General features: G+C 50.2%; 6 protein-coding genes across 36 annotated transcripts; 3 read left to right on the forward strand and 3 right to left on the reverse strand.

The window, feature by feature from the left end:
• Positions 1–3,321: 3,321 nt before the first annotated feature.
• On the reverse strand, positions 3,322–48,375 carry LOC122387886 (oxysterol-binding protein 1-like). Of its 10 annotated transcripts, XM_043378504.1 has the most exons (18): positions 48,328–48,372; positions 43,436–43,500; positions 36,653–36,832; positions 36,125–36,339; positions 34,052–34,187; positions 30,371–30,482; positions 29,396–29,591; positions 28,892–28,918; positions 27,424–27,539; positions 26,914–27,018; positions 23,676–23,864; positions 23,179–23,424; positions 7,041–7,191; positions 6,435–6,604; positions 6,027–6,196; positions 5,501–5,653; positions 5,001–5,068; positions 3,322–4,674 (listed from the first exon to the last, which is right to left on the reverse strand). In XM_043378504.1, exons 3-18 carry the CDS (start codon positions 36,772–36,774, stop codon positions 4,532–4,534), a joined length of 2,319 nt encoding a protein of 772 aa, XP_043234439.1. In that variant the 5' UTR covers positions 36,775–36,832; positions 43,436–43,500; positions 48,328–48,372; the 3' UTR covers positions 3,322–4,531. The 10 variants fall into 10 exon arrangements, with proteins under 10 accessions (XP_043234439.1, XP_043234447.1, XP_043234441.1 ...); XM_043378512.1 differs by lacking the exon at positions 28,892–28,918 and having other exon boundaries at positions 48,328–48,375; XM_043378506.1 differs by lacking the exons at positions 43,436–43,500; positions 48,328–48,372 and adding an exon at positions 41,182–41,209.
• On the forward strand, positions 41,589–67,959 carry LOC122387888 (leucine-rich melanocyte differentiation-associated protein-like). Of its 8 annotated transcripts, none has more exons than XM_043378523.1 (7): positions 41,589–41,813; positions 49,281–49,454; positions 57,818–58,045; positions 61,176–61,309; positions 62,155–62,281; positions 66,254–66,389; positions 66,955–67,959. In XM_043378523.1, the coding sequence occupies exons 3-7, from the start codon at positions 57,888–57,890 to the stop codon at positions 67,093–67,095; spliced, it is 696 nt and encodes a 231-aa protein (XP_043234458.1). In that variant the 5' UTR covers positions 41,589–41,813; positions 49,281–49,454; positions 57,818–57,887; the 3' UTR covers positions 67,096–67,959. The 8 variants fall into 8 exon arrangements, with proteins under 8 accessions (XP_043234458.1, XP_043234459.1, XP_043234456.1 ...); XM_043378520.1 differs by having other exon boundaries at positions 41,682–41,813; positions 57,788–58,045; XM_043378525.1 differs by having other exon boundaries at positions 41,696–41,813; positions 49,281–49,435.
• Positions 67,902–71,794, reverse strand: LOC122387887 (WD repeat-containing protein 61-like). 2 transcript variants are annotated; one of them, XM_043378515.1, is made up of 7 exons: positions 71,750–71,794; positions 70,605–70,708; positions 70,143–70,336; positions 69,570–69,805; positions 68,904–69,091; positions 68,433–68,604; positions 67,902–68,220 (listed from the first exon to the last, which is right to left on the reverse strand). In XM_043378515.1, the coding sequence occupies exons 1-7, from the start codon at positions 71,777–71,779 to the stop codon at positions 68,131–68,133; spliced, it is 1,014 nt and encodes a 337-aa protein (XP_043234450.1). In that variant the 5' UTR covers positions 71,780–71,794; the 3' UTR covers positions 67,902–68,130. The 2 variants fall into 2 exon arrangements, with proteins under 2 accessions (XP_043234450.1, XP_043234451.1); XM_043378516.1 differs by lacking the exon at positions 71,750–71,794 and adding an exon at positions 71,300–71,593.
• A 272-nt stretch (positions 71,795–72,066) lies between these two features.
• LOC122387889 (phosphatidylinositol 4-phosphate 5-kinase type-1 alpha-like) lies at positions 72,067–96,411 on the forward strand. Of its 14 annotated transcripts, none has more exons than XM_043378530.1 (18): positions 72,086–72,249; positions 74,743–74,864; positions 75,534–75,725; positions 76,128–76,376; positions 76,772–76,924; positions 77,835–77,999; positions 78,146–78,280; positions 78,487–78,567; positions 79,080–79,234; positions 80,166–80,386; positions 80,899–80,955; positions 81,928–82,059; positions 82,404–82,439; positions 85,677–85,818; positions 86,144–86,257; positions 88,008–88,216; positions 88,599–88,729; positions 94,696–96,411. In XM_043378530.1, exons 2-18 carry the CDS (start codon positions 74,751–74,753, stop codon positions 94,705–94,707), a joined length of 2,298 nt encoding a protein of 765 aa, XP_043234465.1. In that variant the 5' UTR covers positions 72,086–72,249; positions 74,743–74,750; the 3' UTR covers positions 94,708–96,411. The 14 variants fall into 14 exon arrangements, with proteins under 14 accessions (XP_043234473.1, XP_043234461.1, XP_043234469.1 ...); XM_043378527.1 differs by lacking the exon at positions 94,696–96,411 and adding an exon at positions 91,738–92,972; XM_043378531.1 differs by lacking the exon at positions 94,696–96,411 and adding an exon at positions 90,353–91,281.
• A 977-nt stretch (positions 96,412–97,388) lies between these two features.
• On the forward strand, positions 97,389–103,026 carry LOC122387863 (putative quercetin 2,3-dioxygenase PA2418). The gene is made up of 8 exons (XM_043378444.1): positions 97,389–97,628; positions 97,994–98,178; positions 99,378–99,514; positions 99,777–99,885; positions 100,682–100,912; positions 101,261–101,355; positions 101,621–101,867; positions 102,387–103,026. Exons 1-7 carry the CDS (start codon positions 97,546–97,548, stop codon positions 101,852–101,854), a joined length of 1,074 nt encoding a protein of 357 aa, XP_043234379.1. The 5' UTR covers positions 97,389–97,545; the 3' UTR covers positions 101,855–101,867; positions 102,387–103,026.
• Positions 103,027–107,878: 4,852 nt separating this feature from the next.
• Positions 107,879–121,001, reverse strand: LOC122387883. The gene is made up of 3 exons (XM_043378502.1): positions 120,758–121,001; positions 119,946–120,514; positions 107,879–108,043 (listed from the first exon to the last, which is right to left on the reverse strand). Exons 1-3 carry the CDS (start codon positions 120,999–121,001, stop codon positions 107,879–107,881), a joined length of 978 nt encoding a protein of 325 aa, XP_043234437.1.
• Positions 121,002–125,580: the final 4,579 nt, after the last annotated feature.

Raw genomic sequence — 125,580 nt, forward strand, 5'->3', positions numbered from 1 at the left:
AGAAGCTCCATGTCTGAACATTGCACAACCTTTGGCTTCCAACAGATTTGGTTTCCAAAACAAACCCGTTCATGGCCATTTGGTTCACGGCATCCAGTTTTCGCACTGGTAGAATATTACCGCAGTAGTACTCTGTGCTAACGGTTGTCTTTGGGCCATCATATCAAGCCCAATGAGTGCACGGTGGCTCAAAATGTCTCACAATTTGATTTTCGACGGGTGCCTGGCCGCCTCTGCTGTTGGGGCGTTGTAGCCATCGGACGTTCACACACGCCTTTTTCGGGCGGTTCAAATGACATAATACCTTCGTTAGACCACAAAGTGTGCTTCAATATACTGTTTTGTTGTATATGTGATGTTTTTGGGATTAATTGTAGTGATTTGCACTGCCTTTCCCGTAGTTTTCGCATATTTTTCTGGCGAAGGACCCCAAATTCCAAAATTTTGTCGAAGATAGTGGTGCAAAGTAGACTAATGTTTTGTAGATAATCCTGATCTATTGTTTAGCTAGTTTTTAGCTAGATCGGTGACGTTTGTTATCTATCACAAGCAACCACTTGCTTGACAACTGGTGCATGACCCTTTATGGCCGAGCCCAAGCTTGTCAATCAGGTTTATCTCTTGCTCTCTCTGGCTTCGTTAGCTGATATAATTGCGCTTTGCTCAATCCTAACTGCTTGCAGATCAAGGCCATCTATAGAAGGTACAGTCACTCCCCCGCCGACCAATCAGAGACAGATCCTGAGTGACGTCACCCCTGATGCTCGCAAGGGGTACTCCATTCCTTTACAACGTAAAAATGACTAACTTCATTTCAAGATTATTGATGGCACTCTACACATACCGCTCAACCGTTGATGGCAATCGAAAGCTCAGCTAATTTTCCAGCGACAAAAAAGAGTAGCAATATGCTAAGAAATGGCCGGTTTTTAAGATATAGACGATTTAAAAACCCTCTGCAGCAGCAGGAAAGCAACGTAAAAACGCATCGAGCTTATATTTTTACTATGAATAAATCATTTTTCAGTTAGTTTTTAGATGTCGTATAGATTTAAGCTACAACTTTATTACAATATTTTCATTACTTGGAACTTTATTTCAAAAAAGTATTTTCAAAAAAACAGGACGCGTGTATATCACACCACGGTGAGATTTACATAATGCATCGCACTGTAGTGTAAACCTCACCCGGGTGTGATTTACACAATACACTACTCCTGTGTATATCACACCAGGCGGAGTGTGATTTACACAGTGGGCCGGCAATGCGTAAATCACACCGGGGTGTGATATACACAATGTGCTCCTAGTGTGTAAATCACACCCGGGTGTCAGACCACGCAGCACCTGGGTGTGATTTACACAGTAGGCCCGGCAAATGCGTAAATCACACCGTGGTGTGATATACACAATGTGCTCCTAGTGTGTAAATCACACCTGGGTGTCAAACCACGCAGCACCTGGGTGTGATTTACACAGTAGGCCTAGCCAATGTGTAAATCTCACCAGGGTGTGATATACACTGTGTGCTCGGTAGTGGGTAAATCACACCTGGGTGTCAAACCACGCAGCACCTGGGTGAGATTTACACAGTAGGCACGGTAACAAGACACTTAATCAAACCTTAGACCTGACCTGACCTAACCTAACCTAACCTAACCTAACTTAACCTAACCTAACCTAACCTAACCTAACCTAACCTAACCTAACCTAACCTAACCTAACCTAACCTAACCTAACCTAACCTAACCTAACCTGACCTACTGATTTTTGCCTACCCGTGGATGAGGAAGAAGTTACTCGCATGAAGAGATTGCAAGCAATGGTAAGTCAAATATTTTTAGGTTAAGTGGTTGTGCATCAGGCTTCAGGCCTTCGGCCTGAAGCCAGATACACAACCACTTAACCTAAAAATATTTGACTTACCATTGCCTGTAATCTCTCCTAAGGCATTGCCTTCGGCACTGCACCGCTTCGCCACGAGCATTCAGACGTCGCTTTCCATATTGTATTGGTGCTTTTAAACTTGTCGGTCGGCAGCGAACCCACCGCTACCAAGGAAAAGCGAAAATGCGGGAAAAAGCGCCCGCGCCGACGGGACTCGAACCCGCAACATTCGTATCATTGTGCAAGCACCTTCACCACTAGGCCAGGCGGTCAGCTGATTCCGAGAGAGAGGACGCCCGGAATCCCGCCGGAATATTCGTAGTGCTTAGTCTGATCTGACCAATGGGCGAGCAGAGTCACTGCTCTGACCAATGGACGTTCAGCGTTGCTATGACGTCACATCGTGGTGAGATATACACACAGCTGCCCTCTCTGTGTATTCCTCACCCGGGTGTGATTTACACTACGTAGTAGATTTTGTGTATATCACACCGGGGTGGGTGTGATTTACACAAATGGCCGGTAATGTGTAAATCTCACCGTGGTGTGATATACACGGTCCCTTTCAAAAATGGCAGCTGTTGGTAAGTAGCTTGGGAGCGATTGTGGCGCACCGCGCTATTAATTGTCCTGAGGCCCCCTTATGATGTCATCAAAAGTGGAGTGACATGGGCCTGTTGCAGATGAGCTGCTGAAGCTCTCCAGCAAAAACCATGCCGAAAGTTCGTTTACAAAGTTGAGAACGGGAGTTGATTCATCATGGTTGCCTATTAGTGGCTTAAGCTGAAAACGGAAAAGGACTACTCTTACATACTTGGCTCTGGATAATAATTGATTCGAGTCGTTACCGGCCACCAAAAGCACACAGTCCCCAATCTCGATAGCTAAGGGATATCTTATAAAAGTATGATGCTTGTATATCATTAGAAACGAGCGCAGTCGTACTTTTAGCCAGAAAATAAATGTCCGGGTAATTCTGGGACACCCTGTACATTTTTCTTTGTACCTTACATGTATTTTTCTTTGTAAGTCACGAAATCATGTTGCATTAGCATGTTGTTATATAGAATGATGATTATGCAATTTACGAAGAATGGATATTTTTTTTTCTTAATCTGATATGCAATTTTATGGGGGGGGGAGGGAAGTGTAAAGCACGCAAAACACCAATCGCGTTTATAGACTTCATTGCCTTGCGTCACCCTTCAGATTTTATATAACTCTTTCCAAAATTGCCGTCCTGTGTGAAAGATTCGTTATCATGCAAACGTTGACACGTTTCGGCCCATTGTCAGCACATTTCAGGAAGATCAGCTCCGTTCCGTTGTCTGTTGATACACAAATTTTGAGGTTGCTCAGTCAGTTGATGTCGTTGAAGCATTTTTAAATTTTTAAACTCTGTATAGCGCAATAAAACCCATGCGAAACGCTTGCTGTCACCCAGGTGAATATATTTGGAGCCGGTCACACACACAAGCCGACCGAAAATGCATCCGAGGTGCAGGCGCGGCGGCGGCGACCGTCGGCTGCTACGCTCTCACCGCGTCTCCGGAGTTGCGCCGGCTACCGAAGCAGCGATTTATTGTCTACGGTAGCGTTATACACCATCTGGCTGGCGGGCGGGCGCGCCGCCGCACGCGGCTCCGTCACGCCTACTGTCGTCTCATAAATACAGATTATATACCATAAACCCCGTAGCCTAGAGGAATGCCGCCGGCGCCAGCCGGCACATTCCGTCATCACAATCACCGATAGTTTCTATGGGACTGGGCCAGCCGGCCGGCCGGCCTATTGACATCACAATCGCCCCGGTCCGCAGCGCAGTCACAGTCCAACTCCGAGTTCGCCGCCATCACTGAGTGACGGCGACAGTCAGCCCTGAATACAGACCAGTCCGCCTCAGTCACTGTCCGGAACAGACCAGTCCGCCTCAGTCACTGTCCTGAACAGATCAGTCCGCCTTCGTCACTGTCCTGAACAGACCAGTCCGCGTCAGTCACCGCCGTGTGCCGTACTGCGTCTGACTTTCCGCTGTCAGCGACCTCATCGTCCATCAGCGGGCTTCCTCCGTCAAACTGCGGTACATGGGTAATGGGTACTCTGCGTCTGCCTCTGTGTGCATATCCTGTCTCTTGTCTCTAAATTTCAGTCAGTCTGTCTGAGCATCTTACGTCAGTCTTCAGTCAGTCTGTCTTCCCTGGTCAGTCAGCCATTCTGTCCTTCCCTAAGTCAGTGTGTCTCTCTTTCAGCGTCTGTCTGTCCCTCCCCCTCAGTCTCTATCCCATTCTCCGTCGCCAGGAGCCGCATCCCTCCCGGGCCTCTCTCTATCGCGGGCCTCCTCCCGACCACTGACACGGTAATCGGGTCGGCCGCACGCCACATCACACCGGAATCGGGCTAGCCTCACTCAATAACAGACCGTATACTGGGGGCGGGCGCGGCCCGCGTCCGGCCGCCACTGTCTGCAGCGCGGCGCGGCGGGCCGTCGCCGGCGGCGGCCGTCCCGACACGGGACGCCGACCGTCGGCGGGCCCGCGCCGCCGCGACTGACGCCGCCACTGCTGAGCACTCACCGACACCGCAGAAAGACAGGCCGGCGACGGCGGCGACGGGCCATCACAACTCACACGGCCGCGGCGGCCGCCTAGAAAATGTCCGGGCAGCGCGACCAGTCCTGTTTCTCGCGGGCCGTCCAGTACTCGCCCGTGTATATGTGCACGTACTGGCTGGTGTACGGGTCGTGGTCCTTGCGGAACCAGATCGGCTGGTGGCCCGTGTACTCGACACCTGCAAAGGGAGAAAAACAAATATATCAGCTGCACTGCAGCTGCGAAAATTAAATCACATTTTGCTAAGTCACAGATAAAGTCTGAAAACGATTGCTTCTTATTGAACATACATGTAAAATGATAAGTGTTTAATGAGCATTACGAAACCGGAATGTCTGATTGCACCCGCCCCTACAGCCCGAACAAACCAATTTTTCCATGTGAAATTATTATCCTGTGAGATTTATGCATAATGAAGCCATAATACACAACGGTGACGACAATGATGCACCGGTTCTGAGGGGTCCCCAGCTGCTCACCCCGCACTGCCTAGTGCCTACTCACCTTCCTCTGCTGCCGCCTCGGCCTCGGCCTCCCGCTTCCGTCGGACGGCCCTCTGCTTCTCCTCCAGTCTGCGGGCAATATCACAGGTCAGATGTCGGGAAGATCAAGGATGCAGGTCAGATATCGGGGATACATAACCATCACATCGAGATACCAATCTTAGCCATCTCACCGAGAGTCAAGAACAGTTAAGTTTCAACTAGCAATAAGAGCATCGCGGACGAACCTAATCGATTACTGTACGACCACTGCGAAATAAGAGTACCTGCATCGATTTATGACCCTGACTTTTCCAGTCCCATAAGTCGAAAAAGCGAACTGAGTATGAAAGCAAGAAATATAACCCACGAAATGGCTATGTAACGATATAAATGCATGAGCATATCAACTGATGCCAAAACATACATAGGCCAAATAACCCTCTCTCGATTTTATATCCACATATCCAGAATTCCCATCCCGTCAACTCCATCTCCACTCAGTCCGGCGGTGGACCTCACCTGACTTTCTCGTCGTTGGCCTCGTCCCACTTGCCCTCCTCCATGAGCCGCTGGTCGGGCCGCAGCCGGGAGTCGGTCGGCGCCACGCCCTCCTCCGGCTCGTTCAGCTCGATCGCCAGCTGACTGAAGTTGTAGATCTTCTCACCGTCCTCTCTGTGACACAGACAGGTGAAGTGAGATGTCGTGACGGACAGATACAGCGGCGTTCGGCGGAGAGGGGTGGTAGGAGGAACAGAAAGATGCCGGTAACACACGCAGTGCTGTGGTCAGCGAGCGAAACAGTTCGGAGGTGCAGATAATTGTGGCAGGTGTTCTCCGTTTGGAGGACTTTAATTGGAGGGTGGCTTTTAAGTGAAATTCCAAAGTAAAACGAACCGCGCAAAATGGCACCACACATTCATTATTCATGCGTCATGGTCAACAATAAAAATGAACCTAAAATATCCGGAGATACAGTAACAGAAGTGAACACTGACCATCATTCGAAAACGGTTGGCAATCTACGAAAGGCGGAGCGGCGACTCACGGGACGGGGTTGGCCTTCCAGAGCAGTCTCGGCGGGCCCGTCTCGATGACCGGTTTACCCTTGACCGAGGTATTGGAGTTGAGCACCTTGCAGCACTCCATCTTGGAGTCCCAGGTGCCCATCAGGACCCACCGCACCTGGCCCATCGGGTCCGTCACGCAGCCCGTCACCTGCCGAACAAAGGAGCACACGTAATTAGCAGATGATCAACAAACAAAATTCCTCCGGTAATGCACCTTGCATTTCAGCATGTGCGGAAAATGCAACCTGTTCATTCGAGTAAACTCTCGGCACAACATAACTTTACCCAGCCCCACAAAAAACAAAGCACCACAGAACAATGCGACAAAGACTCTTGATTGATGTAAAGTCAACGAGTCAAGCCAGCCGCTTCGATCGTCGTCTCACCTTCCTGAGCACGTCGCGGGAGAAGTAGCTGTACGGGACGTACTTCAGGTTGCACTTGTCGCCCGTCTTGTGGTTGGTGATCTCCATGTCACCGTGCTGGTCCACCCACAGTCGGCCCACGATGATGTTGTGTACCGTCGTGGTTACCTTTCGCCACGTGAAGTGGTTGCCTGGGGATGCGCGAGCGGCCGTACGGTCAGAGCCGGTGGCAGGTATGTCCTTGGACAGCTTACGGTACCTAGATGATATCCTCCAACATGAGCCGCCATTAGAAAACACTGTCGACGTAAAACGACGAAAGCAACCGACGTAGGCATTCAAGTTTCTAGCTCACGCTCGGGCTCCTACAGTATAGTCCCATTATCTCCAAAGGCACCTGCTATCTATAATGGAGAAAGCAGACCTACGGCGAATTTCATTTTCCCTGGTCTCACGCAGCTAGTTAACGTTTATTTCGACGATCAGGCTCCTCGGGCCGGGCATTAGGAAAGCAGAGGCACGCAAAACGACTACCCGTCTATCTTAGCCCTTACGGTGAAGTAAAGAACCACCCGAAACGAGGGCTCACCTGTCTTTGGGAAATACAGGTGTAAGATGAGTACTCACCTGTCTTTGGGAAGTGGAGGTGTGAGATGCCGAGCGGGATCACCTGCAGGTACTTGCCGCGGAACTTGCTCGACATGGTGAACTCTTGGTAGCACTCCCAGCCGGCGTCGCCCTCGCAGTGTTGCGCCACCATCGGCGGGTGATGAGACACCTGGCGGACAAGAAACCAAACAGTCATTCAGCTGTAGATACTAACAGGCTTGTACCGCCCGCCACCACACTGCCTAATAGCGCTCATATCTCCGGACATAAGCCATGTCCTGGTAGCGATATTGCTCCCTGTCTGAAGTAGCTGCCTTCATGTGTAAGTACTACCCAATCGTCAGCCATACAGCCGGGCGGTAGACGCACCGGCACTGTCATCTCGTCAGTCACATATACCACCCGGTTCCCTCAATGTATTTCAATGTCATCATCAGGACAGTCATATCCCTCTCCTCCGCGCCACACACCCCCTGGTCCGGGTTGGACGGGCACCTTAATTCGACTGGAGTGACTATTTAGGGGCATGTTCACGTGCGGGAGCGGTGGGTAGCCGTTTGGGGGGGGGGGGGGGGCTGGGTGGCCTGTCCATCATGACGAGCTCAGCCCTGGCGGAGCACCAGGGTGGCCACCCAGACCAACGTCTCCCCGTAATTCCCATAACAATCAGCATTCTGGCTCTGGAAGGTCTCGCTAGACCAAAGGGCCTAAACCCACAAAACAAGCAAACAATCACCGAGGCCCTGTGAACGCGAATCGCAACAGCGAGTCCCGACAAACCCCCGAGGCCAGTACCAGGACTAAGGGTACGGAATCAGAGACGACTAGGGGCAATAAATCAGAGACGGTTGTAGCTGAATAAATGCTACTCGTACTACTCGACGGCTTGACATTTCATTGCCGACTCAGCTGGGAGACCCTGAACATCGGAAAATTAACTTATAATCAACGTGAAAAACGATAATTAACAGATATTTGAGATTGTAGATGAAACTAGCGACGAACAAACGTCAAACAGTGTCCAAACGCGCCAACAACGGATGCCAAACACCAATCAATCTTATGACAGAGCTATGAAGCCAGGAGTGTGAAACGAAACGAAGACTGTTGTCGCAAGCTGAGTGTAAAATAGTCATAATTTCATCAGTGATAAATACACGCCACAAATCTAGCAGAGAAACCCCGAACAGCCCATGCAATTATGTGGTCTATAAGGCGTTACACTTCGCTGCCTACTCCGCCAAGAACTTCGTACTAGACATCTTTCCCGTTTTCCTTGATTACGGAGCGAGCGAAGCGAGCGGAGTCTCATACTGAATTAAGGGAAAATCCTGAGTATGAGCGGCCGGCCGGCCGTGGGGACGCTCTTCAAAAGCTAATATCTTAGGAACGGGACATCCGATTGACAAGCGGTCTTCTTTACTGAATGTCACTTGGACGTAAAAGTTCTGTGGTGTGATGGCCACCATGCGTTCTTGCCAACCACCGCACGTGGCGCGTGGTAAAGTTGGACATTTTTTAAGAACCCCCAAAATTGCAACCTCAATAACGGCACAACGGCTGGGCCGATTGAATTGAAACTCGGTACACAGTTAGGTCTCCATCAGATAATTCATCTGCATGTGTTAAGGTTGGGGTGCTGCTGCACGTGCGCACGTGCAGGGGTCGTTTCCAGATCTCGAGAACGGCTGGACCGATGGCGCTCAAATTTGGTACACGGTTAGGGACCAGTTAGTAGGGTGCCGTGCACAAGTCAGTTGGGACCCATTTTGCACGTGCGCACGTGCAGGGTGCCGCTTCCAGATCTCGAGAACGGCTGGGCCGATTGTGCTCAAATTTGGCACATCGCTAGAGACCGGTTAGTAGGGTGCCGTGCACAAGTCAGTTGGAGGTACCCCCTCGAAATTTCGCACGTGCAAGGCTAACCCTCTCGCTCGCTCCGTTAGTCGCCCCATAAGGCGTTATACTGGTAACTAATTTATAGCTAGCTCGTTAAATAAGAGAATGCTTCGAAAGCATGTCAGCATCCTTACGATGCAATCGGTTTCAACAAGCATGGCAGCTCCTCATCCAATCAAGACGCTGTCAAATGCTTCTGATGACATGTGAGCGCACCATGAAAGTTCACACAGAAAGCAGCGTCGTCTTTTCTTTGAGCGCAGCTTCTTACCGGATGAATTGGAAAACGACAGTGCATCAATTTCGCCGGGCGGGGCTGTCTGGCGGTGGGAACCGGCGGTGGCGTTTCACGTCAGCCCACACCGGGATAGGTTGTCTCCTCTCAGCAGAGCTGGCCTCAGAGCAGCGGCGTGCGGTCCGAGGGTGGAACCACGCGGTTCGGGGAGGAAACCCTGCGGTCCGGTGGCGGGAGCCCTGCGGTCCGATGGCGGGAGACGCGGTTACACGGGAGATGGGAGGGTGGCTGCCGCTGCACAAGTCACCCACGACGGCTGGAGTCCATGTCAAATCACCATCAGAAATCTGACACGTCACCTGGCCAGCCGCTGCGTTCCATACTATATCGGTAATCGGTGGCAGGCCATTGGACACGGCAGAGAGGACAATGCAATGTGAGGCAATGCAATGTGAAAGGCAAGATACTAACACACCTCGTAGATTCTCATTTTCTGAATGAAAGAGCCGGGAACTGTTGGGAGGCGAGTCTGAAAGTGAGGATGACGTGCGGCACCAAGGGTTGTCATACTTGCTCATATTTGAAAACATAATTTATAAGATACTTCTTGAAAAACGCAAACAAGTTAAAAACTGTCTTTGCCTGAAAGAAGAGCATTGAAACATTTTTATCAGGGAGCCGCCCTTCTCACAAATAAAGAGTTTCGTTGGCCTGGCCCCTTTCTTTTCATGGCGTCTATACACGCCTAAGCAATATTCCTCGCATCCTAGACAACCCAGGGAAAGTGATTTATCGCCCTGGGACATAAAACATCCAGCGCTGTTCCTCCATTGAACCACCATAGTATCATTCCTCCTTTGAACCACCACAATCACCTTTCATTGACGGCAATCAAACCCGGAGAAACAGCCCGCTGTGGAGGGTGCCATGAGTCATCTCGATCCACTGTCTTACGATCACTCTCTCCTTTCTGAATTATTCGCACGTGACTCTGTTGTGAGTAGCTTATTCGAGCAGCTGGCACGCGGTGTGGTTGCCGCCTTTCTGTCCTCGGCGCGGCCTTATGGTCACGACAACGCCCCGCGCTCTCGGTTCGGCTTTCTCGGGATGACCTATGGACAGGGCCATGACTGGAGACGATGCAGATGGCTCGCTGCGCGGCCGATCACCAGGCGGTGGAAAGCCGGGGGCCAAACGGCACGTGGTCGAGCAATTAACAGCCACCGGTGTCGGGAGGCCACCAGAAGATGCCACAACGGTATCTCACATGATTGCGACTTTCCTCTGGTAGTGGTATAACGAGAAGAAAATGATGACCTGCTGTGGCCTTTAGGAGACGATCACGATCCCTTCCATTGCATGGGTGAAATACGACCAAGGAAAAGTAGGTACGCGTGTAATGAAACGCGAATAAAACACCACTAAGCACAACTGTGAAATTGTGTAGCCTGGAGTCTGGACACAAAGCAAGAGCGTGGGCGAAAACAACAGCTAAGTTTCAAAACTTAAAAAAGTAAGGAAGATGAAAATTCTTACCGTGCTAAGGATTAGGTAAGATGTGAAGAAAAGCAACACCTTGAAATGTAAAGATGATCAGTAGGGTTGTTAAAAAAACCGAATTTTGGAAAAGTATATGGGCTCATGGCTCATGTGGTGCGGTATTCTTTTCTGAGTCCAATGATACCCTTTTTTCCGAAAAGTATTACTGCTAGGCGCTGCTCAAACGGCTTAAAGAGGACCATGTTACGCCCGCCGACCGGCCGGTGTCAATAAGGGCGAGAATTCGACGCCGCACGGCGGCGGCAGCGCCTTATCGGCACCGCGCGCCACGACATCTGCCGGGCGGCCGGCTGGGCGGTGGGAAGTTATAAGTGCGTGGTCTTATTGCACACGATCGGGGTGAGCTATCCCATGTTTTCGGGGCGGAAAGTTTCAGTGCAGCATCGGTGCGTCTGCCACGGTGGTCTGTGTCGATGGTATAGAAAATAACTCAAGCAGAGCTCAGAAAAGAATGAATGATTCCGGGTAGTTGCCTCGAAATAATCCGTTTCAAGAATACAGCTGCCTTCTTAACGTACTGTATCACTTGTTAATTCTTCAAAAAGCAAACTCTGAGCAATAACAGACTTCTTTGCATTGCTGTTGACAATTTAAGTTGCTTTTGGACGGTGGCTCGCAGCCCCAATATGCTGCCGCGCCCGCGTAACTCTATTCCAACGACGAAACGGCAACTTAGCGAGAATCGAAAATTTAACGAAGTAGGTACAACAGGAGCTGGCAAGGCTCCTGCATTGGTCTATCCGTCATGAGTGACACACCGGGGTAATGTGTCACGTCAGGGCAGAGCTGTGTTCTATGCCGGGTCTGGATTCGGGTCTTGATCGGCATCGGTGGGCACGGCCGCCCTGGCCGGACTGCCGGCGTCGCTTATGCTCGAAGGATTGGATAAACGGCGCTTGATTTATATGAGTAGGTACTCCGGCTCACTCCGGCTAATGTCTCTACTCATGTCTTACTTCGTCACACTGTCAGGGTGGCCACTCTGTCATTCCCAGACATGTTATGTTTTCTTTCGACCCGCTAATCTAAGTTACACCTGGCGTCGATTCTGTTGCCCCAGCATCTGACATCAACGTATCTGAATAATGGCATTGGTGACGCATATGCTCGTCAAAGCCACCCCCAAACTTGGGCCGATGACTGTCGGGTCTCCTCCATATTCTGTCCTTGTGCATACTGCATTGCCAGCCCCTGCTGTACGTATATCGTGAATTTTCGATTCTCGCGAAGTTGCCGTTTCGCCGTTGGAATAAAGTTGCGCGGCAGCATATTGGGGGTGCGAGCCACCGTCAAAAACTAACGTAAATTGTCAACAGCAACGCAAAGAGGTGTGTTATTGCTCAGAGTTTGCTTTTTGAAGAATTAACAAGTGATACGGTACGTAAAGAAGGCAGCTGTATTCTTGAAACGGATTGTTTCGAGGCAACTACCCGGAATCATTCATTCTTTTCTGAGCTCTGCTTGAGTTATTTTCTATACCATCGACACAGACCACCGTGGCAGACGCACCGATGCTGCACTGAAACTTTCCGCCCCGAAAACATGGGATAGCTCACCCCGATCGTGTGCAATAAGACCACGCACTTATAACTTCCCACCGCCCAGCCGGCCGCCCGGCAGATGTCGTGGCGCGCGGTGCCGATAAGGCGCTGCCGCCGCCGTGCGGCGTGGAACTCTCGCCCTTATTGACACCGGTCGGTTGGCGGGCGTAACATGGTCCTCTTTAAGCCGTTTGAGGAGCCCCTAACAGTTAATACTTTTCAGTAAAAAGGGCATCATTGGTCTCAGAAAAGAATACCGCACCACATGAGCCATGAGCCCATATACTTTTCCAAAATTCGGTTTTTTTGAACAACCCTAATGATCAGACATGTGCATGGATCCGAGAAAATGGATCTGGGATCTGATCCTACGGATCCTGATCTCGGATCCGTCGGAATCATAGATCCAGCTCTTTAATTTATCGAGAGATCCGTAGGGATCATAGATCCGAGTCTAATATTTTTGCTTGAGATCCAGTGAGATCATAGATCCTCATTCATTTTTGTCAACAAAGAACTCTCCCCAAAAAATCACTCGTTGCAACTCACAAACGTTCTTATCAGGGCTGCGGAGTCGATGGATTTTCGGCGACTCCGACTCCGACTCCGACTCCGGGCAGAATTGCGGACTCCGACCGACTCCAACTCCCGACTCCGACTCCGCAGACCTAGCAGGGCTGCGGAGTCGATAGATTTTCGGTGACTCCGACTCCGGCTCGGGTTTCTAAAATCGACTCCGACTCCGACTCCGACTCCGGTCACAACTGTCGACTCCGACCGACTCCGACTCCGACTCCGACTCCGACTCCGCAGCCCTGGTTCTTATTTAGTGATGTTTTGTGATAGCACGTCATAACCCATAGGTTTACGGCACTTATAACATAGAAACACTTGGAAACCTGTTTTCAAATGTTGTGCATGTTAGGATCCACTCAGATCATAGATCCATGTTCTTAGTTTATCGTTAGATCGTGAGATCATAGATCCAGAATAAATTTTTCACTCCGGATCCGATGAGATCATGGATCCGAACCTGCAGATTGCTTAGAGATCTACTGCTCTTATAGATCCATTACTTGGATCCATGCGCATGTCTGAAGGTGATATTAAGCAAATCTATGGAAGCAGCTTGTGAAATCTGATCATCCACTTGATGTTTGGCAAGGCTTTGGGAATGGTCACTTAATAATGCAGGCACAATTTTTTAGTCTTCTTTCCTCGACATTGCTGTTTTTATGAACGAATTTTTATTTCAAGAACCTTCTTATCAGTTTCCGTTCAATTTTGGTGCAGAACATCCTCAACTAGGCAAATCATTTCCAGTCGAATGCCACCTCGAACTGACGCTAAATTGACGGGGCGAGAGCAAAGCGATAACAGCGAGTTGGAAAGCGAAGTCAACGAAAAGGCGGCAACCGAGACACTGAGAAACACACCACACGTAAAATCATGGACCAACTATACTGTAGTGGAAAGAGTAACCCTAAAACATCACCTTTTCTAGGTATACAGTCATTTAAATAACAATATACCACATAAATTATTCGAAATAAGTAAACATCATATACCAGAGCAAAATAGAAGCCCAACATAGTCCAACCGGCAGGCCCTCGGGCAATCAGTAAGAAGAGGGAGGAGACTGATTCGTTGACCGCAGGTGGGAGGAGCCACCGAAGGGCGATGGGATGGGGGCGGGCTGACGGCTACACGAGGAGAGTCGCGTCGGTCGCCGCAGCTTCAGAACCTACCGCGGAGTCGTCAGCGGCGGACCGGCCGCCGACCGAGAGGGGAGAGTGGTGACGCGCTATAGGTGTACGGACAGAAGGGCGTCAGGCGACAGTGTGACTAGTGTCTCAGCGGCGCAGACGGAGTCCACATCAACAGGAGTGACAACTCGGGTGACATGAGACCAGCGCAGATCATGGTGGGTTTACATAATTTGTGTTCTGTCATACCGTTTATCTATAAGATAGGGTAGGTATATTTATTCTAAGTGGCAATTTCCATCGACAATCAATCTTTCAAATAAATAAATAAATAACGCATGGCCTCCCCTTCAGATAAGCAATACTGACAATGTGTATGTGCAGTGCAGTAGGTACGTGCAAGTTGTGCGTATTTTATCCGCCCAAATGCATCGACAGAGCATCGACAGACGAAAATTCTATCTCAATTTTTCATCCGGCATCATACGAATGAACACCGGGATTCAGAGTAACCGTTTCATTTATGCAATGAACGATAATCCAGAGGCAGAATACACATTCGATTCGTTAGAATTGAGAAAGGAACTAAAAACGTTTAAATTTGAAGACTTAAAAGGCAAGCGATCAGTCATCGTACAACATGATCCCATAAAGTCTACCGTGAATTGTTATGCGATAGTGAAAAGTAACACCAGTATAACGCCTTTTGGGGCGACTAACGGAGCGAGCGAGAGGGTGGGCCTTGCACGTGCGAAATTGCGAGGGGGTACCTCCAACTGACTTGTGCACGGCACCCTGCTAACTGGTCTCTAGCGATATGCCAAATTTGGGCACAATCGGCCCAGCCGTTCTCGAGATCTGGAAGCGGCACCCTGCACGTGCGCACGTGCAAAATGGGTCCCAACTGACTTGTGCACGGCACCCTACTAACCGGTCCCTAACCGTGTACCAAATTTGAGCGCAATCGGTCAAGCCGTTCCCGAGATCTGGAAACGACCCCTGCACGTGCGCACGTGCAGCAGCACCCCAACTCTGGCACATGTATATGCAGTGCCTAGTGGGTGCCTACCTACATGCCAACTTTCAGCGCAATCGGCCAAGTAGTTACCGAGATATTGCAACAATAACAAAACTGACACCTCTTCGTTTTGCACGTGGCACGTGCATAAGGGGTCACCCACATGCATCGGGAATAGTCCAATACTTGGTAGAAGGAATGAAGCTACCCTACAAAAATTACCGCGTGTAAATCGGTCAAGTGGTTGCTGAGATATAAGCCTCGCAAAAGCGTGACCACGGCCGGCCGGCCGGCCGGCCGGCCGCTCATACTCAGAAATTTCCGTTAATCTAAGGAAAGACTACGCTCGCTTCGCTCGCTCCGTAATAATTTCGGCAAAACATCGCCCCTTATTTTGAAATAATATTGAAGCAATTAATATCAAGATTACTTTACTACATGACAGCGGTATTGGGTACGCCAGTCGAGGGATTTTTGTCATGTTCATAAGCAAGTTCTTAAAATACTGTCACTTCGTTACTGGATCCTTTTGTTCATGCCTATGAATATCTTGCCACGAGCAAATGAGCGCAACTGCACCGTTACGATTTGACGCCGTGCGTCCGTTTCACTGCCAGTGCTGCTCGAACAAAACTCCCCGGTAAATAATGAGTGGAAGCGTGCCTCGCACAAAACTCCCCTGCGGTTAATAAGTGGAAGTAATCGTCATCCGCGTCACGCCCGTGAGTCTACAGCTCCATTCGTCTCAGCCGAGGAAGCCGGTGGCCGCTGAAGGAGAACATCACCTACAAGATGCGAGAAATCAAACTGTGAGAAAAAATGGTCTCATGTGAAAGTGGCTCGTTTCCGCAGCGAGCTGATGCAGGGCGCCGAGTAATTATTCGGTAATAACTGGTGGGCGCCCGACGGCTATGGGACAGCAGCCACTGTCGACAGCAGATGGTGCATTCACTAGCCGCGCTGACAACTACACCGAAACCAGACAGCATGAGGCAAAGACACGTATGTGACATGAGTCTACATGAGTCTACCAAAGCAGGCTCTATCTAGCCCCAGCATAGAACTCGTCCTTTGGAAAGATCTCCGAAGTCTCCGGAAATATCATAGCGTGGACTCGTAGCCAAAATCCACCCCCCGCAGGACATCACACCCGACCGGCTGTCGCGACTTTCGTTCCCGTCGTCTCGCTAACGATGATCGGCGTCGGTATCGACAGCTGTCGTGTCTGCGCGGACCAGAAGTCTCCACCGCCGGCGGCGACTGACAGTCTGCCGTCAACACGCGGCGCCTGTCTGCTCTCCTCCGGCGGTAGTTACAAATGACGCCGGTTTGACGCGTCCGCGCTCGGTGCTTACGAGAGAAATGTTCCCCGGATGATTGCAGGGCGTCCAATAAGATGAACGACCACCCATCACAGAACCGATGACGTCGGGGTTCGCATAGCCGTCACAACGAGGAAAGCAGAAAGGGACGGCGGGTCGGTCATGGCTGCCAACCGCGGTGGCTCTGGGCTAGCCGCGGCAGATGCAGCTAACCGCATCCTTCGTTCCCACCGCGCTGGGAGCGTATGAAAGTGAAATATACGCCGCAGCCGTTTCATTCAGGATTGGCACACGGAGCGGTGAAACCGAATTCGGCGTCATTCGGGGTCTGCCGTTATGTGCGATATCAGCAATTCACGAGATAAATCGGGCTTCACACCTCATTTAATGACACCAGTCATTCGGCACACTCAGCTAGTTTCAATGAGCACCTATGCATTGAAGTCTGTGGCTGAAGAAGACGGAGAAGGAGAGAGGGGTGCGGGTGCCGTCACATCCAACTCATCATACACCTGTCTGTGGTCGAGGGTGAAAACGGCACAGAATAACGGCCACTTCCGAGCCCGCGGTGAGCCAGTATCGACACCGATGACTCGCTACGGACACCCGCTGTTCTGTACGAGTATGGGCCACTGGTGCACCACATCAGGCGTCAGTATCGGCTTTTATATCAGTCGCCAACGAATGCCGTGTGCTACTGCCGTGTGCTACAGCGCGTATCTTATCATCAGCATCTTGTCAAGAACGGACGGTTTGCTAGCCAGCACATCCCAACAACCCGAAACTGCAGCAGTCACGCCTTAGTGATAGCTCGTCTACCACCGACATCCATCTACCACCAACACTCAACAATTGACAACTGCCGGTCGAATTTGTCCATCGGGAGGTGATGAGCGCCGAGCCGCGTGGATCACTTTCCCGAGCGGCCAGTGTCCGGGCGAGGAGCGGCAGCTGCCGTCCCAGCCCCGGCGCCTCAGGAGCTGACTCACGGTGGAGCAGACAGCCGGCCGGCCGGCCGCCCGGCGGGCCGGCAGCTGGAGGTCCGCGCATTAGCCGCGCCGGGGTTTCTTTAGCGGTAACGCTGTGGTTTGACGGCTCCAACAGGTGGAATGGATGGCAGCGGGTGAAAAACAAGCGTGGGAGTTTACAAGTTTTATAACCGATCCTGAAATATGTAAAACTTTCAGCAAAGCCTTGGGCGCTCAGAAATGAGCGCGCTCCATTAACAGAGGCCAATAAAACTGATGATGCCTGCAATATTAATTGTTCCAATAGTAAAAATGTCATATTTGGTTGTTCGACTGATGCATTAGCTCTCCTCGAATGGTGTGAATAAGAGGTAGACCAGTTACTGACATGACCCCATATTGAACTGAATTTGCTGTGCTTGGCAGTGTCGTCCGCCCTTGTTCGCAGTTACGACTTACGGCTGTTGTGTCTGAAAGTCACAGATACAGCTGTTGTCTGACCGTTCTGTCCATGACTGTCATGACACTGTTCAGTGCTCAGCGTTCAAACTTCAAAGATACTCAAAGGCTTCTGGTTCTAACAGTTCCCTCCACCTCTGTTCGCAGATACGACTGTTGTGTCTGACCGCGGTCGTCTGCTCTGTGGCGGCCGCTGCAGCCGTCAGAAGGCCTGCTGCTGCCGTCAGAAGGCCTGCTGCTGCCCACAGAATGTCTGCCGCAGCTGCCAGGATGCCTGCCACAGCTGTCAGAATGCCTGCCGCCGATCAGATGGCCGCGACCTCCACCGAGACGTCGGTCGTGTCTGCTCCCACTGAGGCCGAGGCTCGCTCCATCCGACCAGCGGGCGGTCCCCGGCACCGCGTCAAACAGTTAAAACAGAGCCACGCCATGCGCTGGGTCGGCTTCGGCACGCCGCCTACGCTGTGGAAGGTGCCAAAGCCGCCGGTGACACCCGCCTGGCGCTTCGAGCCGAGCGTCAGCTCTGGCTCCAGTTTCTGGCCCAACATCATGCACGCCATGGGAGATCACCCGCAGAAGACGGCCAGCGACAAACCGGAGACTAAAACGGCCACCGGTGCAGCTAAATCGGCCTCCGCGGCAGTTACCGCCAAGTCCGCCGCCAGCGCTGATTCAAAGGTGTCTCGCTTGAATGCGCTGACGTCCAACACGTACCAGCCTGACGCCGGGACAGCAGTGGGGTCCGACTGGGTAGCGACACAGGTGGCTCGCCCGGCCGCCGCTCGCCGAGCCACCGAGACCAGTCCGACTAGTGGAACCGAGAGCGCCACCCAGGGCCCGGCCGCGGTGACCAGTACGTCAGCTACAGCACGGCGTGGTCAACAGTCCGGCGGCTGGCTGCGGGTGTTCTCCGTCCAGCCTCCGACCGACGACACAGCGGCGGCAGATTCTGCCACCGACCGACAGGATTTGGGTGAGGACGCGGAGGGGTCCCGCCGTCCGCGCGGACCCCCGACGCAGCAGTACCGCGCCGAGTACGTGATCGAGCCGCCGGCCGGCGGAGCGGTGATCGACGGTCCGCAGCAGTTCCCCGTGCAGCAGGTGCCGTCCGTGCCGCAGCACCGGCCGGGCCGCCGCCAGCCGCCCCGCCGCGGCTTCATGGATAACATGCTGACGCGACTGTTCGGCACTAGCAGCCCGCAGCCGCAGCGGCAGCGGCCCGGACCGCACCGCCCAAGCGCACACCGCCAGCGACCCGCGCCGCAGCAGTTCCAACAGCACAGCCATGCCGCGCAGCATCAGCAGCAAAACAACCTCCCACAGCTAGACAACTTCCAAGATCAGGAGAAAAACACCCAACAGCAGAACAACTCCCAGCAGCAGACCGCTCCTAAACAGCAGCAGGAGCCACAACAGCGGGAGACACAGCAGCAGAAGACTCAGCAGCAAGAGAACACCTTCCAGCAGCAGCATCAGCTGTTCCAACAGCCTCAGCTGGAAAATCTACAGCAGTTTACCCAGCAGCAGCTCGCTCAGCCGCCGTTCGGTCAGCAGCAGTTTGCCGGTGCGCCTTTCTCCGTGGCCGATCAGTTTTCTCCCAGCGTCCCGGTCGGCGCAGACCCGACTCACTTCCGTCCCGTGCAGGTCACCCAGCAGCAGCAGCCCCTCCAGCAGCGGCCGCGTCAGCCGCAGCCTCAGCAGTACCCGGAGACAGAGGGCGGATTCAGCGTCTCCTCTCAGTTCCCTCAGTACAGCCCCGCTGCCGCCAGTCCGGCGAGCCGGACGGCAGCGCTGACAGCCGCCTACCTGCAGAACCCACAGAGCGGCACCCGACGTGACGACACCACCGACGAAGACGACGTCGTGGAGCTCGTCATCGAGTACGATAACGACCTGGAGGGTATCGTCGACGAGCTGCTGCGCGAGGTGCGCGGCAGAAGCGGCGGGGGCGAGCGGGCGGCCGCCGACCGGGAGCCGGAGCCGGCCGCCAGCCAGCTGCGGCGCCGGCCGTTCACTGTTCAGCAGCTGGATCAGCGACTCGGGCTGGCGCACCAGCCCTACTACCACATCGCCATGGCGCTTCACAGCCTGACGCAGGGCCAGAGCCGACGCTGATGTCGCTCAGTCACAGACGAGGTGTTATTAGGGGAGGTTAGCTGTAAGGCAGCAACATTCGTAGGCGGAAGATGTGGTTTATCATACATCACAACGATGATCTAATTCGAGGCCTTGTGAGGCTTCGTTTACATTTTAGCCTAATGCGGAGAAGTTAAGAGGTGACGAGTAAGGTTCATATATTACCCCGAATGTCGCGCTCTTCAGCTCTCGTGAAGATATGATTAGCAGGCTATCTGCTCAGCTCTTAGCCATTCATCATAAGCCTGAATCGTTACATTATCTCATTACTGAGTATTTATCCCATTGTATTATACACATCGTGACATGTTGATTGTTATATGGACGCTCAGCACTGGCGTGTCAAATAAATGAAATGTGTAATGACTTCCAAACTCTTTCATCACGAACGAATGCGTCGGAGCGTCTCGGTTCCACACCGAATGACCAGTTTGGTATATCGTTTGTCATCATTTGACACGGTGTATCACAACCAATTTATCACCATATTTCAACGCCTTCCACTAACCCACGGAATGGAACCACTACGTATTGATCTTACAGCTCTCCTATAAGCACACCGATAAACAAACACTAAAATAAAAATGCAAGCTACTTCTCGCAAAGAAGTATGTGATGCTTCAAAGTCATACACCGCTCTTAAAATGACCGGTACGCACACTGCGTACTGCATAGGCGCACCTATACGCACACCAGTGACGGTCTTGTCACGCACGCCAGCGCGGCGTGACGGTGCTAATAAGGGAGCCGAGAGCCAGCACCCGGGATCGGACGCTACCACCAGCCGCGTCCCCAGGGAAAGTGAAACGGAGCCGTGTGTGCGGCCAGCGCGATACGCGTCACACAGTCATGGTCACAAAACGTGACGACGGGGCGGGACGCATCGACATGACAGCACCGCGTCGGGCAATATAGCCTGGGAAGCATCCGCTCTCTAGGGAGTCCGGGATGACTTTATAATCACTAATCTACGAAAAAAAAAACGAATTGCCACAACTGACAAAGAACACTAATGAGCAGCAAAATGGCCCTACAAGTGTCAGAGCAGGAAAGGCTGGATTGGTTTCATTATAATGTGTTTGCTGCATTGTGTTTTGAAATGGCGGTACGAGTCGCAGTAGTGCGGTAGCGCGGCCAGCGCGCAGGCAACGCATAACGCAGTAGATTAACCAAAAACATAACCCATAACCGAGCCGATAAGATCTAGACGGCCGGTGTACGGATCAGAAACCGATAAGCACGCGCACCTATTCTAATGTTTTCGTCGCAAAAATCGACCGGGCTTCAGTTCTTAAAGTTGTTCACTCTTTCACTTGCATCGTGCGTAGAACGGAAAGCATGCGCAACACGACTCGGCTCGGGTATTGGGAAAGGTGTCAAAGTGGACGCAGGCAGACACCCGAAAATGTGCAATGCCCACTCTAGCATGGTACACAGCCACGCACACCTCCCTTCTCTCTAACCCACTCGTGACCGATCTCAGCACCGAGCGTGCGAGACACAGAGACAGTAGGATTGTGTAACAGCGAACGGCAGCCATCGGTGACCGTCCGGAAACCACCACATCTGGACACTGTCCAGTGTCCACCCGCTCTCCCGTGGCTGAAAACACCACCGGAGATCGTGGCGCAAAACACCACTTAGCCAGCGCAACGACATCGGTGGGGAGACAGAGCTTTCGCAGGCGATGAACGAGTGCAAGCGGTTACGTCAAAGCAGGCGCAAGAGTTTTGGTTTGTCTTACGTCGCAATGGCACTGTCGGACAGGGATTTATTTCAGCCATGGCTTTCCCACACACAACTGAAATTCGGCAATGAGAAGCAAGATGACGAGAATGATCGATCATTTACCTGTGTCAGCTATATTGGAAAGAGTTCGGTAACGTAACACCGTGATGTAACATACAGGCAACGATCTTCTTTCTACCGTCAAATGGCCCTTATCTTGCGCCTTCATCCTTGCCATCAGCACCTCATCAACATCACAGCCAAGCAGGCTCGAACCCATCCATAAGATTTTCCTTCCATGGGATAGGATAGGATAGGATAGGATAGGATAGCATAGGATAGGATAATCTCGTCCATCCTACCATTGGAACCATTCCCACCACTGCTCGCCGCTCAGTGCCCACCATTGACTTTCCTATCGCCCACTCGTCCAATGTCCATCTCACAGCCACGTTACGTTCAGTGCCCCTTGCTAGTTTTCGGGTAATTAAGTGACCATCAGCACGCATTTGTGCATACTGTGGTCAGCTGGCGAGCGGCCCGGTCACAGCCGGCTGTGGTTATTGGTCACTGACGACAGATAATGATGGACGCGTCTCAGAGCGACAGGTTTCACGAAAGGAAATCCGGTCACGCGACAGGTTCGCGGCAGGCTATTTTCAGAGATACTGTATGCTAAATGGGTGTTTTGGGAGATACTACAGTGAAGACTTTCTATCTACAAGCACCTCCGATGGCCTATGTTCCATAACAAGACATGGGTAAAAGTAGCACAGGAAAAACAATACAGTTTGGTATGCAAACATGGATCCAAACTGGATGTGTTTTGAAATAGTGAATGCGCCTGAGTCAAAATTGAATTGAGCACGCCCCATGCATATTGCATAAATAAATAGATACTGCATAGATCCAGCGTCAAAAAGCGGAATAATAGCCGAAACTCCAATGTGACGTAACTACATGGCAATGCGCCTCCAAGTAAGGCCTAGTACCGTGTTCAATAACGTGTAACAATAACGTGCTCACTGTTCACTTCCAACCAATCAATCTTATCCTCCAATTTGTTTTTCAACCCTATCGTAACGGCCGATCGTTAAATATTTATATGCAAAAAACTATTTTTACCAAAAGCCACGATGCGAATCCAGACATAGAAGGAATGCTGGCTTCCTACAGCTGCTAACGAGCTCACCATAAATGCCAGTTTTCAGCAAACTGAGGTGCCGATAATACACATCTTACCCATTCTAATCCTCGACCAATGCTACGGACAAATGCCACTCACAAATCGAGAAAAGACACCTAGTTGAGCCGTCGACAAATGATGCAGCGACCCCTCACGGCTACGGAACATATTGTCTGAGCCCAACTGAGAGCCGTAGCGTCACCAGCGCTCTCTGCAATCCTCTGCGAACCCACATTCTGCCCACTGAGGACGTAACGGACTGCCGCTAGCGTACACTGCCGCTAGGGTCTCACCCTTAGACCCAGTCAGCAGCATGCTCCATTCAACCCTTCCCCACCTCACCTAACCACCCCGCCTCCACCCCCTCCCCTCCCCTGCGGCCGTCCGAGCGGACCCACCTGTTCTGAGATCACCCTCCAGCCGTAGTCGTCTCTCCGATCGCACTCATACGTCTCGCCGAGCAGCGGGTTGAACGGCTTGCCCGACCGCTGGCTGGTGGTGGCGTACGCGCTGACTGTGAACGCTGCCACGTAGCACATCTGCTCGCAGGGGTCATCACACTCGGCGGCGCGGTCCAGCAGGTAACTGTACTCAAAGTCCTCTGTCAGGCGCTGCAGCATCGATAGAGGCTCGGAGAAGTTCACCTGTCAGAACAGATGGGAGAGGGAGGGTCAGAGTACGGGACGTGGTGAATGATTGCGAAGGCAAGGCCTAGCATACCAATGCATCTAATCAGTAATCGCTTTCTATGACAAGACACCTCTGAATTCACACGAACAACGTTTGGAACTTGACTAAGGCGCTTTCCCAGTATCCTTGTGTTCATTTCTCTCGATGTCAGCTCCCCTTCAAACACACCAGCACTTGTTCTTCATACACGCCCCGCGGCACTCACCGGCACTGGAATCTTGGTGAGCTCCTTGCCGATCGAGTTCTTCATGATACTCCACAGGTTGAGCGGGTAGTTGGGCTTATCCGGGATGGTGGTGCGTCGTTTGCGGGCGCTCTTGCCCGGTTTGTGCGTCATCTCTGCAGAGAAGGATGGAGGCGAGTCGCCGTTGCCCGCCTCGCCGTCCCGAGCGCGCTGGGGACGAAAAAGGGGGAGGTTAGGGCACGGTTAGGCGCAGAGGCTTAGAGCAGGTCACCTGAATGCACATACACTCACAGAAAATCACGCCAGGTCCCCACAGTCTGGGTAAGGTCACGTGAAGTAAAAGCAAGTCACATCAGGCCGGCTAAAACCTCTTTGGTAGAACGGCCCACGAAAAGACATAAGTTCAAGCCAAGTCAGAAGCTGCTCACCTTCTGACGACTGGTCAGAAGACTGTCAATACGATTACATTGTTATCATTTGGGTGTGTGATGGCAGTGAATTGCAAAAGTGTGCGACTGCAAAAGCGTGAACCCTGAACTGGGTTGGTAATCCACGATTACCCTTATCCAAGACTCAGGAGAGCAAACCAGCATACAGTCATATCAAAAACCACATAATAACGATATCCGACTAAAGACACACAAAGCCGTTAAAACTCATGAACAGCGATCACAACCTGAAACCAGCCCACCCCTGATGTGGCCTTGAGCCATTTGTTATCGATAAAAGAGACACTCCCGGACACAATATCGTGGAGCCTGGCTAGATATTTGAATTCAAAGACAGGATCATCTGGCTGTCACAGGCCGGTCGCGGGCCAAATGGGTCACGTGAGACCGGCTTTGGTTCGCGTCCCCTGGGACGACAGCTCAGCGAACCCGCTCCGGTCTCTCCGGACAGAATACATCAGCCGGTCCGATTGATTTTAGTCCGCTCCCCGGCGAGTCTCATCATAGGACGGTGACGCGGCGGCGGGCGGCGGTAGTGGGGATGGACGGCAGGGACAGACCGCTGACTCTGCAGTGCCGCTCTGTTCACCCAGTCCGCCACAGTCGATTCGTCGCGGCGTGTCCCGGACCCTGCCTCTGAGACACCGCTCCACCAGCCGCACTGGGTCACACAGATGAACAGACCCGGCCCCAGCTGCTCAGTTCCGACGCCACGCCGACCGGCGAGGCCATGGTCGGACCCGCCGGTCCCAAACAAAACACTGCTCTGCTACCATACAGGCCGGTCAGAAGGCCGGCGACAATAACAGGCAGTTTCATATGTGGAAAACGTCTGAGATGGATAACAGCGGCCGTTATTGTGAGCAAGTAGCAGAGAGAAGAAGGTATTGCCAGAAACGATACGAGAGATGCAAAAAGTGCAACACCACAATCAAAGCCATCCGCTCATTATGCAATACCAGCGCGGCGTGCAATCACCATACACTCGCAGGAAGTGGCACTTAGCACGCAATTATTGTATCCCGCAGAGGGGCGGGATGCTCACTGCCATTCGCCCAGTCAAACGTCTTTCTACGCAACACATTTGCGGCTTTGGCATATTCACTTCCCGTCGGAGCACAAAGTCTGGAGTCTGGACATCTTTGCCCCTGTGAGGAGCACCTGCCACCCATCCACCGTCTCTAACCACCAGCGGACGACGGTCGATGTTCAAAGTCCACACCTCGAACAACCAAACAATTTCGCCCACTGCCTGGGCCACCTAAACAGACCCCGCTCCCAGCTCCACTAATAAAAACCGCTGTCGCACTGATTCCCGGCTGACACTGACCGTCAACTTGCTTCCACCACCGGACCGACGACCACTGACCACTGGCCACCGAACTGACCACTGACCACCGGTCACTGCTCACTGACCCGTTGCCGGAGCGTCCTGCGACGCCGACGGCTCCAGAAGAAGAACAGGCACATGCCGCGTGCGTGCCGCGCCGATCCCTGACAACCCCACGTGTCGCCGCGTCCAGCCGGGTCGACCGAGTCTGGTCCGGCCCGCCAGCGCCCGCTCCTCTGCCGTCTGTCCGCGGCGGCGACCCGACTGTCTCGGTCTCACAGCCTGTTTGTGTGTCTGTGTGTGAGCGGGCGTCCTGGACGCTGCTGGTCACTCGAGGAGGGCGGGGCTCCAACGTGTAAACAGACGGCTGAGAGGGGTGCATGCAGAGTGCCCCTCCCCGTTCAGTTGCCGTACGGTTACAGGGAGCGCAGCCGGACCGGCGCCGGTGGTGCGGGCGTGCACACGCGGTACCCACTACGGTCCGGAGTCCACCACTGACAGACCGAGTGGCACGGACGTCTCCGGCCGGAGTCCACAGACCAGCAGAGTCGACCCAAAAACGAGGCTAGTCAGACCCAAAACAGAGTCCGGCCAGAGCAGATCCGCGACCGAGTCCAGTCGGCATACTTGATACAGAGAGGACGTGCCACTTCAGCATCGAGCCAGCCAGCGATCAGCACGCAAACAGCAGCGGAAAATCGTCCAGCGGACACAACTGAGGGAAGGGGGTGAGCTGGAGAGCCGTAGAGAAGAAAAAATCAAGAATCAAGGTTGTTTGGGCTCTAGAAGAAGTCGAGGTCTACGGTGTAGCCCACTTTCTACTTCTAAATCACATGTTCTTCTGCGTCAGTTTGTTTTACCTGGGTCAATCTTGTCTGTCTGCTCGATATTTGTCAAGTAAAGACTGTGACGAAAAATGTTTCAAGAAGCTTTGAAGAAAATACCTTGGCATCAATATTTCTCATGTGAATCAGCGCAAACACATGCAGACACGCGTACTAAACGAGAATGCTGAAATCCCATCACAGAAGTCAGATAGCATAGCGTGCACAGTCGCGTAGTGTCCCTGTCATCCCGTCACCCACTACACGGACGTATCAGCGTGTCTCCACCTGGAAACATGACATCCAGCCGGTCAGCCGGAACTGCGATCAGCTAATGCACCCGTCCATGGCACGCTGAACGGTCCCGAGATCTGAATACGCAGAGCGCACGGTGACAGGCGGGGTGACGGCTATCAGGGACGGACCTGGGTCAACGCACATTGTCACTGGGGCTGCGTAATGCGACATTGAACAGAATGGATAGCAATGTCAGGTTCACGGGACTGCCTGCCACCGGGGGAATCCCGTGGAGCTTATACATGTAGCATAACTCACTGTGTTGAACGACAGGAAAGTTTGGAATAGCGAACTGCTTCCCACAGAGGCAGCTCCCTCATACAATCTCGCTGAATCACCCGACTCGGCGCGGCCCTTACCTTTTGTTTGGATGGCTTGTGGGCGATGACTCCGATCATCTCCGAGTTGTCTTCCTCGTTGCTCGAGTCGGACTCGTTGGGCAGTTTGTCGCGGCCCTCGGACGTCTGACACACACAGAACAGAGCACGGGCCGGTCACTCGCGGCTCTTTGGCCGCACGAGGACGCGCCGCTCGCCCGCACAGCACATCACGCGCACACGGTTATGAGAGGCGGCAGGGACGTAATAAAAGGCAACAAATCAAACACGAGGCAATGTTGACAACAGTTACCACGCGCGTATAGCTGTAGATAAGTATCAACTCTGTTGATAATAAAAGTAATGGTACGTAACGAACGTAAGTTATTTAAAAATGCACGACATCCAATTTATTAAGCGTTTCATCCCACTAAAACGTAGACACCATCACTATTGCTTTATGTTTAGCCTGAGGCCGAAGCTCTCGCGTTAGGCTGAGTGGAAGCTCAGCCTTTCACCGCTGCCGGCTCGCACCACGGTCAGGACACCCACCTGGGAGACGTTGCTGCCCGAGCGTTTGTGGTTGGTCGGCACCGCCACCGTGAAGTGACTTCCGAAGTCGTCCGCGGCATCCTCGAACTCATCATCGCTCGACTGGATACTCGCGGCTGGAGAGAAAATAGCAGCGGTGTCAAAGACAGAAGACAAAGGCAAATTACATCACTGGATACTGGCAGCTGGAGGAAAAAACAGCGGTGTCAGACAATACAAATTACGTCACTGGAAAATGAAACCTGGGCCTCGTTTCATAAAGTGAGTCCGTAACTTATGCCAGTTTTTGGTCTTGTATTGCAAGTGCATGTGAAGCGATGACGATAGTTTGAATAGTTGAATCTTTTTATCTTGCAAGCAAGAACAGAAGGAGAAGGGGAAATAAATTTATCGCTTCACATGCGCTTGCAATACAAGCCCAAAAACCGGCGTAAGTCACGGACTTGCTTTATGAAACGAGACCCCTGACCCTGGAAGGGAAAAACAGGAGGGGCCGACGTAAGAGTAGTAAAAGACGTCAGTGGGTTCTGGCAACTGCTTGTGGGCCGGTGATGATAGGACCGTTGTCGATAGGACAATTGCAACTATCGTCACTGGTGAGGAAGGCTTATGTCTTGTAGATAACGGAGACCCAGCTATCGAGCGACACGTGAGCAGGTATCTACCGTGTATTTAACTTCACTACCCGTGGTAAGGTACCGTGCTGGCGAACAACGCGAGCAAAGTGATACATGTGAATGGTATCCTATAAGTGTACACTTGGGCTGTGACGCATTGCAATTCATTATGCATTCATTCACTGCAACCTAGCACAATTTAAAAACCTTATGATTGAAGGGATTCGTACCGTAAGTAATGAATGCCTTTTAACGATAATGGCACATGGACTTTTGAAGCAGGACTCATTACATTTCGCAAAGCTTACTGTTGTGATGTTCAAGGCTAAGCCGAATTCGATACGTTGACAGACTGATGCTTCAATCATACAACAATCGGCTTAAACAGAACAAATGGATAGCTCCTTCCTTTGAATAAGATGTGCAGAGATGCGACAAGGCGTTCCCAAAAAGTTGCTTCATGAAAATTGCAAGATTATGTGATTAATGAAGACCACCACCAGATGATATGTTAACCGCATATTCTAACTAGAATAGAATGTACATACATGTTTAGATAATAGATACCTTTATACAAATGACTGAAATAGCCAAATCACCTCAAAGTAACGCAGAAGAACACATACTCGTAGTGCTTGCACCAAGTCGAAGCGCCCAAAAAGTCATGAGCAAAAGTGTCAAATTGGCTATACACAATGTCAAAAACCTCAGCAAGGTGCAAACGTGAGACGTTTCGCATACCCGGGTCGGTAAGCAAAGTAGTTAGTGGTGTCATACCAAGATACCCCGGGGAAATCAATTGGTCGGGTCGGCAGGCAATCAAATGTACAATCTGAGTTAACTGTGTTTACCTTGGTGAGGCAGCGCGATCTTGTGATCTGGAGAGGCACAGCTCGAGGTCAACAAACACAAATGGAGGACGGAAACTATCCACAATTACTGTTATGGTGGCCAGTATGTCTGGGCCACCTTCCTCTCAGCTCGAATGTAGCATCCCGTTGCTTTGAGGAAATCATGTCATACCAAAGAGCCAAGCGTTCTAGCGCTCTACATTTACAAATTGCAAAGAAAAACGACTGATGGACATGAATCGCAAATTAAGTAAATCATGAATTAATATCGCGCCCAATAGCAATAAGAGAAACAAGCAAACGTCGCAAACAAAAACCGATAAGCATGAACGAGCTGAACTAAGGACTAAATCAAAACGCAGATACCACAAGCTTATCGTCTCTAATCCAACATCGACAATCCCCATGAGAATAATCCTCAGACTCTCTTAGCCGTCGCCGATTTGCCCGCCCTCTACCGGCACTCGGCGCCGGCCGGCCGTCCGCCCGTTCGCGACCACTCACCGCCCGTGAGGCTGTCCTTCTTGCTGAGTTGCTTGTTGACCTCGTGCTGTTTGGCCTCCTGCTCCAGGTGCGAGTGCTGACGCGCCAGCTGTTCCACCATCTGCTCCAGGCGGCTGCGCTGTTCGCGCTCGTGCTGGAACATGCGCTGCCACTTGCGGCCGTGCGTCTGCACCAGGTCCCGGTAGTCTGCGCACGCCTGGCGGAAACACGCGGACGGTTGAGGGTGCTGATAGTGGTGCCACACACTCGCGGGCTCTCTCAGTGCGGTTGGTGTGGCCAGGTAACCGTCGCCTCTGATCGACACCAGAGTGACACCAACAGCGCACTAACACTAGCACCAGCACTACGTAGCACCACGTAACGCAGCGTACACCACACGGCCCCAAATGTCACTTTCCGGCCACAGCAGCACCAAAACCAGCGCAAACACCAGAATAGACCCAGATCACCGGTTGATCTCGCTATCTCTGCACTCCTGCACCACGGCACAACTGGGTACCGCTCTCACCCGCGCAGCACACCGCGCTCCCTATCTACCTGAGCTGAGCCACCGCCGATTTCAATCTACCTGCACCCGGCCGCGCGCGGTCAGGCAGCGCGACTAGGGCGGCGACGGCAGCGGCGCGGGCGGCATCGACGGCGCTCTCAGTAAGTTCGCAGTTATCGATCCAAGGTATGCCGCAGATATAACGAACGTCGGGGACAAAATAACGCGGGATGGTGCGCCGCGATAACAGAAAGACGTCCGCGGCGCTAGATAGAGGCATAGACCTTCCGCTCGAAATCCAACACCGGATAAAGAAAGATTAGCACCGGGAGCTAGAATAAACACAAAATGTAGACCGCAGCTGGAGGGGATCCCTGGGTCCAAAGACCGCGGCCTCGCGGCCGCAGCGTTTCCGCGGCTATCACCGACTTACCACAGATACCCACGGCGAGCTCGAGTCGCGACAGTTGAGGGGGGCGGGACGTTACCTTGATCATGGCTGTCGAGGTGATACGGAACAGGGTGGCCCGCTCGTTGACCTGCTTGACCTTGGCCGTGACCTCCTGCGTGCTTTCCGTGTTCTCCAGGTCAGCCAGCGACCTGGAAACGGGGACAGCGGGCCGTCACCGGCGCGGCCTGGCCGTCCAGCCGTCCAACCGTCGCCGGCTGAAAGCGTGATCGATCGTGAGTTGTCGAGCGTTATGATGAGAGCCGCAGGGTCACGTACTACCGGTATCTGCTCTATCGGGGTGGACGGAGACGCTGCGGCACCCCAGCGGACTGTAAGGAGGTCATAGTGCACGGTGCACATCGGTCACCGGTCACCGGACGTCACTCGTTGTTCACCCATCACCATTCGCCGACGATTCACCGCACCCCAGTGGCCTACACCGGTCACCGCTCAACATTCCCTGTCCGACGGACGATGAAAACGGCGACTCTGTTACAGCCGGGTTCAGTCCCGTCGCCTTCCCCAGACCATGGCTGGCAAAAGTCGTGTTTATGGGGTATCGCCGTTCTTACAAACTGGCATCTAGCGTGAATAACAAAAAAACAATGAGATTGGTTTCGAAACAATGCGAGGCTGGCATTTACGAGTAGTATATAGCTACGTGACCTACATCAGACTTCTTTGAAGAAACAACACAGAAACAAAACGATTATGACAGTGTTTGGCTTTTAGGGACGCCCTGGCTAATGGCTATATTGACCATCGGCGCTCCAGAATGGAGACGCGTCCATATGATGCAGCATAAAAGATTGAAACCATTCGAAAATATTTCCTCGCCCGTCGATACCAAATGTGAGCCGATACCTGTATTCCAATATGTCAGGCGACCGGGGACATTTCACATTCTTTTTTAACTGACAGAGGTACGACAGACTCAGTTACCTCAGGACGGACTTGCCATTTTACGAAGCAGCCCTGACCTCTGACCTATTTACTCGCCACGGACTCGCAGTCGCTCCCAGTAGCATGAACGAGCTCTGGGCAACCTCGGCGGGGTCGGGCTGCAGTGAGTCACCAGCCAGAGTCACGAGTCAGAGTCACGAGTGAGACGGCGAGTCGTGCCCGTTCCGCTGCCACGCGGGGGCGCATGTCGTCGGTCACCACCGACCCCACAACCACACACGCCCCTCATATATCCCCGGTACCGCTACGACACGACAGCGGGCAGTCTCGACAAGGTATGACCACTGATCATACACTGGACGCCGGCCGCATGTCGGCACGCATGTGTGGAGAGTGGGGACTGGACAGTGTTTACAACCACCCACTACCGGGCCAGGCGGCTGAGGCGTGGCACGCAGCCGGTCGGTAGCCCGGGCCGGGGTCACGCACACGGCCGGCCATCTGATGGGCAGAGACACGTCACGGCGACGGGCGGGGGCGGGGGCGGGGCGGGGCGGTATCAGCGCCGCCGCCGACGCCCGGGGCACGGCGAGATAGCGCTACCACTGCCGCTATTCCCGGTGTCTTTTCGGGCGGACGGACCGGTCCGTGATAGCGGGACGTCAGCCGGTCGCCGGTAGAGCCCGGGTGTCGTGGAGGATATAAAAAACGACGAGCTAGTACGGAAGTCCAGGAGCACGGCTGATGAGGATGATTCAAGTTCCAGACACATCGATTACCTACACCGCCGACTCCAAAAAAATGAGAAAATCAGGAATGACAGCCGGAATGCTATCCAATCCACGATAATGCAGCATGAATCACTACAGTTAACATTTGTTTTGGCCCAGTAATCACATTAGAAACATGTCGAGTAGGGATGCGCATGTGCTGTGGGATAACAAAGCATTACATAACGGTAACCAGTACACAAACGACTCTTGCAGCTTCAGAATTTCCAATCAACATTTATTAGCATGAACAAGAGCTAGACGACGCGTGATTAAACGGAAAGACAATACAAAGGGCTCAGAACAATGCGACCCAATACGCTCCGATCAAGTTCATTGGCAGGCTCCAGTGGCGAGTGTCAAATTTCGCACACCACTGGCTGAGCGTTTGTTTGCTTGTTTATTAAGGCTTCAATGCGCGCTGACTGCTGATGTCATTTCCCGCCCACACTGGCTATGCGATGCAGATATCCAAACTCGAAATATCCTCATATACAGCCCGGGCCCGCTGACTGAGACCTGCTGACCTTGGGTCCAGGCACCGCTGACCGCAGTCCGGGGCGGTCAGGGACCCGGCTAATGGCCACATGCTAATGGCGGACCCCTGAGCGGGTCACACACCGAAACCAGTCACTGCCGACCACCCGATCGAAAGTCGACACTGGTAATATTTGGATATGATATGATAATAATTCTTTATGAAGTGCGTAAAAAATCGCCGCCGGCAAAACTCTTGCTGGATGGGAACGACAAAATCGATCGCAGTGACCGACCCTGGTCTTCACCTTTTTGTCCATCTAAAACTTCTAGCGTCCAAGGCCGACAGTTCAGTTGGCGCGGTGCCAGACGGGGTAGTGGGGGGATGACGTGAAACACCGAGCACGTCTGCAGTGAGTCTGCAGTCAGGGAGCGGCTGCGGCCCACGCATAATTCCGACGGCCGGCCGGCCCACACACCGACCGGCCGCGGCCCGTACCGTGAACAGACGCGGCTGGGAGTGACGTCACACCACCGGCCGGTGTGGTGTGACGTCACACAGGCGCACAGAGGCCGGTCGGGGCGCGGAGCGACGGCTGTCAGAGTGCTGCCGGACTGACTGACGGTTACGGTATGCTGCGTACTGCGGAGAAACGAGCGGTCCACGTGTACCCAGACCCAAAACATTGAACATGAATGGGCCCCCAAGAGAAGCTCTCCCACAAAAGACTCAATGGCACTAACTTGATGAAGTAGCTTTGTGTGTCCTTTAAATGTGAATTAAAGTAGAAATGACAGCCAGTTGCCATCAATATGTCACTATCTTTCTTTCTACGGCATTTACATTTACCGATGCATTTTATTTTTGCATTCAGTCATATGTATTGTTCCATATATTTAACTTGTATTTTAAAAGAATACAATGGAAAACATCGGGCCAGCTGCTGCAATGGCTCCAGCCTCCACCAACTCCCATTTAACCTTTGGAGATAAAAAAAGGCGTTTTCGGTACGTGTCCGTCTATTGGATATCTTATTCGTTCCATAATCTTTGGCCTCTTCTTCTCACAAACCATTGTTTGGAAACGAGAAGTCACCCTCATGTTGGCCCGATTTGGACTGATTTCAATAGGTGGCAGACGAGTAATACAAGACAAGCCGATATCGAGCACTGAGCAGATATCACTACGATCGGTGACGTAAGCGATCGACGGCGGGACCCACGTGGCTGCCGTCATTCACTTATAACCGCGATAGGTCAGATATCTAAAGGTTCTTGACCTTTCGCCAACACACTATGAACCCACCGGCAATCACCTGTTCTGCACGCGATGTCACTTCAATGCTTGCCTTTTAAACGAGTGTGCCCCGGCAGGGAAGTCGACCGTACCTATTTTCCGCCACAGTCACTTAGTAACGACGACGCCCTGCACCTGACAGCTTTTCATGAGATCGAAGCCCTCTTCGAATATCAAAATGCAAGTAAAGTCACCGGAATTCCATCCCACTTTCGATCACAGTAGAGACCGATGGAGGCAGGCGAGGGGAGGGATGGGCGGCAACACTGACCTGTGCAGAGTGGAGGCATGCTTGGCGATCAGGTCATGGCACGTCTGCAAGTCCTCCAGCTTGGCGTTCAGCGTGCTGATCACCGCCTGGATGTCGCCCTTGTCGGGCTCCTCCTCTTCGTCGTAGCCGTCCTCCTCTGGAACCGCATCAGTACCGGGGTTAGGATGATAACTCTGCGCTGGAGTCGTGGCGTGGGGAGAGCAGGAGGCAGGCCTCAAAACGTGTCAAACGTAACAGTGCACCAACAATGATGAAGACCATTCAAGACATTCATTCTCCACATCGAACTATGCAAAGTAGCGAGTAGCGACCAACTTAATCGAACCATTTCTGAAGTACTGCACAAAAAGCAGCAAATGTATGATTCAAATAAAGCACGAATTGTCAGAGAAAGAAACAGGAAGCGTTGATAGCCAGTATGTCGTGCAAACAGACTCCAGGGATGCAGCCAAAAAAAGCGCAACTCGGAAACTATTCATGTAACTTATCTGATGACAGCGATACCTGCCATTCTGACTAGCAAGATCAAAATAAAGTTACGAATTATTAAGCAAGGGTGGGAAAACGTGTGCAAATTATGTCACCCTTGCCAGGTAAATCCTCTTCGTAGAAATCATCTTCTTCTGGAAGAATGCAGCATACATAGGGCCGCATCAATATGGGGATCTCGCTACCACAGCTTGCATTGTGTTACACATCAAAAGATAATTTATGCGGATCCGTTTAAGATAACTTGCACTTCTTTCACAAACAAAGCACCATGAGATCCAGGGCATCAAGTGTCCGGGAAACATAAAGCAAGAGATGATCTTAATTCGTTATATTGCTTATATGTATTCTTAGGCGTTTATCACTGTAGCGTGCTTAATTCAATATGATCGTCAAACATACAAATTTATGGGTAAATAGCAGATGGAAATTAGGCAACAACTAGTTTGTGTTTTAGAACCACTGGCGTTATACTAGTTAGTTAGCAGTTAGCACAGGGATGGCTTGGGAACCCAAAGAGCATACTGAAGGATGATAAATCGACGATTACTTTACTACTCGATAAATCGACGATGCTGTTGAAAAGAAAGAGGTTAAGACCAAGTTAAGACTTTAGCTGGGGGCACGACTGGACAGCTCAGGGTATATTGAATTAGGGACAGCTTGGGAATGAGATGGTTCAAAATCGCGAGAGCAAACTAATTTACAACACGTGCTGTGTGTGATTAAACGCATCCGAATATGAAAACTGTTCGATGTTACCGATGTTACCAAGGCGATGTTACATCAAAAGGCATCGTCCCGATCGCTCCGATTCCTTCAACGACTGTAACAAAGTATAGCGGATGAATGCAAACTTGCTCCGCAACGCAAATAAAGAGATGTAACCTGAGACTTTTCCATTAACAGTCTGGGAGTCACATTGCCGACACAGGCGGTGGCATCTGTGGGGGCCGACTATCGTAATACAGGGTTCGGTCCGGCACCCGGCGTCAAATAGCCGGCTGGCCGTCGCCCAGAGATGGGCCCAGGAGGAGCGCTCCGCTCGCCGGCCCGGTCGATGGCCGTCAATATCTGGGACCGGAATTATGAGCGGCGGACCACGCCAGCCAGCGCATATCGGAGCCATCACAATGAAGGCGGACTCCGTCACCCGGCTCGCTTTCGTCATTTTACATATTCGGGATTCCAGTCGGGCCCCGTGGCTAGATTGGGAGTCACGCCCGTGACCTGCGCCCGGATCGGCGGGCAGCGAGGATCGCAGGACCAGGAACGGACATCAGAACTAACGGACACGGGAGTCCTTAGACTGCCAAGATACCGCCACCAGAATGCCACTTGTTGTTTAACCACTCGTCTTCATTGGACATGTCCACTTTTCCGTGACACTGGATCAGGAACAAAAATCCTTCGACCATCAGGCAGGGCCTGCACTGAAGACGACTAGATTCTAGGGGCACCGGGCTGTTTTGGTTGGTACGGTAGTCGGCACCCATTTCCCCGCCTAAAATCAGTCATCGTAGCAAAGTGTCCGTCCAACCGTCTGTACTCTTTCCCCGATTCTGCCGCGCCACAGTGCCTCACCTGAGTCGAGTGCCCTGATGGCCTTGGCCTTGGCCAGCTCGAGGGCCGTGATCCAGCGCTGGCGCTCGATCTCGTTGGGCGTCTTCAGGTGGAATGTCTGCGTGCCCCCGTTGGAGACGTTCGAGATGATGAAGTTACACGAATCCTCGCAGTGGATGGCCGCGCCATGCAGGCTGATGGTGCCACGGCATGTGTGCGCCATCTCGGCCTGAGTTCTGCAGACCATACAGGATGTGTCAGTAGGTCGGGTGGTGGATAACACACTAATGGGAGAGCACGATGGCACCTAGGAGGATACTTGGAGACAAGGGTAATGGGAGTCGGGACAGCACATACCAGCAGGTTAGTGAATCAAGGAGCATCAGACAGCAGTAACAGAACATTGGCATACTAGATCAGGATCAAGAATAAAAATGCCAGCAGGGAGCACACTACACATGGGACCCAGCTTGGACAATGGACAATGGACATTGGACATACCAGCACAATACAATTACAAAATTACCAGCTGCTCCATTGATTATTTACCTGTAGTATGACAGAAGACCATTGGAGAGAACAAACCATCGCTTCTGGTATCCTTTTATATAGTTTGTCCATTTGTAAAGCCATCCTTTCATTTCAGGCTCAGTCACTTCTTTGTTTTCCATGATAGCTCAAATCTACCTATTGTGAGCATGCAGGTTGTGCGCAAATGCAACTAGTCACCTGAAAAAAATCATCTCAAATCATGTTATAATTAACATACAAAGGCTCTGGCCTCTGATCCCTGCAAATTTAGGTTTAGGTTTAGTCTCGTGAGCTGGTGTCAGACCAGGTCTGTTTGGTGCTCACATCATGACAAGACTTTCGGATCAGGTTGAGGAAACTGTGGCCCAGTGCAGCTTATCAAACTTATTTTTGAAACTTGAAATTTCAAAAATATGAAACTTTGAAATTTATTGGAAAAGTAGACAATTTTAGGATAAGGTTGTGCTTTGATCTTCTGAGGGCATGACTTTTGATACATTTAGACATGCCTCAACTTCACTTAACCCGGCAGTTGCTGGGGTATTTCGCCACCCACCGTTTGCTGGGGGGGGGGGGGGGCGTTAAACGCCCCCAGCCAATAACTCGAGAACCAATAGGCGCAGCGAAACGCACGAGGCGGCAAACGAAAGAACGCGACGAGACGGTTCAGATGAGTACTTTAAAGTTGAATTTTGAGGTCACAGGTCAGGTCAAGGTCAGGTCAAACACCTGAAATCGGGCTTTCAGTAGCATGGACTTCAGGACTTCGCAATGGGCGCCTCTCGTCATAAGCTCTGTCAAAACGGTGCACAATCCATCATATAAGGCCTACAAGAGTGTCAGCTCCATGCAGGGGTCAGTCAAGCATAGGTCAGGGTCAAGGTCAGGTCAACCGGGCAGGCACATATCCCCGAAAATAAAAACTGATATTCGCAGCCTGTGACACATGTTTTATGGGTAATTTGGGGCGTAGAACACGATGGTGACATTCATTTTATCATATGTGTACGTGTTTGGCTAAAAAAGTTCAATTTAAGAAATTCATGTATCATGGTCGTGAAGTAGTCACGAGAAATTGCCAAGATTCAGTTCAGGATTTTGGAAAATGCAGAACGATAATCAATAATCGAAGATAGCCATTTGATTATCCATGGTATTGGCAGTCTAATGGCGTTTACGGCATGTCTATATGTCTATTCTGTGATTTTATATGATTTTTTGAACATATGCCGTTTTTGGTCGAAAACTCAGAAATCATGACGTCACTAAAACCTCGATATCTCAAAAATTTTCCGACCGATTTTTTTGAAACTTTGTCACAATAAGCTTCAATCAATTCCCTACAGGTACCCAAAATTTGGCGCGCCTGCGGCGCGCCGTTTTTATGCTATGGCCCGGCGAAAAAAGTGGGGGCGTTTAACGCCCCCCCCCCCCCCCAGCAACTCGCGGGTTAACATTTAGTTCTACGGACTTGAAGGAAATAAACCACTTTTAATATGGAGTTTCAAACTGATATAGCAGTTTTGTAGCATAAGCTGAGTTTGTGAAAACAAGCATAAATCAGGAGCTTTTACAACCTCAACAATCATTTTGGGCAAAGATAATCATTTTTTTCTGAAATCATTCTCTTATGCAGATTATTCCCTTAAAGGGACCCTCCCACCTTCAGGAAAGTTTATGAATTGGCATGAAAGTGATGTCACTCGGTTCAGAAAGAGCGAAAACGAATATCTACCAAATTTCATCGAAAAATATTCACCGGTTTTCAAGATATTAGACTTTTACTTTTGTTTACTTTTTGGGATCTCCGCTGTTCCTAGCGACTTTATTTGAAAGTGCGGCATTTGTTGCGCGCAAAGCAGCATATACCACCGCGTGCTACCAAACGTTTTAGTAAAAGATTTTAAAATCGTTAGATCTCCGCTGACGTCACAAATTCTAAGGGGGCATACCAATGCACTAGCCCCTTAGACATTAGCGTCGCCACGGGGGGGCAAGCGGGGCAGCTTGCCCCCCCAACCTCGGACCGGGCACCCCCTGAGATCGATACAGATCCGATGAGATTTTGGAGTCGGGGCAAAATGGGGGTACCTTTCTGAGAATGCCTGTGAGGTCAGACTCTGTTGGAGCGTGCAGTTCAAACCAAAGTCAGAGTCGCAGTCGCCAAAATCTTCAAGACTCCGACTCCAGACTCGGAAATGTCAATGCCATGATTCATGCCATGTTCCTAGTTGATTCTTTATTACATTTTGCAGCTGATTTTCATAAGTTTTGGAGTGCTGACACATAATTTTCGTTCAAAGCGTGACACGAAATCTTCGGGGCCTTTCTCAACTCTCGTCAAATGTCTGCGACAGGCACAAGTACCGTTCAAGTGCCGCAGGGCTCATGAGCCTGCTTTTCACACAGGATTCTAGGGCCCAAACCGGCCTCTGAGAGTCCCACTGGTGTCCATGTTCTCTAGAGGGCCCATACAGGGATCTTTGCGGACATTATACATACGTAGACCTCTGAAGGGCCACACGAATCTTTGAGGATGCCTTCGAAAATTTCTGAAAACCTCAACTGGCCTCTGATAGTTCAGCCGAACTTTTGAGGCGACCGACTTTACTAACCCCAACCCGGCATCTGAGGGGTCACAACTCACGTGTCCCTCTGAGGGCCGCAACACATGTTTCTTATGTCCCTACCAACGTAGGGTCCTTAAGGATTCGACACAGACCCCGACGGTTCACACTGTTATTCGAGGGCTCCAGGCTCACCCTGGGCCTAGTCTCTTAGCGCCCGCCGCCCACACTGGCTTCTGAAAGCCCGTGTGCCCTAAAGGGCTTTCCGGGCCCACCTTAGGCTCGGAAAGCCCTAAAGCACCACATACACGTAAATATTTGGGGTGACCCACGCCGATCTCCGGGATCCTAAGCAGGCTTCTGAGAGTCCACACTGACCCTAGGTGGCCTGAAATGGCCTGGAAGTCGCAATCCTATCTCTAAGGGATCCTTTGCCGCTATGCCGTGCGTAACTTTTGGTTCCGTTAAATATTTTTGGTCGCGTTTGCAGCGCTTCCCTTCACTCGAAAAACCAGAAACTTTTTGTTCACACTCGAGTGAACAAAACACTTCTTCTCACTGCAGCAAGGATGAATGATGTACCTACTTCCGATTCACACTTCCGACATTCTCTCTCAGTCTCCGCCGAATGCCCAATTCTTAGCTACAATCGGCGGCTGGGATAAGCCCTATGCATTTCACGTAAAACCTCGGCATGCATGCGTGAATGGAGGTTTTAGCGAGGTGATCCGATTCAAATGGAGCGTTTTTCACCTTCTTCTGGGTAATGATCATGAGCGACGAGAGTCTGCACAGGGGCCCTCTGCAGTGCGTCGGCAATCGCAGCCACTATAATTCTAACAGTCGTTTTTGTCCAGAAATTTCAATCTTTTTTATTTATTTTTTGTAAAAAAATACATGCTATAGCTAGACGGAAAACTTTGTCACCATCGGATTCCTCGCACCATTGCGCGTCGAATGATATGTAAAACGAGTGAGTAACGGCTGGGGAAAGGCAAGATTTAACACAAAACTTGCTTTTGCCCCCCCAACCGAAAATGTCTGGCGACGCCTATGCCCTTAGAATCCGAAAACTGCAAGTTTGAAATTCCATATCTCCGAATTAAAGCATTTGTCGATGTTGTGAGTGCCCAAACCGGTATTTGCAGGCCATGGCCACCAATTTGGCTATCTCAACTCAAAACTAATGTTAAGGTGGGAGTGTCCCTTTAAAGGAGAATGTCACTAATGCAGCCACCTGCAGCAGAGGCTAATCATCAGCCAATCAGGATGCACCCAGTTGTCTTGAACTAGGTGATATGATTAGCCAAGACATAATAGGCTTCCAGCTGCAAGCATTATCTATCCTCTAGCTAGGTAGGTACCAAAGATGGAAAATAAAGCTTTCTCCATGAAAATATTTCAACAAATCCTTTGATAAACATTCATAATTTTCTTTTCTGATTATTTTAAGCACAAAAATAGACAACAGTGATACAATTATTAGGAGAAAAGTAGCAAATCCCTTAGGATTTAATCAAGGTGACAATATAACTAGTAATATTGTAGATTAAATTATTGAAAGTTGAAACCTTTATGGTAACAGTTCAAGTTTACAGTAAGCCTGTTCTGCTCATCAGATCCTTTAGTCCGAGACCATTTCAATAGCATGGAATTGTCATTTTGACCAGGGCACTATGACTAAAGAGTCATTTAAACATCTGTTTCAGTCTTCAGAATTCACAGAGGTCATGGTGGGACACAGCATCAGCAGAGCGCGAATGCAGATGGTGAAAAACTTATCAAGTGATATAGGTAGGTAGGTAGGTAGGTAGTAGGTACTAAGGCTGAGCTTGAGAAGACCTGAGGTAGCAATCATCAGTGCTAAAAAATCAAAACCATTTCAATTTAGGTGAATCAATAAAACATGACATATGAGAAACTTATTTACACAACTCGTCGTCTAGCGCGCGCACAAATACACACACACAAATCACACACCCAAACCACCCAAACATGCCACAAATACAAATCAAGGGCATCGAATTCGCTCTTACTTGATTTATGATCACAATTCAAAATGACGTCATTGATACAAAACCGAAAGCTAGTTTGTCTTGTCTATGGTCTTGTCTCAAATTTGCATACAAACTTGTTTCAAATTTTAGTTGTTTCATGATAAAAAGTTCAATGTTTCATATATGCAGAGTGTATTTTGTCGGTACTCGGAAAGGCATAAGTTTTCTTTTTTTTTGTCGAAATTGCTCTTGCCAAAGAATGTTGAACCGGTTGAACTATCGAAAAGTAGTTTTAAAAATCTGCAACTCAATCCTTTTTGTGATTAATTGACAACAAGAAGTAACGGTAGCATTTAATTTAATGTTGATTAAAATATAGATTTTTATGGCAGTAGCCCCATGCAAAGTGAAGTAGGTTTTGTGACGATAAAATCCAAGCCGCGTGAAATTATTTGAGTAAGATTGCGCTACTTTTGTCTCAATGTAAGGAAATATTTACACGCTGCGTGTGAATAGTTTTACGAGTTTCACGTTGATTTTGCGCAATTTTGATCACTTTTCAGTGTTCAAGTTGTCAATTATTTCATTCAATTTCAATTTGTATTAGGTACTGAGGTAAGTTGTAGATTATTTGCTTGATTTTCAAGGCTCATACTATAGTGTTGAACACAATATAGAACCTAGAACCTTTAAAACCAATAACAAATCAGATCAGTTGGTGACATACCAGGGAAATAAGCTAAAATTAGAGCGCTCTATTTATTGCTCCTGTCCCATGTTGAAGAGATACCCCTAAAAGCGTGATCTTTTATCGGCCCTTACGCAGCAAGGCAGGAATTCTCAGACCGGTGGATGGTATCAATAGAAAGAGAATGCGTCAAAGATTAACATGAATTAATTAAAATAACATTAAAATGTTAATTAAGCGTGGAAATTAGTCCCAAACATAAGCTAATTATTGCTCCTACCTCGGCGACGGCGCTCCCCGCAGTCAGCGGAGAAGCTAAAATAAAAGCCACCATCCTCCTCCGTAAGTCAATTTTAGAGCGGCCGAGTGGGCCGATGCGGGGCCACCAAACTGAGGTGAGACGTGGCTAGCAATTGCAAACCGCCATAGAAATCAATATCTTAAGACGTACAATATGGGATGATTACTCTGAAGCTGGAGTGAAAGCATGAGTAGATTGCAAGAAACGAAATGCATAGATTGGTTGAATTATGTACAATAGGCACAGCTCAGATGAAGCCATTTCTATGATGTTGACATATGACATAACCCTTCCTCTCCTCACCTATGACCTAAGTGCATTGGCAGTTACCGGCATAGTTTTTGAGCACGAGTGTAATTCGCCATCGGACCGCAATGCATGTTGCTAGGCTGCTGCAATTACAACGAACATACGAATACTGCCTTCATTTGTAGACGTTTGTTTTTTAGGCGGTCTTTGACGTGCAAGGGGGCATACCTGTCGACAACTTGAGTTTCTCCGAATTTCAAAAACTCCCAGAATTTCAATTCCTTATGCACTGTTGTAGGTACAGCTATGTTCACAAGTTTTCGTTTCCTCCTGTTCTAAAAAGGATGATATTTGTCGATTTCGTGCGTCGCTGATAGGAGGGTGCGTTTAATAATTGGGCCCAACGCTTTCTGCATCCGCGAGTACCTTCAAAAGGGAACAACAGTTTCCATTTATTACACTATGGGACATGTGACAAAATGACCACTGGAACACGCATGAAACGGAGCTCATATTCCTAAAAATGTCTACAATCACTTCTTTTCTGACACTATTAGCAAATACCATCTCAAGTTAGGTGGTTGACAGACAGTCAATGGAGATCTGGGGAGACTGAGTGATGCCAATTCACCACTTAACTGATAATGAGGGCCGAGGGAAGAGACACATGCAACATCAGTCGGTGACACACCAGGGAAATAAGCTAAAATTAGAGCACTCTATTTATTGCTCCCGCTACTTCACCGTCTCCCATAGGGTCCTGTGTTGAGCTGGTGTCGAGGCTCTAAAAATGACGCCGATTTTTGCACCCTTCTCACGAAAACCGCTCGGACCGCCTGGAAACCAATTGTTCCGCTCTAAAAATTTCATGATCGGCGGGAAAATGAATGAGGAAAAGATTGGTCCTGAAATAATTCTGAACTCCCTGTAGAACATATCGAAATATGGCTGCAAACTAGGAGCATGTCAAAATCGACAAAACAATACAAATAAACTTACCGGGATTTTTTTATTTTCCATGCATCTGTGTATGAAATCAGTCGGTTTTTCGGAAAGATCATCTTCTGTTTAATAAATAATTCCACAATTGCAATCGAGAAAAAAAAAACATTTCCGCTGTGACAACAGTTTTGGCATTGTGCCAGTAGTGTGGCGTGCGCGGTGCTGCGTGGTCGTCGGGACGGAGTTGTGAGTATTTTCGGTGTTTTAAATGGTTGATGGCCATTTGAACCAGCTTCATATTATTTCCTACAAATTTTTGCATCAAATTATTGCTTTGAAAGACCATTGAAACCCCTTATCTCTTCATGGAACACGATCATATTCATCGTCGACGAAAATGGCCCGGGACTCCATGTGCATTCCGATCGAAATAAATCGTAAATTAAATAATATTCGATGATAAGTATCATATTCTAGTGACACATTTTCATAAAATAAGCAGGGATGCGGAGCCGTGGAAATTTCAGACGGCTCCGGCTCCGGCTCCGGCTCCGGAGAAAAAAATCGGCTCCGGCTCCGGCTCCGGCTCCGGGTGAAATGTTATGGCGGCTCCGGCTCCGGCTCCGGCTCCGAGTAAAATGGTCCGGCTCCGGCGGCTCCGGCTCCGACTCAGTACATCCCCTACGCAATCAATTAAATACGGGTGGAAGAAAAATTGGATTGGTTATACGCGTTACTCTTTGCCATGACCGGCTCACCGCGTCCCCGCGCAAACGCACCTCGGAGAGAACTGGCAGAACAAAGGGCTAGGAAGCGATGGCATTGGAAACGCAGTCGCCGCGAATCGGAGTTCAGTGAACCATCGTAAGCTGACACCCGTCTCGGCTGCATTGGGGGGTGAGGGGTGGGGGGTGTGTGGGATGAGACGGTGCTGGGAGTCGCAGTCCACTGCACTGGTTTGAAAACAATGGCCGTCACCTGATGACTGGTCCTCATGTTCTGGGGATGCAGTAGACGTGGGGGGGGGGGGAAGAGCAAACAGGAAGTTGTTTGCGTACTGTGGGATACTGGGGATATTCGGATTTTTTCATTCACTTGATGGCCCATGACGTAAGTACCATATGTTTTACTGCCTTGTACTGTCAAACCGAACTAGGTCAATTATTTTTTTCCTCTTCAAAAAATAAAAAGGAGCCGGAGTCGCCCCCTTTTTTGGCGGCTCCGGCTCCGGCTCCGGCTCCGGGCTATATTGTTTCACGGCTCCGGCTCCGGCTCCGGCTCCGGGCAAAATATGCCGGCTCCGGCGGCTCCGGCTCCGACTCCGGCTCCGGCTCCGCATCCCTGAAAATAAGGCATAAACTTTGCAAGGAAGTCAACATTGGATAATTGGATTCTTATTTTGCTCACATATGCTTGTAGTAGTCAAATGGCTCAATTGTTAGATAGATGTAAGCATATGTTTTGGCTTGATGTTTGCTGTGAAACCACCCAGCCACTTGCTGGTTGAGTGGTTTTCTGATAATTACCTGATAATCATTTCTCCTTTTCCTTAAAAGAAACTAAAATTCCTTTCAAAGTAATCCATTTTAAGGAAAGGCGGCTTGCTCATTGGCATTTCATGTTCTTGTTTTGTTATTGCTGGCAGTATTTTGATACAATAATGCAATATGAATTTTTTGCAATAATAAAACCTAAGACAAACTTAGTTAATGCGTCAATCAAACACCCAACAGAAAGATTGTGAGTCCTTGTGACGTGAAGTAGAATATTCTATGAATGTGTTATATAGAATATGCCAAATATTAAATTAATTATTATTTGATACTGATAGCTGAGCAGGTGAATTATGCCACAATATAATTTCATTTTCTGGTTTTGAAATAGCCGGCAGTATTTTACTTCAACAAATGTAATATACATAGAATACAAGTTGTTATGTTACCTATGTTAAAAGTTTAATAACAGCCAACAGAAGGAGCTGTTTCAGCAGATAATGTTTGTACCTTATGCATTACCTTTCTTTTCTGCAGGACCATGCTTCCGCTGGGTGGTCGACATTTGCCTCCTGAAGAAGTTGAGCAACATGAAGACCACCAGATGAGGTGTCTGCAGTTCATGTGGAACTCTGCAGACTACAAGTGTTATGTCAACCACAGCCAAAGTGCTGTGATCATGGAGGCATGAACCTCATGACAACACTTCAGATTTGCAGTTGAACCAAAGTGTGATTCAAACCACCTGTGGCATCTCACTCAATGTGTGAACACTGTGATTATTGTGCAGTGTTCAGCTGCAACTAAGACATTTGTTAGTGACTTGTTTTGCAATTAGCCACCAAAAGCATTGTTTGGGCTGGCTGCTGTAATTTGGTTGTGCACTGCGCAATAGTGGTAGTGTTTTGTCACTTGTCAAGTTGTCAGTTGTGCATGTTGCATGTCTCTCTTCCCTCGGCCCTCATTATCAGTTAAGTGGTGAATTGGCATCACTCAGTCTCCCCAGATCTCCATTGACTGTCTGTCAACCACCTTACTTGAGATGGTATTTGCTAATAGTGTCAGTAAAGAAGTGATTGTAGACATTTTTAGGAATATGAGCTCCGTTTCATGCGTGTTCCAGTGGTCATTTTGTCACATGTCCCATAGTGTAATAAATGGAAACTGTTGTTCCCTTTTGAAGGTACTCGCGGATGCAGAAAGCGTTGGGCCTAATTATTAAACGCACCCTCCTATCAGCGACGCACGAAATCGACAAATATCATCCTTTTTAGAACAGGAGGAAAGGAAAACTTGTGAGCATAGCTGTACCTACAACAGTGCATAAGGAATTGAAATTCTGGGAGTTTTTGAAATTCGGAGAAACTCAAGTTGTCGACAGGTATGCCCCCCTTGCACGTCAAAGACCGCCTAAAAAACAAACGTCTACAAATGAAGGCAGTATTCGTATGTTCGTTGTAATTGCAGCAGCCTAGCAACATGTATTGCGGTCCGATGGCGAATTGCACTCGTGCTCAAAAACTATGCCGGTAACTGCCAATGCACTTAGGTCATAGGTGAGGAGAGGAAGGGTTATGTCATATGTCAACATCATAGAAATGGCTTCATCTGAGCTGTGCCTATTGTACATAATTCAACCAATCTATGCATTTCGTTTCTTGCAATCTACTCATGCTTTCACTCCAGCTTCAGAGTAATCATCCCATATTGTACGTCTTAAGATATTGATTTCTATGGCGGTTTGCAATTACTAGCCACGTCTCACCTCAGTTTGGTGGCCCCGCATCGGCCCACTCGGCCGCTCTAAAATTGACTTACGGAGGAGGATGGTGGCTTTTATTTTAGCTTCTCCGCCGACTGCGGGGAGCGCCGTCGCCGAGGTAGGAGCAATAATTAGCTTATGTTTGGGACTAATTTCCATGCTTAATTAACATTTTAATGTTATTTTAATTAATTCATGTTAATCCTTGACGCATTCTCTTTCTATTGATACCATCCACCGGTCTGAGAATTACTGCCTTGCTGCGTAAGGGCCGATAAAAGATCACGCTTTTAGGGGTATCTCTTCAACATGGGGCAGGAGCAATAAATAGAGTGCTCTAATTTTAGCTTATTTCCCTGGTATGTCACCAACTGACATGCACAACTGACAACTTGACAAGTGACAAAACACTACCACTACTGCGCAGTGCACAACAAATTACAGCAGCCAGCCCAAAAATGCTTTTGGCGGCTAATTGCAAAACAAGTCACTAATAAATGTCTTAGTTGCAGCTGAACACTGCACAATAATCACACTGTTCACACATTGAGTGAGATGCCACAGGTGGTTTGAATCACACTTTGGTTCAACTGCAAATCTGAAGTGTTGTCATGAGGTTCATGCCTCCATGATCACAGCACTTTGGTTGTGGTTGGCATAACTTGTAGTCTGCAGAGTTCCACATGAACTGCAGACACCTCATCTGGTGGTCTTCATGTTGCTCAACTTCTTCAGGAGGCAAATGTCGACCACCCAGCGGAAGCATGGTCCTGCAGAAAAGAAAGGTAATGCATTAGGTACAAACATTATCTGCTGAAACAGCCCCTTCTGTTAGCTGTTATTTAACTTAACATAACATAGCAACATGTATTCCATGTATCTTACATTTGTTGAAGTAAAATACTGCCGGCTATTTCAAAACCAGAAAATGAAATTATATTTTGGCATAATTCACATGCTCAGCTATCAGTATCAAATAATAATTAATTTAATATTTGGCATATTCTATATAACACATTAATAGAATATTCTACTTCACGTCACCAGGACTCACAATCTTTCTGTTGGGTGTTTGATTGACGCATTAACTAAGTTTGTCTTAGGTTTTATTATTGCGAAAAATTCATATTGCATTATTGTATCAAAATACTGCCAGCAATAACAAGACAAGAACATGAAATGTCAATGAGCAAGCCGCCTTTCCTAAAAATGGATTACTTTGAAAGGAATTTTAGTTTCTTTTAAGGAAAAGGAGAAATGATTATCAGGTAATTATCAGAAAACACTCAACCAGCAAGTGGCTGGGCGGTTTCACAGCAAACATCAAGCCAAAACATTTACTTACATTTATCTAACAATTGAGCCATTTGACTACTACAAGGATATGTGAGCAAAATAAGAATCCAATTATCCAATGTTGACTTCCTTGCAAAGTTTATGCCTTATTTTATGAAAATGTGTCACTAGAATATGATACTGATCATCGAATATTATTTAATTTACGATTTATTTCGATCGGAATGCACATGGAGTCCCGCGCCATTTTCGTCGACGATGAATATGCTCGTGTTTCATGAAGAGATAAGGGGTTTCAATGGTCTTTCAAAGCAATAATTTGATGCAAAAATTTGTAGGAAATAATATAAAGCTGGTTCAAATGGCCATCAACCATTTAAAACACCGAAAATACTCACAACTCCGTCCCGACGACCACGCAGCACCGCACACGCCACACTACTGGCACAATGCCAAAACTGCTGTCACAGCGGAAATGTTTTTTTTTCTCGATTGCAATTGTGGGATTATTTATTAAACAGAACATGATCTTTCCGAAAAACCGACTGATTTCATACACAGATGCATGGAAAATAAAAAAATCCCGGTAAGTTTATTTGTATTGTTTTGTCGATTTTGACATGCTCCTAGTTTGCAGCCATATTTCGATATGTTCTACAGGGAGTTCAGAATTATTTCAGGACCAATCTTTTCCTCATTCATTTTCCCGTCGATCATGAAATTTTTAGAGCGGAACAATTAGTTTCCAGGCGGTCCGAGCGGTTTTCGTGAGAAGGGTGCAAAAATCGGCGTCATTTTTAGAGCCTCGACACCAGCTCAACACAGGACCCTATGGGAGACGGTGAAGTAGCGGGAGCAATAAATAGAGCGCTCTAATTTTAGCTTATTTCCCTGGTGTGTCACCGACTGAGATAGGTAGGTAGCAACGAATATATCGTCATGTTATAAATCTTTCGACTGTTGTGGCATGTAAACCTACAACAAGCAGTGCCTAAATTGAGATGGTGATGGCACACGTCAGTGATGTCAGAACTCATGCTACGACCAGGCTGGAAAAAATGCATGCTGTGCTCAGTGCTGTGCAGAGTATGTTTGGCGTAGTGGCGGGTTTGTGCCGAAAATTTAAGTGCTTGTTCAGCATAACTTCACATGCACCAAATTCAGCGCATGCTGGCCGCTGAATTTTTCATTGTGCGCCTGCGGCCTTACGTCAATGGCACGACAACTGGTCTGAGTCATTATTTAAGCCACTCTTCGGGAGCACGCTGCCACTCCCCATCCCTGGGGAGGACGGAGAGGACGCCATTTCGATGCACCAGATGACGGTGGGCCACTGGGGCGCTCGTTCCAGTGCGTGCACCGAATCCGGAATCGGCCGTCTCCCCTCCACGGCGTGCTAGCGGTGCCCGGACAAGCGGTGCCCCGCGGTGCTCTGCATCGTGTGCCGAAAGGAGGCTGATGTGCCGGAACACGTGCTGCTACGCTGCCCGGCCCTCGCTGACGCCTGTTAGCCTCGAACACACCGGTACTACTGTTATCTGTGGCTGCACATATTGTTGCATTGTTTTTTCCATGGAAACATCAACTTGTTTGGATGCTCAAACATGGGAGAGCGTCCAAGACCCCGGAACCCTGTCTGGATGATATAGGTATAGAGGATTCTTCATGGCTCCGAGTGGATAAGGATATTTTTTTCCAAGCGGGTTACTGAAGAACCGAGCGACGAAGGAGGGAGCGAGGTTTTTCTGGAACACGCGAGGAAAAGATACCCGATATTCCACGAGTGAGTCATGAGGAATCATATATCTTTCTACGTTGAGGTAAGAGGTTTTTTCTTAATTAATTTAACATTATATTTTAAATGTTCTCATCTATGGAAAAATAGATTTAGAGTACTTTGTTTTAATATTTCATAAGTTTCACACACAAACAACCATTAAAAATGGTTCGATTATTGACCCATCATCACTTGAACTCTTGATTTTTAGCTATGAACCTTCGAGACCTTATCTTTGCATCTCAGTGGAGTGCGAGATAGAAATATCCCTGCACTGTAGACCCAATGGCAAATAAACCTCAAAGTTAGAAAGATAGCCGGACTCGGAGTGGGACTCGCCCGGAGTCGTGGTAACGAGCCAGAAGTTGTTCAAGCTGCTTCAACTCCAACTCCAGGAATGTGCATTGGAATATGAGCTGTAGCTTGCCCGTGATAGTGGTAATAGCTCAAACGCGTGCCGGACGTAAATAATTATTTTAACGTATATTTTGCGTTGGTTTGATTTGGCATTGATAAAATAAGAATGCGACCTTACCTCATAATTTGGTCCCAGTCCTAGAGACCAAGTGTAATTTGGCCCCTTCGAACCGAGCAACTTTTATCCGCATCGAAGCTTCTGGCCTTCGATTTGTGGTCTCGGCTCAAGCAGGGTGCCGTTATTCCCATTGAAACGACGGGGCAGCTAAAAAAAGAACAATAACAAATCGTTCTAGTCTCCGGCTCTCTATCTCAGATGAGCAGACTTTACCCTCAGGTCGTCATCGTCACTTTGTTTTATGGCAGGTGAAATTCCAATAGCTTGAATGTCGGTCTTTCGCCTCGCCTTCTTTTTTGCCGGTCTTCGAATGTCGTTTCATGCGCCGATGTCCTCACATGACCCGTTGATGTTGTCACCAGAACATATGCGAAAATGCTTAGGGAACTAAGAACCGTGTAAAACGCCCAGGGTAGGTAAAACGCCCATGCCCTTATTTATGACACAATTGTTTCCTTCCTTTTATAAACATCACAGGTGAAACATGGTGCTGTGGAGGCAAAATGCCGATGAAGTTTAGTGGGCGGCATTATCATTGGGCTGATTTTTTAGCCAAAAACATGATTTTACGAGATTCCTTAAAAATATCTGTCATAAAAACGACATTAACCCTCGCCCCGTTGCACGGTAGGCGATCGGGCCGGTCTAGCCTCGCGAAACCTCAAAGACGCTTTTTTCCGAAAATTGGAAAACAACGCATACTAGTCGACAGAAAATTCATCAAAGATTACGATTAGTGCATTTGCATGGCTCAGGAGACATTTTTTCGTAGACAAAAGTATCGTTAAAGACAGCGTTCCGTAACACTTCATAAGGGGGATAATCACAGCCGATTTTTACGCTCTTTGAATATTTTGCGGAACGATGAAATTGCTAGGTGTTGAGCATCCATTTTGCATGGAAAGTGAAATTTAGGTGTTTAGACGATTCCGCCATAGAAAGCAAGTAGACAAAATCAGTTCAAAATGTCTTTTAATTAGGTTAACTTTTTATATTTTTTTCTACCACTGAACATTACGTTCACTGAATTAACCAAGCCCAGCAAAAAAAGTTTTACGAGGATGAACTGAAAATAATGCTGTATCGCATGCACTAAGACACTATCTATTAGGGGAGCCAGTGAAAATTTGCAGCCACTTGCAGCCCTGGCATCCAGACACTTTTTTCTTCTAAGGGTTGGCCGTGGCTTGGTGCACTTGAGCACAAGGGGTAAATGCCCCAAAGGGTGTTTTCGCGATAGCTCAAAACACCCAGGCAATAGAGAGCTGCAACTTGGCATACCTGACCTTTGATGCACGCTGGATCTTGTGACACCAACTGCACTTTCAAGGCAGGTCAGGTCACTGACCTATGACGTCATAAATGAACCTCTGCACGATCCTTAGATATCGCAACCTTGCAACGCTCTCAGTGCCAGAGTAACTTTCACAGGGAGGTGAGACTTGCAGGACTTATTGTCCTTCAGAGGTCTTACAACTTGTATATCTCAGATTTTTCCTAAATGTCACAGAAAGTCAGGTTGGTCACGTGACCTCACCTATAAGTCAATGGGGGAAATATGAAAACTGTTATTTTGGCGCTAGGAATGATATTCAATTGTCTCAAATACATGGAATCGTTACTTCATGCACTCATTGCAAGATCTGATGCTGCATTTTGGCATTGTTGACCTTGCATGACGTCATTTATGACGTCACTAGAGTCATACTAGTTTTTCGTCAATAACTCCCAATCAAATTGAGCTAGAGAGTCGACAAGGTCACCAATGGACTCCGGAAGACCTGCCGAATCGAATGATATGCGATATGACCTCCTTCGACCAACTTCGTGATTTGAAGACCTCTGACCTGACCTTGACTCGAGGTCAAGGTCAGGTTGACCTTACGGTGGCCTCACCTAAACAAAAGTATACCATTCGACGCGCCTGAGCAAGGCGAACACGACGATGTCAAAATCGTGGTTCTGCGGCCATTTTTTGCGAAGTTATGTACCAAAGTACCAAACCCGCTGCTTGGGTCACGTTATGAAATGGGGCCTTGCCGGGGGAGATTTACGCTGTTTCATGATATGTATAAATTGCCAGGGCATAATCGTTTGAATAAAAAATTGGTTTGGAAGCAATTTTCTATGGAGGTACACACCATTTCAATGTCCTACCCAGCTCATATCGTCATAAATTTCGACCTACCCTCAAAAGTATTCATGCGTTATTCGAGCAGCAATTAGGCAAATTGCAAGCTCGCCACAGAGCACAAATCCTATAAGAGATAGTCCTTATTTAAAACATATGCTCATTGGATATTCAAGAAGGTTGCTCCTAAATATTGTGGTTCTAGCTTCAAAAACATGGATGTTATGAATGCCGATAGGTTTCGCGAGGCTACACCGGCCGGATCGCCCACTGTGCGTTGGGGGGGGGGGGGGTATTTTGGCCCCCCCTGTGATTTTTCCTAAATAGCAAGAAAACGGCGGCGCGCAGCGCCGCCAAATTTTCAGTACCTTCCCGGGCATCAATTTGACACCTTCACACCGAATTTCAAGTCTTAGGTCACCTTAGGTCAGGAGCTATTGAGGTCAAACTGAGGTCATGTTCGAGCAAAAATGAGCAAAAAAACATGCAATCTTGAAACGCTCACCAAATTTACAGTTACCAAGCAATTTCAAAGTTCTTTACATGGTCTAGTAGACAAAAAGCGGCGCTACAAAACTGTTATCTCGGATTTTCAAAATTTTGGGTTTTTGACCCCCAAAAATTAAAAAAAATGATTTTTTGAAAAACTATAAAAACCCAAAAAATTTCCGAATTTCGAAAAAAAACGGAATACATATGATAATTGATAGTCCCTGTGCTCTTCTATATACATACCAAATTTCAGATCGATATCTCGTTTTTTTTGGCCAAGTTATAGCGAAAAAACTGTTCAAAAATGATGACGTCAAATTTTTTAACTCAATTTTTAGCGATTCTAGACCACGTAGGGCAAAACAAAGACCACCATTGAACTCCCCGTGACGAGCTGCATCGAATCGATACCCATTTTATGCAAAAATATCAACTTTGAAATTTGACCTAATTTGACCTGATCTTGACCTGACCTTGACCTGACCTTGACCAAAACGTGACCTAAGCTGGCCCAAAAGTCTGCCTGACCCACATAATCACATTTGTCATGTAAAATGGACCATAAATTATGTATCACACGACACTTTCATATTGTGACCCCCCCCCCCATTGACCTGACCTCTGTGACCTGACCCGGTATCAGTGACCTCAAATAGCAAAATATGTGTTTGAAGAACATTTTCCCATCGATGATTTTCAATGAAATGCATTTTGCTCGATTTTACAACGCATTTCTTGAAATGCCTGTAAACGGTGAAAATTCGACCTTTGACCTGACTTGTGACGTCATCGGTTTGACCTAGGTCAATAAAATTGGATCACAAGGTAGGTCCCTGATAGGGCTATCCAACACCGTTTCCGCTTGTCGCTAGATTGCGTGGTTCTCGAGATCTTAGGGGGGGGGGGCAAATTGCCCCCCCCCCCAACGGGGTGCGTTGCTCGGCAGAGCCCAACGGGGCGCGGGTTAATTCGCTGTTCAGTTGTCACTTTGATATGAGATGCTTCGGTAAGTAAGACTAGTTCATTGTCTTCCAAAAGTAGTGCGAAATGACTTTTCCATGTTTGCCGATTTATCAGATATGTCGCCACACAGTGGCATTGTAAAATTCGCAAAACGCCTCGCACCTGGTTTCTAAAACGCCCATACCATTTTCACATGTAAAAATGTCTTACATAACAAAAGTGGCTTAATTGCGATGCATTGTTGCTGTCGGATAAAAAGGTGACAGATATATTGGAAAGTGTTTTTTTTTTTTTGCAATGGGTCAGTTTATTGAGCGAGATAACTTTGCTTGCAAATGCTAAGTATCGTTTGTTTTCGGAACGGTACTCCTTCTAACTCTATTCTCCAAAAGCCATGCTTCTGACCTTAATACGATTCTATTTACCTTAACAGTAGAATAATACAGTTGAAAACGAAATAGTATATGTAATATTTATGCAAATGAAACTCATATCAACAGGTGACAACCAAAGTGGGGCGTTTTAACAACACCCGTAATGTAAAACGCCCAGTTTGCAGAGGTCTTGCCGGAATGCTCAATGCAACATCCGAGTGTGTATTATTTCCTTGCGTATTATTTTGTTGAATAGTCGGAAGATAAGAGTAAGTCTTAAACAAAATACCTAATGACGCATGGTGAAATAACCAGTTTAGCGGTGACACACAGTTTTTCCTTAACCCGGCAGTTGCTGGGGTATTTCGCCACCCACCGTTTGCTGGGGGGGGGGGGGCGTTAAACGCCCCTAGCCGATAACTCGAGAACCAATAGGCGCAGCGAAACGTACGAGGCGGCAAACGGAAGAGCGCGACGAGACGCTTCAGATGAGTACTTTTAAGTTGAATTTTGAGGTCAGGTCGGGTCAAGGTCAGGTCAAACACCTGAAATCGGGCTTTCAGTAGCATGGACTTCAGGACTTCGCAACGGGCGCCTCTCGTCATAAACTCTGTCAAAACGGTGCACAATCCTTCATATAAGGCCTACAAGAGTGTCAGTTCCATGTGGGGGTCAGTCAAGCGTAGGTCAGGGTCAAGGTCAGGTCAACCGGGTAGGCACATATCCCCGAAAATCGAAACTGATATTCGCAGCCTGTGACACATGTTTTGTGAGTAATTTTGGGCGTAGAACGCGATGGTGACATTCATTTTATCATATGTCTACGTGTCTGGTTCAAAAATTTCAATTTAAGAAATGCATGTATCATGGTCGTGAAGTAGTCACGAGAAATTGCCAAGATTCAGTTCAAGATTTTGGAAAATGCGGAACGATAATCAATAATCGAAGATAGCCATTTGATTGTTCATGGTATTGGCAGTCTAATGGCGTTTACGGCATGTCTGTATGTCTATTCTGTGATTTTATATGATTTTTTTGAACATATGCCGTTTTTGGTCGAAAACTCAGAAATCATGACGTCACTAAAACCTCGATATCTCAAAAATTTTCCGACTGATTTTTTTTTTTTTTTTAACTTTGTCACAATAATCGTCAATCGATTCCCTACAGGTATTTGGGCGGGCCGTTTTTATGCTATGGCCTGGCGAAAAAAGTGGGGGCGTTTAACGCTCCCCCCCCCCCCCAGCAACTCGCGGGTTGGGGCGTTTTGGACGGTTATCCCCTATAGAATGCTGAAATTTTAGCGGACTTGTACGACCCTCCAGGTATTAATTGGTTGGTTTCCAACATCACAATAAGCGATCTGCATTGATGAATATGTCTAATGGCTGTTGAAAACCATTTCCGAAGCGTGTGCACGAAACCTCTTCTCATTTCTGTTGAGTCATATTACAGGTGTGTCTCTGTCATTCAAAGTTCTTACACCAAAAGCACATAGGCTAACAAACCACTCTTCTGCTGGAGGGCCGTACAACCTGTGCGGCATTCAGCTCAGAAAACGCTGAGGAAGCAGTGCATCAATTTATCCCTCTTTACCGGCGTGGTTACAAGTAACCCAGGATTGCGCCCATAGGCCATGACAGTGCATTGATCTGGTGTCGCTGTCGGAGACAGGGACCCAGACTCCGATAATGTCAATGACTCCTTTTTATATCACCCGTAATAAGCGTTTTTTATGATATCAGAATTTATATTTTTCACGAATGCCACACATCAATATTTAACACTCGCACTGACGGGGGTCTGCGCCAACTTCGTACCGACGGGGGGGTGGGCGGATGACCGCCCCCCCCCCCCTGAGATCTCGAGAACGAAGCAAGATAGCGACAAGCGGTAAACGCATCGGATACGCGCGGACAAGGTCTACAATTTTTAAAAAGGTCATTTTCAGGTCAGGTCAAAGATGACGTCACAGGGGTCAAAAAAGTCAAAATGGCGGCGCTAGATATGGAGAGTTTTTCTCGAATAACTTTCGAATTAGTCAAGGTAGGAACAAACTAAGGGCATCATCGTGATCCTCTCGTCAATCCGCATCGAATGATATATATGTTGACCTCGAAAGGTCAAGGTCAAAGGTTGACCTCAGGTCACGTTACCTCGAGGTCATCATGTATATCATTCGATGCGTCTTGACGAGCTGAACACAATGAGACCATCCGCGCGGCTGTATCTTGTTCCTGTACGGAGTTATTGGCAAAAAACCTTTGGTGACCTTTGATGACGTCACATGACCTTACAGCTGCCCAACAGCAAAACTGACCTCAAGGTAGTGAAGGTTGATCGTATATGAAGTCATGCATGGTATATGGGGCCATTCCGACCCATTTTTGTGGTAAAAACAGGGAGTTGATTTTTCCCCCATTGACTTATAATGGGGAGGTCGCGAAATTGACCTGACCTTAGGTCACCGATATCAAAATTCCGAGATATTCAAATTGTAGCTTCTAATGACCTTATAACATCCTGCGACTTTCAAAGGCCTCCGACATCTACTGTAGCTCTGGCACGGTGACAAAGTTGCAAAAAAGTGACTTGAGGTTGGGTCATTCAAAGTGACCTGGTGACCTGACCTTAAAAGTTAGGAGGTCCAAACTTGCACACCATGTGTAAAATTGATGAGAGAATAGTCTTACCAAATTTCGCATTCGCGAAAAACCTCAGGGGGGATATCCGCCCCCCGTCGGTGCGCGTGTTAAAGGAAAAGGGCCACCTTTAACATGGGGATTGAAACTGAGATAGCCATCTTGTAGCCCGTGTCCGAAAACCTATCTGTCGTCCTCCTTACGGCCGATTTCGGCCTCCATTCGTAGTTATCGGCAATTTTAAAAGAAAATACGCCAGGAATGCGTCCTTATCCCAGGAATGCGTTCTTATCCGACAATACAGCCACCCGCGGCGAGGCTTTGGTTTTTTACCAATCAGCTCCAACCAGCTCAGCTTTAACCAATCAGCTTATCTGACACAATCCGACGAGTCTGTCTTCTGAACGCTGATTGGCTTGAGTGTGACGTCATCGCTATGCCATCATACAGTAGGTGCCTTAGAGAGTATCAACATAGTACCAATATGTTAAATAGTTTTAAATACTTTTTCGCGAATTGTGCACTTCTGGCACCAGTTTTAAAAAGAAAATGAAAAATAATAATGTCAAAATGAAAAACAACGATATCATCATATTTTACGAAGGTGGCCCTTTTCCTTTAAGACGAGAGCAGCTTGGTACGCCGTACGCCACCTTTCTGCGTCTGCAACCTTTCTGTATGCAGCCCTCCCTTCCATTGCTCCGAGCTAGCATCCAATCGGCTCCGGTCACCGTGCGACGGTTACATAACCGGTGGCCAGTTCCAGGCCCAGCCCCGTCCCGCTCCTCTGTCCGGTCCGCTCCAGGCTCCAGCCGCCGGTCCAGTCGCTGCCGGGACCTTGGCGGCGCTGGAGCGGGCACGGCGGTAGCACCGCGCTGGCCGCCGCCGTCGGCCTCCCTGTGTGCGCCCCTGACCGCCGCCGCCATGCTGACCGCCGAGGACAGTGTTTACATGTTGGCGGCCGCCGGTGCCAGCGCCACTGTGCTGCAGCTGCCGTCGCTGCGAGCCGATCCGCCGGAGGAAGCCGTGCCCCAGGGCCGAGAGATGGGTGACGCCGCCGAGTTTCGCCACGAGCCGGCGCAGGGTGCCGACCAGAAGGCGCTCAGCCTGGCCTACCGGGATCTGCGCGACGTATCAAACTACGTGGCCGACCAGCATGGCGCCACCATCAATTACCTGGACCTCAGTCACAACAAGATCAGGTGAGTCCTGCTGCCCCCTTATCTTCTCGTCATAATACCTACGACGGCAATTACAACGTGGTTAAATTGTCGTTTTCGACGTCAATGGTTCGTTTAACTTTTCAGATGAATGATGCTGCGTATTTGGTGAACAGTTGAACTTTGAAGAGAACCATAAGCTTAAACATAGGTCCATTAGTTGGATTAGTGGGATAACGGAGATTTCATTACCGTATTCTGCACATAGTTATCTTCTCCCTGTAGCCGCCATCGGCCATACATTAGCATATTTTATCATAGCACACGCTGCGTGGCTTGCGCTCGATCCTACCTCACCGCCCGGCACATGCTTGGGACATTGGGAGATCAATCAAACCAAGGGGCATGTTGTGAAATCTGCTATTACATCCGAGGAGGGAGGGAGAGCCCAACACCAGCTTGTTTGTGTCCGTTGGGCAGAACCTTTTCGAGGAGTCGTTTGGATGCGTCGCCTGGAAGCCGTTTGGTGTTATCAATAGCCTCATCACATATCGACGTCCCCTTAGGGTTGTTGTTCCCATAACATGCCTCATTAACAGATTCCTTCAGTTTGTAGGGAGTAGAAAGCTGAGCGACAGCCGATCCCCATCTCCGTATTGGCTCCCCCCCCCCCCCCCCCCCAGTCCCATATCGCTGCAGTTGACACCTGTAGTGCAATGACGACATGGCTGATGTGCCGCGTGCTCTCCCCTCCCCTCCCCTCTTTCCCGGGTACGCCGTTTTGCAGTGATCCGCTGCGGCGTGTGACCTCTACCGGTTTACGAGGCTAGGTGTCCGCGCTGCACCGTTGCTGGCGTTTTGAACCCACCTACAATGAAAACTAAGAGGAATGTCGTGTCGGCGAGTGTATGCGACAAGGATAGCTCTCCGACAGCAAACGTTTCTTCTTGGCTATGAGTGCGACTGTCATCTAAGATCATCTAATCTGGACGGGCATTGGCACTCTAGGGGATGGGGTTCGGATGAACTCACGCGGCCCACATTCCTGGTGTGGATGCTTTTAGTGGAGGCCGAAGTCGGGTCCCCGGAGGCCGGAGCTGGGTTCCCGCGGAGGCCGGAGTTGGGTCCCCGGAGGCCGGAGTCGGGTCCCCGGAGGCCGGAGCTGGGTTCCCGCGGAGGCCGGGACTGGGTGGGATTAGATGAGTCACGGGGGGGGGGGGGCTGGGTAAGGCTTCTGTAGCTCGACTAATGTGAGTGTTCTGGCACCGCTTGACAAGGCAGTCTGATGGCTCGGTCATTTTTCGCCTTTAAATTGATGTCCCGGCGCTAGTGGGCCGGGCCATGAATATGTCTTGGATGCATTCTTTTTCCTTCTTTAACTTAACCCGCGCCCTGCTGGGAGGGGGTGTTTGAACACCCCCCCCCCTTGTGGTTTTTCGTGAATATCTCAAAAACGGCGGCGCTCCGCGCCGCCGTTTTTGGTACACCTTATTATACATCAATTCTACACATGTTGTGAAAATTTCAGACCAAGGTCATTCAAGGTCAGGTCACTTGAAGTGACCTCGCCTCATAAAAAGTTTCAATGTCTGTCATTGCTACACCGAGTGACCGATCGCTTTGAAACTTTCAGCGATTGCTAAGAGCAATAGCATGTACAAAATGTATATCTCAGAATTTTGATATCGATGACCTAAGGTCAGGTCAATTTTGCGACCTCCCCATTATAAGTCAATGGGAGAAAATTGAAATGCGCCTCTTTTGGACGAAAGACATTATAAACACTCCCAAACACTGAATTACAAGTGGTTTAGACCCACTGAACATGAAAATGGTGTCCGTGACTTCTGTTTATGCCCTGAGGTCATCTTAGGTCACGAATGGTATCTAACAGTTTTTCGCAAATAACTTTTGATAGAGGCATGCTAGAGCGATGAAAACTTCTTAGATGTGTTCAGCTCGACGATACGGATCGACTGATAAGCAACATGACCCTTTCCGGTCAGGTCATGACCTTGACCTGAGGTCAAATTTTCAAGTTGACCTTTCAAGGTCAAGTCAGTTCATTCGATGCGTCTTGACGAGAGAAACACGATGCCGGCAAAAGTAAGCTCGTACAAGGCTTGGGTCAAAAGTTATTGCAGAAAAACTGTTTCCGAAAAAATTGGCTATTTTTGCAGTTTTTGCCCCCTGCAGGCAAAACCGTTGACGTTAGGTCAAATCTGAGAAAATTAGTCAGAAAGGGCATTAATAGGGCTATCGAATGCGTTTTTCCGCGGCGCTGTAGCTCTATTGGTTCCCGAGTTATGCGTTGGCTTCTTGGAAATTGTCGACATTCGACCTGGAAATCGGCGAAATTTTGCCTTCAATGACCTCTGGTGACCTGACCTTTGACCTGACCAAAAAATTGACCGAAGTGATTTCGTCATTATTTTTGACGCTCTTTCGAACGCCGCCTTCCGCGTATCGCTACGTGGCCCAGGAGCCGAGTTAGAAGGGGGGGGGGGTGTTCAAACACCCCCCCCCCCCCCAGCAGGGCGTGGAAATCCAGGACCCCCAGCCGGGCGCGGGTTAAATGACCGCCTAAGTTTGACACTTTATCTCCGACAGTGCAGAAACGCGCTGAAATGCATTGTTGAACTTCCTCTGACCTCTCCCACCGAAACATACGGGCTGGATCCGCCATTGTGTTTCATTGATGAGCCGCCATGACAACGCTGCGACACCGGTCCAGCCGGTTTCAGCCCCGCTGCGGATGGCATTTGATATCGCTTACCAGTGCCACCTTACATACACCCACTGAATGTATTTCGGAACCAACCTGCGTATGCAGTATTAGGTACTGTGCCAAAGAAGAGTGGGCAGTTTCCATCCTTGCCCTACACATTTGATTCCTATTTTAAATGTTTCTAGTATCCTTAATGCTTCCAGCACTGTGAATGTTTTCCTATATTATACAAATACTAAGAACGTTTTCCGGAGACATGTCTGAAAATCAGAGACACGGTGCACAAAGACAGATCGGCATCGAACGCCCATTTGTCTGTATGTACATAAACAGGACCGCGTGCCATTAGCTCGGCACAGCCCGTACCCGGGGCGGATGTCATTCGGATAAACACTGTCGAGTATCGGCTGGCGTCTTACATCGCGTCTGTCTCTCTGTTTGCAGTAATCTGCAGTTTCTGGTGCGGTTCGAGCGCCTGGCCACACTGGTACTGGACCACAACCGTCTGATTTCGCATAGCCTGCCGCCTCCGATGCCGCATCTCACCACGCTCTGGATCAACCACAACAAGATCAAGGGTCAGTCTGATACGGGCTCTGTGACGCGCGATAGAGGGTCGATAAATATGCCACGAACGAATGCTGTTTTGTTTGTTTTTGTTTGTTTTGTTGGGTTAGGCCCTTTCGGTCGACAAGACCATTGCAGAGCCGGAAGGATGATAGGAATTAGGGGGAGACATTGGTCTGGGCAGGCACCCTAGAGAGTCGCCGGGGCTGAGCCCGTCCATAGGACAGGCCGACCAGCCCCCCAAGCACTCTCTGCACCCGGCTACGGGGTGCAGCTCCCTCGGGAGCAGCGGTGCCGCTCCAAGGGAGCAGCCCGCATGAGATAAAGTTGCCTGTCCAGCCCGGAAGGGGGTTGTGGCGTGGAGGAGAAGGATTTCAGTATCCTGAGGATAGAAGCACGGATAGGTGTGAACGAATGCTACCTGCAGTCTGACTGAGGAGAAAGTGAGATTGGAGTTGTGGTATAGTGTTGATAGCATGTCTTTCTTTTCTTTTCTGAGCGATAGCTTTGTGTTCTCGTATCTGCTTCCTATCGTGTTCCACGTGGACGTTGTTTAAACAAAAGCTTTAAGTTGATTGTCTTCGTTTGTAAGTAGGACGCAGGCCACAAAGGTACCGTACACAAGGACACACAAAGCTGATTCAATGGCCACTGGCCAGGGAGAACCACTTTAAACAAGCACATGATAGTTAAAGATTGTCTACCTACTGGGCGCCACGACAGCTAACTATTCCGTATTCGTGTGCGCACATTTTTAAGTTAAATCGTCGTTTGTCATCGCCTGGCAAGCGAAACTCCCACGTGGCCAGTTAGTGCGGCACCGACTGACATTACCTCCTCTATTCCCTGACCGCAGATCTACAGCCGTTCCTGCGGGCGCTGCGCTACAACTGTCCGAACCTCCGGCACCTGAGTATGATCGGCAACCCGAGCGTACCTTCGCTGGTGGGCGGATCGTCACGCGGTGACCTCTATCGGTACAGGTCAGTGATCGCCGTACCCAAGGCCCAGCCTTATCTCGTGTGATAAGTGATGATCAGATGAGCAATAGCGGCGTCGAGTGTTGTGGAGTGGGGAGGATGGGGGGGGGGGGCGGCTCTTTATAGTGGAAGGACGGCTATTATGTGTGGACGGCTATTTGTCGCGAGTGTGTAGTTTCCTTTTGTTTTGTTTTTTCACAAACTTCCTGCTCAGTGTAGCTATGTTTAAACAGCTGGACTGGTTTCCATTCCACGCAAACACACCTACACACTGCACACGCTGAAGGTAAGTTAACCTTTTAGGGATTCGCTGTCCTTGACTAGTCTGTTCCAGCGTTCGCTCGGCGCAGCAGTCGCGTGCCGATGCGTGCCGCACTGTGTTTACGTGCGCCTGCGGGTGGCCGCGACTGCAGCAGAATTTACTAGCCATTTAGCCGGACTTGAGCTTGTTGTTTGACCTTGTGGCTGACAGTAGTCAACGAGTACCCCGCTTGAAGCATACCAATTCCCCCTCCCCGACATGTAGACAGCCACGAAGCAGTTCCCACACCCGGCCTTGCTGCCCAGGTGTCGGGTTTAACCTCGCTCTGTGCTGAGGCTTCTTCTTTCTTTCTTTGCCGCACGTCACGTGGACGCGCCCGCAGGCGCATCGGACGGGGGCTGGTCGAGCGGCGGCTCGGACCGCCCCACCCGCCGAATGTAGTCGACTATCTTGCCGGCCGGCCCGGAGAGGACCTCGTCGAGGGATGGCAGGGGTCCCCCCCCCCAGAGCCGGCGTCTCGTGGTGGCGAATGCTGGGCACTCGGTGAGGAGGTGGCGAACGGTGTCCTCGGCACCGCACTCCCGGCAGAGAGGGTCCGGGGTGAGCTCCAGGCGGTGGAGCGTCGCTCGTGCCAGGGGGCAGTAGCCGGTCCGCAACTGCGACACGGTCACTTGCCCCCAGCGCGGGAGGTCTTGGAGTCCAGGCGTGGGCTGGGGGTGCGGGTGCCGGTGTGCACGCGTGGCCTGCATTTCCCTGGCGCGCTGCCGTATGGCGGTTCGGGCGCTGGCCAGATCGATGGGCGTCTCCGATTGGGCACACTCGGCCGCCGCGCGGTTAGCCAGCCTGTCTGCCGCCTCGTTGCCGGCGATGTCGGCATGGCCTGGGACCCACTGGAGGATGATGGCCGTGTTCTGTTCCCCCAGTGAGTCCATCGCGGCCCAGACGCGCTCGGCGAGGACCAGCTGCTGGGCCTCCGGTCCGCGTTGGAGAAGCTGAAGGCCGGAGAGGGAGTCGGTGCACAGCAGACATGTCTTGATGCGGCTCCTGGTCTCCCCCGGTTGTGCCAGCAGACAGGTGAACGCCGCCAACATCGCTGCGAGTTCGGCCCGCATACTGCTGCAGACCGAGCCCGCCGGTACCAATGTCTCCACTTCGCGGTTCTCCCGGTGCAGCTGGATCAGCGCACCGCCGCCTCCGTCCCTGGTTCCGGACTTGGCGGAGCCGTCGGACCAGATGGTGCAGTCCGGGTTGACCATGGCTATGGCCTCGAGGGCGGCAGCTTTCCTCACGGCGGGTGGGTCGTCTCTTCTGGTGGCGCGCGGGAGGGAGAGGCGGAAGGTGACCGCGTCTGCTGGGTTGGTCCACGGCGGCTGTTCCGGGACCAGGGCCAGCGGCTCCCGTGGGAGGTCCGCTAGACCCGCCTCCTTGGCCATCCACTGACTGACCCGCCGGAAGCACGGTTTGAAGGGCAGCGCCGTGTCCTCGCTCGGGGGGTTCGGCGGCGGTTCGCCGCGTCTTCTGGCCTCAGTGCGCGCTCGCTGCCAGGCCTCATGAGCCCTGTGCTTGAGGCGTGGGCGGACGTGTCGCTCGATGAGGGCTCTGGCGGGGTCTCCTGGCGGCAGTCTGGCGAGTCGCTCCTGCTCCATTGCTGCTATTTCCCTAGCTCTCACTGTGAGTGGTGGCAGGCCGGCCTCGGTGATGAGGGTGTCCGAGTTTGTGAGGCGGATGCAGCCAGTAATCACTCTGGCGCACTTGTGCTGCTCTGCCTCGAGCCGGGCCCGCACGAAGGGTGCAGCGTGGGTGGAGTAGAGGGCAGCTCCGTAGTCGGCCACGCTGCGGATGTACGCGATGTAGGCCGCACGCAGCGTGGCTTGGTCACTGCCGTATGACCTGCCCGCCAGAGCTGTCAGACAGCATCGGCGCTGTGCCATCCTCTTCTTCACTTCCTCGATGTGGTTGGTGAAAGTGAGCTGGCTGTCCAGGGTCAGCCCCAGGAAGGTCGGGTTCTTCTCGTGCGCGAGCTGGTCGCCTTTGAAGGTCAGTGTCGGGACGACCTTTCCGTTGACCTCCTTGGCGTGTAGCGAGAAGGTGGTGAAGACGCACTTGCTTGAGCTGGCCTCGACCTTCCACTTGTCCAGCCAGCGGGCGACTTGGTCCAGATCCGGTTGCAGCTGGTCGGCGCACGCCTGCAGCGAACGTCCAGTAGCCAGGAGGGCGGTATCGTCCGCGTAGAGAGAGCGGGTGGTGTTGGCTGAGGCTTCTCCGCGGTATTCTTATTGCTGTGTACGCGCTGGCAGCTCGTAGGTACCGGCGACCCGTGCGCGGCATTCGCATCACCTGACCGGCCTTCACTTGATCTGTCAGTCTTCTGGATGATCGTTCAACCGGTTTTATGAGACAAAAAAAAAAAAATGGTCTTAGCCCGGCGCCTGACGCCTGTAAAGCAGGGTTTCGGAGTCGTGGTAGCGCTGTTCCGACTCCGACTCCGGACTCCTGACCGACTCCAACTCCGACTCCGGGTCTGATACGAATGGCAATGGCGGCCGCCAAAATTTTGCGTGATATGACGCCACGTGCTAGGTCTACGTGCACGGGGAGAACGCTCCTACTCTCCGGTTTCCTTCATGCAGTCACCATTTCTCCCACGTGGACGCAGCTGAATCCACAAGAGGTCAGCGGCCAGCGTGGAAACCCGCCGAGAAGCGCGAGAGGCGGCCGTATCACGAGCACGAGCATCGCCATCATGTCGGTCATTCCTATGTGTTGATACTTTTCGGAACATAAACGAAGAAAATAAAAATACAGTTGTCATTTAGTCTTTGACTAGTCAAATACTTCAGATAGTGGAAGTTATAACCGGCATGCAAAATACTTGGCTACTAAATTATGATATAACTTGAAACTTGTAACGTCCAATGTTTGTCATTTAGAACAAAAACAAGATGAGTGCAATTTTATCGCCGGAAGCGAATTCTACCGCGGGCAACTGGTAAAAAAAAAAACTGAAAAGTGATATCACAGATTCTAGTTATTTTCCGGAGTCGGAGTCGAGACACCTTGACCGACTCCGACTCCGACTCCGACTCCTGGCTGCTTGTCATGACTCCGGGCGACTCCGACTCCGACTCCGAAACCCTGCTGTAATGAATATTTATTTGTCAGATTCCTAGTCCTTACTCGGATAATAATTTATTTATTAGTTTAGTTAGTTCGCTGTGCACTGTTAAGCATTCAAGATATGCCATTTCTAACGGGTTTCTACATTTATCATCGTGGTAGATTGTTTCGTGCCCAACGTGGATAATGCTGTCCCTTCCCAACATGCCTCCCGGTCACACTGATAACAGGCGGTGGCATGTCCCAGTGGGCTGACTCCATTTTAATGACACTCTACACGGAGGTGACCTCATTTTTGTGTCCGTTAATAGAGTTGCCGTGTGTTTGTTTTAGTAAAATACAGGCGTGCTGTTGTTCCCGACACCTGCGATATTACAAACGGATGCGTGTTTCACGTATGCACAATGCACAATGCACATGACAGCTAGCCCAACTATTTGAACTATATAGTACATACTCAAGGCTGTCAGTGACCAGCTGCCTGTTATGCCCATCATGGAGAGTCCTTGCTAACACATCAGAGTACATCGTTTTCACCATCTGCTTTCTAGAGAATCTGACCCAGTCGGTCTGACCGATGACGGTGCGTTCGGCAGGATCATGGTACTGACGTACTTCCCGCGGCTGGCTAGCCTGGACCAGCAGCGCGTCGAGGCCTGGGAGCGACCCGACTCGGACACGCTGTGGGCCAAGGTCACCTCCCCGGAAAACTGGCGCGAGGTGCAGCGGAAGGTGAGAAAGGCAGACCACCGCATGGTGTGGATACCGCGCTCTCCCGCCCACAGGCTCGGTCTAATTGCCGTTACGTAACGCAGCGCCGCAGGGTAACCAATGGCTTTCGGCTTTCACCATTCACCACAATTCACCACACCACCATTCACCACGCCATAATAATCTCACATGGAGTGCCCGCGGGGCTTGGAGGGATTAGTGGCTCCATCTGCCGTCTAAATGTGACGTCCGATTGCCCGGCGCTGGTAATAAACGTTTTCCACTGTACACAAAGATGTTCGCGGAGACTGAGCTGGTGTATGGTTAGAAGTCTTTGTGGGGCTAGCAGATCAGCTGCCGTAATCTTTTATCTAACCGAGTCTACGCCTTCCGTGTGATGAGTGATCACACATTACATCGGGTACCACTCGCCTCCATGATCCCACCTGTGGCTCCTTATGTATCATATCCATGTCATTTTGGTTGGTGCCTCGGCCGCACCCACACTCATCACAAAGACATAAACCATTGCTTGTCAAACCTGGAGCAGTCCTTCACCTCCCCTGTGACCCTCGTGTCCCCACAGGTATCCGTGACCGCCTCGGACGTGGCGGACAAGGTCTCCAGCACCGTCGGCCAGGGCTTCGACCGAGTGGCCACCTGGTGGGAGTCGCAGCGGACCGAGCGCGACACGCGGCAGCACGTGCCGCGAAACGTGATGGTGTGAGACGGGACGTGATTCAGCAGCCGTCGTCTGAGATGGCATGTGACCGAGCGCCCTAGGCCTGAGACATCCCGAGGCAGCCCTCCCATGCGAGGCTCCCTGCAGCCGAGTACCACGACTAAGCTGCTTCTATCAGGCTGAGACTCCTGCCGGCATCTGATCGAGATGTTCTCCCTCCGTCCCGAATGACTCTCGTCCAGTCAGAGTGAATTACGGACGTTGCCGTTATCCAGTTCGACTGGTCTGCGCCACGACGAAGGCTGTACAAAAGCGCGCTTCGTAATGTGCTGCGAGTGGATGTCAGGGAGAGCTCGAATTACTGCTCTTGCGGTCTGGTGTGCTATCGTGGTTGATGGTCTGAGAATGGACCCAGTGGATAAAATGGTGGATAAATGGGTGTATCTCGTACGTCAGTGCGTGCCTTGAATCCGTGCTGCCATCTGTGCTGTGTGATGTCTTGATCTTGATATATGTTAGCCGAGAACCTATTGTGCCATATTGAGCGTGAGTAATCTAATTGCAATATCTGTATGTGAGTCATGTATATTTGCCTCCTTGCGCCTATGGTGTATTTTATATCCCCTGAAGTACTTACTGGTGTCATATCCTTGCATGCTAACATTAGTGTATAGGCTTGCATTTCATCACAGTTTATCTATTGAGTAGTGTAATGTGATTGTGTATGTGATAGGCTGAACTGTTCTATGTCCGATAGTAGACCGTGTCAGAGTAGCTAGTTATCATATATATCGAGTATGGCGGTGCCTTTTGCGTACTAACATTCAGCTATTGCGTCTTCCACATTCCAGTCAGCCAGTGATCATGTTTATCCCGTCGGCCGTTCACAATACAAACATAATAACAACACGTCGCGGTTTCACTGGCTCCGCCGCCCTGGCGCGGGGCTGGCGCGCCCCTGGTGGCGGTAGAAAGGTCACAGCCGGCCGGCCGGTGTCCCGGAGCCCCCGACCGGTCACCGGCGGGGTCGGGAGGACGGCGCGGCGGAGTGTAGGTCCGTGTCTCCGGAGACGGGCGGACTCAGGGCGGACAGCTGTAGACGTGGACACTCCGGTCGTCCGAGACGGAGACGATGCGCTCCGATGCGGGGCTGTACCGGGAGCACCACACCTGGCGGGGCCGGGGTGGACCGTCAGTCGGTGGCGGGCGGTCACAGGGGACTGCGGGGCGGACAGCGAGAGGGGGAGGTAGTCATTTCATTCGGCACAAACACATTCACATACACTTAGTCACATGTCACCCATAACAATCCTCTACTGTTGAGCGGTACAGTCACTATTCCAGGATTATCTCATTCATATCATCCCTATATAACCACCGACCTGGTCCGAGTGCTCCTGGAATGTGTGCAGACAGTTCTTGCTGGCCGTCTCCCACACCTTGACCGTGCTGTCGGCGCTGCTGGACACAAAGTGTTTGTGGTCGTCGGCGAAATGCACCGACAGCACCCACGACGAGTGGCCAGACAGCGCGCCCGCCAGCGCAGCGTTGTTCCTGTGGAAAAAAGAGGTGTTAATGGGAAAATGAAGCTATCCCATGGACGCGACAATTGCTAAAAATAACTGGTAGAAGAGACAATCGTCAGACCGAACGAAAACACGACGAATATTGAATGAATATTGTAGTTATGTCGCTACTTGGCGACCACAGGTCGATGCAAGTAGGCTGTTACGTTCACGAAACAAAATATCTATCGTAAATTACCCACCACATAATGTACCAAGACCCCTCCCTCCCCCCGACGCCGACGGAAAACTCACCAAACACTTCGTACCACACCGCTTCATACTTACACGTCATACATCTTGATGTGACCATCATCAGATGCGGTGAGTAGCAGTTTGGAGTCGGGCGAAAACGCCAGTGACCGGATAGGCATAGCGTGTCCCTCGAGCGTGTGCAGTCGTCGGCCCGTCTCGATGTCGAAGATGTTGATGATGCCGTCAATGGCGCCACTGGCCAGGTACTTGCCGTCGGGGCTCTGCAGCAGGCGGCGAGGGGAAGAGAGTGATTGACCTTGTCGACCAGTTAAGGCACTGATAAACGAAATATAGCAATCGATGCCCGGGCACGGTGAGACCTTGGTCTCAGCTTGTTAAGATGAGTACGCCGAAACATATGTAGATAACATAATTCATGTTATCTATAACATGATTCATGTTATCTATGGCCGTAACCGTGTTCAGATAGCCGAGCCCATTTTTGGAGTTTAGCCGTAAGATGCCGTAATAAACCGCAAGTTTAGTATTGTCTGTGCAAAACACCCACTTTCCGTACAAACAATCATGTCCTAAAATTGAACAATAACAGCAAACTGCGGCTGAGCAGCGACTCAAACTGTACTCGTATCATGGGTGAAACAGTACTACTATATATATACCTACCAAACATCTGACAGTTGACACCCTCATATCACGCGTCCTGGCAGCTAACGGCTCCGCAGCCCGCGCTTCACTCACGTAGGCTATGCTGAATGCGAACTTTCCGCGAGTGTCGAAGCTCTGGTCCTGTTTGCCCGACTCGACGCCGTAAACCACAATCTTGCCCTGGTGGGAGCCGGTGGCCACCATTTTCGAGTCGGGCGAGAAGCAGACCGACCACGACTCGACCGGACCGGCGTCGATCGTTTTCAGCAGACCGCCGGTGCCGAGGTCCCACAGCCGAATGGTCGAGTCCAGGGAGCTGGATGCGGCCACTGGACGGACGCAGAACAGAGGTTTTAATGACATTGGTGATATTCGACGATACCGGCACTGCGAGCTTCGTCGTCGCTAAGTACGAGTATGATACAAGTATGATACGCAAAATATCGTGTACGTTACTTGATACTTCATGGCGCCTGCTACAATTTCGTTAAATGGTGAAACTAAATGCATTAGCTTCTACGTTCCCTAAACAAAATACCTATAGAACCGAGAAATATCTACAGGACAGTGTGCAAACAACCACACTAAATCACAGCCACGTCTAACCCCTGCTCTGCCCTGTCCCGACCCAGCAGCCTCCCCTCCGCATTCGTCGCGAGCTCTCACCGTTGCCATCAGCGGCGATATCCACGGAGACGACGCCGAGGGCATGACCTTCGAGCGTGTGCCGCAGGGCCAGCTGGCCCTCGTTCCACTCCCACACCTTGACCGTGTCGTCCAGCGACCCGGTCAGGATGTAGTCGGCTGGCAGGAGGCGGGGTTTGGGCGCCGGCGGCGCGTCACCATCTGCCGCCGTCTCCCTGGGCAGGACAGTAGTGGGGTAACATATGAGTGGTGATGGTATCTTTTGAACTGACAGTTTGAGAAGCATGATAGACTGATATTGTGTCTGTGGACATTTGGCTACAATTCACAGTAACTGGAAGATAATGATTTGAGAAATATCAGCTGGGCCATGGGCGAATGGCTTTCTTATTCTAAAATAAGAAAGAAAAAGAAAATAAATCAACCTCTTCAGAAACAGGAGGCATTTCAGGGCTGAATGAATCAGCTTTGAAATGGACTCACTCTGCTGGTGGCTGCTCATCTGCTGGCTTGGGCTTGTAGCGTCCCCAGGCACAGCTCCAGATGCAGTCATCATGAGCATTCTCCTTTTTGTATTGCAGGGAATACTGAAAACCAAACACACATCAGTTGATTTTGGATGTTGACCACAGCACTCATCAGTAACACACTGCACACTACACTACAACACACTGTACACTGCAAGTGCAGGTGTCATATGCAAATGTGTGTGACCTGAGCAAAACACTTACCCCGCATTCAATGTCTCCCGGACGACGAAGATTCTACGTCGTCTGGCCAACCCCGTTAAAGGTCAGTGGAGGCTCGGCTGAGGTTATGGAACGTGATTGGCCAGACAATATAGAATCTTCGTCATCCGAGAGACATCAAACGTGGGGTTAATTTATTACATGTTCTTCCAATGTTGATGCTTGGTTGATATGATAACTGGCTGCATTGTAATACAATGGACGATGGTGAGTAATGAGACACCAAATGTAAACTAATGCATTCCTAGGAAAAAGGGTAGGGGTTTAAGTGGCAAAACTTGTAGATCTTGATCTTGTTTATAAAATGAAAGCTAGTGTCAGCCCCTGAAGTGCAGCAGCAGAGGTAGGTAGTTATGATGGTCACACACTGATGTCAGTAAGGAGGCAATATTTTTTTTTTGCCATGTGTCCAAATGTTAAATAACTCACCATATCTTAAAAAAGGACTTCAGCCTCAAATGGAAGCAGGAAAATCGAAAAATGTACCTATCTCAGTCTCAGATCACGCTTCTAGCTTCTAGTTTCAGCTAGGCAGGCATCAGCTCATGTTTTGCTGTTACTAATAAAGTGAATGCCTCCTTATATTTCACTAAGTAAATAACACAAGTGATAGTACTAGACACACTAATAAAATATCATAAATCACTATGCACGAAACGAAAACACGCGGAAGCGAGGCGGCCTTCGGCTTTCCAAGAGCGCCAGTTTCAGCACGCAGCTCCGGCAATGCGCCTGAATTGAAAACAATCACTTGTGCCATATGAAGTAATTTTTGCCTTTCCTTCTGCGAACTTCAATAGGCTTTTGGCTTTCCAAAGTGAATCTATTCGATGTTTTGAAATAAAGATTCGATTGCACTGAAGCTACAATCCAACTCCCCCATATTCGATCACTGTGTGTCAATAACATTTTTGTCTCACATCCTCAGCGAAGTTACTACGGCAAATGATTTACTTCTTACGCACGAACGAAAACTTCAACTGAACAGAGTCAGACAATTCATTGAAATTCAGCAATATCTTCCTATTATTAAGCAGAATGACAGCTGATGAGATGAAAATTAATTCTTTTAACAGAATTAGGTCTAGGTTTATGCCGTAAATTAGATAGAAGAATGCAAATCACATTTCTTGTGTACAAGAGAGTGAAGTTTTCTTTTTGATGAGATAAGGATTATTTGCTACCATATCACATCAAAGGTCACAAACTGCGACAATTTGTTGCGCGAGTTTCCGCCCTGGGTCAATTTCCGATAATTGGTGTCGAATTTATAGATTTTTTGTTGTTGTTTTATTGCAAGCTCAAGCAGCAACAATTTTTAAGAACTGGAAATTCAAGGAAACTTTTTGTATGCTGGAAAGTTAACAAAGGAAGCCGTGGTAAGTGTTTGATGAGATGTGGAAAGCTGACTAATGGTTTGGCGTTTTCCCCATATATTATTAACATATTTATGCCCTTGTATTGGTATCGGGAGTTTTTTTCAATGATTCTTTGAGTTTCATCCCAAAGGAAAATAAGATGATTGCTTGAAACCTGAATAAATGTTAGTCATTTGACATTTTGCTGTTGGACGTAACTATTGTACTGGCCGCTGTCATTCCTGGGAAGTTCAGGTTTGTCTAATGATCAGGGTTTTAGCATGTAGTTTTTTATATAACTGTTTCATAGTGGTGTATTCTGACTGTGTACCATAGTATTCTTTAAGTACACTTTGACCTCTTAGTTGTATGCTTCCTTATAGTTTTAAAATGCATGCTTCAATCTTGAGTGCATAAATTACTGAATTAATGTTCCTTTGAATGCCTACTGGATACTGTGCTACTAATTAAAATGATATTGCTGTTTGTATTTTTATGTGTTTCTTGGTTCATCTGTTGGCACTTGGTGACTTGCAGGCTATATTTCCCAAGTGATTTGGTTGTCATCCACTGGTCAAGCTCTTTCCATGCAGGTCCCCACCCTTCTCTCTATTCCTCTGTTTATTGGATTGGTACTCTCAGACCAAAGAAACCCCAAACAGGATAGTTGAACAGGTGAGAATGGAAGACAACCAATGCCTGACTGGAAAGATCTATCCATATGAAGCTCCCTGCATATGGATCTGTCTCAGTCATTGATGTAAAAGAAGCATTTGGGCAGGATCCATTCCACCCAACCTAATCCTGTCCTCTTGTGGAAATCCTATCTACAAAAAAAAACAATGAAAGTAATGCAACCGAACAGTAAAAGTAGAAGTAAAATTTGAACAAAACCAGGTGGTGCTGATCCTGATGCAAAGGGTACACCTTGACCTACATCTACCATTGCATCACATTGTATCACATGATTCTGTGCTGCTTCTGGGGGAGGTTGATAGGCATTGGGCCTTCTGATTATAAGACAAATACATATGAATGGCAAAGAACTTGCTTTCACCTTTGATCTTAGTTTTTCGTAGGTACCAGATGTAGGTACCCATACATTAATATATTTCTTTTTCATCCCACATTGCCAACATTTTTGGTCAGTTTATAGTACTAGTAGATTATGAGCTGATAATGATATGAAATGTGGAAAAAACATAATTGAAAGTTTTGAAATGTTTGAGTAAACCCATAAAAATAACTAGCATTCTGTTAGCAGGAACAGTCAATTGCAAGTGGCTTTTGTATGGTTTTGGAAGCACACGCAGTTAACTTTATCTAGCCACTAATAATTGAAAATTTCTGTATATATTCTGGTTAGCTGTAGTTATTCAGCTAGAACTTAGATAGAGTCCATAGACAATGATTCATAATCATCAATTCCTTTCATTTCAGATAAGTAACTTTGTTACTATAAATCCCATTTCAAGTGCTAAGTCATTTAGCTGTGATTGGAATCACTTTCATATTTAAGACATCAGTGACTGTCAATGCTCTCAACCCATTACACCATGACTGGTCTATCTATCCAGTAGCAGACTGCAGGCCTGTCCACAAATTTGGCCATGGATATTGAATACATCAACAGTGAGCTCAAGGCCAATTGCATGAACTGTTTCCTTCCCACAGCATGCCATCCACAAGTCCCCCTGCACTTCTTTCTTATCTCAGCGCTCTCAGAATTACAAGCAGCAGCGGCACAGGGTTGCGGTGATGCCAGTCGGATTTTCTGCGGGAGATTTCGCGGAACGGGGAGAGTGCGAGCCGAGACGATCGGGGACCAGTCACTGTCGGCACGGACGTCCCCCGTTACGCAATTCCCGCGGCGACCGGGCTGAGTTTGACGTGACGCGGGCTTTTCGCTGGTCGCGTCACGCCGGCCGGCTGCGCCGCGTAACGGCCGTGACTGGGTGAGGAGTCCCCGTGACGTCACGCCGGCCGGCTGGACCACCGGACCGGGGCTTCTGGTCTTGTTTGGCCGCCGGCCGATGGAGGGAGGGGGGGGGGGGGGGAGGGCGGCGGAGTACCGGAAGCCCGTCCAGCGTCGGCCGCCACTCGTCTGTCGGCGTAACCGCCCCCTTCTGCTTTGAACTGCGGCTGCGGCCTCCCGGCTGGCTGGAACGTGAGATGATATTTTGGCATCGGCTTTGTTTGGCCCGGCGATAGTCGGTCTTGTCGATGGTTGAATATCAGATGAAAGCTTCCAGTTTGAAGGAATGGTGTCCCTTTTGATTTTTATGTGGCGATAGTGATGAGATGGTTTTGTGGAATGATTTATCGATTTTGCTAAATTTCTTCCAATCGAACCTGGTATTAACGAAACCTGTACTACTGTACTCTCCCAACGGGCTATAGGCATGTTCTGTCTGTCCCATCTGTTACGTTATCGCTGCATATTTGTCCGCGAATATGTGCCGACAATATGTGCTGACCTAACTGATCGTGCACGTGTGTGTGCGTGTTCTCCAGAGCGGCCGATGGCGGAGCAGAATGGTGCTGCCGAGGTTCCGGCGGCCGGAGGAGCCATCGGCGACTCCGCCGCTCCGCGAGACAGTCGCGGCAACCTCAGCAAGGCGCCGCCCGCGCTCGATGTGAGTCTCGCCCGCGTCAGCAGCCCCGCCCCGATCCTAAGGAGCGGCGGGACCGCCCCTAGGAGCGGCTTCATTAGGGCACCGTCGCCGAGCAGTATTCGCCAGCCTTACCCCCGTCAGCAGCCCCCTCCCTCTGTGGAGAGCCCCTCGTTTTGTCTAACCGTCCCTGTCCCGTCCCCTCGGGCGAGCCTCGATTGACCGGTAGACAAATTGGTGGATATGAACAGGATTTCCGCGGTCAGCGATCGTGACCACCGCACTGCATGGTACTGCGCGGCCCCATGGCGCCCTTGCACAACTGTTTGGTCCTTGTTCCTGTCGAATGTTATCAAACGTTGTGTAAGACAGCGTGTCCTCCTTGCTAGGCTTTGTTTATCAAGCTCACAAAACTGAAGAGTCAAGGCCATCCTACTTGTCAAGGGTGCGTATTAGCATGGGCCGCTTCGCGTGAATATGTGTCCGAAACAGTTCTCGCTGAAGTGATGTATGGACTTAGCTTTTGGTCGTCAAATTTTGTTTAGTATGTAATGTGTCCGCGTTGGCTTTCTTACGTGGTCGTTTCACAAATACAGTCAATGCCGTCCATCTCTTTTGTTGTCTTTCCCGCTAGCTATGCCTATTTCTAGGTCCCTCTGCAGTGCTCTGACTCCCGTGTCTCTGTTCGGACAGATCACAGCGGCCCAGCTGGCCGGCCAGACAGCCATGGCTGTGGCGCTGTCGGCCGCCTCGGCACCGGAGGGCGATGGTCCGCCCAGTCCCGGCTCGCCCTCCGACGCCAGACGCCAGTCCACACGGAATAAGGCCGACAAACAGAAGCTGGGCCACCGACGCGTGCGAGAGGGAGAGGTCACGTATAAAAAGGTACGGCCCAGGTCCAGGAGCGGCTGGGGAGTGACAGGACTGCCGGGCTGCTGCAGGTGGCGGCGAAAAGCAGATGACATGACACAGCTGTATCGTGATGGCGAACGGAACATTAGAATTTTCAAAATAGGTATATGTAGCTTGAAAGCCATTTTGCTTTGAATCGATCATAAGCTGTGTGATGGCTAACTTTGACATCAACGTCTCGAATCTTTGTTCAATTTTCTGCTTCCAAGATTTCGTTAATAATTTCATTCGTCGATAATTTTACAATTTTTAAATTGTTAGCTCATTCGCCACCGATTTTAGTTCACTAGAATCGATTACCCCCCCCCCCCCCTTCCATGTGCCCAGATAGTTCGCGTACCGTTTCCCTGACACCCCGACCTACGCCGCCGTCAGATTCAAACCACCACCATCATGGGAGCGATCCAGCTGGGCATCTCGTACGCGCTGGGCTCCGAGGCGTCCCGGCCACGCCGAGACGTCCTCCTGAACGACTTCTACACGATAGAGACGGTCACCTTTCCCAGTCAGGGCAGCCAGCACACACCGGCCCACCACTACACGGATTTCCGGTTCAAAATATACGCCACTATCGGCTTCAAGTACTTCCGAACTCTGTTCGGAATCAGGCCCGACGACTTTCTGGTGAGATTGCGCGTAGCGAACAGGAAAAAGATTTTTACATGTCAACTGTGGGGTTGTTCATGAAGGTATCGTAAACACTTATATCGGTTATCTGTTGAGGTCATTTACTGTGGGCATTTGCTTGCTATCTAAATTTGAGATGCAAATGGACCATGCAGGTAAATTTTAAGCTTATTTGCGTAGAACATATGTTTGCCTGTCCCTGTTTAATTTGTAGGATAGGGTAATGGTATAGTTTTAGAAGTTATTGGTGCACATTAAGTTAAAATGATCTTTATTACGATGTATAATCTTAGTTAAGGTGACTTAATCTACTGCAAAACAATACCATTCAAACGTTCCAGTCATAACCTATTGTGTGTGTATGTGTGTGACTCATGCTAATTGTTTCACAGGTTTCAATGTGCAACGAACCCCTGCGCGAGCTGGCCAACGCCGGTGCGTCGGGCAGCATCTTCTACCTGACACTGGACGACGAGTTCATTGTGAAGACGGTGCAGCATAAGGAGGGCGAGCTGCTGCTCAAGCTGCTGCCCGCCTACTTCATGGTCAGTCGCTGCCGGCGTCGTCCTTTCCCCCTTCGACTCCGCGCGGGTCCCTGCTCTCGATTCTCGACCGGGTCTTACCCTTGCATTGGTCGTTGCTTACACTTTTATTACTCTTAGTTCATGTGTACGACGTGCTAGCGTTGCTGATAACCCGATAAGATTCATTGCAGCGAGGCAACTCTGTGCGTATCGCGGGGCTATAACTAGGATTATTTCACGACGAATTACGGCGGTGTTTGCGTTTTTTGCGGTTTTTGTGTTTGGCGGCGGGCGGGCGGGCGATGCGGGTGTTTTTGCTGTTTGCGTTTGGTGGCGGGCGGCCGTTTTAGCGGCGGTTTGCGGCGGGCGGCCGTTTTTTTTGCGGCGTTTTCGGTTTGTGGCGGGCAGCCGTTTTTGCGGCGTTTTTTGGTTTTCGGCGGGTGGCCGTTTTTTTACGGCGTTTTGGGGTTGCCGGCGGCCGGCCGTTATTTGCGGTTAGCGGCGGGCGGCGGGCGGTCGTTTTTTGCGGCGTTTAGCGGTTTGCGGCGGGCGGTCGTTTTTGCGGCGTTTCGCGGTTGGCGGCGGGCGATGCGGGCGTTTTTTTTTTGCGGCGGCGGTGTTTGCGTTTTTTGCGGTGTTTGTGTTTTGCGGCGGACGCGCGTTTTTTGCGGCATTTTGTGCGTTTTTTCTGCGGTTTTCGGCGGGCGGGCGATTGTTTTTTTTTTGCGAAGTTTGTGTTGGCGTTTTAGGCGTGCGTTTTGTGCGTTTTGCGGTGTTTGCGTTTGGCGGCGGGCGGGCGGTTTTTCACAATTAAAGTCCCAACCTTCGGATCCGCAGTGCTGTTCGACAAGCGCTGCCCGGGCCTATTTCACGACGAATTATGTGCTTGACAGTCGTAGGGTAGAGCTAACACCGATATTTTTGTTTACAGAACCTCAACCAGAACCCGCGAACGTTGCTACCAAAGTTCTTCGGCCTGTACTGCTATCAGTGCAACTCGAAGAACATTCGCCTGGTGGTCATGAACAACTTGCTGCCGTCATCTATCAAAATGCACCAGCGCTATGACTTGAAGGGCTCCACATACAAACGAAAGGTGCGAAACCGTGCACTATTTGTCGATGAATTTACCCGATTGATGTCTGGAATGAAACTAAGTACTGTTTGGCTGGCTGTGGCTGTGTTGACTTTGCACACCCATACCACGATCATCACTGACCATAATCTCTTATCCCCATGCAGGCCAACAAACATGAGCGAGCCAAGAGCTCTCCGACGTTCAAGGACTTGGATTTTATGGAGCACCATCCCGAGGGTCTGATGCTGGAGGCAACCACGTACACTGCGCTGATGCACACCATGCAGAACGACGTCCGGGTGAGTCTACGGACAGCTCCGAGTTTCCTGTTTTGTCCTGCTGGTAATTGTTTAGCGAATATCATAATGTTAATAGTTGGCCTGCATTTGTGTCACATAAGTCTGTGTTTTGCAGGGAGATGGAGCTCGGCTGTGTGAGCAGTTTCGTTTTGTGTTGGAGTGTATTTTTCTTCCCTGATTGAGCCCTTCCCCCTCCCTCTTTCCAGGTGCTAGAGAGTTTCCAGATAATGGACTACAGTTTGCTGGTGGGCGTTCACAACCTGGATATCGCTGCCAAAGAGCGGACAGTAAGTAGACGCTTCGCGGCCGGGCTGAATCGTATATCTGGATTAGCGCATCGCATATGCATTGGCGCCTTGCTGTTACATAACTGCTCTGGAAAGGTAGATGTTAAATTTCCCGTGAATTTAATTAATTATCAATGCCCAATGACAAAGTATGCCCTAGTAGACCAACCTTTGACAGCTGCTGTGAACGCATTTCATTCGCATTAGGTACTTAACAATGCCGACCGTATTTCGCGTTACTGAACGTAAAACAAACGTCAAAGCAAACCCGGGCGTTTTCGATCTAGCTGCACCGAAAGCAACAGACAGACGATAGTATTTACCGGTTAGGTTATCCGGCTAATTGGCTAGCGTTACACCGTCCGAATTTGCAGCGACCGACCGCTCTCTGAAATCCGACCCGTACAGACGTGTCGGTGTGTTCGCGAGCGTGCGTACGTGTGCGCTTCTGTTTTCCCGTGCGTTTTACGCCTGCACGAGTGTGTTAACGAGCATTTGCGTGCGTCTGTTAGCAGGCCGAGTCCGCGGAGCCGGACGGTGACGCGGCCGACGGCCCGAGCCTGAGTCGGTCGCGGAGTATCAACCGCCACCGTCTGGTGGCTCACAGCACGGCGATGGAGAGCATCCAGGCCGAGTCTGAGCCGATCGACGACCAGCAGGACGTGCCGTGAGTCAGCTGGGGAGAGGGTATGGTTACAGGGAGAGGGGGAGGCCAGGGGCGGCGCTGGACACGCGACGGGAGGGAGGGGGGGGGGGGGGGCGGACCGCGCCGCGGCGGCGGCCCTTCGTGATGGTCAGAGGCTGGGTGGGCTGGGCTGTATGTCAATGTCAGTGAGTCAGCTGATAGGGCAGAGGCCGGGGGTGGACAGAGCAGCCGACCGGGCCGTTTGGAGTGGGCTCTCCTCGCCTCCCCCACGCGGTGTTGATTTCCGTATCGGCCTGTGTTTTCCTCCGGCTGACTGAGCCTCGTGTAGTCTCGCGGCGCTCCTGCCGCCGCTGCTGACACATTACTCACGCACGGGTGCCATATTGTGCTGACCGTCAGTAGGCCGTGTTTCTGGGACTGGCACGAATACAGCGCACGGCTCGGGATGATTCACACCCCACGGACACGATGTTTGGGGCACATAATGCACGAATGTTTGGGACGCATAATGCACGCGTCCCGATCCTACGGAAAATTTATGGCGGATGATGACGGAACAGATCAATGAAATGGAAATGAAATGGATTTTCGTGGAGAGAACATAACCTGGCTTGGAAGTTCAGGTTGGGTTGAGCTTGAATTTTCCGGTCGACGTTTTGCCTAATAATAATTAATGCATTTACTCCTCTTCACTTGTCTGCCGCGAAATGACGTCAGCTTGTTTTGTTGGTTGGATGTGTTTGTTCTGTCGATTCGCCGTTCTACTGGGTTAACAGAGCACTATTTCAGGCCATATATTGTCTGGACGTGCCATTTTACAGCGGTCATTGTATTGGTCGATGCCATAAATCAAGACCAGCCGAGAGTTCCAGATCCGCAGCTCCCCCCCCCCCCCTCGCCCGACACCCCTCCATCTAATGGCTAATGGCTGATCCTGTCTCTTCCCCGGCAGACCGGGAGGCATCCCCGCGCGAAACTCGCGCGGCGAGCGGCTGCTGCTCTTCCTGGGAATCATCGACATCCTGCAGTCGTACCGGATGAAGAAGCGGCTCGAGCACACGTTCAAGTCGATGGTGCACGACGGCAACACCATCTCCGTCCACCGACCCGACTTCTACGCCAAACGTTTCACCGACTTCATGGGCAAGACGGTGTTCCAGAAGATACCTTCGCGTGAGTATGCCACTTGTGTTTGTGACCGCAGTCCCCGCGTCTTCGGCACCGCAGTCTCGCTTCGGCACACCGCGGCCGCGGCCGTCTCTTGCTGAACCCGCAGTGTCTCTCGCTGTACGGGCGCCGCCCCTCTTCCCGTTCTCCGTCGCTCTCTCCCGCGAGAGCGCAGAGGGCCGAGTGGCGGCGCCGCGCAGACTTCACTGTTCTGTCGTTTCCGCAGTTTACCGTACGGTCTGACTGTGTGTCTGTGTGTGACGTGGGTGGCGGGAGGGAGGCGGGGTGTTGCCGTAACTCCCGTGTGTGACTGGGGGCGGGCTCGGCCGGCTCCGTGCCCGCCCCGCCCCTTCTGTGAGTGATCCGCGCGGCTCGGGTAGTGGAGAGCCGCCGCCAGCCGTAGCGCCCCGCCCCGCCCCGTCCCCGGCGCCCCAACACAGAGCGTCCCGGCACTAACACGACCCGTTTGGCGCCCCGTTTCTTTTCTCTCTGTCGCTCGCTGTCTTCTGCGGACGCAGTGGACGGCATTCAGGGCAACCACCGCAAGTTCCGCACTCTCGTGTCCAGTTACATGGGTACGGACGCGCCGGGCGCTCCCTCTCTCTTCCCTCACTCACTCTTTCTCTGTCGCTCTTCCTGCTCTGCCCCGCTAGCCGTTTAGTGACTCGGTGTTAGCTGTAGTGTGCACTGCCCCCGTGGCTGAATGTCGGGCTTCTGGCCGTGCCTGCTACCCTGGCAGACTCGTCTTTCGGCACTACGCAGGTCTCTGGGAGGGCGACACCAGAGGGTAGATCACAGTAGGGTACGACCGCCGGAATGGTAGGGACAGCGAGAGAATGCGTTTAGGTGGGATGCTCTACCAGCTGTGCGGCCAGTGCCGGCACGGCGCGGCCCGTGACGCCTGGGCTCCGCCGTTGGCCGCCAGCCAGCCAGCCGGACCGCCGAACAGCTATATTGCCTGTCCGATCGGGGCCCGGTCCCAGGGACCGTGGCTCGCAGCGCGCGCCGGCTCACAGTGCCGGCCAAATGCATGGCTTCCGCCGGCGCAGGCCGGAGGTGGCAGCATGCCGCCTGGCGTCCGCGGCCGGCGTCAGAGTGCCCGCGGATATAGAGGGTAGCCGTCCCGTGCCTGTGTCCCCACCGCCCTGCCTGCCGACCCCGGCACTGGCTGAGTCTCATAGCTGAGCTCGGCCGGTCTGCGGGGATGCAAATTGCAGATTGCCGCCCAAAGATGCCCGTCAGTGAAGTGATGATTATTTGTTGTATGGTGGTACGTAACAGTTGTGATTGTTGTCCTGCTGCTTGGACTGCTGCTCTGCCTCATTATGATGTTACGATCGGCTATAGATATATCGAACGATGTTTTTTATCCTGGCTCTTCTGCAGATTTTTGTCAAGCATTTGCAGCTGCTCTCAGTGCGTTCTGATGTGTCAATTATTATTGATCGTCCCCCTCTCACGCCCCTCCGTGCCACCCACCCTATACCGTGTCCCTCCGCCCCTTCCGCCGCGTGCTCCGCGCTGACCGCTGTTCACCACGCCCGCAGCGCTGCGGCACTCGCCTTCCAAGCGGAAAGGTCAGTCGCTGCGGATGCGAGCACTAGACAACGAGCGCAAAGAGTCGTCAGAAGTTCCGGCCGAGGGACGGGCCCGGCAGCCCGGCAGGCCAGCCGTCGGCAGTAAGTGCTGTCTAATCGGGGCAGAATCGCTACGGGGACTAACGCTTCTTCGGTGGTGGGTGTGATTTGGTGTTGGGTTTTCTGACTGTCCAAAGCGGTGTGGTCGCGGTTTTACTAACGCTTCTTCGGTGGTGGGTGTGATGTGGTGTCGGGTTTTCTGACTGTCCAAAGCGGCGTGGTCTCAGTTTCACTAACGCTTCTTCGGTGGTGGGGGTGCTGTTCTGTCGGGTTTTCCGACTGTGCTGTGGTCGGGGTTTCTGCGTGTGTGTTTGTGTGGTCGGGACGGTGCTAGTGCGGTCTGTGCCGTAGGAAGCGTCTCACTAACCTGGCCATTGCCCTTGCAGGACAGCCCTCGACGACCACCAGCGACGCAAAGCCAGGTGGGTAGCTAATCGGCTGTCACCCTCCCCTCCCCGCCCCCGGCCTCTGCCTCTGTCCCCTCCCGAGGCATGTGGCTGGCTCCGCCGCGCGCGCCGCCTTCCTGTTTGAGATGTGGTCTGTGGCATCCGCGAGCGGTTGGCTCTGTCGCACAGTTGATGTTGTGAGCTGACTATCAAGCTCGCTCTCTTATCTTTCACTCTATTTCCTGGAAGTATACACGTTCGTATCCAGTAATTGTATCCCGGTATTTTCTTTAAAGGGACCCTCCCACCTTCAAAAAGTTAATGAATTGGCATGAAAGTGATGTCGCTAGGTTCAGAAAGAGCGAAAACGAATATCTACCAAATTTTATCGAAAAATATTCACCGGTTTTCAAGATATTAGACTTTTACTTTTGTTTACTTTTTGGGATCTCCGCTGTTCCTAGCGACTTTATTTGAAGGTGCGGCATTTGTTGCGCGCAAAGCAGCATATACCACCGCGTGCTACAAAACGTTTTAGTCAAACATTTAAAAATCGTTAGATATCTGCGCTGACGTCACACATTCAGAGGGGTATTCCTATGCATTAGCCCCTCTGAATCAAAATGCTGCAATTTTGAAATTCAATATTTCCGATTTAAGGCATTTCTCGATGTTGTGAGTGCCGAAACCAGTAATTGTGAGCCAGGGACCCCATTTTGGCTATCTCAACTCAAATCTAATGTTAAGGTGGGAGGGTCCCTTTAATGGCTCTTTTCAGGTAAAATCATCACCGTTCCGTGCTTCTATCCTCAGAATACTGAAATCCTTCTCCTCCACGCCGCAACCCCCCTCCGGGCTGGACAGGCAACTTTATCTCATGCGGGCTGCTCCCTTGGAGCGGCACCGCTGCTCCCGAGGGAGCGCACCCCGTAGCCGGGTGCAGTGAGTGCCTTGGGGCTGGGTGGCCTGTCCTCTGAACGGGCTCAGCCCCGGTGACTCACTAGGGTGCCTGCCCAGACCAATGTCTCCCCCTACATCCTATCATCCTCCCGGCTCTGAAATGGTCTCATTGGACCGAAAGGGCCTAACCCAACAAAACAAAAAATAAAATCACCACTTTCCCAACTTGTTTTGTCAAATCAATTATCGGATCACTGCATTCCCTGCTCTACATGTTCCTCTATTTCCCTGGCTCTCTTCTCTCTATCGTTTTTCTCGCTGTCTGTCTGGCTGAATTTCTATCGACAGTCTGTCGGCGGTGCCGGTGGTGGTCTGCCTAGGTAGCGGGCGCTGACGCGGTGCGGACGTGTGTGTGTGTGTGTGTCGTGTTTCAGGAGCTCCCAGCACCCCTCCCGTGCCGAGCCCCGCGCCCGCCCCCAGCGCGGCCGGCGCCGCCCAGGTGTCGCTGCCTGCCGTGCTGCAGGATCGGCCGCGGCCGTCGCCGCCGTCGGGCCGGCGCCGGCAGCCGCCGCCCGTGCCGCCGCGCTCGCCGCAGTCGCTGCCGCTGGTCGGCGCTCGCAGCAGAGGTAGTGCGCCGCCGCCGCCGCCGGCCGACGCCCGCTGCTGTCCGGCCGGCCTGCCGCGTCCTTACCGCCCACCCCGCCCGGTGGCCGAGCTCCGGCCCGTGCGGCCGCCGGGCGCGCCTCCTGAACCGCTCCTGTCCCCGCGACACCGCGGATACGACCTGCACACGACCTGGAGCGACCAGCGGCGACTAGGTCCGAACCCGTCCCGCTCCGGCTCCCGTGATCGGTCCTTCACAGAGTTGTAAGGCCTCAGAGCAAAAACAGTCATAGCATCCCAAGATTCCTTTATAACATCCCACCTCCATGAACTCAAATTGCTTCAATCAATATAATGTATTACTCATTTCATGCGACTGATATCTCAAATCCTATTTTGTGTCCTTGTTGGGGCCGTTTTATGTTTTTATGCCATTTTGATATATCCTATACTCTTGTCTTATTCTTATCTTCCTTCTCACACTCATATCTTCCTTCAATCACCGATGTCATCTCTCATATCCTCTCCTCTCATCCTTTGTTCCCTGCTCTCCTCTCGTCAGACCTGCGGTGGCGGCCGGACCCGGAGAGCAGCGGCGCGTCGTCACCAGAGTCCGGTCCCGTCCCGTCTCCGCCGCGGCCTCTCGCCGGCTGGCCGCCGTCCGGACGCGCATGGCATGCCGGGCCGGCCGACGTGCTGCTTTGCGTGTCGTCCACGGCCTCTCTGCCGACCGTCTGTCCCGTCTGCGCACGGCACGGTACTGACCGCCCCGCCCCGCCCCGGCCCGGCCCGGCCCGTCCCTCGCCGCCGCCGTGTCTCGCCGGCCGAGGGCGAGGAGCGGCCGACTGCATGCGGCAGAGTCTCGGCTCTGGTGGTCCGGCGGCGGACCGACGACACCTCTGGTCCGTCCGGTCTGTCTGCTCAGTACAGCGCCGGCCGCCGCGGCCCGCATGTCGCCTGCCCGTTCAGTTCACACCCGGCCGGCCGCCGGTCAGTCGGTCTAGGTGTACCGGTCACAGGCCGGGGCCTTCTGACTGAGTTTGTACATGAGCGATGAATTCGGATTGGTTATTCTCGTTTGCTTTTTCAGTTCTGCTGCCTGCATCGTGTTCCACTGCTGTCCACTTCCACGCCCTCGGAATTAGTGAAAATAGTGATTTGTGAATAGAAACACGAAGCTGATGAGTTGTACACCTTTTTCATTGAGTTGTATATTCTCATCACTTGAGTTATCAAGTCTTCTGTTCTTTACTTTGCTGATAGATCCTGCAGAATTTTTGAACTTAGACATAGTTTATAGGGTTTTTGTGTTTATAAATCATGTGATGTAAATAGTCTCAGACTGCTCCTCAGTCCGAGTATTATAAAGCCGTCTGGCGCCGTTAGCTGTGCTCGCTACATCAGCCTTGATATATGATCGGCCGTCACACCCCACAGTGATGTATTTCATAACGTCGTCGCAGCCGAGGGGCGGATGTTTTTCTTTGGAGGCTCTTCATCCTAGGCACGACAGTCTGATAAATGTGAACATGGGCAAAAGAGCAATTCTTGATCTGCCCCCTAACTCTTGCAAACCCTTTCGCCTAACGTGGTATGGTTTACTAAACCATAGTGTTCATTTTTGGTTCATCCGCTTCCGTGTCATACAATCTTGTATCTTTCCGCAGTGTCCTGTTAGTAAAACACCCCTGGTCCCTCTAGCCAGCTGTCGGTCACTCCCCTGTGCGCTGTCCGTACTGACCTGCCTCTGACTCCTGCCCCTCCCTGCAGTGTCCGGCGGTGGGGTGCCGCTGCAGCAGCAGCTGAGTGTGGCCAGCAGCGTCAGCCAGCCGGAGACCACCTCGTCTCGACACGTCACCCAGGTCACCATCAGTGGCTCGACCGCAGACGGAGACAAGGGAGACTCCATCAGGTGAGATTCAGATACGTGGGTCGGTCGTGATGATCGTGCACACCCGGCGCGCACTGGGTTCTGTTAGTGTCGCTGTCATCGGCGCCAGAGCTGATCCTTACAAAACTGACGGGCGGCCCGCAGCGGCCGGCCGTCTACACTCTCCTCTACTGTCTTCGCTACAATCGCCGTCAGTGTCACTGTGCCACCCTCACCATCACTGTCAGTGTTACCGTCACAAGCACCGTCACCTTCACCGTCCACCAACCATAGAGCTCATAGCACCAGGAATCCTTCCTTTGATCTAGCGTGCCTAACGTGGTCGTGCGTCTTATCCGCCCGGTAGGCTGGTCGGCTATAAGCGCCATCTGGCTCGGTTTCCTTCTGTTCTGCGAACCCCGGAGCTAAGTGCCCCCAATATGCGCCGGCGCGCAGAGGAGGCGGTCCGTGCGGGTACCAGGTACTGGTCGAGTGCTGTGTGCCGTGACGTGAACTAACCGACTTAGAACAGCAGCTCGGCGTGAATTGAGGCTAACAGGAACGCTGATTGATGTTTCAGACGACACTCGTGGTTCGAGAGGTTTTTGTTTTGATTTAAATAACCGATTTTGTTTTGGTTTTGAGTCGGTGTAGGTGCGAATGTGATGCTCGAGTTTGCAGATAACACAGCTAATGCCAGCTGATGGAGTGAACCGAATGCGGTGCTGGTCAGCGTCCTGTGCACGTTTGCCATTTGCGTTTTCATTGTTACATTGCCCCTGTATTTTTGTAACCGATAAGGGCGGCATTTTATTGCTGAGTACGGTCAAGTGGTGGCGAGGGCACGAGATGTTCGGGTGGATTTGCAAGTGTACGGGGCTGGTGTATAAGTGTACTGGGAAGGTGTGCACAAGTGTACCGCTGCAGCAGCGCGTGCCTGTGGTACCGTACCGTGCCACAGCCGGTCCGGCTCAGCAGCGTGTCGCCGTGTGGCCGACAGCGGGCGGCGGCCGGCGGTGGTGACTGCCGTACAGCGCTCGGAGCGATACCAGCGCTCGGAACAGTACCAGCGCTCGGTCCATCACCTGAGTGTGTCGGTGGTGGCGGTGCGCCGCACTGAGAACAGGACTGTGAGGTACCCGGCGGTCTGACCTGAGCTGACCCCAAGCTGACCTGACCTGACCCCGACCTGACCCCGTACCGCACCGACTGTCGAACGCAGGAGGCACAACCCGTCACAGAGAGGAGTGTCGGACTCACAGCACCGAACCGACAAGACAGTGCAATCTATTGCGCCAGATCACTGGCTCATATTACATAATACATATATCATAGAATATAACAGTTTAAAGGATATTGCACCTCATGTCAACTTCAAAAGCTACTCAAAATTCCCACTTTTATGTACTGGTTCGCCGGTTCTGCGTTTTGAGCCTGATCCGCTCCCGTAGCCTTTTCAGTAGGTGTAAATAGAGAAGCGATCTCCCCGTCCAGTCATGGAAAACCTACAGTACCCACTACCTCTAGTGAGTCAAGGAGGTGGCGTCATCTAGGCGAAGCTGACCTTCCAGTCGCGTGTTTTGAGTGATTTGTTTGTTTACAGGACAACTCTGCAATGTTTGGCCAGCCGCATCGTACATTTGTCATAACATCAGGTCCATGTACTAACAAAGCCTGCCGGAGATTGTTCTGTCGAATTTGTGTCCGTCCTGTGTGCGTCCGTTTGATTTGTACTCGTCAGCATACTAGCCGCACGTGTTTCTTACCTCCAAGTTATGCAGGGACGCATTCAATCGCGCTTGTCCAAGCATAGTTCGTAGTTAGCGCTTCGACATCAGTAACACATATAGATCAGTTAATCCCTTCGAATGAGTACCATCCTTCCTTCATGTGAAGTCCAATCATGAGGTTTTTCATACTCGATACTATAGTAGGCTGTCATACCCAGCGTTCAACATTTTGATATCATATTAGACTAAACCACCGATGCTGTTGCACCCGATTCCTCCCCATCGCTTTCCTCGTTATTTACCGCTAGACCACTTCTCCTTTTCACATATGCTCGTCTTCTATCTCGTAAATGGTAACCCTCGGTCAGCATTCAGCTTCCCATTTACCCTCCCGCTATCCCACTTTTCACCTATTCTTTTCGCCCCACCTCTCTACCCCCCGCGTCTCTACACTACAACCACCAACTTATACCGTCTCCCCACCCGCATCTCGACCCACAGCGTCTCCGACATCCACCTGGACGCGCGGAACGACTCACGTTCGTCTCTGAGCGTGGACTCGGGTCCGGCGGCCGGCGGCGGCGGCGGCGCGGCCGGCGGCCCGCTGCGGCACGTCACCTGGACACCGCCCATGTCTGTGGAAGGCAGCACTCCCACCTGGACAGAGGGCACGCCGAGCTTCACCGAGAGCTCCAGCAGCGGAGATATTGGTGAGAACGAGAGGGGGAGGGGGATGGAGGTGGAGGGGGAGATGAGAGGGCACAGATCTCGCTGATGTGTTGGTCCCGGACTAAGAGTATCTGAGTCCATGGTGCGATTTTTAGTTTTTGGAGACTGTGGAACTGAGGTCTGTTGGTTCTTGGTATTTTCGTAATAGTTTGATTGTTACTGCCGTAGCTCAGTGGTTCATTAGTTTCGTATACGTAGTTCAGCCTTGTGGTTTTTGACGAACACGGCACCACGTGCCGATATACACAGTAGGCAGTTACGACAGTAGACAGTAGATCAGTCGTCTTCTTACCTCTCTCGCGCTGCATACCTATGTTCCCTTTATGCCTTCCCTGACGCGCCCACCGCCGTTACCGTTGGCAGGCTGTCCGACCACGCCGGTGAAGAGCCTGCACGCCAGCCGTGACAGCGGCGTCAACACCATGCCGTACACAAAGCTGAACAACGCTGAGAGCGGCCGGCCGGCCGGCGGCGGCTACACAGAAACGGAGATGGTGAGTCCCGGACAGAGAGTCTCGTCCGACCCGGCCCGTCACGGTAGGAGGGTGGGGTGGAGTGGGCGGACACTGGCCAGGCTACAGCACAGCCCTGCCAGCCGGTCTGAGGGAACAGGCAGTTTTGGCATGCTCACGGCTTGTGAATGTGTGGGTGTCCTGTGATGAGCGCACATACACATGTCCGCTTTTCTGTATTTGAGTTGTTCAAGCACTTTATTTTACACATGTTTTATCCTCGTTATGTTTTTTTTTAAATACTTTATGCCCACCGCAACACCACGACCACTGCCACCTGATTACATTGTTTCAATAATGCACTTTGCTCAGTTTCATTTTCCCTTCCGAATGCCTACCGAATGCTTATGGCCTTGCCTCACCTGAATTCTAGTGCCCCGCGTTAGCATGCCTTAGTTTGAGTAATGATGCGTCTGTATGTTTTGTCGAGATGTGATCAGTCGTTACATTTATGTTTTTGTTTTGCATCAGCGTAGTGATACCGCAGTCCTGGAATAACACCGAGACATTGTTCCATGACTGTATTAGTAGATGTTTAATCTTGGTGAGTTTTTTTTTCATTTCGTTAGATGACTGCATTTTCGTATTTATTCTTTCGTTAGTATTTCTTACATTTATTTTGTTTTCCTGGTTTGAGAGAGCCGGTCGGCCTAATATGTTGTTCCGTTATTGTTTCGTCGTACCCAGCACGTCGATTGATTTATGATGCTTCGATTGTCACCGCGGCAATGCTATCACTCTGTTGGTATGTTGCCACAACTATTTTAGAAGCCACTTTTATGCTACGGAAAATGATTTATTTAACATACCGGAGGTAGGCTGCCTTCCGGGGAAATAGAACGACATGCCCTGCTTAGTTGTGTGCCATCTAAATGCGCGTATGGCGACGCGGAATAAATCCTGCTGTCATGACTCGTTCATAACAGCTGTGGCTGCATGATGAATTACTATGATATATGTCTCAGCATGCTAATTGCGGCTTCATTCCTAGCATGATGTGTTGCAATATTGAGTTCTTCGTCGTACTTTGCCTACGTAGTAGTGAGTAGTATCTTGTGCTATGTAGCACATTGCGTGCGTAGTATATAGTTTTACTTGGCACGTTGCCTACGTAGAGATACGTATATGTATGCGGACGTATCGCCGTTTGTGTTGATATTTTTGTCTCAAGATCTGTTGAAGTAAGTTGAGTTTGTTTACGATATCGATATAATTTTTTAAAGTACTTATGTTGTCACCGAAGTGTTGCCGTTATTGTTGTATCGTGCCTGCTATGGCCTATGAACTACTGGTCCTATTACATTGTAAACGGCTTTACGCCTAAATAACGGCTACCTATGCTGCTGTTGTCAACTGCAACACATTACATTCTGATGGCAAAGGACTTGCCAGTCAATTGCGATATGATGTTAGCCATGTATCAGCTTGTAACGTAAGGTTTAACATAGTGCTGTACTGATTCGCGAGATAGTGACGGACTACTCGTCTTGCTGCTCGTCAGTCGGTTGAGACGGAGCGTTCATTAGCCCTGAGCTGGCTCATTCATCATGAGTGTCTGTCCGTCTGCGTGTGCCGGGGCCGGCGGTGACGAGCGCCCGTTTGCAGTGAAACCGGCCGGGGCCGGGCGGCGCCAGCGGTGCCCGGCTGGGCGTCAGCCGACCGGCTGTGTCGGGCCGCCGCCGCTGCCGTCCGCCGGACTCGGCCCCTCCGCTGCCCCTGCGCCGTCAGCCGCCGCCGCCGGAGGCCAGCACGGACCGCCGGGCCCGCTGACCTGCCGACACCGGCCGCCTGGTCACCGCCGCGCTCCGCACTGAGATACTCTGAACGAACGGCGGCGCGGGCGGCGCCAGCTAGCTTCCATCGCGTCTCTATCTCTGTATCTGTCTGTCTCATGTTTCTCGGTGTATCCTGACCCTCTGGCCGTTCCGTGCGGCCGTCAGTCTCTGGCGGTCCGCCCGCTCTCTCCCTCTCTCTCTGTCGTCCATGTGCTCTGTCTGCGTGCCCCTCGTCTGTGACTGCGGCTGCCGGGTGCCGTCCACCCCGCGCCGGTGATATCTCCCCGCCCGTCCGCCCGCTCTGTATGTGTCTGTCTGTTTGTCTGTCTGTCTCGGCCTGTTCTACTCGATCCCGTAGTCCCTCTCCCCCGTCCCTCCTGTGACTCGGTGCGTCTGGGGGGCCGTGCCCGGCCCTGTGGCCGCCGGGCCGGTCCGCCCGCCGGCCGACTCCCGCTCGGGGACTGATCTCTCTCCGTACTGCTCGAGCTTAGACTGGCGCACTCGCCGGCGCCTGAGCGGCGAATTCAGCGCGCCCGGCCGATCGGCCGTCACACGGGTGAAGTGACGGTGTGAGTGGGCGTGTGTGTTAGTGTGTGTGTGACAGCGCGTGCGGGCGTGTCCGTTGTAGGGCCTCAGACGGTGATACGTGGGTTGTTAGCGGGTGCTACTGTCGTTCAGATGATGACGTTGTATTCCGTGATTCGCACGCGTCTCGTGTATCCAGGTAGTCAATGTGAATACACTAATGCTGTATCGAACCAGGAGGCTGTTTGGACGCGGCTTGGTGATTCCTCGGAGGTTCCTCGTTTCCATATCCGAATGAAGTCCTCATTTCCATTGAGTCTACACTTAGCGTAACAACATCGCACGCATTCATGTGTTTAGGTCACAACTATCCACGCATACACATTTAGCATTGGCACCCATACGTCATAGTCATTTCAACGCAGGAAAAGGTTTGTATTGCTTGGTTTTGTGTTATCGCTCATTTTGTTTTGTCGCTTTTGGGTACCGTTACCATGGGCTTTTGTTCGTTTTGTTGTGTTGTCTTTTGTCGGGCCTCAATTCAGTGTTATGTTGGGCGTTTATTAGAGCTTGGGTTCGTGTTGTGTTACCGGGTGCCGCCTGGGGGCTTTGTTTCGTGTTGTTTGGGTTCCGACGGACAGCGCTGCTGTCGGGTCGCCGGTGACGCGGGCCGGCCGTGCACTGTTCCAGGGCCCTGTGACGGCGGCGACCGACTCGGTCTGTATCCACGTGAGCGGCCCGGACGGACGGTCCTGAGCGGCGCTCTGGTCACCGGCACCAGATCGACAGCACAGCGCCGCGCGGCGGCCCGTCTTCCACACACGAGCACATGTACCGAAGGGGCTTCGCTGGGATCGGGTTCGGAGCGTCCGACCAGCGGATCGACCGGTCCTGTGGTAATATCGAGCGGACTCCACCGGCCGGTCAGACGGAGATTGGCCAAAGAGAACGTTCGAAGTTCCCAATCGGACGGAGACGCAATCTCGGTACCAGATATGCTAACTCTGAGAACAGCGCAGCGAAGGGTGGTGTGTGTGCTGTACGTGATTTCATGCATTTTACCGGAGCGGTCGTATCCCGTGATAGAACCGCGCAGTCCCGCTTTATTGGTGGTGTTGGACGAAGGGATCCCACGCCAGCTAACGTGGTGTGCAGTGGGTCCTGTCCCGACAGCTATACCGTAACATACGACTCATTGACTGAGCCCATCCCCTCACGCCCCCTGAGCATACTTCTAACGAAACTCTCGCCGAGTTGGGCGGTGCTGAACCCCTGAACGGTCCCAGTAGCGAGAACCGCAGGCATAGGAGCTTAAGGACCGATAAGACATAAGTCGGCATCATCCAGCCGGCTATGGGTATCGCTCCCGTCCCAGTCCCGGCTGAAGCTGCCGATAGGGCGACGTTGGCCGAGCGATGAGCCTAGGAAAGGTACCTGTGATGTGACGAGTGCGGACGGGCAGTACTGGAAGCCCCCAGTGTTAGACGGAGACGACTTCCGCTGTATAAATGTATGTATTGGTGTGTGAGCGAGGCCGCACTTTGTTATTCCAATAGACTGTCGGTTGCCCGGTTCTGGCCGGCCGGGAGCCGACACGATGTTAGTGATCACAGACATACAGAGGGAGACTTGTGCACATATAGAGATCGATTTAGCGTCGTGGCCCAGACGCCGAGTGTGCTGTTTACAGTGACCGTATTTATACTTTGGGGCGGGCTGTCGCCGCTGGGACAAACCGCTGGGCGGAGGTCCCGCCCGCACACCCAGGGGAATGTTGTAGCGTTAGCCGTCTGCAGAACCTGACGCCTCGAGACCCGAGAGAAGTCTGGAAAATTCCGGAGATGAGCCGGATACTGGCGTCCCGAATCGACTTGCTTGGGGCTCGTATGTATAGCTTACGCATAATAAAGCTAATGCGCTCTGTGGCCGGCTGTGTGTGGGTGTGTGTAGTTCCGTGATGGGATGTTTTTACTAAGGAGAAGGGTACGGACAGACACGGACTGACAGAGACAGACAGACGGGTGAGCCGGAGTCGCTGACCGGGTCCGGCTCCGTTTTAGGCTGCCGACCGGGGTCGACGCCCCGCCTATAGCTGCTGTCCGGCGCCGTGGCTGGTCTACTCTCCCGACGCCCGGATCGTCTGCCTTCGCTGCTCAGCCATGTTCGTGTAGCGAGGAGAGCGCAGGTACACAGGCCGGCACGGGGCACTCTGGCCGTTACTGCTGTGTGCCGGTGTACACAGGAGGGGACAGCCAGCCGGTATTTACCCGTTTTAGCATGGATAAACAGACGTTGGGGTGTGGCCGATCACCAGCGGCTGGACTTCTGGCATTCCGGCTGCTGCTGTGACCTGTGGTGTGTTTCTGACGCTGGAGCTCCGCGGTCTATTATTTCCTGTGTGACTAGAAGATTGGCGGCTAAGTGCCTCGCCCTGTCATCCCATTCCCAATGCAGTGGTGAATGGTGATTATCGTTCTCTGGCTGACCCGTTTTTATAAAGCCTTTACAGTGGTGCTCATAGAAAACAGAAATAACTTCATGAAACTGTTGTCTTTTATATATCTTTTGTTTTGAACATACTTTGTGCTTGCGAATGTGGTGAGGGTTTCATTTTGCTCTTTTCACCTGTTTGAAAGCTTGCGGTTTGCACTCATTTCAATCCTCTGGGCTTTAGCGTGTAACTTGGATCTCTCGTTCGTTTTTGTTTTTACTTTTCTATTTTTGTCATTAAAGTTAATTGAAAAGAATGTCGTTGAGCATATAAACTGCAATATTTCCCGATCAAAGTCGCTAATGCATGAATTTATTTCGCTCGGTACTGTAATGATAAACATTGTATGCTTAGTCGGTCTCCTAGCCGCTGACTGTTGCGGGTTTCGTCACTTCGATGTAAATATGTAAATAAATCAACTGAAGTAGCCCGGTCTGGATGCGTTTTTCACGTAGCGCTGCAACATTGATGCATAGTGTCGCAGTGCAGTATTAATGTTTAATCAATACCTACACTCGCAACTGTTGCACGACTTCCACGACGTGATGACCTTTACAGCTATCTGGTTTAGTACATTGCTTGTAGCTGATTGATTGTAGCCTATTGATAGAGATCGGGTTGTGCTACTTTGGGTTTATGTGTGTGGTTGTTCGGGATGCCCGTCTGCTTGCTCGTCTCCGGCCTGTCTGGGGTGTGTTCTGTTTGCTGTTGGGTTGTCCGTTTTGCTGGTAACCCGGGATGAAGAGCAGGTATACGCCGCATGGAATCATCGTACAGGAACTCCAGGGAGATGGGACAGATCGCGCCAGGTTTCCTGGTTCGCTGCGTCGACTCCCTGTTCGACCAAGCGACGGTAGGTGTCCATCAATGGCATGCATGCGACTCTAATCTCCGCTGTTACATTGTACCTCAGTAGTCAGTTAGTGTACAGTTAGTGCAAGTAGTGAGTGTAACCTAGGTGACGTTTTTTAGACTAGTCTTAGATATTCCTCCTTTTATTGTCATCAAACTAATTAAGAGTGGGAACCACTACATTTGATGACACTTGGCCTCTTGTCATCCGTTCCATACTAGCACTATCCCCGCTTTGTCTCCATGGTGGCGGTCCCCTCCCCGCGTCCCTGCCTGATGATCAGTGCCGCAGGTCTCTGTTCCAGACACACCTCTGAGCTCGGTCTGGGGCGACTACGGGACCAACGAGCGATCAACCCGCGGTGCCGCGGGACGTGTATGGCCGGGCCTCGCCTCCGGCCGTCTCCGCTCTCCGGCCGGTGCTTCTCTGACGTCAGTGGTGACCGCCAGCTATCGGATGACGTCACTGATGAGCTACAGCGGCGGACTCTCGCCCGTAGTGGAGCTGGAGGAAGTCACGCCGCCACGCTGGCCGCTGGCGGAGTCCTTCCTCGAGAGTGTACCACCTCCATTGGGGACTGGCAGACGACGTTCCAGCTCATCACCATCGGCGAAGCCAGACCTATCGACAATCGCATCGGCGGAGCCAGAAACGCCGACTATGGCCGTGCCGGGAGCTTCATCATCTGCATCAACAGAGCCGAAACTCGCGGCGATCGCAGAGGCGAAGCCGGAACCTCCGCCGGACCCAGCGGCGGATCGGAAACGGGACAGGCCCACGACAGAGCGAGCGGAGAGCGGCCGGATGACACGGGCAGAGCGTGAGAGTAGCGACGTTGGTCACAGTGACGCACAGAGTGAAGGGAGTGAGGGGAACGTTTTGAACAAAGGAGCAAAGGCTCGAAGGAACAGTCGTGAGACAGAGTGCGAGAGAGGATGTGTGGGTGCGAGTGAGAGCGTCCATGACGATAAATGTAGTGGCGAAGTTGATGGAACCGTTCGTAGTTCAACTGATGGGATGGGCGCTGGCGCTGATGGTGCTGTTCCTGATCATAAGGACGAGTCCGTTGACGGTTGGATCCTACCATCACTTAGTGACAATCATCTGGAGAATTCTCCTGTTTCTGATCACAGTTCGTTCACAGTTATTGACTCTGTCATCCCTACTAGCTCACCCAGTGACGTTTCTGTCATTGGTAGCGGCTCATCCTCTATTTTTCTCCACGTGTCCAAGGATATTCCTGTCGCTAATGACAATCCCACCTCTGGTGACACCCCGACCGATGGTGACACTGAGACTCTAGACCCCAGAAAGGATAGCGGAGGAGGAACGACAGGCTCTCCGTTTGTCCGTTTCTGGGCCCGCGTGTCGGGACGACTGTCGGGACGGTCAAGACGACGCGGAGGCTCAGGTCGCCGCCGGGCTGACCTCCAGGGCGCGGAGTCACAGTCGAGTGAGTGTTGACCTCACAGGGGTGTCATCCTGACCTCAGCTGTCTTGAGGCAGTTTTTAATGGCTGTATAGGTCACAAAATGGGACTGGTGTTACGGCCTGCCGGACAGGTGATAATTAGCTGGGTTGCACTGATTTGATTTCGCCGGTTGTTACAGATAACGGAAAGTGATAGACGCGTATTGCACATACTCGTATGTTCATCGTGTGTGTGTCTCTTCGTATATGGGCAGCGGCCAGCGACAGCAATTTGTGTGTAATGTGTAGGCCAGACCGCCCAGACCACTGTATAGATATGAATATTGAATGGGCAAGAAGTCGAACCGGGAACGTAAATCCATTACACGAGTGGTGGACCGCTCGACCTGCTACTTAAGTTGTTTGTTTCGAGTAGATTCATAGATTGCATCTATACTATTGGAACTGTATATTGGACAAGTGATGCATGCATAGTTATGTGACAGTGGTTGAACATCGAGTGATGTAGCTTTATACCTGGTTAGTGCCGTTGAATTAAGAGTTGTAGTTTGTACCACCGTCACTGAATTCAATACATATTGGAACTCTGTGTTATAGCGTCATGGTTCGCCATTCTGAAACAGACTATCGAAATTCTAGTTAACTAGGATCCCATTATGCACCCATGCCACCACTCTGCACGGGATGCCTAGGCCATCGCCCATCCCGACATTGGGCCATGGTTGAGCCCGGAGGTCTAGAAGTCGAACGCCACTGAATAGATGTGTCAAACCTGAAAGCATGAGCAGACTGCTAACACCACGGTCTGCAATTTTGAATAATTGTGTAATGCATTTAGTATAGACGATGGCCTAATCTATGCGTTGATGCGGCCAGCTCAGCTGCTTTCTTTCCTGCCGCTAGATGTCACTAGTAATAAGCGCCTGAAGACGTAGACTGTGCCGCAAGACGTAAATCGGTGGAGCGCCTGGTGGGTAGACTGTGCCGCATGGCTGAAGCAGTGAAGCTGAGAGCAGCTCCAAATACTGATTTCAGTGAGCCGTGAAAGGTAAGTATACATGTACATATATTTGAATGGCAACGGCTCGTTCGATATTGAGATGATGAAATATGATGACCAGTGAACAGGTGATTCGACAATAACATTACTAGCCAAGCATTGAACGCATGCGAAGTCAATGTTGATGTTATGCGTACAGCGTAAGCACCTATTTTGTTAAATGTTAAATGTTAGCTTTCAACTCGTAATTGATAATTTATTCTACCTTATCACCGAGAAAGCATATTTTTTACACAACACTCCCGGTAAATTTACTTCGCGATGCTATGCTTCACGAGGTACCTATGAACTATGAGCTATGAACCTCTTAAGTCAGCCTAGTTCCCGTATCGATCCTGTCATCATCTATCTACTGAACTTCGACCTGTCTTCAAAACGGAGTGTAGACTTAGAGACGGTATACCACCGTCGTTGGCGATCCCCCCGTCCATCCCCCCCCCCCCCCCCCCCCCACTCAGGAGTGAGCAGCGGCACCACAGCGCCCCTGGCGGAAGCCGAGGACAACCGACCGCCGACGGCCGTCTAAATCGATATCAACATGGCGCCGACGGCGGGACCGCGCTGTGCTCGTGGCGGTGAACGACGGTATCGCTCATGAACCGCCCTGGGATCGAGCGCTGACCGGAGTCTGTGTTCGTCGCCCCGGGGCCCGTGCTAGCCGCCATGCCGACCCGGGTCATCCACAAGACGCTGGACGAGTGTCTGGCTCCGCGCCAGACTATGGAGCACGGCCTCTTCCTGACCAGGTGGGTGGTAGACCGGTACCGGTGGGCGACTCACCGGCCGAGGGATGTTGCCGCTTGGCTCTCAGACTGACAGTGGCTCTGACCTGGCTAGCTTATTATTACTTTATAGGGTGTCAGTTGCTCATAGAGTGTCAAGTGCTCGACGTCTTAGCTTTAGCACGTTACTGGGAACGGCGAAGAGCCGGCATCGAGTACGTGCTCGAGTATGCTCGATATCGGCGGCGGGCACTGCTGCCCACGGAACCGTTTCCCTGTTGGCTAGCGACTGAGTGATGGGGTTGACATTGAAATATAATGATATCACTTCGCAACGCTCTCTTTTCCAACCACGGTGCTAGTAACGCCCCGTTCCCTCGCTCCCTCAGGAAGATCATCGGCAGCCAGCAGCTGAGCGCGTGTGACCCGTTCATCCTGGCCGACCATGTGGGTCCGATCCGATACGGAGCCGGAGAGGCGCTCGGAGTACCCGACCACCCTCACAGAGGTCTGGTAGTGGTCACCTATGTGGTGGAGGGCGGCATGCGTCACCAGGATTCACTGGGGCACAACGGTGAGGAGCAGGGTCGGAAGCCCATGCAGGCTCGATGCAGCGATACCTATGTCTTATCTATGAACTTATTTAGTTTTCATTGTTATTGCGCTGGTTTTGGAGTAAAAAGTGTTGCGAATGTATTTTTATGTTCATTCCATAGGCGTGTAACTTTAGGGCTGCAAGCGTCCCACAATCAAGTGTACCGCGATATCCTAGAAGCGGTACAATAGTCTATTCTATTCTACAATAGTCTATTCCATGAATCATTTTGTTACCACGACTCGTCAAACGTCTACAATTAGGTATATGAAAAAACCCGTTTGCACTCACTGCAGCGCGACCCTTTAACTAACACCATGAGGCCCTGACAAGTGACAGGGGAGTTGTGTTGTGCCGTTTCTTTGTGACGTCACGTGCAGCCGACAGCTATGTGCGTCACGGCCTGCCACAGGGCCTGTCAGCGCCGACCGGGGGCTGTCCTGTCAGCCGGACCGGCGCTGGACGAGATAGTGACCCGGTCCCGGACGCTGCTTGTTAGCGATGGTGGACAGTTTCCGTCCATAATATCAGCTACCCCACTCCACCCCTTCCGCTGGAAAACGCTTGTTTCTGCCGAAAACCAGGCCACTTTCTGTGAGATAATCGTATCGTATGCGTGACCACCTTTGTAACATACCGATCTACCGATTGGAGCCTCTTCAGTCATCAGCTCTCTAAAATGTCGTAATGTCTGCAACAGGCTGCTTGTCTCTTTATCAAAAACGTCTAACGTTTGAAGCAGACTTCATCCCTTCTTTGACGGACAACGCAGTCAGTCAACAAATCAGCTAGAACTGCTATAGCGACATCGCAGCGGGCCGATGCGTTATAAGTTACCGTCTAAAATGGCTATTTCATCCCGGTTTAGCTGAAGTAGCGATCGTTACTTACACAAAAGAAGGTAAAATGTTACGCATACCAAAGTCTGCATCAAAGTGTATACCGGCTGTGTTACTGTATAGTGAGTAGGTACTACCACTTTTTACGCCCAATTTAGGCGGCAGTGCACATAATAACCGCAGGTTGTTTTAATAGCGTAGGCGATTTCGAAAGTACGGTACGGTCTGTCTATGGCGAACTGACGAAATCGGTTGCACTACATATATTTGGCCGTAAAAAGGTGTATCTGTCGGTATTCCGAACTTCCAGACCCTAACGACCCTCGCATGTCTACTCAGGCGAGCTCCTGGCAGGCAGCGTGCAGTGGCTCACCACCGGGCGAGGGCTGGTGCACAGAGAACTGCCCAACGACAGCCTCCTGGCCAACGGGGGCACCTGGGAGGGTTTCCAGCTCTGGGTCAACCTCCCAGCCAAGGTACGCTATAAGGGAGCCCATATAGATGCTCAGGTGAATTTCTTAAGCCATATTTATGCTTCTAATTTGTTTCTTTGGACACTATGTTCAGTGGCTTGATTTTACTGTCAGGGAGCTACGTGATATTCACCTTTTTATCCATTTTACTGGCCATTTACTCGTATTACGCTTGTGGCTCGACGGACAGAGCATGCTTCCTTTCAATGATCAAGAATCATAACTGACGCCATAATTGGAACTGATCAACCATGCTGTTTTTCAGGACAAGATGATGTGCCCCGAGATGCAAGAGGTTCGTCCTGAAGACGTGCCAGAGTACATAGACGAGCAGCATCGGTTTGCCGTCAAAGTGCTCGTCGGACAGTACAAAGGTGGGTTCATGGTTACAGTCGGATCAACGTGACAAGAGACAAGAGGCGATAAGAGACAATATTTTGTTGTCACGTGACTCAACCGGTAATATGGATAGATATTTTTGTGTTATCGCTACTTACTGTGGGGGGGGGGGGGGGAGGGAAGAAATATGTAATCTATTAAACATATTTAATGATGTGTTCTTTGGTAAAACCGTAGGAAACCCCAGTTTATTTCTTAGTGTGTCGATATTATATGGTGTTGTAGGTATATTTTCATTAAAGGGCCTCACTCCTTATATAAGAACAGCTGACTGCGACGTTCCTCGTAACTGAAATAAGATACACTAAAATACCAGGTACGCAATTAGCAATAAGGCTCATTTTTTACACATACCTGTCAACTGTTGTGGACGTTTTAGCCGCGGGCACTCATCAAAGCAGCTGCACTGCGTCTCGTTAGGGGCAGTTCTCGTCCCTTCCGGCGCCTCGGGTGTTCTGTTTCCTCTGCCCGTCTACGCTCATTAGCATTAACTGCTCCGAAAACTGCCGTCGGGGTCGACTGGGAACGGCAGTGGGAACCCGACCCGGTCTGACCTGCCGGCCGGAGCCCACCGCCGCCGCCGGGGTGCAGCGTTCCGCCAGTGTGGGAACACGGAACTGCGCCTGACTGCCCACGCAGTGCTGATGTAACGCATCCGCGAGCCTGAGAGCTGGCTCCTACCACTCCCCGCGGGCCCTCAGACGTTACCTAACGCCCTACGACCACCCTACCGCCTTGATTCACGTCTGACGCCACCGCTCCGCCCTGCAGAGCTGCGCTCGCCGATCCGGACGCACACCCCGGTGACGCTGCTGGACGTGCGGGTGTCGGCGGGCGGCGCGTTCAGCCTGGAGCTGGCCGCCGGCCACACGTGCTGGCTGTACGTGTGGCGCGGTGCCGGACAGCTGGGGCACGCCGAGCAGCGACCCGTCACCGCCGGACACGTGGCACGACTCAGCGACGAGGGACACGCCTTCCGCGCCGAGGCCGACCGCGATCAGGGTCAGTGGGGCGGGATACGATTGAGGGAAGAATATCTGTAAGAGAGGGTAGACGAGAAATGAGGACCGTGGAAAGTTTGAGGGTGGAATCGATGGGGAGAATAAAATAGTCCGAGGGAGCAGGAAAGAACGAACCCACTAGATCGTATGATGGAGCCATGACGTGCGGTATATCATTTTTTGTAGCCTCGTCCTCTTTTTTTTTTTTTTGTCTTATGCCACCCGAAGCCGCCCGCTTACGCTTCACTGCACGACAAGCGAACTTGTATCGTCATGATGTAGCCTACTGTAACTTAAAGTATACGGAATGATTTATAGCTTAATATTAACAGCGACCCTCTAATTTCAGAAATGCGGCTTCTCATCGGTTCTGGGGTACCTTTGAAGGAATCAGTCTTCAAGTTCGGTACATTTGTCATGAGCTCCGTATCTGAAATTGAGCAGGTAAGTCGTTACCAAGGCATCCGTAACTCATCAATTAATGAAAGATTGACGAGGTGCCAACGTTTCGCTTATGAAAAACGTTGCATAGATAAGAAACTTCGCTCAGAACTTCGCATAGTCTTCTCTCTGAACTTCGTTCAGAGATAACGACACATATCTGTTGCGTTTGGCACTTGAGCTCATTCGCCGTGCCATTCACCGTTAAGTTCTCATTTATCACATTCGTGCGGCCTGACCGTTTCCCTCCGTCCCCGATTTGCTGCAGGCTCTGGAGGACTACCGCAGCGGTCGGCTGGGTCAGATCACTGTGGGCGGCGGTCCGGCGCAGGCCGCCGGCTCGGCGGCGCTGCCCGGCGCCGCGCGAGGCCTTGATCTGCTCAACCCTTTCCAGGGCGAGATTGAACAGCTGGCGGTGGCCGAGGGTGAGGCACCGGCGCCGGGTCCGGCAGCCCTCTCTGACCCGGCTACGGCCCATCTCACCAACGGGCATCGCCACTGACCTATTGCCTCCGGTGGGTACAGTACAGCAGCGCGGCCACAAGAGTTTGTATTGGTGTTTGAACTACCTATGTTTGTTGGTACTCAAAGATCGAGGCCCCGGGGCTAGCCTCCGCTGGCCGTAACTTCTAGTCCGGTAGAGCTGCAGATGGTGTTTCCGATCGAAGCCAAAGTTGTCTCAGTTATTCTTGCCGAATTTGGTATAACTTATGCCTTGTCATAAATAACGTTATGAATGGTAATAGTGCAGCCAGATAGGCTCAGTGACGCACTTCATAAATACACACATCCGGACTCTTTCCAATTACTGTAATTGTATTGTATATGTAATTATGTCTTGCGAAGATACCGTCAAGTTTCGATTTGCCTCTTGCATGTATCTCTTACAACTTGCATGCAGATGCATACTGTTTATTCATAGTTTTACAGAAACCCACGCACTTTTGTCTTCTCTCCATTCACATAAATATTAACACGCATCAGCACAGTTATGCCCTTCACAGACCATTAACAAGCCATTTGGACTGTTTCAGATTACCCAGCACGCTTTACGCCCCGGAGTGGTTATCGGCCTTATCTGAACCAGGCGAACTGTCTGTGTGCCCTGAAACCGACTCAACTTCTGGTCTGAGCTGCTTCCCTCGACCATCCATTTGTCCGGTATGGGTACCAACACCGCCAGGAACAAGCACGTTTGAACAGAGCCGAGGCTCTCGTCTCATGCTCTCCTGACCGAAGAGAACGAGTGCGGTTACAGTGCGTTAGCAAATGCGCAGTGAGCTTAGCTAGAAAGGGAGCGCGTCCAATGATGAAGGTCTGGATGCTTCCAGGGTACGACACCCTCAGAAGCAGACCACAGTAAACGTTAACTACGGTCTACACAGTACGAGTATGGAGCCCAGGGACATGTTGTTATCAGGGCAGCGTGAAAGTGCACTCATTGCTATATGTACGATACGGAGCGCGAGACGCGCTCGTCTGTTGGAAAGGAGCGGACCTCACCTGTTCCGCGACGTTGGAAGGGCCGGCGGAGCCGGGCGAGCGTTACTTTCTGTCGTGATATGCTGCTGACGTGTGCGGTGTATAACGCTTCGATCCATGAATACACACCTTCAGCTGTCGTGCCGATCTAGTCATATAATACAAACTGATTGCTATGCACAGACCAGAAGATGGCTTTCGTTTCTGGCGCCGTTGTCAGCTCCCCAAGGGAAACCTGGGATCGAACTGCGGACCCATTTGAGAACTGATGAGACGTTCATATTCCAGCGACTGTGATCTGTAGTCACGGGCTGGGAGATGTGACTATCTTCGGTTAGTTTTCTGTCTATGCAAATGCTAGATATCGCGGGAGAAAATCCTACGTTCCAGGGTGTGCTATGTGACAATCCAAACCACTCCCTACCAATATTATTCATGATGATCGAAGTTTTTCACGCCTTCCTGACCAGTGCACTGGTCAGGAAGCAGAACCACTGCAGTGGTTCTGCTTCCGCTTGATCCCCTATCTACTCGTTCACCAGCACCAGACAAAGACCACCCTGCGGCGCACAAGATCCTACCGCATCATATTGCTCGGCCGGCCGAGACGACGGACGACGGCAGACTAGGCCGAGTGCCGACGCGGCGGTGGCTCTGGCACGTCATGCACCGCACGCACACTAGGTTACATACGTATTCCCAAAAAGGGATTTGAAGCGAAAGTAATGGTTATTTGATGGAACTATTTAATTTCAATATAAATTTATAACTAATTTGAAAGTTCCTTTCACGGTGTGGCATAAAAGTATTGTGTTTTATTGAACTAATTTATTTGATATCGATTCTACGAGTTTCGTAAGCCATCTCGTTTTGTAATCCACAAAGCTCCAGATCCGTTCCTAATCTCTGCTGAGCTGGGCTGGTGATAAGCGTGATTAATCCATAATTGCGTCGGGCTACAGTTCACAATCAATGGGTTTGTGGGTCAAAGCTTTTTTGGCTCCTCATTTCGTCTTTTGCTTTTCACTTTCTGTTACACGTCATATCTTGGATGACCTTCTAAAATCAAGGAGCTGGTGCATTCATAGACTGATTTTAGGTTCTAGTCACCAGAAACAATATTTAGCAAAAAAGTGCCCCAAAAATGAGTAACGGGTAAATGATATGGGCGGTACCTTGCTTAGGGATGTGATCGACATGCTCTTTTCCAAACTCTCTGTTAACATTTGAGCTGAGAGTGAGATATTGCGTTACGATAGCAAGTTCATTAAAGTGGCCATCCCACCTTAACATTAGTTTTGAGTTGAGATAGCCAAATTGGGGTCCCTAGCTTGCACTTACCGATTTGGGCACTAACAACATCGAGCATTGCTTTAATGTGTAGATATTTAATTTCAAACTTGCAGTTTTCAGATTCTAAGAAGCTAATGCATTTTAATGCACCCTTGCTATTGGCGACGTCAGCGGAGGTCTCTGGTCTAACGATTTATAAATCTCAAACTAAAACCATCGTTAAAACGTGTTTTTTTTAGTGGCCCTAACTTACGTTACCGGCCTCGCGAGGAGGGCGGCGACCTATAACTACGCCGCGCAAAACGCGCAAAAGAAACCGGCCGTCCTAACTAAGACCGGTGGCCACTTTACTGCAAGACAACATGGGAAAACCGTTTTGATATATAGGTACTGTCTTGCGCGCAACATCTGCCGCACTTTTATGATGTCAAAAAAGTATTGCTTTCAAATGACGGGAACAGCGACGGTCCCAAAAAGTAAACAAAAGTAAAAGTCTAATATCTTGAAAACTAGTAAATATTTTTCGGTGAAATTTGGTAGGTATAAGGAAGATATTCATTTGTTATCTTTCTGAAGTCTGAACCACGGGACATCGCTTTTATGTCAATTCATTAGCTTTTCTTGAAGGTGGGAGGGTCCTTTTAACACAAGCGACACACTGCTCTCTTTCAGTTCCTTTTTGTGACAGCAGCTAATGGGCAAGAGACATCTTCCAGCTCCTTCTCGTCCCATTGCAATGTCTCTGGCAAAGTGACAAAGTTCGATATATGATACTTGTCTTTTTTGTGGATTAAGCGCGTTATTGGTGTACGTTTTCAGTAACCTGTCATACAAAAAGACGCTCAATGAAAAATAAACCTCGTCATTGTCGTTTAAAGTGTCATCGAGAAGCCGAGAAAGCACTCGGCCAAGGATGGTTCATAAGAAAACAGTTCGGTGCCGTTCACGAAGAAATGATGGGAGCACGTTGCTTTGAGGTCGTTTTGTTTCGCGTGATGTCAGCTACCACACAGCAAAACACCTCTGTCGACACACACCTTGTTCTTTTGTATTAGTCTCTCTTGTGTACCTCTCAAAGTACCTGCGATGTTGTCTTGTTTTATATGCATGCGTCGTGAGAAAAGTTACCCAGCTGCTGACTCCATCTCAGCATTATTCCCGGAGCTATCGTAAGCCTGCGCGACAAATTGGCTTCTGGTACGAGTGTATTGTTTGCACCAAACCGTCGAGCCGTCGGCACAGAGATAGACAAGGGATTCTGAATAGTTGTGCCGGGACCGGCGACAGGCTGTCGGAGACTCGGTGTGACCGTCACCGGTCTGCGGCAGCCCACCGACGGCAGCGTCACGGGAATACCACGGTAGATTCACGGTGATATCACGACAGAGTCACGGAGATATCACGACAGCCGGTACGGAGATATCACGGTGACGTCACGGTGATATCACGGTAGCGTCACGGCGATATCACGGCAGCGTCACGAAGAATTTAGCTCAGCGTCACAGAGATATCACGGCAGCGTCACGGTGGTATCACGGCGGCGTCACGGGGATATCACAAAATGACATGACTGTCGCTGCGTCGTTACGATGTCGTCACGGCGGCACCGTCACGTTGATGGTGTAAGTACGGCGTGACCGGCCGGCTCTGATTTCCTGCATCACTTCTGCAGCTCTTCTTCGCCTCCCTTGAACGGCCAACGGCTGACGGGCCCTGAAACAAAGAAACGAAATAACACTAAATTTCAATGACGGCTCCTGAAAAGCTAAAAAAGAAAATGACGCTATAATTGTCTTGACCTATCCGTTATTTTGAATCAGTTTCCTTTCCATGCTTCCTCATGGAATGTTTCAGTTTACTAAAATGAAATACATTTATGGCTGGAATAATAATTATCCTTTTTTTCGCAAAACAAGTTAACGTTTTGGTTTTAAACATGTGCACTGTGTAGTCTGAACTAACAAATCGACATGGTGGGGACATGGTGGTAATCAGAAGATCCGACGGACCTCGCGATGCCAGCGCGAACCGACTGACCTGGCGGATTTAGCGCGATCCGCCTGACCGGTGGCATCTGTACACGTTTCCCGGGTCGATGGCAACACAGGTGAACGAGAGGCCGTCGCTCAGCTCAACGGTCATCCCTTCTGATGGCCCGGATACAGCTGAAAAGTAGACAACTGATGAAACATTTTGCCTTTTAATCATCGTGCCTGCATAAAATGAGGTCAGGTTTTAGTTCATACATGCTATCACACACTTTGAATCATGCATGAAGAATACGGAGCGATTTAAAAGCCGGCTTTATTGACAAACACAGATTTGAGGGTGGCAAAGAGTCCCCATCGTTCACCCTCGGCCTAGCTCACGAGTCCCTGATTCAGTACCTTGCCCTCAGTTTTTACTTTAAAGTATCGCTATAAAGTGTCTCTAAACTTTTTTTTGTCTTCCTAGAAATGATGGCCAGACACTCACCTTTATCGCTATCTGTTGGCCTTTCTTGACTCCTTTTACCGAATCTGGGCCCCAAGAAGAATCTGTCTGACTTGGTCTCCATAGAAAGGACATCTGCCAAATTAGAACAAACAGGCACACGATGAGCTCATGCAAAGGAAGAGGAGATAGCCCATGTTATAATTCGGAGCTTTATCACACGATTTTTGTGAAAACAGTTTCGGATTTGATATCGCTACCAAATGGCCACTTAATAATCAGTTTTCAAAAGGAAATATCACTAAAAAAAAGTAATTTTGAGATGCACGCATCGGTACATCAAACCAGTTATCAGATGTTAAAAGTAAGTACACGTGTGATTAAAGCGTTGCCATAGCGTTGACTGTATGGAGACGAAACGGTATCACATGTAGCCTATAGCTCGATATCGACCAGCGACGTATTTTTCCCAATACCGGAACAGTTGCTAGTGTTTGTTAGGCTGACAGTCGGCACCAGCCTTTTGTGCCCACTGTTTGTAGTGTTCGACCAGCTTTTACAACAGCTTTGTTTGCATGAGCTGGTGAAAGGAGGTCCCCCATCGGCCATGTGACAGCAGTAAGCAGCGAATGAACGTGTTGTGCGTATTGCAGTCACGGGATCTTCTCACCTTATATTTTCCGTTTATGACAGCGAAAACACTCACTTCTATACCTAGCCAAAAGTCATCCTTAAATTTCGGTCATGAATGTCAGTTACGTGAGATAAAGCTACAAAACACCTTATTGCTTCATTTTATTGCGATGTTTTATTTGTATTGTTGGGTTAAGCCCTTTCAGTCCAATGAGACCATTGCAGAGCCGGGAGGATGACAGGAATTAGGGGAAGACATTGGTCTGGGCACTCAGTGGGCAGGCACCCTATAGTGAGTCGCCGGGGCTGAGCCCGTCCAATTGGACAAGCCGACCAGCCCCCAAAGCACTCACTGCACCCGGCTGCGGGTGTGCTCCCTTAGGAGCTGCGGTGCTCTCCAATGGGCCTGGGAGCCGCCCGCATGGGATGAAGTTGCCTGTCCAGCCCGGTTTGGGCGTTGTGGCGTGGAGGAGAAGGATTTGTCTGTTCTGAGACTTCTGAGGATGGAAATGACAGAGCGGGTATGAATATTGCGATGCTTCAGCTTGTCCTCACCACTTGTATAGTCGGCACTGTAAGCGCGCACGCTGTGAGTGGCATGCTGTCCCGCAAAGCACCTGTGTTATGCGGTACATGACAGTATCGGGGCGTTTCTGCCACTCCCCGTTCGACGTGACGGCCCCAGTCAGTCATGTGACAGCGAGCTGTGCAGGTTACCTCGTTTGGAAGCGCCGTCCTCGTCTGGAATGGTATAGAAGCCGGGGAAGGCGGAGCTCCGACTGGCGAGCGTCAGCAGCATCAGCAGCCCCAGAAGAACACGGAGACAGGGCGATCGGACCATCGCAGTCGTCTACCGGCGAACCATGGAGTTACGCCGAGATGAGGGGTGCAAACACTTGTTATTGCTCTGTGTGTTTACTGTCTTAAACTAAAGTACATGTTATAAAGGATAGGAAGTCATGACCGTTCTCAATATGCTGAGGACTATTTATTAGACATTTTGTGTTAGTGTTCTCCGATAGAATAATTCAAGATATATCTTTTGCGATAAAACAAAATACGTGTAGCACCTCCACCTATTTTGTTTTAATACTTTTTTGTTGTGAATGAAAATCGGAATAACATTAACAAATGTAATAAAGCCGACATAAGCCCAGCAAAATTTTCATACGGAAAGGTGTCATGCAAATGCATATTCACCTGTAAGCATAGGCGCGGGAGCCGGGGGGGGGCAGTGGGGGCAGCTTGCCCCCCAACTCTGGGGCCGTGGGGGCGGTGCCCCCACAGCTTTGAGACGGAATACCACACTTTTTTGCAAATGTTTTCTTTTTTTGTTGAAAAAGCCGAGGGGTGAAAAATAAGTGGCCTAAAACCGGTGAGAAAACTAGATTTGGGGGTACCCTAGGTTGATCTCTATTATGGTGTGCCCCCCCCCCCCCAGTCGGAAAGAAGTTTCCGCGCCCCTGCCTGTAAGTTGTAACAAACGCATGCGAGAACAATGCCGGAACAACGACATATACCTCGCCATCATGGGCTGTCGATAACTTGTCAAAGACATTCGAGTCACGATAGTCATTTATTCAACAACAGACACATAGTATCAAGCTATTTATCATGCGACATCCTTATTTCGGACATATGAATATGTGTCCCGCTAACAATCAGACTAGCATCATAAGTTGCCTCACTCATACATACGGACAATTACGAATAGTATTGAGCCGTATGCACATAGAGCCATATTTTCGTTTTGTGATAGTGACTCGGCACAAAACGGCATTCAGCTATCAAATAGCACCTTCAGCCGCGGTTCCCAGGCCCCGGGGAAGGTACTCCACTTATGCGTACTAATTACCAGCTAATTAATGATGGAACATGTGTGTTTTTCACGGATAAACGGCGGACATTTGGATTTTTGTATCTGCGTAGATACGAGAGGGCCAATGCAGGAAAGCTGTGCCGCGGTACAGATGTGTAATGCGGCACAGTCTACCATCGCATCAGTTGTGAGCATGCATGCACACGTTGTAGGAAGCAGTGTTTCTGAAGATATCAGTAGCGGCCACTGGCGGATCCAGGGGGGGGGGCCACGGGGGCCATGGCCCCCCCAAAGGCCTAAAGTGGCCTGTTTGGCCCCCCCCAAAACGTAAGAAAAATTGCTAAGAAAATATACCTTGATGGAGGTTTTTAGCCACTTGGTGAAGTAAAGCTTTCCACAGCATAATATGGAAGCAATATGGTAGCAGTGAGGGTCAGTCAAAAGTTGCGCGAGTGGAGTCGACTTTCAAAAAAGACTTGTTGGCACGTGTTTATGGCGCGGTAGCTGGGAGTTGGCGGTGTTTCGCGTGGTGTGGCATCACTGGCGGATCCGGGGGGGGGGGGGGGGGGGGCACGGGAGCCTGAGGTGCCCCTGACAGACCCGTGGTGCCCTTGGTAGGTCTGTGGTGCCCCTGGACCCTGGCAGGCCTGTGGTGCCTCTGGCGGGCCTAGGGTGCCCCTGCTAGGCTGCTGATGCCCCTGGGACCTGACAGGACTGTGGTGCCCCTGACAAGCCTAAAGTGCCCCCAACAGGCCCGTGATGCCCCCGACAGGCCCAAGGTGCCCCTGCGTGATGCCGTGATGCCTGCGAGGCCGGTGGTGCCCCTGCGAGGTCGGTGGGCCCCTGACAGGCCCATGGTGCCCCTGCGAGGCCGGTGGGGCCCCTGCTAGACCGGTGGTGCCCCTGGCAGGCCTGTGGTGCCCCTGCTAGGCCGCTGGTGCCCCTGGGCCCTGACAGGACTGTGGTGCCCCTGACAGGCCCAAGGTGCCCCTGTAAGGCCTGTGGTACACCTGCTAGGCCTCTGGTGCCCCTGACAGGCCCATGGTGCCCCTGCAAGGCCGGCGGCGCCCCTGGCAGGTCTCTGGTGTCCCTGACAGACCTGGGGTGCCCCTGACAAGCCTAGCCTGTGGGGCCCCTCACAGGCCCGTGGTGCCCTTGTTAGGCCTGTGGTGCCCCTGGCGGGCTGGTAGTGCCCCTGCTAGGCCGGTGGTGCCCCTGACAGGCCTGTGGTGCCCCCGGGCACCAAGGGGGGTCATGACCCATGTGGCCCCCCTTGGATCTGCCACTGGTACATATTATATTGATTTGTAATGGCGTTATGGCTTATGCAATATGCAATTGCAGGCACTTGGTATCCCTCACTTATCCCTCATTGGGGGCTCTGGCGGGTTCCTGAGGGCCCACGTCTATCTCCGGGAGCCCTAGACAGGCTCCTTTGGGTCCTTTCAGTCCACTATAGCATAAGAGGTCTCCATGCGAGTCCTATACATCTGAGGACGTACCCTGACGTCTGAGGTACTCAACTACAGCTCCAATGGTCTCTTACACTGGCGGATCCAGGGAGGGGGCATTTAGGGCCATGCCCCCTTCCCAGAGGCCTAAAGTGGCCCGTTTGCCCCCTCCCCCAAGCGATAATGAAGCACAGTTCAATCAGTGCCTGGCCCAGGAGCCGAGTTAGACCACCTCCCGTTTTACCACCTCCCGGCCCGCAAAGGGACCCAAGCACTGACTCGAAGCGGGTTAACTGGTCGACAAAAGCAATAGTAAGTGTTTACAAAGTAATATAAAGGCATGGGTCGGGTGGGCTACCATTTATATATTTCTATTTTTAGTTAAAAAAAATATCCATAGTGTCAGGGCTGTGACGAAAAATAAGTGGCCTAAATCCGATGAGAAAACAGGATTTGGGGGTACCCTAGGTTTGGCTCCTGCATGAGTTGGCCCCCCCCCCCAAAACGCAAGTCTGGATCCGCCAGTGGTAGCGGCGGAACACCTTCAATTAAGGGGGGGGGGGCACTGCCGACTTTTGGTCCCATTCTTTCCATGCAACGCCCATAGGGCCAATGTTAGAATGCCAAAATCAAAGGGGGGCACGATGCCCCGGTGCCCTCCCCGTTCCGCCGCCTATGGAAGATATGGCATTCACTGAGAGCTGTTTTGATTCCTTTTAAGCATATTAGGGGAATTGGTCTAAAACAACACCCTGATCATTTCTCCGAATATACCCCAAACACACTTTCTTTGAATATCACTCTGAAATTCTTCTTATATACCCTACACTGAGAACCTTTTTGATTCCTTTTGAGCATATTAGGGGTTTTGGTCTAAAACAACACCCTGATCATTTCTTCGAATATACCCAAACTATACCCTTGTTCTTTAAATAGCTCCCTTGAATTCTTCTAATATACCCTAGTAAGTACCGAAGAGGAAAGGAATATGATTCCTGTTCTATTCCCTGCGATACCCAAAGTACATTCCTTTTAACCTACCAAAATACCCTTACATCGAAACCTCTAGTATTCCTTCTAAGCGTATAAGGGGAATATTTTGTAAACTATACTCGCATTATACCACGTAACACTCCCGTATTATTCTGTGATTTCCATCACTGATCTCAATGTATTCTTGCATTACACCCCACATAAACCCAGAAGGGAAAATAATAATGCCCTAGGTATATTCGTCGTAGAACTTGCTCAGAAACTGTCTCATTACTCTCAGCTCCCTCGTCCGATTTCCCTTTATATATCGTAACACATCCAAAACGAGGGTTAAGGTTCTATCCCCAGCAGGGCGCGTATGGCTGAATAGCCCAGCGGGGCGCGGGTTAGTGGTCAGCAACACGTCCAGGGAGCGACTGCCCGTCCTCCTCGCCCGCCCGGCCGGCCAGTCCCGGCCCGCCGACCGGTCACCGCCGGAGGCGCCGAGCGGCACAGGTACGGTATCTGACAGTAGCGGCAGAGACTGTACACTAGGGTATATTAGAAGAATTCAAGGGAGGAATTTAAAGAATGAGGATATAGTTTGGGTATGTTCGAAGAAAATGATCAGGGTGTTGTTTTAGACCAAAACCCCTGATATGCTTAAAAGGAATCATTTGAGGAATCATTTGAGTATCTTAAGGGCATTCCGCCAGGAAAACGGCAGAGTTATAGGAGCATGACACACCATGATCAAAGGGAATAGAGAATCGTTTTGGTTTTCAGTGTTTGGCATCTAGCAGAAATCATTTCCCGAATTATTTCCTTCGCTGGAGAGAATCTTTCGGAGTATGTCATTTGCCGACATCCACAGTAGCATCACTTGAGAACGAGGGAAAATAGTCAGACGCACAGAGCTGAGACAGCCACAATTAGCTGGCGACCGCTTTAGCTGTATGGAAGGAGACGAAATAAAGATAAAGAAGCATAAAAATAGCGGACCTATTGACATCAAAAATATTGCTTGGCGGCCAAATTCCAATCACTGAACACAACAAACCAGTCACCCTGAGAGGGCTTCCTTTATAGGGGAGAGTGGGGAAAGATGCCCAGGGTTTTGCAATGTCATATATTATTCGAAAATGACAATCGCAATGCAAAAACTTGGAGTTTCAATGGAAGCCGACATCATTTTTCTTCAAAAAATATCACGCTTTCGTGCCTGAAATATGATAACTGTTTTGCTATTAAGCATTTTCCTGAAGCAGTGAAAGGGGGCATCTTACCCCAGAGGGTGGGAAAGACGCCCCCTGGCGTTGGGGAAGATGCCCCCTGCACTATAAGTGACATAAATGGGCACGTGAATTGCCTGAAGGAATCAGTAGTCCCTTCGAGCCTGCGGTAGACACTAAACGCTATCATAAGGGCCCTAAAAAGTCGTCGTGAGGGGCTTCAGAGTTCATCGTAGGGCCATCATGTCCAGTGCGGCCAAACGAGCCTCCGTGGTGGCGTTTGGAGACCGTCTTGGGGCCCTTATAGGTCTTCATGATGCTTGAGGGCCCTCAAGCCGCCCAACGTGGGGACCTCAGATGCTAGCGCGGCCCGTGGAGCCAGCGTGGGAGCCCTCAAAGGATGTCGTGAGGGCCTTGAAGTCAATAATGGGGCTCACAGAAGCCGTCATGAGGGCTCTCAGAGTCAGATGCCGCCCAAAAAGTCGCTGTGTGGGCCGAGAGACCGGCATGGAGAGCACCCGACCGTATTGGACTCTCAACAGTCCCAGATCGACTTTTGTCTCTCATCAAAAGTATGTAATAAATGATTCGACGGGTTGATTGAAGGACAGCGTACGGAAATAGGGGGGCGTCTTTCCCCATCAGGGCAGGGGGCATCTTTCCCCAAGGTACCGAATTAACATTTAATCAGTACCATTTGTTAGCCATAAAACAACAACCTGAAACAAACTGGTTGGGACACAGTAGGTACACGTATGTTAATGTATCTCGACCATAGCAAGAGAGATAAAAATTATTTACCTTCTTTGATATTTACAATGCTTTGACACCAAAATATTTTTTGAAAGCAGCAAATAAAAAACATGCAATAACCAGCCAACCGTTGCTCAACTGAGCTTCACAAATTTTTGTGCAGTTAACAAGACAGGCTTCCGCTTTACGCTAAGAACATTAATTTTTATGTTAGATTATTTGTTTCGCCGCTAGAGGGGGTGGGGCGTCTTTCCCACCCTGGGCATCTTACCCCACTCTCCCCTATGCAGACAACAGATCATGCTTTTGGTTTTCAGTTTCTTCTGTAAAATTTTCGTTTTTGTTCCCGACAAAAACGATTTTTGTCAATCATCAATCATTTTTGTCAATCGGGGACAAAAATGATCTCAATGTTCCCTCAAATTCAGAGGTATAGTTCGTTTTTTTTTCAAAAGGACTCTGGCTCCAAGTTCCTTATCGAAGCTCTCACGTGAGTTTTGGGAGCTTCAGCGTCTGGCCATGTCTGGCCAAGAATTTCTTACCGAAAAAATATTCAATTTCAAATTGTGCACGGTAAGTACCTGGAAATTGTGTCTTGAAAAATTAGCATACTATGATGACGTCACTGGTGGCAACTGGCACTCAATGTCCGTACGATGGGACCAAGTTTCGACGAATTTGGGGGAAACTTCGTTTTTCACTGTTGCCGAGGCTATAATCGAGTAAGCGGTTTCGTCCACGATAGTTATACGCTACATTGCAAAACAAGTTCGATAGCATAACGTCACCACTGTTCTCATATCTGGTTCCAAAACGCACATATGGAAATTATCGAGAATAATTAACATGTTAAAATAAGGCGACGTTCGAGTTTCTCAAGTTCAGTTTTTGCTCGTTTTGCTCGCTAAAACGCGTGCTTTTTCGAAAAACATACTTGGAGCCAGAGTCCTTTTGAAAAAAAAACGAACTATAGGTATATTGGCTGCACTGTCATAGTTGAGCGTCTATTGGCCTGGAAAAACTTCTCATTTCATTGATATAGGTTATAGGTAGGTACCTACTGAAGACAATTCCTGTCATCGTTCAACGTGCACACAATCATGCAATGGACATTTTAAGTCATGGAGTAAATTTTTGTGTGTACGTATCTAAATTTGCCGATAACTTGTGTCTTTTCATGTGAATGACCAGTGACCACTCACCCCTACCCTAGTGTCACCTTTTCAACTTCACGAGAAATGAATGAAAAAGCAAGTCAAGCACATTATAATATGCACAAGGTCAAGTTGTGAACGAGATGTCAAACGTCTAATGCATGTAAATGTTAGGTCTTCGACAATTTTTTTTGTGGCTTTTTTTTTTTTTAATCGTATATTCGTTCAATCAGACGAGTCCCACAGGGAAACACACAGCTGACACATCAGCGAAAACAGTTCCCTGTCCTCACGACGCACAATGGAGGACAGAGGCGGGTAAAAAAAAAACTGTCCCGGTGACACTTGAGCGCTGGAACGCAGTCCCAGTTCTCATGACACGCGGAGTAAACACGAAAAACAAGAACGGTAAAAAGAAAATTGCCCGATACAGCTCAAACCAGCACGGGCGGCGGCGGCGGCAGACGCGCCAGCGGGCGCCCCGCGAAGGGCGGCCAGGGCACACGGACCACCAGGCAGCGGCTGCCACCCAGCGCCAACCACCGGCCCCCCGCCGACGACCCGCAGCGACCGAGACGTCCCGCGAGCGCAGGCCGACCAGAGAGTGCTGGAGAGATTGGCCGGCCAATAAGGATGGGTAAAGAAATCTAGGATGTAGGTTGGTTGTGTGCGGAGGGAAGATTCTGTGACAGAATATTCGAGACGTTGCCCCACTTGGACAAAAACTTGTCAGTAGACTTATGCCTTAAAAAGAATTTACTTTCATTTTCAGCCTCTCTTTTAAGTATGTGATGAAAATGATGTATGCTGGGAATCTGAGTGTTATGTCTTGCCCTAAATATTACTTGTTTTGCTAATGTGAATATTAATATATTTATTTCGCTTTCATCCGCTAGCCTTGGAAATATCCACGACTGCACTGAGATATTTACTATAAAATTGTATTCTTTTCGAAAGTATGCTACTATATCTTTTATAAAGTCTTTTACTATTCTACATTCCCAAAGTATATGACATAACGTTTCATCACGCTCGTTGCAAAAAGTACAAACTGCACTTTCTGCTTTTCCAATACGATACAAAAAAGTGTTTGTAGATATTATTCTATTTATTATACGATAATGGAACGTTTGTAAGTATGTGTTTCTAGTCGCATGGCGAATATCATACATCGTGCCCTCATGCGTACACCCTATATCTCTATTCCATTTACGCTTAATATGATTTTGCGTTGACTGGTTTGTTTCTCGTTTTAACAGGGCAGAAACGAATTCATTATATGCTAAGCGTGAAGTGTTTGTTTTCTGGGAGAGTAGCGCTATTTTATAAGGTATTATTGGGTAAATGATTTTACAGGCAACAACAGTATTATCCACATGATGCGGTATACTTCTGGTTAAAGATTCATAGCATAGAAACGACATTTTGATGTTAAAGGTTTCACTTAGAGTTCGTTGTTCTAAAAATGATCCGCTATCCTTAGAATACAAATCTGCAACAAATCTCAAACCCTTTCTATCCCAATCTTTTACAATGCTCGTTTGGAATTTGCTGTGATCTGAATACCACAGCTTGTCCGTCAGAACGTTTTCTGGTGTTGTTCGGAAGACCGCACAAAAATCCGCCCAGGCGTTCAGCACATCTTTCCAAAATGTATTACGTAATCTATGATTCGAGATGTTTCTCAACTTCTCCGTGCCGTAGCAAACTAGTTCACAAATAGGAGGTAAAGTTTTCTTGATTATGTTAGCCCATACAACATCAGATGTTGACCAATATAGTCTTTTTATCCAGTTAACTTTTAGGCTCTTTATAAACGACCTAATATCGACCATTTTCAAACCCCCGTGATCGTAATCTTGTACCAACTTGTTTCTTTTAACTTTATCAGGACCATCGTTCCAGATATATTTGAACAATATATTATTAATGTAAGAAATGTCCTTTTCGTTTGGGGTTGGCAATGACGATACAATATGTACTAGTTTAGAAATAACCATTGATTTTACAACTGTTATCTTTCCTATCAAGGTGAGGTTTCGTCGCCTCCATTGGGCTATTTCCTGTCTTACTTTAGGTAATACTTCAGACATATTTTTTTCCACGATGGTGTTGGTTGTATTGCAAAAGATTATTCCCAATACTTTCAGTTCGCTTACTTTCTGCAACCCTGACATGTTCAAAAACGAACAGTCAACTGTTTTGCCGATTTGAAGACATTTTGTTTTATCTATATTAACACGTAATCCAGATACTTTATGAAATATGTCTAGTTCATTTATTACCGCATTTATAGATTCCGGTTCCGCGCTTGAAAATACTATTAAATCGTCAGCGTATTGCGATAATCGTACTTCTAATCCTACGCCTATGGGTATCCCCTTCATCTCCCTCGACTGCATTAGTTGATTTGTTAGGGGCTGCATTATCATATTAAATAAATATCCAGATACGGGGTCTCCTTGTCGTATACCTCTCTCCATGTTGATTTTGGGACCTAAATATCCATTTAAAAGAATCCTAGAAAAGTTGCGAGAGTTTAGGTAAAATGTTTGGATCATATGAGCAAAATGTGGCCCGAAATTATAATAATTGAGAGCTTCTGCTAGGAACTCCCACGACACCGTGTCGAAAGCGGCTTCGAAGTCAACTGCCATTATGATACCGGAAGAGGATGAAGCATTCACTGTTCAATTACATCGTACACTAGTCGCGTGTTTTCCCCGATATATCGTCCCTTAATGTATGCCGTCTGAGTTGGGGATATCAAGTAATTCATTATCTTTTTAAGTCTATTAGCGATGGCTCCAGATATAATTTTGAAGTCAACATTAAGTAAAGATATGGGCCTCCATCCTTTTACGGAATCCCTTGGCTTGCCCTGTTTCGGAATAAGAGTTACTACGCTTTCTTGGTGAGACATAATTGCACTGTTATTTACCAGACCTTCTTTAAACGCTCGAAAGAGGAATATGCCTAACAGTTCCCAAAAATGTTTGAAAAAATCTGATGTAAAACCATTTGACCCCGGTGACCTGCCTTTTTTCATACTCATTAAAGCTGTTTGTAGTTCTTGTAACGATATTGGAGTGTCTAGAGCGATCCTTTGTTCGTCGGATAGCACTCGCTCGATGTGTTTTTCAAGGTATTCTTTTGTATTGTGCTTATTTATATTTTTTCGGTATTTTGTTTGCAAATGTTTTGAAAGATGTTCAAGAATATCTTTGTTGTTTGTTATTTGCCTATCACCGTCTTGCATGGCAAGAATTGAATTTCTCATTGCGTTCCTCTTTTCTAAGGAGAGGAAATACTTCGAACATTTTTCCCCTTCTTCGAACCAGTTAACTCTGGACCGTGTTATTAATCCTTGTATTTTGGGTAATCGCATCTGCTCTAATTTAAGTTTCATCTCTTCTAATCGCTTTAAATTTTCTTCTGTTTCGTTAGTATTGAAACGAGCATTTAGTTCGTCTATTTCATTTAATATTATATTTTCCTCGCGTCTGTTTTTCTCGCCTTTTGTTTTGAAAATCGTACGGTTTCCCCTCGTATCATCATCAGTAATGTCTCATAGAACAAGCCACAGGTCACTGTGAATTGAATATTGTCAAAATTGTTTGGGTCTGATATATATTCATTGTTATAAATTGGTAATGCATATTGCTTAACTGTGTTTATTGTTACTTTTCTGATAAGTTCGTTATATTCTTGATCTTCAAGGAGTGCGGCATTAAACTTCCAAAGACCAGGGCCTCTTTTCATAAGTGGCTCTTTGACGTTTAATGATACTATGTTATGGTCTGACCTATAGCCAGCGTGAATGTTGGATGATGCAATTGTACTGACAAGGTGATTCTGAATATATATTCTATCTAATCTACCGTACTTTAATGGATTCTTCTTAGCCCAAGTATATCCGCTGCTCAAAGGGTTCATCTCTCTCCACGAATCAATCAAGCTAAAGCGTTCAATGATATTTGAAAATGCACACTTTGCAGCCGGGTTGTTTTGACGAACATAGTTCGAATCACGCTGGAGATCTGCGACAAAGTTGAAATCTCCTGCGATAATCAAATTATTCGTTGGCAACTCTTCAAGCTTATTGTATAATGTATGAAAAAAAGCTGGTCGATCATCGTTGGGTCCGTATATCGCGACGAGTATATAGGTGTTGAGAAATATAGTGCACTCAAGTATCACGAAGTTTCCTTCCGTGCAATATTCTTCATGAAGTATGCTGTGCTGTACCTTTGTCTTAAATATAATCGATACTCCTCGGCTGTTATTTGTACCAAAGGAATGATAACAGTTGCCACCCCAAACGGTATTGAAACATTGTGCTGTTTTTCTGGTGAGGTGTGTATCCTGAATAAAATATATGTCAAAATCAAGATTTTTAAGAAAGTTTATAACGTCTCTCCTTTTCTCCTGACTCCCAAGGCCCCTACAATTATAAGTCATAAACTTAAGGTCTGCCATAGCTTAGCGACAAACTTAGAGTGAAGTGTGTACTTACTTGGGTGAACGGTGTGAACGGTGCTGTTGCGCACGGGAGAGGGTAATGAAGCGCTGGTTGAGAGGAGCAGGAATGCTGGATTGGTATGGAAGGAGCGCGAGCCGGACGTCCCAGCCGCCGAGACCGCCAGCAGGAACCACAGCGGCGAGCGCGGGCCGCAGGAGAGATGACGCCCAAGACGAGCACCACCGTCTCCACCGCCGTCCCAGCAGTCGCCGGCCCCGACGCAGAGCCCGCAGGAGCGCCCAGGAAGGCGCCGCCGCCGCGCGCCGCGCCGATCCGGCCTTGCCGCGTACAGAAAGGACTTCCTGAGCCCGACTCGCGTTCCACGACAACACCTACCAACAACAAAGAGGCACAGACAGAAAACAGAAACACAATATAACATGCATGCACAAACATATGATTGGGACAACGACCATTTCTCAGTGTATCTGCTTGGCGCCAATGGGTTGTAAACTTCTTAAGCATTACAAAGCGAGGTGACCGTAGACAAGACATAAACAGACTACAGACAAACAAACGACGGCTCGGAACTACTAGCAAAGTAGCCAAAGGTGGCACCATACGAGAAAAAAAAGCTCTAGAGCCTGCCTTCATTTAGAAATACTCTCTTATATCCTTACTGCTAGGGCGGTTCCGTGTCCCACCCGAGCTTCGGGAGCTCACCGAGGCACGGGCATCGCGCCCTCGAGAAGAGGTCCCCCCGGGTACCTCCCCACCACCCCTTCCCACGCCCCCCACCCTGCCCCCGCCCCGGTTCGGCGACACCTCAGAAAGGCTCACCCCACCACCAGGGCCATCAACCGCCGGCCGCAGCTCACCGGGCGACGACGCCCCGCCCATCCCTCTCACCGCCTCATCCTGTTGACTGCTCCCGCCGGACGCCCGAGCTGTCATCGGCGGCGGGGCAGCCCCTGACGTCACGTCCATGGGCGTCTCCAGATCATCAGTCCCGGCAGGGCGGGCGGCCGCGGGGCGGACACCAGGAGACACCGAAACATCCCGAGCCCCGGCGAGCCCGCGATCGCCGCCGTCCGCCGACCGGTCAGCCGCAGCGGCGGCGTCAGCCGGTGATACCGGCTCCAGGGGCGGCGAAAGCCGCACCAGACTGGTGGGCGTCACCCGGGCACAGTCCAGCAGCGATGATGAAGTCGAGCCGCCACGGCCCGCCACGACGTCGGCGCCGGCAGGCACCGAACAGGAGACGGGAGCAGTAGAGTCAACGGCTCCGCCCGAACGCCGGGTCTCCAGCTCCATCACACCGCCGAGGTCCGACGGAGTGCGTCCTCTCTCCAGGGCGCTCCTCTCCTCCTCTCTCTCCGTGGCTGGGTCCAGCCGACCTCTCTCCGAGGCCGGAGCGCGACCCTGGGTGGGGCGGGGAGGGGCACTCGTCTCCGCCAACTGACGCACCGCCTCGGGGTCTACGATGCGAATGGGTGCACAGTCGCGTGACCGACACACTAGAATGTCTCCGGATCTCGTGAAGACGGAGAAAATGATCCCCTCCTTCTTCAGTTGCAGTAGATCAGAGAACAGTGCCTGACGGCGTGGAGTGAGAGACTCTGAGATGAACAGTCCAGAACCCCTTAGCTTGGTCTTAGTCCTAAATAGGACGTCTCTATCAGACCCGCGCGCAGCCGTGGTAAAGTCAACTAAAACCTTACCATTCTTCAGCCGGATCATGGCTTTCACCTGAGAAGAGTCCAGTGAGTGCCTCAGGTGCTGCTGCACCCGGGACCGAATCAGGTTTGCGGCGTCCTCCCGGCGAGTCAGCGTCTTTATCGCCGGTCCAGAGAAGATGAGAGACGTCCGCCGCTCCTCCTGCTGCCGCCGGTCCTCACTTAGCTCCATCTGCTGGAGGCGCCGCCTCAGCTCCTTGGTCTCCCTCTGCAGCTGGATGATGTCCATGTCCGCTGAATTCTGTCGATCCGACACCGCCTTGAGGGAATCCATCGCGAACGACAAGGACTCCTCTATAGCCATAAGCCGTCGGTCGTTCGAGTCCCGTATCTCCTTCACGCACTTCACATTTTCTTGTGCGATAAACTCTTTAAGTTCAGCACAGATGTCTATATCACTTTGCTCACCCTGCGCTGGGGAGCACACTTTCCGCCTCTTGGGCATGACTGGCCCGCACACGGACACTGGCTATCAGCTGACCAGACTCGCTCGTCCAGACGGTCGCGCACGCAGAGCACCGCTCGCGCGTCCGACCCGGCCAAGGTCAGCCGGCCGACTGATTTTTTTTTTTTTTTTGTGGCTTTGCGTCTTCGACATCAGCCTACCCCGTCAACTGCTTTGATATAGGTCATAGGCACAAGTGCAAAGTTGACGAACACACATATCAAAAGATGACAACACACAATGATAAAAACATGCAAAGTAGGTAAGTACTTGACGTCTCCTGCAAGCGTCTTGGATAATATCGATGATATCAACAAGCTATAAAACACATTCAGTACGCATCACACTAACCTGGTGTTCTTGCAGAGAGGTGACGTTCCCCCGCCAATTCCGCCGTCTCCGTCGAGTCTGGACCGTCTCCGGCCCTGCCGCGCTTTCTGTCTCTCGCCCGCTCAGAAACCCGCCCACCAATCAGCGTCGAGAGGTTCGCCGTCACAGCCAATCAGCGCACAGCACGGAGCTGAGCTATAGGTAGGTAAGACGTGGACAGCCGATGGATGCGGCTAAAATTGTGACATCCCTTGATTATATTAGGGGAAAGTGGGGTAAGACGGTCAAGGTAGGTAAGACGGGCACCCCCTCTGCAGACCAAACCAATAGCGCTACGAGCGAGAAAAATTAGGACCAGAATAGCCTTTCCCACTACACACCGCCATTGAAGTCTGGTGAATTTGTGTTCGGTCAATAATCTTTTATTTTGATTTCTTTAAAACACTCATTTCATTGAAAACATTCATAATGTATTGTGCAAGCTTTTGTGTGCAGCACTATAGAGTTAAAAACTGGCAATCACTTGTGGCACACTCATATGCCTCCAGTGTTCATTCACCGCGGATTTGCTTTGTCTGCATCAAATTGTCCACAGAGAAAAATCGTGCTGAACTTCTGACATTGAGTTTGGGGTAAGACGGGCAACTATGAATCCGATGGGTCTGTAATGGTAAAAATATTTTTGTTGCTGTAGGAAAAAAGAAGCATTTCTGATAAGAATATGTTCGATTCCGATACTCACAGACATGTTAGCAATATTCCTTCGGCACAGTTTATTCTCGAATAATGAATGTGAAAAACGGCTCTACATGGCTTCTGAACTAGGGCCTATATACGAGTATACGCCTTCTGCACGAATCTCGTATACTGCCATTTCCGAAGCACTTGAGACCAACGAGCGACTGTATCAATGCGGCTAATCTCGGGCATTTGCTGCGAGCTGTGCTGGTCGGTGAAAGAAGCTGGCCGTCTTGCCCTACCCATGTGACCGTCTTACCCCATGGAGTGGGGTAAGATGGGTTTTTGCAAGGTTTTGCAAAAATAGCTGCAGTTTATTTGTTGAGTCAGGTCTAAGTCTCATCTTCTGGCAAATGGAAGTAAAATGTCTGTAAAAGGTTTTCACTCAGTTTCCCGTTTCTATGATGTTTCTAACCGGCCGAAAAATGGCTCCAAAGTTAAGGTGCCCGTCTTACCCCACTTTCCCCTACATGTATTCATGGCGTTGATGACGAACCTGCAGAAAGTGCTGATGGCTAAAGGTAGACCATAGGCAGAAAGAGGGCACTATATTACCAACATTTTTTCTCAGTACCTTACCATCAGCACAAAGCTTCGATACTTTTGACTTTGAGCACGTTTTCAGTTCACTTCTCACGAAACTACATAAAAAGTAGAAGTGGTGCTCTGTGGGGAAGCAGCTAATAGTTGCTCTTTATCAGATCAGAAAAACTACATCGTCATTTGCAATGCCGCTTATTATCATTGCAGGGCATCATTTCATAGAGCGAGTCCGTAGGTACGTACCTTACGGCGGTTTAGGTCTTGTATTGCAAGCGCATGTGAAGCGATGACGATAGTTTGAATCGTTGAATTCATTCATCTTGCAAGCAAGAACAGAAAGGAGAAGGGGAAATAAGTTTATCGCTTCACATGCGCTTGCAATACAAGCCCAAAAAATGGCGTGAGTTACGGACTCGCTTTATGAAACGAGGCCCAGATCGCTAAATTTCTGCAGCTTCTAAGGCGTGTGCCTTAAATCCTAACTCATGGCATGTCCTTGAATATTGCCCAACGCGGATCCGAGCTAACTCCACACCGACGGGAGGGGGTATCTGCCCTCCCCTCTTAGGACCTTTTTTAACTTAGTTTGAATGTTTGAATGGACGGATTTAAAGAGTTTGAGCCCACTGCTGCGAAAGCCCCGACATCGATCGGTCGGGCAATTACGGGTAACGGAAGAATTTAGACGCCAATTTAATGTGCCCATCAAATCCGGACACCGCCTGTCCCACGCAACTGACTGCGGCTGATCCCACCAACCGCAGACCATCCCCGTCATGAGTTCCATAATGTCGAGCCACGGGACGGCTCGAGCCCGATCTCTCAAAACCAGGAGTCAACGCTCTGCCAATAGTGCCACGGCACAGACTCTAAAACGACCTCGCAAACGATAGGTACGAGACAAACGGTAAAACTAAACGGTTAGCAGTAAAAGGCATTGAATACAAGCGAACAAGGGCTACGATCTTTACTAATGTAATTTTCAGGTCAGGTCAAAAATGACGTCACGGGGGTTAACATAGCCAAAATGGCGACTTGGGAGGACAAGAGAGCTTTCCGCAATTAACTTTTGATCTAACTATGTAGTAAATCTCGAACAACATATTAGCACCATTCGGATCCACTCATCTATGCACATCGAATATATACCTACGTTTTGACCTCGAAAGGTTAAGGTCAAAACTTGGCCTCTGGGCAGGTGAAGGTCAAGTGTGGCTGGTAAAATGCATATCATTCGATGCGTCTTGGAAAGCTGATCACAATGAGAGTTGAGACCGTACGCCATTCTCTTGTCTTTGAGAAGTTGTTAGCGAAAAGGCTTTGGTGGCCTTTGCTGACGTCACATGACGTTACAGATGTCAAATATAGCAAACAGTGGATCTAGTCAGTCGGTCATGACTCATTAATGGTGTCATACTCGTACATGACAAAATTGGCCATTACGACGCGCATTTGTGAAAACTTCGGCGTGTGACACCCCCCCCCCCCCCTCCCCCCATATCTACGAGTTATAATGGAGAGGTCAAGACATTGAACTAGCCTAAGTTCATCAATAAAAACAATCCGAGACTTTAAAAGTGTAGGTGTCTATGGCCTGATTACATCCTGCAATTTTCAAAAGGCTGGGTCATTGACTGCATGACCGAGACAAGGCTGTTTACTCTCGTACGGTGACAAGGGTGTAAGAGGATGCGTTGAGATCGGGTCAGTCACAGTGATCTGGGGAGCTAACCCTGGAAAGTGGGAGGTCTTTGCTTGCACCCAATATGTGAAACTGATGAGGAAGCTAGCATGCAAAATTCCGTGGTGCCACAATGGTGCCACATGCCGTGGTTTTCCCGCTATTTACGAAAAACCTCCCCCGAAAACCTCGTCGGCGCGCGGTTTACGCGAGAGAGAGAGAGAGAGAGAGAGAGAGAGAGAGAGAGAGAGAGAGAGAGAGAGAGAGAACCATCATTCAGTGACTTTTCGCGTCATTTGATCAGTGATCTTACGGAGGTCAACAAAGGCTGCTTGCCTCTTAGCAATTTATCCTCACTGGGCCAGGGGGTTCATGCAAACCCCCTAAGGTTTTCGCAAACTGCGTAAAAATGGCTGCGCGTAGCGCCAACAAATTTTATATAACCTAATGAGGCATCCCTTTTGTCACCTTCCCTGAAAATTTCAGGTCTCAGTCAATTCAGGTCAGGTCACCAGGTCACCAAAACCGGTACAAAGTCAGGGTTAAGTTGGACTAACTATTTTAGCGGAAACGGAATCATCGAGTTTTCGTTCATAGCGTAAAAACCGTGGGATTTAGCCCCACCAATTTTCAGACACAACTTGGAGCAGATATTGGACACGTGTCCTGGGAGTTTTGTGTTCCCGTGACCTCAGGTCAGGTCACAAGGCCACAAATACTGGTACATTGTCAAAATGGCACTGAATATACACTATTTTGTCAATGGAATCTAGAGTTGTTCATCGATTTGATGCAAACTACCAGGGTATACTAAGCTCACCGAGTTGTATAACCCACATACGAATTACGATGCGGGCGATTTTCTCTTTTTTTGCGTCGTTTGCGGTGTTAAATTTGTTTGCGGTTGGCGGCCGCTTATTCGTTGTTTTTTTGCGGTGTTTGCTTTTGGCGGCGGGCGGGCGATTTTTAAGCGTTTTCGGTTGGCGGTTAGCGGGCGTGCGATGCGGGCGGTTTTATTGTTTTGCGGCGTTTTTGCGTTTTTTTTTATTTGCGGTTTGCGGCGGGCGGGCG

The sequence above is a fragment of the Amphibalanus amphitrite genome, unplaced genomic scaffold (assembly GCF_019059575.1).
Source record: "Amphibalanus amphitrite isolate SeventyFive unplaced genomic scaffold, NRLGWU_Aamphi_draft 000301F_arrow, whole genome shotgun sequence".
NCBI classification, from domain to species: Eukaryota; Metazoa; Arthropoda; class Thecostraca; order Balanomorpha; family Balanidae; genus Amphibalanus; species Amphibalanus amphitrite.

What these genes read in the sequence shown, in the direction of transcription:
- LOC122387883 (XM_043378502.1), bottom strand. Translation starts at nt 121,001, where the DNA reads ATGGACATCATCCAGCTGCAGAGGGAGACCAAGGAGCTGAGGCGGCGC. An exon ending in CATGATCCGGCTGAAGAATG is followed by an intron (nt 120,515 to 120,757) that starts GTAAGGTTTTAG and finishes TTCGCATCGTAG; the next exon opens with ACCCCGAGGCGGTGCGTCAG. An exon ending in GCAGTCAACAGGATGAGGCG is followed by an intron (nt 108,044 to 119,945) that starts GTGAGAGGGATG and finishes GTTCGCCGGTAG; the next exon opens with ACGACTGCGATGGTCCGATC.
- LOC122387863 (XM_043378444.1), top strand. Translation starts at nt 97,546, where the DNA reads ATGCCGACCCGGGTCATCCACAAGACGCTGGACGAGTGTCTGGCTCCG. An exon ending in GGATTCACTGGGGCACAACG is followed by an intron (nt 98,179 to 99,377) that starts GTGAGGAGCAGG and finishes ATGTCTACTCAG; the next exon opens with GCGAGCTCCTGGCAGGCAGC. An exon ending in CGAGGCCGACCGCGATCAGG is followed by an intron (nt 100,913 to 101,260) that starts GTCAGTGGGGCG and finishes CTCTAATTTCAG; the next exon opens with AAATGCGGCTTCTCATCGGT.
- LOC122387886 (XM_043378504.1), bottom strand. Translation starts at nt 36,774, where the DNA reads ATGGAAAACAAAGAAGTGACTGAGCCTGAAATGAAAGGATGGCTTTAC. An exon ending in CGGGCAGCAACGTCTCCCAG is followed by an intron (nt 27,019 to 27,423) that starts GTGGGTGTCCTG and finishes TGTGTGTGTCAG; the next exon opens with ACGTCCGAGGGCCGCGACAA. An exon ending in GCCAACGACGAGAAAGTCAG is followed by an intron (nt 5,069 to 5,500) that starts GTGAGGTCCACC and finishes TATTGCCCGCAG; the next exon opens with ACTGGAGGAGAAGCAGAGGG.
- LOC122387889 (XM_043378526.1), top strand. Translation starts at nt 74,751, where the DNA reads ATGGCGGAGCAGAATGGTGCTGCCGAGGTTCCGGCGGCCGGAGGAGCC. An exon ending in CGGCAGGCCAGCCGTCGGCA is followed by an intron (nt 82,060 to 82,403) that starts GTAAGTGCTGTC and finishes TTGCCCTTGCAG; the next exon opens with GACAGCCCTCGACGACCACC. An exon ending in CACCAGCGACGCAAAGCCAG is followed by an intron (nt 82,440 to 83,737) that starts GTGGGTAGCTAA and finishes GTCGTGTTTCAG; the next exon opens with GAGCTCCCAGCACCCCTCCC.
- LOC122387887 (XM_043378515.1), bottom strand. Translation starts at nt 71,779, where the DNA reads ATGTTATTGACACACAGTGATCGAATATGG. An exon ending in CACACAGTGATCGAATATGG is followed by an intron (nt 70,709 to 71,749) that starts GGGAGTTGGATT and finishes TTTGGTTTTCAG; the next exon opens with TATTCCCTGCAATACAAAAA. An exon ending in GATGAGCAGCCACCAGCAGA is followed by an intron (nt 70,337 to 70,604) that starts GTGAGTCCATTT and finishes TGTCCTGCCCAG; the next exon opens with GGAGACGGCGGCAGATGGTG.
- LOC122387888 (XM_043378517.1), top strand. Translation starts at nt 57,393, where the DNA reads ATGAAAAATAATAATGTCAAAATGAAAAACAACGATATCATCATATTT. An exon ending in CTCAGTCACAACAAGATCAG is followed by an intron (nt 58,046 to 61,175) that starts GTGAGTCCTGCT and finishes CTCTGTTTGCAG; the next exon opens with TAATCTGCAGTTTCTGGTGC. An exon ending in GGTGACCTCTATCGGTACAG is followed by an intron (nt 62,282 to 66,253) that starts GTCAGTGATCGC and finishes TGCGTTCGGCAG; the next exon opens with GATCATGGTACTGACGTACT.